A 127,146-nucleotide genomic window follows, 5' to 3' on the forward strand; every position below is an offset into this window, starting at 1 on the left:
CTATTATTAACGGAGTGAAGATTATGTGTCATGAATGTTACAAGGAAGTGTGTAACAGAATCAGATTAGGTTAAGAAGTCCTGGCCTATGCACCAAGATCAACTCAAAATGGATCAAGGACCTCAACATCAGACCTGAATCCTTGAAACTACTGAAGGACAGAGTAGGAAAGACACTAGAACTTATAGGCACAGGAAGGAACTTCCTGAATAGAGTCCCAGGGGCACAACAAATAGGGGAAAGACTCAACAAATGGGACTACTACAAATTAAAAAGTTTCTGCACAGCTAAGGTCATAGCCACCAAACTAGAAAGACAGCCAACGATATGGGAAAGGATATTTACCAGCACAGCAGCAGACAAAGGCCTGATATCTGTCATCTACAGAGAACTCAAAAAACTAAGCCCCTCCAAGCCCAATAAACCTATTAGGAAATGGGCAAAAGAGCTAAAGAGAGACTTCACAAGAGAAGATATAAAAATGGCAAACAAACACATGAGGAAATGCTCAACATCCCTGCTAGTAAAGGAAATGCAAATAAAAACAACCCTGAGATACCACCTCACCCCAGTTAGAATGGCCTATACTCTGAACTCAGGAAACAACAAATGCTGGAGGGGCTGTGGGGAAAGAGGAACCCTTCTCCATTGTTGGTGGGAGTGCAAATTAGTATAACCACTTTGGAGAACAGTATGGAGGTTTCTCAAAAAGCTCAATATAGACCTACCCTATGACCCAGCCATACCACTCCTAGGCATCTATCCTAAACAGCAAAACCCAAGATATCAAAAAGACATTTGTATTTCCATGTTTATCGCGGCACAATTCACAATAGCCAAAATATGGAAACAACCCAGATGCCCCTCCACAGACGAATGGATCCAAAAAATATGGTACTTATACACAATGGAATACTACATAGCGATTAGGAATGGTGAAATATTGTTATTCGCAGGGAAATGGTCAGAACTCGAACAAATAATGTTGAGTGAGACAAGCCTAGAACACAGAAAACAAAGGGGCATGATCTCCCTGATATATGACTGTTAACAAAGGGAGACGGAGAGAGAGTAGAGACCAAGTCTGTGAACACTGTATATGTTCTTGATACATTGTATATTGCATATGTGTCTACCTGACCTAGACAAGGGATGGAAAAACAGGTCGTAAGATATCACAAGAAATGTACACACTGCCCTACTATGTAACTGCACCCTCTTTGCACAACACCTTGTAAAAAAATTTATGTTCAATTAATAAAAAAATAAATTAATTAAAAAAAAGAAGTCCTGGCCTGAAACACAAAGAAGGTAGAAATCAACCTGGCAAAGAGGAAGAATAGAATGAATAATAGTGGTAAAGCTCAGAGGCCAGGGACATGATGGCAGAGTCCAGGAATGGAAGAAAAACTGCTTGTGTTAAAGCACAAATATCAGAAGTGAGGATGCAAGATGAGGCAGAGGAGGAGGATACATGCTTGATGTTTGGGCCCTGTAGTCTTTTTGGTCTTCATTCTCAGATTATCCAGAAGCCATTAATAGTTATGCCCAGATTAAGGCCTAAAAAGAGCACTTTAGCTGCTCTGTGGAGAAGGATTGCAGGAGATAAGAGAAGTAGAAAGACTTCTTTAGCTGGGGCATATGACTTATACTTATAATCCTGGATACTCAAGAGGCTGAGGCTTGTAATTTGAAGCCAGCCCTAAGCAAAAAAAAAAAAAGTCTGTGGACACTCTTATCTCTAAACCACCGAAAAAAAACACAGAGAGTAGAGATGTGACTGGAGTATAAAATGCAGTCCTTAAGCAAAAAAGCTCAAGGACAGTGCCCAGACCCTGAGTTCAAACTCAGTCAGCAGCACACACACAAAGACTTCTTTATTGTTATGGGGTTCAAGGGAGGGGATTCCCTGTCCCTCCAAAAGTCCACCACTCAAGAGACAGTCTCAAGCAAAAAGGTGGATTTATTGGGGGAAACAAAAAGTGAACTGACCGGCCAGGTACACAGCTCAGACTCGGGAGCTGAAAACGGGACAGTGAAAAGCGGGCAGACCATCCAGGGACACAGTGCAGACTCAGGAGCTGCCACTGTGACCACCGTGACCCCAAGCAGTCCTCAAATTGGGGTTTATAAAGGTAAAAGCATAGCACAGATGTAGGGGGTTGATGCAAGGGGTGGAGCAAGCAACAAGTTAAGCAAGCCATTTACAGAAGCAGAATTTTGGGGTCAGGTTGACCTAATAATTAAGGTGGAATCAGCTCTATTCCCCCCAACATTTCCTACCATGTTTCCCTAATCAAGATGGAGTCAGCTCTGCTCCCCACAACATTTATGAAGAGTCTGCTCACATCATGTTCTTAGAATGAATGATCATGAAAACACAGCCTGGGGTGGTGGCAGTGACGATGGAGAGAAGAGGACTGGCTTGGTAGTTGCTTGCTCGGATAGAATTGACAGAGAGGAAAGGGCAGGGGAAAAGGAAGATTGTGCCTAGATTTTTAACTAACATGGGACATGCTGGAGGAGAAGCAGGCATGGGGCGGGGGGGCAGAATAATTCAGTCACCACTTGTTCGTATCATTTTCATTTAATTAAAGAAAAAAATCATACTTAGGATTTCCAGTGTCAATGTGTAGTGTGCAGGAGGCCAAGAATTCAATTTCATTGTAAGAAAAATAGGTTCCTTACGCTTAGGAGAGGTACAGAAAGGCACAATGCCTATGTATGTCTGATCATACAAAATAATATTTATTAAAATGACATCCAGGAAATGGAAATGAGCTTTTTTACCTGTCTTTGGGAGGGACAGAAATGGAGGGACAAAGGGTGAACAAATGGGCATTCACTAGACACTGTATTGAACATGAACTATACAACTCATGGGTGGGGATGGGAGTGAAAAAACTGGGAGACAGTGAGGGGTGACATTGTCCAAAAAGAAATGTACTCTTTACCTGACTTATGTAATTATAACCTCTATGTATATCTCCTTTGTAATAACAATAAAAAATAAAGAAAAGAAAAATAGATTCCATTGTTAGGAACAAGAATGAGCACTATCACCACACTGCCATGTAACATTCCATTGGCCAATATAAAAAAACAACATAAGGGCTGGGAATGTGGATAAATGGTAGAGTGCTTGCCTAGCATGCATGAAGCCTGTGTTTGATTCCTCTGTACCATATAAACAGAAAAAGCTGGAAATGGCACTGTGGCTCATGTGGTAGAGTGCTAGCCTTGGGCAAAAGCAGCTCAGGAACAGTGCCTAGGCCGTGAGTTCAAGCCCCAGGACTGGCAAAAAAAAACAAAACCAAACAAACCATAAGTTTCATTAACCAATGGAGTATGGTGGTGCACATCTGTTATCTTAGAACTTGGGAGGCTAGGGCAGGAGGGTCATGAGTTTAAGGCTAGGCTGAACTACAAAGCAAGAAACTTTGTTTCAAAAAATACACATTACATTAGCTATGCTGGAAAGATGTAGCTCAGTGGTAATACAACACTTGTCTAGCATGGACAAGGTCCTGGGTTCAGTCCTCAGAACTGTGAAAAACAAAACAAGATAAAAAAATTGCCTTAACCAATGCAGTTGCATAAGAATATAAATAAAAAGTTGAAGAAGTATAGGTATACTAAATCTTTGTTATGTGTTTGGATTCCAAAAGAACTCAAGAGACTCAATGGAAAAACTTAACTATTAACAATAAAAAAATTCAGTAAGGGGGCTGGGAATGTGGCTTAGTGGTAGAATGCTTGCCTACCATGCATGAAGCCCTGGGTTCCATCCCTCAGTACCACATAAACAGAAAAAGCCGGAATTGGCGCTGCTGCTCAAGTGGTAGAGTGCTAGCTTTGAGCAAAAAAAAAACTCAGGGACAGTGCCCAGGCCCTGATTCAATCCCTTGGGCTGGCAAAATAATAATAATAATAGTAATAATAATAATCAGCAAGAAAATTAGGTGTAAAATTGCTATACTTAATCTCTAATAGTGTCTTTTTGTAGTCTATTTAAGATCATGTGTTTTTTTTTAAAAGATCTATGTGCTGTTATTGGCAATTTCACTATTTTAAATGTCCCTCAAGTGTAGTCTGAAGTGCAATAGCACTGCTTCTAAAATAAAAAATAAATAAATAAAGAGGCAGGCACTGGTGGCTCACACCTGTAATCTTAGCTACTCAGGAGGCTGAGAGCTGGGGATCCCCAAGGTTCAAAGCCAACCTGGGGGGCTGGGAATATGGCCTAGTGGCAAGAGTGCTTGCCTCGTATACACAAAGCCCTGGGTTTGATTCCCAAGCACCACATATATAGAAAATGGCCAGAAGTGGCGCTGTGGCTCAAGTGGCAGAGCGCTAGCCTTGAGCAAAAAGGAAGCCAGGGACAGTGCTCAGGCCCTGAGTCCAAGGCCCAGGAATGGCAAAACAAAAAAACAAAGCCAACCTGGGCAGGAAAGTATAAGATTCTTATCTCCAATTAACCACCAGAAAATCAGAAGTGGTGTTGTGGCTCCAAATGCTAGAGCACTAGCCTTGAGCAAAAGATCTCAGGGACTGTGTCCAGGACTGGAGTTCAAGCCCCATGATTGGAGGGGGAAATAAAGTTGTAATGTATAGGTGTTGGTGGCTCACACCTAAAATCATAGCTACTCAGGAGGCTGAGATCTAGAGGATCATAGTTTGAAGCCAGCCTGAGCAGAAATGTCTGTGAGAATCTTATCTCCAAAATAACCAGTAGCTCAAGTGGTAGAGCAGCAGGCAAGCAGACACAAAGCAGACAAACAGATAAGCAAGAAAGGTAGTAACACACTCTGAAGAGTGTGTGGGGGGGGGTGTTGCTCTTATAAGGGAGAGAGACACCTGGGCTCTTTGACATCAGGGGTATTTATATGGTCAAGGCAAGCAGGTAGGTGTTTATCTTTGCTCCTGATCACTCTTGGTGTTACACTTTTACCACTGGGGCTCAGGGTCTCTGAGACTGACCCTGTACTTTAAATATATGGCATGGTGTTTGAGCATCCCTTTTAAGAAAGAATGTATTCTGCCATGTATTTGAAATCTGTTGTTTAACCTTCAGGTAGAGTGCATCCCACCACAGATGTTTACCCTTTGAGATAAGCATTTTGGAGGAACCATTTTTCCAAGTATTTGCCTTTTTTATGATATCCTTTCTCACTTTTTAGAGCACATTAATTGTTTGGGGCCAGCAGGCAAGGTCAGATGGAGAAAACTGCTCTTGCTTTTTTTTTTTTTCCTTGTGTTAATACTGAAGCTTATGAAGGAATTCAAGGGTTAAAAGAAAGAAGATAGTACTATGTTTCTGAATATACTGTTTCTAAATTCCTGGCTGCCATTCACCTTATTGTTCATGCCTCACTGGTACTAGCAAGAAGAAATTGAGAAAGAGAGAAAGAAGGAAGGAAGGGAAGAAGGGAGGAAGGAAGGGAGGAAGGAAGGGAGGGAGGGAGGGAGGGAGGAAGGAAGGAAGGGAGGGAGGGAGGAAGGAGTACGTTATGCCGTATCTTACAGAGAAAACACATGTGTTCAATTAACTTCATTCAGGCATGAGTTACAGGCCATAATGTGTCAAAATACATATTCAATAATATGTCTTTAAATAGAAGCACACATGAAACAAGGCTATACATGGATTATTTGACAATCATGTGCTCATTTACAAGAACCTACTCTTTCATTTCCCCTAGGATCAATGGTGTTGTGTTTTCAGTGACTACAGAAGACAACCAAGACAAATAATGAGAATTAACTCTACATCTCTGGCTGGACTATGAAGCCCTTCAGACCCCAGATCACACCTCAGATCACACATCTTGGTGTCTGTAGTATGTAACTTGGTGTGTGGCTCACAATGGAGTCACACTAGATGTTGGTGGGGGGGGGGGGGGCGGGAAGCAGGAAGGCAGAAGAGAAAGAAGCAGCAATGGCCAGAAAGATAGGTTGCCAGGTTTGGGTTTTGACTACATTCAGAGCCTCTTCTCTCTCTTCCAGGGCAGCTAGACAGAGCTGGGTGGGGTTCTCCTCTCTAGAACAATCAAGGAAGTCCTTGTGGCCTGCAGAGCCCTTTCCAGGGAGAGGCCCATACCCTAAAGAGGCCCAGCCCTGGGTGAGCCTTGATTGCTCACCATTCAGGAAAGTGCCTCTGTCTGGTCTGGGGTGAGTGGAGTGGGTCACTGTTTCCAGGTAACTCAAGGTGGTTTGAAAAGCGTTCTGGTATGACCGTGGGCAACCTAAGATCAAAGGAGTAGGAAGGGACAAGGGTGTGTGCCACCATAGCTGTTTGCATAGAATTAGAATGAGATCTGGGGCCTCTCTGACTCCCATCTGCCACCAAGTCCCAACAGCCACTCATCCCATGGCGTTGGCCTTCAATGACACCCTTACTCCCCACTCCTACAGTTTCAATGGATGCTAAAACTAGAGAAACCACAGGAACCTAGACTCTAGGCCTAAAGAAGGCAAAGGAGTTACAGAAGACCACATAGAAACCAGAGGCAGAAGCTGAGTAGTCACAAGGTCACATTCCCCTGCTCAGTTCATTCATTCGCCCACCCTATTGTCAATTTTATGACACCTAAGGCTTCTATCTGGTGTCCTGAACCCCTTTTCATTTCTATGGGACTTAGATCCCAGAGAGAACTCCCAGAAGTTTATGGCTTCCAGCACATGGGCTGGGTCATTTCTGTAAATCCCCAAAGTCAACACCTTTTGTGGGTGGGGCCTTTTCACTCTGCTGTTCCTTAAAGGGACCCAGGTTGTCTAACCCTACCTCCACAAGATGCTTGCAAATACCCCATCTTGTGGCTGGCTGCCTTTGGCTGGTATATATCAGTGACAGAGCTGTATAGGGTCTGAGGCAGCTTGTTTGGAGAGAGGTATAAAAATGGTCTTCCTCACATTAAATGGAAATGATAATCTTGTGGCCTATTCCTACAGTTTCCCTATTGGCCTCTACTGGTAATGCCCTTCCCTCAGTCCCATTGAAGACTTGAAGAAACCTGAAGATAGAACACATTTTCAGAAATGCAAGTAAGGTTAGCCATTCTTCTAGTCATAGTTGTTTTAATATTTTGGAAAAAAACCCACAAACTACATACATTTTGCTTTAAAACTTTAAGAAACTTATTTTACTTTTTTGGGGGGCCAGTCCTGGGCCTTGAACTCTGGGTGTGAGCACTGTCCCTGGCTTCTTTTTTGCTCAAGGCTAGCACTCTGCCACTTGAGCCACAGCGCCACTTCTGGCCATTTTCTATATATGTGGTGCTGAGGAATGGAACCCAGGGCTTCATGTATATGAGGCAAGCACTCTTGCCACTAGGCCATATTCCCAGCCCCTTACGAAACTTATTTTTAAATTTTTCCTATTGTGGTATAATTTACACACGTAAAACCACACATTTTAACCATTGTCTGAATTTTTTCCTGTATAAACATATATGGACCTCCCTCTAGTTCAAGCTATAGGACATTTCCAGGTTGAGGGTGGACTGCATACCTGTAATTACAGCTACTCAGGAGGCAGAGGCAGGGGCATTGTATGTTTGAGGCCAGCAAGGAGAAAGTGAGAAAGACCTTATCTAAAAAGAAAGGGGTACGGGGCCCTAGGGGCACAGCTTAAGTGGCACAGTGCTTGTCTAGCAAGTACCATAAGGACCATGTTCAATCCCTAGTATTGCCAAAAAAAGAAATAAAGAAAAAAATTACAGAGCATTGTCATCTGAAAGGTTTCAGATGCCCTGTTTATTTTATTTGAATTTATTAATATTACTACTATTATTATTGTTTGTGTGTGTGAGAGAGAGGATGAGTGTGCATGACAGTACTGGAGCTTGAACTCAGGGCCTGGGCACGGTCCCTTACCTTTTCCCCTCAAGGCTGGTGCTCTACCATTTGAACCACAGCTCTACTTCTGGATTTTTTGGTGGTTAATTGGAGATAAGAGTCTCACAGACTTTCCTGCCCAGGCTGGCTTTGAACTATGATTCTCAGATCTCAGCTTTCTAAGTAGCTTTAGGATTATAGGTATGAGCCATGTGCCCAGCTTCCTGTTTATTTATTTTTTACCAATACTAGTATTGATGCTAAGGCCTTGTCTCATCCTTACTATAAATAGCAAGGGCTGAGGTTGCTTTTGGTAAAGCACTGACTCTTCACTTGGGCCTATAAATGTCCCACGGGTAACAAAAATCAGGATAAAAGTTTGGCTTCTCTGTCTCCATTTTGCATCTGTCCCCTTTACTCTGTCATTCTCTTCTTCAGTCACATTGGATTCTAGGAACAACAGCTGTGCTGGATAAACATCTTTTGACAAGTAACCCTCTCTATAATTAATGACTTGTGACTTTTGTGACAAGGCCCTACTTGATCAATACTGAGGTCAACTGGATCAGTTTGACAGACTGTTTAACTATGCATGCTTCTTTCCCCCTACCCTATTTCTGTGGTTTCTGTTTATAACATAGTGATCGTGTTAGTACTCTTGAAGACAGAGCTAAGGATGATGGTGTCCTTGTTGTGTGTGTGTGTGTATGTGTGTGTGTTGTTAGTCGTGGGGCTTGAACTCAAGGCCTGGGTGCTGTCCCTGAGCCTCTTTGTGCTCAAGGCTGGGGCTTGAGCCACAGCACCACCTCTGGATTCTGCTGGGTTAATTGGAGATAAGAATATCTTTTTTTTTTTTTGCCAGTCCTGGGCTTGGACTCAAGGCCTGAGCACTGTCCCTGGCTTCTTTTTGCTCAAGGCTAGCACTCTGCCACTTGAGCCACAGTGCCACTTCTGGCCATTTTCTGTATATGTGGTGCTGGGGAATTGAACCCAGGGCCTCATGTATATGAGGCAAGCACTCTTGCCACTAGGCCATATCCCCAGCCCCAAGAATATCTTTTTTTTAATGCCAGTCCTGGGCCTTGGACTGAGGGCCTGAGCACTGTCCCTGGCATCTTTTTGCTCAAGGCTAGCACTCTGCCACTTGAGCCACAGCACCACTTCTGCCCACTTTCTGTATATGTGGTGCTGGGGAATTGAACCCAGGGCTTCATGTATAGGAGGCAAGCACTCTTGCCACTAGGCCATATTCCCAGTGAGATAAGAATCTCATGGGGACTCTTCTGCTCAAGCTCACTTCAAACTGCAATTCTCAGACCTCAGTCTTCTGAGTAGCTAGGATTCCAGGTATGAGCCACTGGCACCCAGCTTTTTTTTTTTTTTTTCCTTTTCTTTTTTGGCCCTGGTGATTGAACCCAGGGTTTTGTACTTGCTAGGCAAATGCTTTGCCACTAAGCTACACCCCAGCCCACAATGGTGTCCTTTGTCTTCCCATTATTGTGATACTCATTAAATTCTTTCTTCCTTGTTTTCACTATTAGCTTTTCTGTTTAGTTTTTGCGAAAGTCTCAGACCTGATGTGTTGAGACTGTTGAGTTTGGGTCTCTGGCCTAGGACTCGCTAACATCACCATTGAGCTTCACTCCCAGTGGCTGTCCTCCATTTAATCAATACCCAATTTATTGTGGAAACGAACCATTTATTTCCAAAAGTTTCTAAAGTTTCACTTTGTCTTGAACTTCTCCTGGATGAAGAATCATATAGTAATATTTTTTTGAGTCTGACTTATTTCTCCCAATATGTCTTTGAGATTCATTGTTCCATGTATTTATAGTTATTTTCTATCTTTTTTTGGGGGGGGGGGAGAGGGTTGGTCATGGGGCTTGAACTCAGGTCCTGGGCACTGTCCCTTAGCTCTTTCGCTCAAGGCTAGCGCCCTATCACGGAACCACAGTGCCATTTCTGGTTTTCTGGTGGTTAGTTGGAGATAAGAGTCTCACAGACTTTCCTGCTGGGGCTGGCTTTGAATTGTGATCCTCAGATCTCAGCCTCCTGAGTAGCTAGGATTACAGGTGTGGGCCACCAGCTCCTAGTTTAGTTCTTTTCATTTTTATTGTCAGTAATATTTTATTGTATGAACATATTACAAGCCAGGTGCTGGTGGCTCATGCCTGTTATCCTACTCAGGAGACTACTCAGGAAGCTGAGATCTGAAGATTGAAGTTCAAAGCCAGCTTGGACAGGAAAGTCCATGAGACTTTTATCTCCATTAAACTACCAAAAAAAAAAAAAAGCTAGAAATGTAGGTATAGGGCTGGGAATGTGGCATAGTGGTAGTGTGCTTGCCTAGCACTTGCAAAGCCCTAGGTTTGATTTCTCAGCACCACGTTATACGGTAAAAGCTGGAAGTGGTGCTGTGGCTCAAGTGGTAGAGTGCTAGCCTTGAACAAAAAGAAGTCAAGGGAAAGTGCTCAGGCCCTGAGTTCAAGCACCAGGACTGGCAAAAAAAAAAAGAGGGGCTGGGAATATGGCCTAGTGGTAAAGTACTCGCCTCATATACATGAAGCCCTGGGTTCGATTCCTCAGAACCACATGTATAGAAAAAAGCCGGAAGTGGTGCTGTGGCTCAAGAGGTAGAGTGCTAGCCTTGAGCAAAAAGAAGCCAAGGGCAGTGCTCAGGCCCTGAGTTCAAGCCCCAGGACTGGCAAAAAAAAAAAAAAGAGGGGCTGGGAATATGGCCTAGTGGTAAAGTACTCGCCTCATATACATGAAGCCCTGGTTTCGATTCCTCAGAACCACATGTATAGAAAAAAGCCGGAAGTGGTGCTGTGGCTCAAGAGGTAGAGTGCTAGCCTTGAGCAAAAAGAAGCCAAGGGCAGTGCTCAGGCCCTGAGTTCAAGCCCCAGGACTGGCAAAAAAAAAAAAAAAGAGGGGCTGGGAATATGGCCTAGTGGTAAAGTACTCGCCTCATATACATGAAGCCCTGGTTTCGATTCCTCAGAACCACATGTATAGAAAAAAGCCGGAAGTGGTGCTGTGGCTCAAGAGGTAGAGTGCTAGCCTTGAGCAAAAAGAAGCCAAGGACAGTGCTCAGGCCCTGAGTGTATGTCCCAGGACTGGCAACAAAAACAAAAACAAATAAAAAAGAAAGGAAGGAAGGGAGGGAGGGAGGGAGGAAGCAAGGAAGGAAGGAAGGAAAGAAAGAAAGAAAGAAAGAAAGAAAGAAAGAAAGAAAGAAAGAGAGAGAGAGAGAAGAAAGAGAGAGAGAGAGAGAGAAAGAAAGAAAGAGAGAAAGAAAGAAAGAAAGAGGAAGAAAGAGAGGTGTAACTCAAGTAGTAGAGTGCAGATCTTGAGTGAAAAAGCCAAATGAGAGTTCAGAGCCCTGACTGAGTTCAAGGCCCAATATCAGATTAGGGGGGGAAAAAAAAAAGATCAAAGTTCATTTTTCTTCATACATATTCAATAGTTGTAATGCCTTTTTATTGAATACTGATTCTTACCCTTCTTAATCATAATGATATCTTTGATGTAAATCAAGAGAGCAGTGTGTGAAACTTTTTTTGTGGGTGTGCCGGTACCAGGGCTTGAACTCAGGGGCTTGAAATGCTCATTCAGCTTTGTTTGCTCACAGCTCACAAGTCTACTACTTGACTCACACCTTTGTGTTTTGCTGGCTAGTTGGAGATGGAATCTTGTGGACTTCTCAGTTCGGATTGGCTTTGAATTATGATCCTCCAGGTCTCAGCCTCCTAAGTAGCTAGGGTTACAAGTGTGAGCTCTGGCACCCAGACTATTCTGATGCTTTATTCTGTTCAGGTGATCTACTTGATTTTTTTTTTCCTTTTCCTTTTTTTTGGGATGGGCCTTCAGCTTGCTAGGCAGGCTTTCTATTATTTGAGCCAAATTCCTGCCTGAGATTTTTCATAATGTTATAAATAATGTCCTATAAATTTAATTTCTCAGCTGCTTGCTGCTGGCTCATAGATATACATTTGCTTGATCTCATATCCAGCAATCTGGCTAAGTTCACTTTTTTAAAAAAACTATATATTTTTTCTTTTTTGGTACTGGGGATCGAACCCAGATGTTGTACTTACTAGGCAAGTGCTTTGCTACTGAGCTACATCCCAGACCACTTTATTTATTTTTGTTTCTTTGAACTCAAGGCCTCATATTTGCCACTTGCTCCCTTTGTTTGTATGCTCTACCACTTGAGCCAGGTTTTTGCTGGAGATGGAGTCTCCTGGACTTTTCTGCCTGGGCTGGCCTCAACTTAAAATCCTCTGGAGTCATTAGGATTGAGTCAGCCACTGATGCTTAGCTTCCCCCCATTTTCTTTTTCTTTTTTCTTTTTGCCAAAGTTTTGTGGGTTTTTTTTTCCCCATTGCCAATGCTTTTTGTTGTTGTTGTTTTAAATAGTGGGTTGCCTATTTATTTATTTATTTATTCGCCAGTCCTGGAGTTTGAACTCAGGGCCTGAGCACTGTCGCTGGCTTCTTTCTGCTCAAGGCCAGCACTTTACCACTTGAGCCACAGCACCACTTCTGGCCTTTTCTATATATGTGGTGCTGGGGAATTGAACCCAGGGCTTCATGCGTATGAGGCAAGCACTCTTGCCACTAGGCCATATTCCCAGCCCCAGTGGGTTGTCTTTTAATCCAGTTCTGGGCAAGAAGAGGGGAGTAGAGAAAAAGACAGATCTCAGCCTCAGGGCTCATATAGCTGAAGTTTTATAAAGCAAATCCCAGGCATTATGTCATTTCTCTTCTATATTACTCTGTATGTATTTCTTAAAGACACAGGCCATATTCCTGCTGTGATCAGACCTAATACAATTCAAAACAGCTCTTTGGAGCCAGTCACTTGTGGCTCATGCCTGTAATCCAAGCTACTCAGGAGACTAAGATCTGAGAATTGCAATTTGAAGCAAGCCAGTACAGGAAAGTCTATGAGACTCTTCTCTCCAATTAATTACCAGAAAACTGAAAGTTGTGCTGTAGCTCAAAGTGGTAGAACACTAGCATTGAGCTGAAGAGCTCAGGGACAGTGCCCAGGCTTTGAGTTCAAGCCCTGCGACTGACAAAAAAATAAAAAATAAAATAAATAAAAAAAGTTCTTTGTTGTCACTGAATAATCATTGTTTAATTACACTTTTTTTTTTTTTTTTTGGCCAGTCCTGGGCCTTGGACTCAGGGCCTGAGCACTGTCCCTGGCTTCCTTTTGCTCAAGGCTAGCACTCTGCCACTTGAGCCACAGCGCCACTTCTGGCCGTTTTCTGTATATGTGATGCTGGGGAATCAAACCCAGGGCCTCATGTATACGAGGCAAGCTCTCTTGCCACTAGGCCATATCCCCAGCCCCTTAATTACACTTTTATTGGTGTCTCAGATATGTCTTATCCAGTTGTTTGTTCAAGTTTGGATGCAGAGGTCTACACATTGCATTTTGTTGTGCCCTTGCAACCTCTTTAACCTGTAGCAGCCCCCCCTCACCCCCAACACCCTCTCTTTGTTTGGAATACCACTTATTTATTGCAAAATCAACTCACTTGTCCTGTAAAATGTTCCACCATTCTAGATTGACTCCTTTTTTTTTAAAAATAGCAAATCTTTTGTAACTTGGCCTTTGACTGTCTTGAAATGAAATTCGGAGATAATGTAACTACTGTGTTAGTCAGGTTCTGGCAGGAAACAGATGGCACACTCAAACAGTCCAATTGAGACCAGCTTAATGAAGGGATTGTTGCCAAAGATGCAGGCAAAATTAAGGAAACCAACAAAGAACGAGGGAGGGAGAGTCTCTGCCACGCCTAGGCCTGAAGAGACAAGATAGGGAGTGGTATCTGCCTTTGGCTGAACCCAACTGGAAGGCATCAGACAAGCGAGCTGGCATCTCAGTTCATCAAGCAGCCATGTTGCTCATTTGTGTGAAAGTGGTATTTCTGGGAAATTCAGTGTATATGAAAACCATATTCAAAATACTTGATGCTTAGGGGCTGGGAATATGGGCTAGTGGTAAAGTGCTCGCCTCGTATACATGAAGCCCTGGGTTTGATTCCTCAGCATCACATATGCAGAAAATGGCCTGAAGTGGCGCTGTGGCTCAAGTGGTAGAGTGCTAGCCTTGAGCAAAAAGAAGCCAGGGACAGTGCTCAGGCCCTGAGTTCAAGTCCCAGTACTGGCAAAACAAAAAAGGCAAAACAGAATACTTGGTGTTCATATGCAAAACAGAGTTCCATCCTAGGTGGAAAGAAATTTTGAAAAACATATCCCATCAAATGAATGTCTAATAAGACACTGGAAATTCTTGTGGAATGTGGAATCGTTTTGGGTGCTCAAGATGGTCCTGTATATTGCAGGGCACCTGGCAACCTGCACCCCACTCGCTGAACCTTGTGGTGCTCCCCACTTTAATCATTACAACCTCCACCTCACCACCCACCAAAAAAATATATAGTCATTTTCCAAAAATTTCTCTAGTGGTTGGATCATGTATGTAGAGAATCATTAGGCTAGTTGATTTTCTCTGACCTGATAGGTTTAAGTACCCAGATGCCTTTCAAACTATTCATTCTCATACTTTCTCCTGAACATTTGTACTTTCTCTCTACCCCTCTCTCCCTTCTTTCTCTTTCCTCTTTCCCTTCCCTCTCTCCTCCCTTCCTCCCTCCATTTCTAACTGGCATCTCAAAATGTATATGTCAAAGCTGAAAGTTTGCTAGGTACAGTCACTCAAGCCTGTAACCATAGATATTGGGGAGGAGATCAGGAGGATCACAGTTCCAGGCTAGCCCGGGCAAAAAAGTTCACAAGGCTCCATCTCAATGAAAAAATTGGGTGCAATGGCATACAGCACTTATTCCAATTATGAGGGAAGTGTAAGTAGGAGGATCATGGTATAGGCTGGCCTTGGCATAAATGCAACACCTCACTCAAGAAAATAACTAAAGGGCTGGGCACAGGTGGCTCACACCTGTAATCCTAGCTACTCAGGAGGCTGAGCTCCAAGGATCTGTTTGAAGTCAGTCTGGGCAGGAAACTTCATGAGACACAGCAATGGACCAAACACAGAACATAAGGAGCTGAGGGTTGTCTCAGAGGTAGAATACTTGCTCAGCATTTGTGAGATCCCAGCCCTGATCCCCATTACTGAAAGAAAAAAAAAAAAAAAAGACTTCCAATTCCCTATTTAAACCTAAAGTTATGAGTGTACCTCTCTGAGGCACTTACTCCATCTCTTCTCATGGTGTGCTCATGACACAAGAATAAATCTGTTTGTTACTGTGTGTGTGTGTGTGTGTGTGTGTGTGTGTGTGTGTGTGTGTGTGTGCTGGCCAGTACTGGGGCTTGAACTCAGGGCCTTACCCTCCCTCTTGCTAGGCTTTTCCATTTAGTGTTCTACCACATAAGCCTCACCTCCACTTCCGGCTTTTTGCTGGTTATAAGAGATAAAGGTCTCATGGATTTGTCTACTCAGGCTAGCTTCAAACTGGGATCCTCAGATCTTAGCCTCCTGAGTAGTTAGAATTACAGGCATGAGCTTTCCCTTCTTGTCTCTTTATCTGATGTGTTGGCCAAATGACCAAACCTGATTATGTTGAATCTCTAGAATTGGACCTGTAGCTTTGAACTCCCATGTCATTCTTTCTCTTTGTACATCATTGCTCAGTTTCTTGTTCCAAATGGAAAGTAGAAGATGACCTACCCACTAGTCTCAAATATATCTCTTGTTTATCCTTCTCAAACTGAATTGGATATTCCCAATTCTAACTACAGAAAACACACACACAGAGACACACACACACAGAGCGAGAGAGAGAGAGAGAGAGAGAGAGAGAGAGAGAGAGAGAGAGAGAATGACTGTATCAGCCTAGTTAGAGTCAGAGGGCCATTGCTGATCTAATCAAGCATACCTACAAGGGGCAGGTGTGTTGTACTTGCAGCTGAAGTGGGCAACACTTTACTTATTCTAGAGACTTTAAGGTTCCATGTTGTTCCTTTACCTACTGAGAGATTGATTGTAAAATATGCCTCTCATTCTGGAAAAACCTCTTTCTACTTCCAACTTAGCAACCAGTCTGTCTTTCAGGGACAGCTCAGCTATAGTGAAAGAGCCTTACCCTTGAAGTTATGAGATCGACTTCCTGCCCACATCTTGCTAGCTCTATAACCTCAGGCAAATTATATAACCTCTCTGAGCCTCTGTGTACTCATTTCAGAAAATGCAAAGTATTGTAAATAGAAAAAGAAAACCACATTCTTTGTCCCCATCTTTCTCCTTTTTGCATAATAGGCCCAGTGCAGCCCGAGGAGACTAAGGGGTTTAGTTTTCAAAGCTTTGGCAGGGCTTTTGTGTCTTTGTGTCAGAAAAAAAAGAGAAGCCATTAAGGGTACCTGACTCTTCAATAGACTTGTTCATTATTTCCAGCAGGCCCAGGAGAGCACAATTTGAAAGGACAAGGATCAAAGAAATAAAACTGTGTTTCCTTGCAAAGACAAGTCCTAAGTCCATTGTAAGAGAGGCAGCTTTGTAAATGAGGGGAGTAGCAGCAGTGAGGTTGTTGGGGCAGGAACAAACATGGAAACCCAAGTGCAGGATTGTCTGAACCCCAGGGGAAGGTAAGGGAGGAGGTGTTCATGTAGGACATGAGTGGGAAGTGTAGGTTTCCCCCTCCTGTTTTCATGCAGCTAGTGACAACAGGGCCACCTCTGGCCCACCAGGCCTTTTGGTGCAAGTTATAAAAATGTACCCCCTCTCTCACAGCTGAGTATGGGCCAGGCATTTGTGTACTGCATGACTTTGAAGGGCTTTGCTTAGCAGACCTTGAATCACAGCCCTCATTCTTGCCTGGTGCAAGGAATAGCTGCCATCAGCAGTGAGCCAAGTGGTGGTAGCGCAAGGGTGATGCTCAGGACACTTCCTCTTCAGACAAACAGTATGGAATGAGAAAAGCTTTCTACTGTACTGAGACCTTAACTCAGATCCTCCTGAGCTAACCCAGCTTTTCCACTCAAGGCTGGTACTCTACCACTTGAGCCACTGCTCCACTTCAGGCTTTGGGGTGTTAATTGGAGATCATAGTCTCAGATGCCCAGGATGTCTTTGAATGGCAATCCTGAGATCTCAGCCTCCCCAGTAGCTAGGATTACAGCATGAACCACGGGTGCCAGGCCTATCCATTCAAATCCCAATGCTATGGAAGAAATCTAATCTTCTTAAGGGTCCTGGGAATTCCCCTGACATTCACCTGTCATCCTTCTGCTTTCTGGTTTTAGAATCTCTTCTTGGTTTTTTTTCGTCATTTTATGTATGTATGTGATTATTTGTTTTTGGTTTTTGCTTTGTAGTTCTGGCAACTATCTATGGTAGGCCAGCTCCATCACTGAGCCCCAGCCCCAGTCCTGTTCTTCTTCCATATGTCTGATCTCAACTCCAAGTTTTACCGTTCTACTCATTCTAAACATTCACTTGGTAGCAGGTATTCTAAAAGCTTTGAGGATGAAGGACCAGAAGATGAAGCAAATATTTATTGGTTTATTTTTGTGACATTGCCCAGCTGTGAGCAAGCTGGAGAAGCCACCACTAAGCTACATCCCCATCCTAAATACATGTCTTCATTTGAAGGAACTCTACTCTTAAACGTTTTTCAGTTACCCAACCATTCTAGGGTTTCTCATTGGCATTTAACCCTGTGTATATTTAATCAGTATTTTTCTTTTTTTTTTCTTTTTTTGCCAGTCCTGGGGCTTGCACTCAGGGACTGAGCACTGTCCCTGGCTTCTTTTTGCTCAAGGCTAGCACTCTGTCTCTTGAGCCACAGCGCCACTTCTGGCCTTTTGTATATATGTGGTGCTGAAGAATCAAACCCAGGGCTTCATGTATACAAGGCAAGCACTCATGCCACTAGGCCATATTCCCAGCCCCTAATCAGCATTTTTCTGACTTCCTTCTCTCCTTTTTCCATCTTTTCACTCTAGAACTGCTTTTTGTACTCCACATTTGTTTTCCTCTATTATACAGAGCAATTTAGCTTTCCTCAATTCTGAACTTCTAATTCTGTGTCTCTGTGTGTGCTGGTACTGGGACTTGAACTTAGGGCCTGTCCCTTAACTTTCTCCTGTCAAACCTAGCACTTGATACACTTCAGCCACAGTTCCACTTTTGGCTTTTTGGTGGTTAAGTCTCTCAGATTTATCTGCCCAGACTGGCTTTGAACTAGGATCTCAGATCTCAACCTCCTAGGTAGCACTATAAGCATGAGCCACAGGTGCCTGGCTCTGGAGATGATGAAGAGTGTGCCAAATCACTCACTATATTGGTCAGCTTTCCATCACTATAATAAGCAACTGAGGAAGTGAATTTATTAAAAAAAAAACAAAACAAAACAGACAGGTGCTGGTGGCTCATGCCTGTAATCCTAGCTATTCAGGAGGCTGAGATCTGAGAATCGAGGTTCAAAGCTAGCCCAGGCAGAAAAGTCCATGAGACTCTTATCTCCAATTAACCACCAGAAAACCAGAAGTAGAGCTATGGGCTCCAAGTGGTAGAGTACTAGCATTGAAAAGAAAAGCTCAGGGACAGCAGCCAGTCCTTGAGTTCAAGCCCCACAACTGACCCCCCCCCCCAAAAAAAAAAAGGTTTATTCAGCTCACAGTTTTAGAGGTCCCATTCCAAGATCAGGAAGATTGCTTGCAGCCTCTGGTGAGGGCACTATATTATAGTGCCCTTTTCATGAGCCAAGAAACAGATGAGAAACAATTGGCCGAGGGCCCATAAGTCCCTTCAAGAATACACTGCCAGGCTGGGAATATGGCCTAGTGGTAAAGTGCTCATCTCATATACATGAAGCCCTGGGTTCGATTCCTCAGCACCACATATATAGAAAAAACCGGAAATGGCGCTGTGGTTCAAGTGGCAGAGTGTTAGCCTTGAGCAGAAAGAAGCCAGGGACAGTGCTTAGGCCCTGAGTTCAAGCTCCAGGACTGGCAAAAAAAACAAAACCAAAGAATACACTCCCACTAAGTCCTACTTTCTCAAAAGTCCCACCATTCCTTAAGTAGTGCCATTCTGGAGACCAAACCTTTAGCACATGGACCTTTTAGGGGATACTCACCATACTTGCTGCTTTGTATAATTTTACCTTAATGTGTAGTAGAACTACGACCTAAAACAACTACAAATCCCGAAATCTTAGATTGTGCTGAGATTGAAGCCAAAGGTCTCATTTATAATGAATCCAATGAGTCAGGCACTGCTCTGTGTTTCAAGAAGTTTAAATTTGTCATGCCCAGACTTCAGTGAATCACATCTCCCACCCTAGTGGGGGGAAGGAACACCAAGCAGAATACTGATTGCACTGGTCTCCTCATTGCTGTGGAGAGAAGAGACCCATAAAGCCACCCATGCAGTTTTATAGCCAAGATATTTAGACATACCTTTTCCAATAAGGTCTCACCAATGTCCATTCAGTGGGCAATCTCTCAGGAGTCTTAGCAAAATTGAAAAGCAGTGTGCGCTGAGTGAAGGGTGCAAATGCTGAGTGCCTTTGACTGGTTGAAAAAGGTTCTTCAGAGGAATCATAACCTCTGTTTAGTAAATTGGGCCATAGGAAGACTGCACTTACTGTGTTTTCCCCTATGTTACTTATTGTTAGGTCTGCCCAGGAAAAACGGGGCCTTCTTTTCTCTCCATGCAAAATCCACACATAGCTCACTCCCACTTTGTTCTCCATGCAAGACTGCACAAGGTCCTCTCTACAATTCTCCCCTTCCCAAGCACCTGTAACCCAGGTAACTGGCAGGGTTCGCAGTGGGAGGTTCTGAGGTCACTTCCTCATCCTCTGAGGTCACTTCCACATCTGTCTGGACACACCTCCTCCTCACCTTTCCCAACATAACCTCTCTCTGCCATAGTCCTCCCCCCCTTCTCTCTCTCTCTCTCTCTTTTTTTTTTTTTTGGCCAGTCCTGGGCCTTGAACTCAGGGCCTGAGCACTGTCCCTGGCTTCTTTTTGCTCAAGGCTAGCACTCTGCCACTTGAGCCACAGAGCCACTGGGAATCAAACCCAGGGCTTCATGTATACGAGGCAAGCACTCTTGCCACTAGGCCATATTCCTAGTCCCCATAGTTCTCTCTCTGCACACCGATAGCCAGCAGTTTGGCTCTTCTAATAAACTCTTGTCTGCTGCATGGTGATCTCTTTTGGAAACCTTCACACTATGTCACCCAAATCCTGAATTTCCTATACCTGGTAGCCATCATACAACCTCAAAAGAAGAACTGTAAGCATGGTTGCAAATGGTGGAGTTCTTAAGAAAACAAAAACAAAAAAAACAAAGCCGGGTGCCAGTGGCTAATGTCTGTAATCCTAGCCACATAGGAGGCTGAGATCTGATTGCAGTTGGAAGCCAGCCTGGGCAGGAAAGTCTATGAGACTCTTATCTCCAATTAATCACTGTAAAGCTAGAAGTGGAACTGTAGCTCAAGTGGTAGAGTTCTAGCCTTGAGTCAAAAGGCAAGTATAGGACCCAGGCCCTGAGTCCAAGCCCCAAGACCAGCACAAGAAAAATAAAGAATACATAGTATGAATACAAAATTAATTTCAGGGTCTTGGAAGAGTATCCTGTAAGGAAGGGGTGATGGTGGTCTTAAATCTTAAGCTTCATTAACTTCACAATAATTGTGCCTAAGATTTAGAAAGCCTTCTGCCCACTGTATTTCTGGCCACCAGTCCTTCTGGAAGACAGCATGGAAAAGAACCAAAATTCACAATATTCATTTCTGTTGAATGGATGGCATAACATCAGAGCACAGTCCTGGGTCATAGAAACCAGCCTTTCATTAGTTCACCAAAGGTCAACTTTGAAATGAGAGAAGCAAGTTGACATGGCAAGATCCTACCAGAAAACATCCGGGTTATTATGACTATTTTCCCAGCATTCTTACGCTGATTGCTCAGAGATTGTGATACACAATGAAGTGTGGAGAAGAGCCAAGGTGATCTGGCCAAGCGCTGCTATTTATAATTTTCCATAGCAGCTACATCCCCTTCCTTTTTTCTTTTTTAGTTCTATTTGCTGGGGGCCAGGCGTGTAGCTTAGTGGTAGAGGACGACATGCTTAGCATGTGTGAGACCCTGAGTTCATCTCCAGTACCAAAACAAACAAACAAACGAACAATTTGCTAAGGATAGAGCATTACACTAATTTTAATGAGATGGCTCCAGGTTGCATGCACTGCCTAGAGACTGACAAAGAGCTATGTTTTCCAGCTGCCTTTCTTTCTTTCTTTTTTCATGTTCTGTAAGGCATTATTGAATAAAATTAGGAACAACATGAACAGAGCCACAGAGTACGAAATAAAAGTATCACAGTTAAGGAGTAGCAAGGAAATCATCCAGCTGCATTTTTTATTGGTCCATGACTAAATCTAATGTGAGCTTATTTATATCTGGCTGCTGTGTGGCCAACTCCAATGCAGAGAGTGAAAGCAGGTATGAGCCATCTACTGGAGTCATCCATGTAGGAGAGGACAGGGTTTAGTTTTGATATCAAGGACTTTGAGAAGAAATTGGATTATCTCCTCCCCCCCTCCCCCCCCCCCCCCGTGGGTCTGGAATTTAAGACCTAGGCATTGTTCCTTAAGCTCAAGACTGAAACTCTACTACTTGAGCCACAGCTCTACTAGCTTTTTGGTGGTTAACTGAAAGTAAGAGTCTCACAGACTTTCTGGGCTGGCTTTGAACCAGATCTCATCCTCCTGAGTGGTATGAGCCACCAGCACCTGGCACAATAGACTTTTAATGTCTTTTAATAGACTTTTTGTATGTCTATTAAAAACAAATTTAATTTTTTATTTATTGTTTGCTGTCTGTTGTATTATTTTGGTTTTTTTCAGACTGGATCTTCTATGGAGCCCAGACTGCCTTCCAATCTTCAATCCTCTAGCCTCAACTTTTGAGTGCAAGAATTATACCAAAAAGACTAAACTATTTCTCTGCTCATGAAATGAACCTAGTCAGACTCCATAGTCTATGAGATATCCAACTAAACAATGCAAATTTTCAAGTTATTCACTATTAACCCATTAAGACACATGCTGTATGGGCTCAGAATGTGGCTTGGTGGTAGATAGAGTGCTTGCCTAGCATGCATGAAGCCCTGGGTTCAATTACTCAGTACCACACAAACAGAAAAAGCCTAAAGTGGTGCTGTGGCTCAAGTGATAGAGTGCTAGTCTTGAGCCAAAGGAGCTCAAGGACAGTGCCCAGACCCTGAGTTCAAGCCCCAGGACTGGCCAAACAAAAACAAAAACATGCTCTAGCCCGGTATGTTTGTGCACAGTTATAATCCCTGCACTTGGGAGAGACAGGCAGGAGAATCCTGAATTTGAGACCTGCCTGGGCTATATAACAAGACATTTTTTTTAAAAAACAAGACTTGTTTTATTTATTTATTTATTTATTTTTTGGCCAGTGCTGGGGCTTGGACTCAGGGCCTGAGTACTGTCCCTGGCTTCTTTTTGCTCAAGGCTAGCACTCTGCCACTTGAGCCACAGCGCCACTTCTGGCCGTTTTCTGTATATGTGGTGCTGGGGAATTGAACCCAGGGCCTCATGCATACGAGGCAAGCACTCTTGCCACTAGGCCATATCCCCAGCACCACAAGACTTGTTTTAAAGAAACAAAAAATAAGTAAAATAAATAAAAAAGTTCTAAAAATACCAATGCAAATGGTATATTTGTGCAAGTTAAGTTTGTTTCATTTCCCCGGACATGACTTATTCATGTCCTGTCAATGTTGGAATTAAGTTAGTATAACCAAATTCTACTTCCTCAGGAGACTTCCAAAGCTTAAATACAAGTAAAACTCAAATTAGCACTATATTCATTGGCCAAAGATATATAAAGAACAAATGTGAAGGTTAAATGATTAGCTGTAGACAATTCTGAAAAGAGTCTTGTTCATTAAGCAAAGTCTTCTGTGTGCCTTCTGATTTGCTAATTAATTCATGTGATTCATGTAATTATCACATACAAGCAAAAAAAAAAATGCAATCCACTTTCTCACAAGGAGACAATCCCTGCCCAGTTCTGTCATTTATTCCTTCTCTGGTTTCATTCATTCATTCATCAAAACAAATGTTGCAGGCACAGGGTTAAATCAGAGAAACAGTTATGAACGCAGTCCTGCCCCTACTGATGGCTAAGTTTGTCATTATGCTCACAAGTTGCAAACTCCGGAGGATGATCATGATGGAACTCAGAGAAGAACGAATACCATCCCTGGACATGGGCTGTGTTCTTTTGGAGGGAGTTGAGTGTATCCTTTGTTTGCCTTTGTGATCATTATGTTTTGTTAGGCAGAGGCATTTTAAAAATTGTATATGGTATTTTAAAAGTGGGAGGATGTTGCTTGGCAACCTGTGGTTGGAATGCAGAGGACATCTGTTGTTTTTCTCTATCAGCACTCTATCTCTTTCTTTAGAGAAAACCCCTCCCCCACAGCCCACTGGCTTAGTGGGGCTGTCAATCACGGTTCAATGCCCTTCCCTTGTCAGAGGATGACATTCTATCCCAACCCCAGACTGAACTACTTTCTCTGGGAGTGGGGGAGAGAGGGGGAGGGAGGGAGAGAGAGAGAGAGAGAGAGAGAGAGAGAGAGAGAGAGAGAGAGAGCAGAAAATTCTTGAAGCTGATTAATTCTGGGGCAAAAGGTTGTCACAGTAGCGAAATATGAACACTTAAGAAAACAAAAAATGTAATTACTAGATAAAGCCATTTATCGGGTAATTTTATGTTCATCTGTTACCTACATATCCAGAACTGCCATGATTCCAGTATATCTTATTACTTGACTGTTCCTATTGACAATTTTTCATTTTGTCATGATTCTATGAATTTCCATGTTTTCTTTCAATAAATTCCCTTATGTTCCTTCTTAAGTAGTCAGAGTTGGTTTCTATTGCTTCTAGTCAAAGAACTTTAATTAGTAGGCAATCTTTTGATATTGACTTGACTGGAAGAACCCCACACCAAAGTGAAATGGTGTTTAATAATCTAGCCTTTCAACACAGGCATATGGCAGTTTTATCCCCAGGCATACCCCTGAGTGTCTGAATTGGAGCAGATTTCAGGAAAGGTGCCAATAGTTTCTGACAAATAGCACTGACAAATACTACTTCAGGTATGGCCTTACAAGTTTTGCAGGAAATGTATGCACATAGATTACAATGTGAATGGTGTCTTAATAGTACCCTGTGACCTTCCCCTCTCAATGCAGTCCTTGGTGCTGAATTTGGCTTTTATGCCTCCTCCTTCAATGTTTTCTCAAACACATGACTGAGTTTACCAGCAAGCAGTCAGGACCATATCAATCCAAACTGATTTCTATGTGTATGAATCAAAGAGTGGAGAGACATTAAGACTATTTCTTGGGGCTGGGGATATGGCCTAGTGGCAAGAGAGCTCGCCTCGTATACAGGAGGCCCTGGGTTCGATTCCCCAGCACCACATATACAGAAAATGGCCAGAAGTGGCGCTATGGCTCAAGTGGCAGAGTGCTAGCCTTGAGCAAAAAGAAGCCAGGGACAGTGCTCAGGCCCTGAGTCCAAGGCCCAGGACTGGCCAAAAAAAAAAAAAAAAAAAGACTATTTCTTAGCCAGGAGCCAGTGACTCATTCCTGTAATCCTAGCTACTAATGATGCTGAGATCCTGAGGGTCAAAGTTCAAAGCCAGTATGGGCAATAAAGTTCATGAGACTGCATCCTGAAAACAATCGGCAAACATCCAGCTTGAAAGTATGGCTCAAATGATAGAACACCTACTAAGCAAACAAGCTGGGAGTGTGTGAGGCACTGAATCTAAATCCCAGTACTCAAAAAGGCTAATTTCTTAGGAAGGTCATAGAAAATTGGTAGATACTTTTAAATTCATAGGTTGAGATCCTAACCCCAATGTGGTTGTACAGAGCTTCTAAAGAAATAATTTATGGGCTGGGAATGAGGCTTAGTGGTAGAGTGCTTGCCTAGCATGCATGAAGCCATGGGTTTGATTCTTCAGTATCACATAAACAGAAAAGGCCAGAAGTGGTGCTGTGGCTCAAGTGGTAGAGCGCTTGTTAGCACAGAGAGGCTCAGGGACAGTGCCCAGATCCTGAGTTCAAGTCCCAGGACTGCCAAACAAAGAAAAAGTCATTTATGATTATCAAGGGGTTTGGTGTATAGCTTAGTGGTAGAGTAGTTACTTAGCATGATTAGGTACTGGATTTGATGCCTAGTACTAAAAAAAAAAAAAAATCACAGACTTAGGGCCCTAATCTAATAGGATTAATGTCCTCCTAAGGCACACATGCTGGTAAAGTGCTAGCCTTGAACACAAAAAGACTCAGGGACAGCACTCAGGCCCTGAGTTCAAGCCCCAGAACCAGGAAAAAAAAAAAAAGACACACATGCCCATCTTCTCACAGGCACACATGGAGAAAGGAAGATGTGGTGTTCAGGCCAGGAAGTGAAGCCTCATCAAAAAGCTTCCAGCCCCCAGGACAGAGGGAAAATCCATTGCTGTTGTTTAAGTCACAAAGTCTGTGATGTTTTGTTATTTCAGATCAAACAGATTTAAGTAGTTATGTGGAAGTGGACAGAAAAAGATTGCACTTGCCAGGAGCACTGGCTACCAGACTGTACCCATCTTGCTATATAAAGAAGCAAAAAGTAATGGTTTTGGGGAAGACCAAGGAATAAAAGATATGGAAGGGGACAGACCAATTTTTCTGCATTTTATTCTTTGTTTTTGGTTGGTCCTGCTTGAACTCTGGGCCTGAGCACTGTCCTTAAGTTCCTTTTGCTCAAGGTTAGCACTCTACCACTTGAACTACAGTACCACTTCAGGCTTTTTCTGTGATTAATTGAAGATAAGAGTCCCGGGTTAGCTTCAAACCGTGATCTTCAGATCTCAGCCTCCTGAGTAGCTAGGGTTACAGGTGTAAGCCTCTGGTGCCCCGCTGTATTTTATTCTCTTACTTAACACATTTTTTTTCTTTTTTGCCAATCCTGGGGCTTGAACTCAGGGCCTGGGCACTGTCCTTGGCTTCTTTTTGCTCAAGGCTAGCACTCTGCCACTTGAGCCACAGCACCACTTCTGGCCATTTTCTACATATGTGATGCTGAGGAATCAAACCCAGGACTTAATGTATATAAGGCAAGCACTCTTGCCACTAGGCCATATTCCCAGCCCACTCAACACATTTTTATAGAAATATTGTGTAACTGAAATAAAGTAACTGTCACAACCACCACCATACATACATATAGACACACACAATAAAAAGCTACAAATCATAGTAGTCATGGGAGAAATGCAAATTAGAACCACAAAGAAATACTTCTTCATGTTCATGAAAATGAATATAAATAGACAAAAGGGCCATTCACTAGTGGCTCTCACCTGTATTCCTACTGTTGTGTGGCAAGAAAATGGAGAAGCCACATTTTGAAAGGTCGAATCTTCGAGTCTTTAATAAAAGGCCAGCAACTGCATGGTGGACTCCTGTCTCAAAGACCAGATGCCAGCAAATACACCTAACACTGTTAGGAAACTGGGCCATGAAGGCCCGAGAAGAAAGAAAGAACAAAAACAAGACTGACAAACCAATTCAGCTCCAGTGGAGAGCTGAGGTGGAACGCCATGGTGCCTGGAGAAGAGCCTGGAGACATGTGGCATGCTGTAATGGTGCCTGAGCTAGTTCAGCTCTAAAACATGTGAGGGGCAAGGTCATATAGGAAACTGGTGGGTCCCAGGCACTGGATTGACAAGCTTAGTAACCTATTATACAAGTCCCTACCTTTCCTCCAGAGATCCAGGAACGCCCAGCACCTGGGAGGCAGGGTGGGGTTCCCCTTCCCCCACCATGAAGACAAGATGCCAGACCCTACCAACTACCATGTGGCCAAGATGGCACTAGCCAGACCCAATCTCCCCACTTCACTACCTAGCCACTTGTACTCAGAAGGCTGAGATCTGAGAATCTCAGGTAGAAGCCAAACAAGGCAGAAAAGTCTATGAGATTTTTATTTTCAATTAAGCATAAAACTAAAAATGGATGTATGGCCCCAGTGGTAGAGGTCCAGCCTTGAGCAAAAAAACGTAAGGCAAGAATGGGAGACCCTGAGTTCAAGCCCAGTACCAACACACACACACACACACACACACACACACACACACACACACACACACACACCTGCTAGGAGTATGGGTGGCTCATAGCCTCCAATTGCCATATCTTTGGGATTTTCCATAGATACAACATTCCTGCCAAGACACACTCTCCCTGAATTAGTCCTGGCCAGTGGCTGAGCTCAGTGGGCATGTAACAGTGGGGCCATTTCCACTCAATGTGGGCTTCAGTAGCCGCCAAGTCAAGGCTTTTTTAGGTCTGCTCTGGCCTCAAAACCGGTTCCTCCCCAATTGTCCTTCTTTTCTCCTCTCCTTTCATGGGTATCAGTCCTGCATCACAGTCCAAAGACTGTTCCTGCCTGCTCTCTCTTCTGCTCAGCTTACCTTTCACAGGCATTTCCCTTTGCACTTCTAAGTCCTTCCTTAGTATTAGCTTGTAGGAGGACTTTAATGTCTAAAGTAATCTTCCTAAGAAACAGAAAAAAAAAACACCCATGTAAAAATCTCATAACACTTTTAGGAGAATTGCTATGGCAGAAGCTTCATCATCTGGGACTAGCTGGGACATTAACAATACAAAATGGACCCCTATCCTTTTACAGGCAAGAAGCAGGCTGAGAATGTTGCTTAGATGCAAGTGCAATTTTCTTATATAAAAGGAAGGATGATTCAGAGGTAGAACTAAGAGCCTAGAAACAGGAGCCAAAACCACAGTGACTGACACTCAGGCAGCTGAGTTGAGCTCTAGGATTTCAGGATTGTCTCTGCTGTGTGCCTCCCATTTTACCTTGTTTTTCAAAGATCATGACAACAGAGGTTATCCAATGCCTTTCCCATCATTGTTTTTGTTGTTGTTGTTGCTCTCTCTCTCTCTCTCTCTCTCTCTCTCTCTCTCTCTCTTTCTCTCTCTCTGTTTCTGTTGGTCATAGGGCTTGAACTCTGGGCCTGGGTACTGTCCCTGAGCTCTTCAACTCGAGGCTAGTGCTCTACCACTTGAGCCATAGCACCACATCGGGTTTTCTGGTGGTTAATTGGAGGTACGAATCTCTTAGACTTTTCTGGCCCAGGTTGTCTTTGAAGCACGATCCTCAGATCTCAGTCTCCTGAGTAGCTAGGATTATAAGCGTGAGCCACCAACCAGCTCCTGGTTTCCATCATTGTAGGTTTGTAGGTATGAGGGAAGATGACATATGCGTGTTCTGTTCATAGATAGAATTGCTATATGTAGGGCTGTCCAATTAAGAGACTCTTAAAATAATCTAGGAAGGCTGGGTATGGTGGCTCAAGCCTGTAATCTGAGCTACTTGGGAGATGGATCATGGTTTGAGGCCAGCCTGGGCATTTGGGCATAAAAAGTTTCAAAGACTCCATCTCAATTAATGGCTTCCCTGGGTAGTCTTGGAAATAACACAAAAAGGTGCTGGAGACAAGGTTCAAGTGGTAGAGCACCTGCCACAAGCACAAGGCCCTAAGCTCCAACTCCAGTACCAAAAATGAAGAAGATAGGTCTAGATGAATAGGTGAGAGATAGTGATGACTTGCTGTAGGGGAAGGATTGACTCCCCTCTTATTCCCCCAGGTCAAGCAAAGCACCAAGTAGGTATTCACCTGCTTGCCTGCAGGCAGGCCACTCTGACCTTAGCCCCCAGGAGACCACAGCCCCTCACCCTAGGTGGAGCATTCCACTCTGGGCCTGGCCAAGGACACTGCTCTGGGCCCCCAAGAGACCATAGACCATTTTTCATTTTTTGCTTCCTTGCTAAAACTTCAAAATCCAGTCCCTCGCACAACCTCCAAAGCTCTCCTCCATTTCCCTAACAGTAGGCAGCAGTGGCGAAAAGAGTTAAGTGACAAAATTCACAACATATTTAGAAATTAGAGCAGTCAGGCTCTGTTAATGTATTAGAAATGGGTCATGAGAGTAAATGAAGGGTTGACTATGACTCTACAAGTCTTAGCTTGAAGGACAGGGTAATGAAGGTTGCTTTCTTTCCAAACCCTATGTCTGTTCCCTTTCAGATCAAAACTTTCAGAAAAGGGCTGGGGATATGGCCTAGTGGCAAGAGTGCTTGCCTCATATACATGAGGGCCTGGGTTCAATTCCCCAGCACCACATATACAGAAAATGGCCAGAAGTGGCGCTGTGGCTCAAGTGGCAGAGTGCTAGCCTTGAGCAAAAAGAAGCCAGGGACAGTGCTCAGGCCCTGAGTCCAAGCCCCAGGACTGGCCAAAAAAAAAAAAAAAAAAAAAAAAAACAGGAAAAAAAAACAACTTTCAGAAAACTGATCCATATTGCTGTTTCTATTTTTCCATTTCACTCCTAGTTGTCTCAATCACCACTCTATTTTAAAAAACTGTCATATTCTCAATGGTCATGGCATTTCTAAATCCAATGGACACTGTCCATCCTCTTTTTCATTCAGTTATGTTTAGTACAGGTACTGCTGCTTTTTTTTTTTTAATGTTTTCTTCCCTTGGCAATTTTCAACAAGAGCTTTTCTAATTTCCTGCTACCTTACTTGATTGCTTCTTTTAATCCACCTTTTCTGTCTTCTAACTTACTATCAATAAGGCTCTTTTCAGTATCTCAGGATGAGCCTTTTTTTAAAAATCTCATTCTATACTTTTAAGCCCTAAATACAGTCCATACTTTCTGACCAGATTTGTCTTCTGAGCTCTAGCTCTATATATTAACCTACATATTCACGGGATCCCAAAATGGAACATGTCCAGAACAAAACATCATTTCCCCCTGGCCCCCACCAAACTTATTGTTCCTTGAGTGTACCCAGTCTCTATAAGGAAATACCATCCACCCTGCTGTTCAATCCAGAAAGCTGAGTCTACAGGACATTTTTACCTTTTTCTCACACACACCCAGAAACAATCAATCATAGCTCCTGTCATTTCCACCTCTTAAATTACTCAAACCCAAATATGTTCATTTCTTTTCATCATAGTCCAAGCCATTGTCATCTCTTCCTTCGATTTCTGCTTTAGCTCCCTTTGTTGGCCTCCTTGTGTCCACTGTGATGTTTGGTTCAAACATCATCAGGAACATGTACTTTCTTAAAGTCCCTCAATTGTCTCCTTTATAATATATTCCCAAAGCTCATAAGACAGCACCATCTGGACCTTCCCATTCCCATTACCTCCACCTCATTACCATTTCCCTTTGTTCTCCGAGCCCAGCTACACTGGTCTTTCCTCTGGTCCTTGAATCTACTGCGCCTTCTCTTACCTCTTGAGATTTCACTTTTTCTCTTTCTCCTCATATTAACTCTTCTGTATCCTACTCCTCTGGTTAACTCTTATTCATTCTTCTGGTCTCATATTGAATAACATTTCCTCAAGACACAGGCCCAAATCATCCCAGAGTTAGCCAGCCCATTCTGTTATGTTATGCTTCCTTAACCATCCAAACTTCTGTTGTTGGCAGTATTTTCCTTATGATGCTTGTAATTACTTAGGAGAGTATCTGTTTTGTGGCTGCCTTCATTACTTTTTTTTTTTTTTGGACAGTCCTGGGCCTTAGACTCAGGGCCTGAGCACTGTCCCTGGCTTCTTTTTGCTCAAGGCTAGCACTCTGCCACTTGAGCCACAGCGCCACTTCTGGCCGTTTTCTATATATGTGGTGCTGGGGAATCGAACCTGGGACTTCATGTATACGAGGCAAGCACTCTTGCCACTAGGCCATATTCCCAGCCCCTTCATTACTTTTGTGAGCTCTATGATGACAGACTGCCTATTTTATTCACCATTGTTTCCATAGTGCCTGCTAGTACCTGGCAGGTAGTTTAGATGTAGTTTAGTATTTTTGGACTAATTGAGAATCAGGGAAAGTTTAAAAACTGCTTGAAATTATACTTCTTCCTTCCCTAAGGGAAAGTAAGGGCCAACAGGTATTCTGTGACTTCATGCACTATTACAATATGAAAAAATGTTTGCCAAGTTTATTCATTAGAATAAACATTAAGTTAGGCACTGGTGGCTATATGCCTGCAATCCTAGCTACTCAGGAGGCTGAGAATTGAGGACTGAGCTTCAAAGCCAGCCTGGTACTCACTGGACACTATGCTAAAAATGAACTATACTACTTGTGAGTGAGGATGGGAGGGAAAAACTGGGAGAGAGATAGGAAAGGGGTAAGATTGCCCAAAAAGAAATCTATTCTTTACCTAAGTTATATAGCTGTAACCCCTGTGTATATCACCTTTATTATAACAATGCAAAATTTTTTAAAAGAATAAACATTAAACTAGGCACTGGTAGCGCGTGACTGCAATCTTGGCTACTCAGGAGGCTGATATCTGAGGATTGAGGTTCAGAGTGAGCCAGGGCAGACCAACCTACAAGACTCTTATTTCCAATTAACCATCAAAAAGTTAGAAGGGCCAGGCGACAGTGGCTCATACCTGTAATCCTAGTTACTCAGGAGACTGAGATTTGAGGATTGCAGTTCCAAAGCTAGCTGGTGAAGGAAGGCTTCAATTAGCCACCAAAACACTGAAACTAGAGCTGTGCTTCAAAGTGGTAAAGTGCTAGCCTGAGCAAAAAGAGCTCAGGGAAACTGCACAGGCCCTGAGTTCAAGCCCCATCACACACACACACACACACACACACACACACACACAATTGGAAGTAGAAATATGGCTCAAATGGTAGAGTGCTAGCCTTGACTTAAGACACACACACACCACCACCGCCACCACCACCACCACCAACAATAACAACAACAACGGAGCAAGAGTTTGGGGTCCTAAGTTCAAGCTCTAGCAACCAGCACAGGAGAAGAAAAAAAAAAAAAGAACAAGTAAAAGAAAAATATCCTAACTGGGCATGGTGATGCACACCTATAATCCTAGCATTCATGAATCTGAGGCACAAGGATTGAACTCTGAAGCCAGCTTGGGCTGCAAACAAAGTTCTAAGCCATCCTGCGATATATAGCCAAGCAATGGCCCAAACAATCCAAAAATTAAAAAAAACCTAGGGGCTAGAAGCATGGCTCAGATGATAGAATGCCAGCTAATGAGCAAAAGCATCATATACCCTTGTTAGAGTCCTAATCTCAGCAAACAAACAACAACAAATTTTTAAAAAACCAAAATAAACAAATAAAAAGAATAAAACAATAAATCAAGAGCCCTGAAAGTCCAAAAATGGAGGAACAGTTTAATGTATCACACTAGTGGTTTAAAAGCATTATCTAATATAATGAATCTTTGTTTCATTTTTTTTCAGACAAAGTCTTGCCCAGGCTGACCTCAAGCTCATGATTCTCCTGCTCCAGCCTCCTAAATGTTGGTATGACCAGCATATGATACCATGCTTAGAAATCTTTGTTTTTCAAAACAACAACAACAACACATACAACCCTCATATATAAATGCACTAAAATAGAGCATTCCTAGTAGAATGGGGAATGGAAAAGAGCTTAATCGTTTGGGCCTCGCTAGCTTTTCCCTTTCCTTTCCCTCCCCCATTTTCTGTCCCTCTTTCCCCAAGACTTGAAGGCTTTCCAGTTTCTGGCTTTACCCTCTCTTCTGAAGCCAGGGCATCATTTCTGCCCTAGATTTCCATGAGGCATTCACACATGCTTTGTTCTGTTGTTGCTGTCAAACTGGCTCAAGTTGGTTTTTAACTTTACAAAATAAAGCAAAACAAAAAACCCACTAAGTAACACTGTTGCAGACTGAGATTCACTTATGTAATGGAAGGAATATTGGCTTTGGGATAAGAAAACAATGGTTTCAAATGTATGTCCTAACTGAGCAAGTTAACTAAAGTTAATTTCAGTTTTTTTTCATATGCAAACAGTATAATACTCATCTTTTGCAACTTTAGAAAAAAAGCATTAATGTATTAAAAACTCAGGATTGACCAGGCCCTTAAGACATACTAAGTAAGATTAAAGTATTAAACCTTTCATTATCTCCGTGAAGAAGTAGAAAACCGGATTAAGAGCAGCCAGAATTGGCAAGGCTGCCATCTTGTGGTGTTTTACTGACATACTGTCCAGTGTGGAGTGTGAAAGATGTCAAAGATACTAAAGCTACACAAAAGAGTGGCAGGCACACCAGAGGGTCATTGGAATAAAGATAAGAACGAAAACACTGAGACAAAGGCAACTCATCATTGGAAATAGCAAGGAATAAAGGACCTAAGGTAGAACTCCTAGGAACCATCATATCCAGAAGAGAATCAGGGAAAACAAAGAAAGAAATAGCTAATGAAGGAGGGGAAAACCAGTGTTATCATTCAAAGTTGTCATATATTTGAATTGGTAGCTAAGATGATCCTGTCATTTCTTTCTCAAGGTTTCAAAAGCCATTAGCAAATACATCCAATATGATCATCTTTTTTTTTTTTTTTTTTTTTTGGCCAGTCCTGGGCCTTGGACTCAGGGCCTGAGCACTGTCCCTGGCTTCTTCCCGCTCAAGGCTAGCACTCTGCCACCTGAGCCACAGCACCCCTTCTGGCCGTTTTCCATATATGTGGTGCTAGGGAATCGAACCAAGAGCTTCATGTGTAGGAGGCAAGCGCTCTTGCCACTAGGCCATATTCCCAGCCCCTAATATGATCATCTTTATAACAGAAAAGACATATGTTTTGGTTTTTTTTTTGGCCAGTCCTGGGCCTTGGACTCAGGGCCTGAGCACTGTCCCTAGCTTCCTTTTTGCTCAAGGCTAGCACTCTGCCAGTTGAGCCACAGCGCCACTTCTGGCCGTTTTCTGTATATGCGGTGCTGGGGAATCGAACCCAGGGCCTCATGTATACGAGGCAAGCTCTCTTGCCACTAGGCCATATCCCCAGCCCAAGACATATGGTTTTACCCAAGAACATATTTAGGGATGGACACCCAGAAGTATCTTTAACAGTGTATTTATTTAAGCAAAAGCAATGTTTTATTAAAGCAAAACCAATCATAAAGCAATAGCACATGCCCAAAGGAAACTGAGGGCTGGTGGCTTGACCAAGCATTTAAGTACCCTAAGCCTCCAGTCTTAAGACCCTTTTATGAATAGAGTTTAATGATTATGCTAGGGATATGTACATAGGAGAGTATCTCCAAGAACCAGGAAATGGAGAGTGATTTAGCCTAATAAGGTATCCTCAGAGCCAAGATGGCCATTTGAGCAGTGGGGTGTGTATAAAGCATAGTATAATGAGATGCAAATGAGGTCTCTGGTTAGCTTCTAAAGTTGGAAGAGTCCTTGTTGGGGTCATTGTTGGGGAGCATTGGTTGCCATAGCAAGAAATAGCCTCAGCTACAGCTAACAATTACTTCAGAACAGGGGATGGAGCAGAATATTTGGCACAATGTACCTAGACCGAGTGTTGCCCTAGACCGAGTGTTGCCCCTGTTCCCTGGTTCTTTCGTGTTATCATCCTTTCCTTTCTACCTACCTGCCCCATATCATTTATAATACTTACTCCCCATGCCACAGTTCCACAGTGTTCCTACAGGAGGCTCTAGGGAAAAATCTGTTCATTTCCTTTTCCAGCTTCTTTATTTGTTTTGTTTTTTGTTGCCAGTCCTGGGGCTTGAACTCAGGGCCTGAGCACTGTCCCTGGCTTCTTTTTGCTCAAGACTAGCACTCTACCACTTGAGCCAGAGCGCCACTTCTGGCCATTTTCTGTATATGTGGTGCTGGGGAATCGAACCCAGGGCTTCATGACCACGAGTCAAGCCCTTTTGCCACTAGGCCACATCCAGCCCCTACCTTTTCCCGCTTCTAGAGACCTCCAACAATCTTGGTAGCATCACTAAGACCTCTGCTTCCATTATTACATCTATCTCTTTTTTATTGCTGAGGACTGAATTTAGGGCCATGAGCACACTAATCTATTGCTATTCTATATCCCTATATTTCATTGCCACATCTCTCTGACTGACTCTCCCACTTCACTCCTTCCTGGATAAGGATCCATGTGATAATAGTGTTCCTCCTTGGATAATCCATACTAAACTCCCCACCTAATATTTTAATTTAATCACACTTGCAAAACCCATTTTATTCACAACTGTGGAGATCAGGATGGGAACATTTTGGACAGCCTTTTTTCTGCCTACTACGGTAGTACAGTGGCAGCTTTTTAATTTTTTTTTTTTTTGGTGCCAGTCCTGGGGCTTGAACTGTCCATGAGCTCCCTCTTACCCCCCGCAAGGCTAGAACTCTACCACTTGAGCCATAGTTCCACTTCTGGCTTTTGGGTAGTCAACTGGACATAAGAGTTTCACACAGACTTCCCTATCATGCTGGCTTCCAATGGCCATCCTCTGATAACACACAGAATGTAAAATAGGTCATGGATTGGCATAGTCAAAGCTACCAATTAAAGCCTTGTGATCAGTCACAGGAAAGTTTCTTGCCATGACAATTAAATATTTACATGTCTAAGTTTCTTTCCTTTTTATCCCCTTCCAGCCCTCAGTAAATGTAGGGTATGTCATGTTGTAGTGGTTAACTTTAAAGCGTATCCCTTAGGCAACAGAACATTGAGGCAGGGTCACTGTGGAACTGGAAGAAAAATGAACATTTTGCAGAGATCCTGGATTTGTTGCTGGGTAAAACAGCTGAAGAGATTTCATGTTGATTCAGTGTAAGAAGTTAGTGTAGGGCACACTATTTAAGTTATAAAAGGGTTGAGTTTAGAATTGTTTTAGGTTTTGAGGTTTATAAAGAGCTGCACAAGCTGGGTGCCAGTAGCTCATGCCTGTAATTGTAGCTACTCACGAGTCTGAGATCTGAGGATCCTGTTCAAAGCCAACCCAGGGAAAGAAAGTTCATGAGACTTTTAGCTCCAATCAACCACCCAAAAGCAAGAAGTGAAGCTGTGGTTCAAGTGGTACAGTGCCATCCTTGAGTGAAAAAAAGTAAAGGACAGCACCTAGGCCTTGAGTCCAAGACCTAGTAGCATATGTGTCGATATTGGATTGTGACAAAGATCACATCTGTCATTCTCATTGGACACTCTACATCTTCTTTGTAGGTTTGGGCAAACATCTCAGATGAAAAGAATCTTTTGCTATTAGAACTGACAGTGCTCACTGTTGCTTGTCTAGGGGAGCAGATCCAGCCAATTCTAGTCTCTTTAGTTGGGTTTCCAGGGACAAGTGAACTAGTCAAGAGAATAGAACCCGTATGGATTTGTTAATGACTGGTTACTGCTATGGACAATTGGGCTCAGGCCCTCTCAGGACCCTCAGAAACAGTGTGAAATGCACCTCAGAAATATCCCTCAGAGGGTAGTTAAAAGCAAAATCTAATAATCATCCTTCTATGTTGAAATAACCAATGTTAATATTTTGATAAATATCATTTGTCCTTTTACTTTGCTAAATATGTATTTTTTTTTATAAAAATGAGCTCATATTGTGCACACTGTTTTGTAACCTGCTTTTTTCACCCAACAATATATTGTGAACATCTTTCCCAGGTCATTCTGCATTATTTTTACTGATTTTGTTTTTATTGCGTTGTATGACTGAATCATAATTTAATAATTTACTGGACACCTATTTATATCTTTTCACAGTTATAAACAGCATTCACTGATTTCTTGTGTATATGGCCTAGTGGCAAGAGTGTTTGCCTTGTATACATGGAGCCCTGGGTTCAATTCCCCAGTACCACATATATAGAGAACCGCCAGAGGTGGTGCTGTGGCTGAAGTGGCAGAGTGCTAGCCTTGAGCAAAAAGAAGCCAGGGACAGTGCTCAGGCCCTGAGTCCAAGGCCCAAGACTGGCAAAAAAAAAAAAAAAAAAAAAAAAAAAAAGAAAGAAAGAAAAAGAAATGTCCTGCAGAGACACAAGGAAGTTGAATCCTTTTTTTTTGTTTTCTTTGTCAGTTCCATTGCTTGAACTCAGGGCCTAGATGCTGTCACTGAACCTCTTTGTGCTCAAGGCTAATGCTCTACCACTCGAGCCAGAGTGCCACTTGTGGATTTTTCTGACTAGTTTATTGGAGATAGAGTATCAAGTACTTTCCTGCCTGGGCTGGCTTTAAACCATGATCCTCAGATCTCAGCCTCCTGAGTAGCTAGGATTATAGGTGTGAGCTACCTGCACCCAGCAAAGAAGCTGAATTCTTTATTCACCAGTACATCTGTCTATGAGACAGGAAGCAGGATATGTTTTGTGGGTTCTCAAGAAAATTTTAGCTTCCCAATTTCAGATACTGGATCCTTCTCTCTTTCCTAAAACATGATGTGACAGCTTGTGCTTCAACAATCATTTTGTAATTGTAAAGGAAAGAAGGCAGTCACAAACATAATACCAGAGCTGCTCTTCTCTGATATTACTGAGCAGTACAACTGCCTACCTTCACCTTTTTTGTATGTGAAACACATACTTTAAAAGATGTCATTAGGGTCAAATTTTCGCTATTTATAGGCAAAGGCATCCATGTTCCTAACTCATGTTCTTGTAGTCAAGGACATAGGTCCTAACTTGAACTAAAATATTAGCAATAAAAATATTTAGGGGGGCTGGGAATATGGCCTAGTGGTAAGAGTGCTTGCCTTGTATATATGAAGCCCTTGGTTCGATTTCCCAGCATCACATATATAGAAAACAGCCAGAAGTGGGAATATGGCCTAGTGGCAAGAGTGTTTGCCTTGTATACATGGAACCCTGGGTTGAATTCCCCAGTACCACATATATAGAAAACCGCCAGAGGTGGCGCTGTGGCTGAAGTGGCAGAGTGCTAGCCTTGAGCTAAAAGAAGCCAGGGACGGTGCTCAGACCCTGAGTCCAAGCTCCAGGACTGGCCAAAAAATAAAAATAAATTTTAGGGCCAGATGTTGGTGGCTCACGTCCATAATCCTAGCTACTTAGGAGGCTGAGATATGAGGATCACAGCTCAATGCCAGCCTAGGCAAGAAAGTCTATGAGACTCTTATCTCCAAATAATCATGGAAAAATGAAGTGAAGCTGTGGCTCAAAGTGGTAGAACACTAGCCTTGAGAAAAAAAGGTCAAGAACAGAGCCCAGGCCTTGAGTTCAAGCTCCACAATGAATAACAAAAATAAAGATTAAAAAAATTAATAAACATGGATTCTAGGGAAATTTTCTGATGATGGAGACAAGAGTGATACCATGTTGTATTTTGACACATGAGATTTATTTTACTTCGAGTGGTCTTCATCTCAGGGATGAAGATAATTGTTATAACTCATTGTTTTCTGTGAGTTGGTTTTTAAATAAATCTCTATTTTTCAACTCATGTCAACCATTCATGATGGGTATTAATTTCCTTCTTTGAGGTTAAATGAGGATAATACTACAGTTAGTACGGAGCAGAGTTGGGATTCTTTTCAGGTCAGGGTGCCCTCAGAGCCAGTTCTTAACCAACACACTATATTGTTGCTATTTCTTTTGACAACTTGTAAGTTTGGGACCAGGCTTTCTAGCTGAGGTTGGAGCCTAGATTCCTACCTAAGGAAGGGAAGAAAGGCAGGCTCTCCTAGATGTTGTCTGTCATCAGCTCCTTCTGGTAGGGGATATTGGATCTGCCCAAATGCAGACAGGCTCTGAGCCAATCTGCACAGATGCACGCAGTGCTCTCAGCCAGGCTGGGAAATGCTCCAGATGAACTGCCAGACTTTGGTGTCTGAAACCCTGAAAGATACAGGGGAAACTTGGGTAGCACCCTCTAAGACAAACTGATTCTGCAGGTTTGGAATGTGCTGAAATCCAGTCTCCTTCCACCCCCCAAAAAGAAGGTAATGATATAAATGAACAGGGGGCATATGTGAAAATCAATGGCCTCTCTGTTGCATTTCTCGCTTGTAAACTGATTAACTGCATTCCTTTCTCCTCTTTTCTTCCCAGACTGGATTTTGAGGTCTGAGACTCATAAAGTCCCTAAACTTGGATCCAGAGCTCCTGTCACCTTCCATCATCCACATTCCAAGTCTCAGAGCTACCTTGACCTCTCTCACACTTTCATTTAGTCCATTTTTTCCTGCAGATATTAATCAAGTGTTACTTTTGTGCCAGATACATAAGGATTCACAAGGAGAAAGGAACTTATAAGGGAGAAGGACATTAAAGATAATTGCATGCTGGGAGCTGGTGGTTCACACTTGTAATCCTAGCAACTCAGGAGGCTAAGATCTGAGGATCCTGGTTCAAAGCCTGCCCAGGCAGGAAAGTCTGTGAGATTCCAATTAACCACCAGAAAACCCGAGTTCAAGCCTCATGACCAAAAGGAAAAAAAAAAAGATAATTGCACAAATAACTAGGATTGTGATATATGCTAAGAATGAAAAGAAGTATTGAATAAGAACGTATGGCTGATTTCTTAGCCCTTCTTGCTACAAAATACCTGAGACTGTTTTTGTTGTTATTGTTGCTTGTTTGTACTAGTACTGGGGCTTGAACTCCGTGTCTGGGTGCTGTTTCAGCTTTTTCACTCAAAGTTGGTGTTCTACCATTTGAGTCACAGCTCCACTTCTGGCATTTTGGTGGCTAGTTGGAGATAAGAGTCGCACGAACTTTTCATGGCTTCAATGATCCTCAGATTTCATCATCCTCAATAGCTAGGATTTCAAGTATGAGCTATCAGCACCTAGGTCAGAAAACACTATTTTTATGAAAAGAATGATGATGCTAAGAAGAGGATCACTGCAAAGTTGGTGATTTGAATATGATCCTTCTAACTAGATCTGTACCCTAAGTGCTACAGTTTGAATGTTTGTGTCTCTTCCAAAATTCATGTTGAAATATGAGTAAAAGACTCAGCCTTATCTCCTATTCCTCTCCTATAGAAGCCTCTCATCTCAGCTTGGCACAGATTCCCATATCAATTACTATTTATTCATTCTCTACATTTTTTTTTGCCAGGCCTGGGGCTTGAACTCAGGGCCTGGGCACTGTCCCTGAGATTCTTTTACTCAAAGCTAGCACATCACTTCTGGCTTTTTCTGTGTATGTGGTACTGAGGAATCAAACCCAGGGCTTCATGCATGCTAGGCAAGTACTCTACCACTAAGCCACATTCCCAGCCCTCTCTACATGTTTTACCCATCCATCTCAGCCCAGGAAATGAGTCTTCTGAACTCAAGGCACTTACTGAACACATGCTAGATTAAAGTTCACTATAGCTGAGGTACTAGGTACTGGGAACAGGGCAAGACCAGTGAGGAAGAAAATAGCTGGAAGCCAGAAGTCAGAACATCTGCAACTACCTCAGATGGTTATACCTGTTCCCAAAATAGGTTGTATATTCCATGAAGGTATTAACAGGATGTTCCTTGTCAGTTGCTGTAACCCTAGTTGTGCCCAATATACAACAGCATAGTGCCTGTAACATAGGAAGCACACAATTTCTTTCAGTATGTAGATAAATGAATGAAGAAAAGTGACAGCTGCTGTCCGCACACTATCTCCAACTGGAGTTAACAAGTGTGGGTGCCTAGACTCCTTAAAAGATAAGAAGAACATTAGGGAAAAGGGCTGACTTATGTGTATACACTTTATAGTTCTTTTACAAAGTGACTTCACATAGGTTATTGTTTCTGTTTCTTATCAAAACCCCATGAATTATCCTCCCCATTTTATAGGTAAGGAAACTAGTTTCCATCTTGCTTTTCCTCCTTCTCTTTCGTTATTGTTGTTTTGTTTCCAGTCCTGGGGCTTGGACTCAGGGCCTGAGCACTGTCCCTGGCTTCTTTTTGCTCAAGGCTAGCACTCTACCACTTGAGCCACAGCATCATTTCTGGCCTTTTCTACATATATATGGTGCTGAGGAATCGAACTCAGGGCTTCATGTATACGAGGCGACCACTTTACCACTAGGTCATATTCCCAGCCCCTTTTCTTTCTCCTTCCTTCCTTCCTCCTCCTCCTCTCCCTCCCCGTTTCTCCCCCAACCTTTTCTCTAGGATGCATGTATGCTCTATGCATTTCTCCACAGTACTCCAGAAAGAGATTTAGAAGAACTAGTTGAAGGTTGGGGTAGGGTGTGTGTGGGGAGGGGAGGGTGGCACAAAGAGTGGCAAGAAGGAAGCTTTGAGTTCAAGCCTTAGAATAACCCCTCCTCAAAAAAACAAACCCTAAAAAGATTAATTATTAAGCCTAAAATTACGGCATCAAGGTGACCGATTATTGGTTTCGCGTTTCATATACACTCATTTTATTTCTTGTTGTTGTTGGTGGTGGTATTAAGGGGCTTGAACTTGGGACCTAAGTCCTAGGTCCTGTTCCTAAGCTCTTTTGCTCAAGGCTAGCACTCTACCACTTTGAGCCAAAGCATCACTTCCAGTTTTCTGGTGGTTAACTGGAGATAAGAGTCTCATGGACTTTCTTGCCTGGACTGGCTTTGAACTGTAATCCTCAGACCTTAGCCTAAGTAGCTAGGATTACAGGTGTGAGCCACCAGGTTCCAGAATCATTTAATTTTTTTTTGTGTCCAAAGTTATATGTATGCACATGTGTGTGAGAGTATTTTTAAGATGTAAATATTTAAAATATTCAGTGATTTGTGTACCATACTTATATTATTTTTTCTTTTTAAAAATTTATTTTTATCTTTAAACGCTTTTTTTTTTTTTTTTTGGTCCTGGTCCTGGGGCTTGAACTCAGGGCCTGGACACTGTCCCTGAGCTTCTCCCGCTCAACTCTCTAGAGCCACAGCACCACCACTTCTGAGTAGTTATTGGAGATAAGAGTCTCACCGACTTTCCTGCCAGGACTGTTTTCGAACTTAAATCCTCAGATCTCAGACTCTTGTGTAGCTAGGCACCAGCGCCCGGATGAGATTCATTTTTTCTATTAAAGATACCGGAAGTCATGTAACTGGCAAAAGGCCAAGTAAGTTTTCTCATTTGACTTGACCAAAGTCTGACCCAAGTCAGGAATAGAACCCAGCTTGTCTTCAGGGCCAAAGGCATTGGACCATTCTGCCTCAAATTGATTCCAGAATGGTCTATTACAGGGTTTAATTAAGTTCGTGGGGTTTGAAGTGTGTTCCTTTCAAAGTTCCAGCAGTTACTTTGTGACCCTGGCTCAGCTTCCTTACTTGAAACCCCGAGGCTGTAATGGTACCTACCGCAGGGCGGCTTTTAGTATTAAATGAAAATGCGCTTGGGCGCTCAGTACAAGCTTGGCTTGTAATGGTAGCTATTATAAGAACTGCCTTTGGATGATTGACTCTGGCATATAACGCCTGCATTCAGCTCGAACACTGAGCTGTCACAGTCAGGGGGAGGGAGGGAAGTGGACAGGGACAAGAATTTGTAGCACATGCCAGTCTTTTTCTAGAAATAAATCATTGTGGGAAGATAATGACCAGTTGGAAAGAGTCAGTCCTGACGAAACAAAGATGTGGTTGCTGCAGCCTAAGGAGCAAGGACGTAAGGTCTCCCCTGCGGGCTGCGGCCACCGATCACACCCAGGACTGATCCGCAGCCTAGTGGGCGAACCTAGCTCCGGGCGAAGGGACTTCAGCAGCCGTGTTTCAGAAGCTACGCCCGGAGCCCACCTCGGAGCGTAGGTCTCGTTCCTCCGGGACCACACCCCGCGCGCCCTGGGGGAGGGGGAGGTCGGGGGGGGGAGGGAGGGAAGACGCGGAAGCGGCCCAGCGGAGGCTTCCGCGCGGTCCCTGACCTGACCATCTATGGTCACAAAGCGCGCTGAGCAAACAGGAAGTGGGGCGAGAGTGGAGCACTTTCTCCACCTTTCCAGCCCCGGGGGGCCCAGCGAGCCGGGCACGCCCACACGCTCCGGGAGGGGCCCACGGCCACCTCGGCGGCCGGCCTCCGGCGTCCAGACCCCGCGAGTCCTCTCCCCACGCGGGCCACCCACTACCGCCCTGCACCTTGCAGGCGGAGCCACCGAAGCGTGCACGCCCGGGAGAGGCGGAGATTACCTCGACGCGGACTCTCCGCCCTCAGAGACTCCCGCCCCCCACCAAGCCAAACCCAGACCCTGCCAGTGAACATGCACTGGCCTTTGCAGGGATCAAACTGACAGGAGCATCAGCCACTTATCTGCCCGCTTTCCAGGAGGAGGCGGAGCTTAGCCGGTGGTTCCGGCTCCTCTTTGCTGCTGGCCTCAGGGGGCGATTTCGGTTGGGTACGTCCCGCAGAGGGGCGGGACCTTCCCTTGGACACGCCCCTCCGGGGAGCGCTCTAGCCTAGGCGGTACATCATTTTCTCGGGTGACCTTTGAGCCAGCCTCAAGTCTCCAAGGTGTGGGGAGTTGGGGTGGAGTCAGGATCTCAGCGGCCGGACTTTCTCCCGGAGTCTTAAGTCTAGCCAGCTTGTCCAACCCCTCGGCTCATTTCCGGTGGGGGGGTACCGCGCCCAGGGAGGGCCCGGAAGTGGGTCGCGCGGAGATTGCTGGGCGGTTCTTGCCGGAAGTGGAGAGCCGCTGGTCGCAGACCCGAGGTGAGGCACAACTCTTAAGGTGAGGGGGTGCGGCGATCCCAGTGTCGCCTCCGGGCCCCACGGGCTCTTGGCATTGATCACAGCCTTCTTGGCCTACTTGCATGTGATGTGCCCTGCTGTGGGGGGTCGAGGGGCGGGTTGGGGTCCTCAGGCCGACCCAGACTCTTGGGTGCGGTCTCTTGAGGTGGGGCCGGGGTGATCAGCCAAGCCCAGCGGTCCAGGGAGGCCCTTGGCTCGATTTAACTTCCCTGTCCATCAGCCGTACTGGAGGCCTGATTCCTACTGTGCCCTGATGGAAAGAAACCTCGGAGACCTTTGGAGTCTAAGCTATCCTTGGTCTCGCTCCCATTACACGGATGGGTACATTGTTCCAGAAGAGGATAATCTTGGGGGGGAAACGAATGGCAATCATTGTCCCAATCCCTTAAATGACAATCTCAGATACTTCCTTCGTTCATTTCCTTGCAGCGCCTCTAACTTGAGGGATAGTTTTCTGGCCAGGCAGCTGCAGGTTAAAGCAATCCGCTTGCTCTATGGAACGTTTACAGTTCCTCTGTTTGGAACACTTAGAGAGTTTCTTGTTGCTGTTTTGTTTTGTTTTTAAATAAAGCAGGCAGTCCAGATATTCAGATAGCCTCCCCTTATTTCTAGTCTACTGCTTTTACTCTGAAAAACCAAGGTAATTTTATTGGCGATGTTGTGTATATCTGGACTTGAAATCAGATGGTTCAGGTTAGGACCGGCCCTATTGCTATGTGGCAATGATTTTTTTTTTTATTTAATTCCTTTACGCTTCATTTTGGTCATCTTTTAAGTGAACTCTGCTCACCTCACAGAATTAAATTCAGTGTATAACCGAGTGTATTCCGTGCCAGCATTCTGGCAGAATCAGGGAATGCAGCCGGGAAACAAAACAATCTAGACCTTGCCCTCATGGAGTTAACAGTGTTTGCAGAGACTTTTAAGAAGTAATTATATAGGCTGAGGGCAAGTGGTAGAGTGCTTGTCTAGCATATTCAAGACCCTGGATTCAATCTGGAGTATTACAAAAAAAAATAAAAACCAAAACTGTAACTGATGAGAGTTAGGGGAAGAACAGGCTACTGTGAAAGTATGTAACAAGGGCTTTGGAAAAAATTTGAAGGATGAATAGAGTAAGTTGGATGAAAAAGGGCTGAGAAAATTACTTAGTGCTGGACATCAGAATTGTGCCATTTGTAGCTCTTTAATAAGGATTGCAAAGTGCAAATCAGAGTTGGAGGTGGACTAGCACATTTATCACTTTCCCAAGCTTTTATTGGGCCTTAAAATGTGTGACACATTTACTAAAGGAAGCACTTAAGTCTTTTAAGAATAGACTTGTTCTCCAGGAGTTTACAATATGGGAGAGAATAGAGAAGCAAACCAGAGATGGCTTACAGTGTGTACTTGTGTGAGCACAAGGCTGAGAGCACTGATGAGAAATACCTGAGCCAGGCTTCCAGGCAGAAATGGGAAGCCAAGTCTTCCAATATTTATTTACCTACTAAATCTAGGAAAGGGATTTCCAGACAAAGAGGTCTACCTGTACAGTGTTATAGAGATTTAGACATGTGAAAGACTATATAACTAGTTAATAGTGTCTGGAACTCCAGTAATACTTGGAGAAGTGGTAAAAAGTGTTTACTATGGAGAGATTTAAGGACTACTAAGGAATTTGGGTTTTTATCCTGGGATCTATGGGAGATATAGTGAGAAATAGACCTATGTTTGCAAGTTGGAAAGCTATTGCATAGTCATGGTTTGAACTAAGAGGAAGTGGAAATAGCCAGGAGGAATTGTGTTTGAGTAATGCTAAGGAGATGGTATCCAGTGAGCCAGGTGCTAGAGGCTCATGCCTGTAATCCTAGCTACTCAGGAGGCTGTCTAAAGGTCCAACTTCAAAGCCAGCCTGGACAGGAAAGTCGGTGAGACGCTTTATATTCAATTAATCACCAGAAAACCAGAAGTGGTACTTTGGCTCAAAGTGGTGGAGCCCTACCTAGCCTTGAGCAAAAGAGCTCAGGGACACTGACCAGGCTTTGAGTTCAAACCTCATGACCAACAAAAACAAAAGATAGTATCCAAGGAACTGGTTATTTATGGGAATGAAGAAGTAAGGTTGATGTTGTAGCTCAGCTGTAGAGCACTTGCTTAGTATACATACGGCTCTGGTTTCAATCCCCAGCACCCAAGAAAACAACAGCAAAAAAGTAGTCTAGATGGTCACCTCCTTTCTTGGCCTAGGGAGAAGTAATTTGGGGAGATGACATTAGAAAATGGATTTTGGACATGCTTTGTTTGAGGCGTTTGTACTACATGGCATAGATGTCTAATAAGGTTGTTCTGGCTAGAGTAAACAGAGGAGATATGAAAGCAAGAGGGCCTATATTGTTCAGTGAATTACTGGAGCCTGAAGTTTGGCAGAAACAACTGCTTTGCCCGGTTGTTTTTTTTTTTTTTTTTTTTTTTTTTTGTGTGTGTGTGTGTGTGTGTGTATGCATGTGTATGCGTGTATGCTCATGCACCAGTCTTGGGGCTTGGACTCAGGGCCTGAGCACTGTCCCTGGCTTCTCTCTGGTCTTTTCTGTTTATGAGGATTGAACCGAGGGCTTCTTCATGCATGCAAGGCAAGCACTCTACCGTTAAGCCATATTCCCGGCCTCTGTCCCTGAGATTTTCTGCTCAAGGCTAGTGCTATACCACTTGAGTCACAGCTCTGCTCCCAGTGGTTAGAGAAAAGTCTCAAAAAACAGACTTCTCTGCCTTTGAACCATGATCTTTAGATCTCAGCCTCCTGAGTAGCTAGGATGTGAGTCACTGATTCCTTGCAAAAGACTCTGCCAGGTTTTTAAGTACTTTTGATAACTTAGATTTCATTCTGTTGTTGACAGTTTGCTAGTTGAGTTGCTGTAGGCCCAGCCTAAAGAATTTTCTGTGGGTATTTCCCACTTTCTACAGGAATACTTCATCAATCAGGTGGGCATAATTGATACCTCAGAAGAGTTTAAATAAAATGGGAGCAGTGAAAGGATTTTGTAAACACAGCCTGCCATACAAACCAAAACAAAGAAATTGCTGGTATTGTAAGATTGTTTTTTGTTTTTCTTTTCTTTAGGGAAGTTGGCTATTGAATTTGCAAAATGTTTTGTTTCCATCTTTAGAGGTCACCTTTCCTTTTTACCCATTTTCTTGGTTATACATACATTTGTTTAGTTACAATTATTTTTGTAGCCAGAGAGCAAGCCTTTAAAAAGTGACTTCCTCCTTTCTGTTTTCTGTGAGGCACTGAGTCCAAAATTTGTTTTGCTTGAAAAACAAAATGCACAAAGTGTCTTTGGAAGTTGGACCTTTCATTAGAAATTTAATGCTGCCATTTGAAATCTGAGGATTCTTAGATTGTATTTTACCCAGTCTTAGTGGTTATTCTTTTCTTTTTTTGGCCAGTCCTGGGGCTTGAACTCAGGGCCTGAGCACTGTCCCTGGCTTCTTTTTCCTCAAGGCTAGCACTCTACCACAGCTCCACTTCTGGCTTTTTCTGTTTAATGTGGTGCTGAGGAATTGAACCCAGGGCTTCATGTGTATGAAGCGAGCACTGTACCAGTAGGCCATATTCCCAGCCCCTGATTATTCTTTTAAAATATCATGTTTCTTTACTTACTACTACCCTCTCTTCCATACCAATACTTAGGTTCCCATAGCAAGATGAATTTTTAGTTCTTTAAAAAGAACCTTTTTTGATTAGGTAGTCCATGTTGACTTTCTAATTTAAAATATCATTTTATTTGTCTCATTTGCACTTCTATTTTTCCTTATTAGGACATAGTTTTTCAATCTTGGTACACTTGTCATCTTGGGCCAGATAATTCTTCACTTTGGATTGCCTGTGCATTGTAGGATATATAGCAACATCCCTAGCCTGTACTCCATTCATTGCTGGTAGTATCCTTACTTTAATTGTGACTTCCTCAATTGTGACAACCAAAAATATCTTAAGACATCGCCAAATGTTTCCTGGAGGACAAAATTGCCCCCTTGGAGAACTACTATTAGAAATAGTATAGCTATGCTGGGAGCCAGTAGCTCATGCCTGGAATCCTACTCAGGAAGCTGAGATCTGAGGATTGTGGTTTGAAGCCAGCCTGGGCAGAAGAGTCCCCATGAGACTCTTGTCTCCAATTAACCACCAGAAAACTGAAAGTGGTACTGTGGCTCCAAGTGGTAGAGCACTAGCCTTGAGCAAAAAAAAAAGCTCAGGAACAGCACCCAAGCTTTGTGTTCTAGAACCATGACCTACCAAGAAGAAGTAGCTATTATTGTACTTGCCTAGCTGCATTATCTGAGCACAATGCATGCTTAAGCACTCAGTTACCCTGCAGTGAGGGAATCAGTTTTTATTGGGGCAGCAAGAAATTACTGTGCTGTCAAGAAATTCCTTTGGCATCCTTAAAGGATTTCTCTTTCACCCACCACTAAACTTTCTCAGTGGTTTGTATTTTACAAAGGAGCATTGCGCTATTTCCATAATTCATATAATGTACTTTGATCACATTTAATTATTCTTATTCCCCACTCCAACTCTTGCTTAAATTTTTTGTTAGCAAAAATTAATTGTACATAGTGTTTTCATTGTGATAATTATATTCATGCATGGTCAAATTTCAGATGTGATCTTAATGTAGAAATTCCAGTGGTTGGCATAGAAGCAAGCTTTGTGTTAGTTGACACCTCATAAGCAGATTTCTCTCTCCCCACATTGCGGGTATGTAAATTTCTGTTCTGTCCATGTCTATTGCCTGCATTTAACCTGTTTATTTTTAGTAGATGAGTATTACTTATTTTTAAGTTTTATAGAGCTTATTATAGTTCATGTAGTTTATTTTAGCTAATAAAATTGCTGTAGTTTCATTGTCTTTAATTGCAGTTACATAACTTCATTATGAAACTTCTTGATATACCATTGTGTAAACCTAAAAAAAAAATAAAAAGCTGAAATCAAAGCCCCAAAATATTTCTTAGCTATAGTGTTTGTCTTGTATTACCAGACATGTTGTGCTAAATTTTTCCATTTGGCTGGAAAAATCCTTGAAATCTTTAATGGAAGGAATGAGTGGGCTTGCTATTTTTGTTTTTGTATTTTCCTTCAGAGGCCACTAAAATTGCTATATTTAAGGTAATTATAGACTTGTAATTACAGATCATTTCATACTTCTAGTTGTCATCCTTGATTCTATCTTTACATATGAGAGTAGATAATGCTGTTCTATTGAATCAACTATCCAGGCTAAAATCAGTTGGTGTAGTTGTTGCTTATACAGTATAAAGCATGGAGAATTTTCATTGCAGTTAGCCTTCCTAATATTCTTTTCAAGTTAGGGAAGAGGGAACTCTTACAGTCATAAAAAGTTATTTGCTTGCCCTAGACTGTTCAAATAGCTTGTTCCCAAGTCTGACTTCAGCTTGTACATTATTCACTTTACTCACTCTTGGAGTTTCAAATTGAGGACTGTGTCAGCAAGGAACTGGAGACAGCACAGGTATTGTGTTGGATTCCTTTCCTCCCTAGAAGATAGGTCTTTCTTTCTCTTTTAATCTAAATCTCAGGTGGCAGTGACTTAGACACTAAATGTCATTGGTTTTATCAGTGAAACCAAATGCTTATGGAAGAACAGTGGCTTCTGATTTGGGTTAGATTTAGATGACGTCTTTACTGGGACGAAGTAATACCTATTCTGTGTGTGTGTGTGTGTGTGTGTGTGTGTGTTTGTGTTTACTGGGGCAAAGTATTATCTGTTGTGTGTGTCTGTGTGTCTTGGGGCTTGAGCTCAGGGCTTAGGTGCTTGAGCTTTTTTGCTCCAGGCTAGCACTCTACCATTTGAGCTGCAGCTCCACTTCCGGCTTTCCTGCCCAGACTGGCTACAAACCGCAATCCTTAGATTTCAGCCTCTGTAGTTGCTAGGATTACACAATTGAGCTACTGGCACCTAGCTGTGATGTATATTCTTAACGGTTTTTGGGTTAAGCCAGCCAACATGTATTTCCTGTTAGCATGTTTTAAGTTTTTGCTATGTGACATGTTAGAGCCTAGTAATGAGAATTTCTATATTGTTAGGAATGGAACTAATAGATAGCTATTGATGGCTTGGAAGAGATGTCCCAGTAGAGATGTTTTTTGCCTTAAATTTTTTTTCTTTCATTGAGTAATTTTTTATATTAAAGTTTGGAAAATGGGAAATTTTCTTTTTCATTCCCCTTTCCTCCCAAAGGGGAAAATTCTTTTTTTAAAAACCCTATCCCCAAATGACACGTATTCTACATTTTGTGTTCTAAGTCTGCTTCCATAGTGCATTTACTCTCCCATAATTAGGAGTGTAAGATATATAAAGCTGAAAATAGGTAGATGTCTAACATTGTAGTGAACTTCATGTCAATAAGTTTCCCACACAAGGTTTTATTCTCTTAGGATAAAAATCTCAGGAACAGGATTACAAAGTCAAATCCAAGAGAAGCATTTTAGAGCAGATCACAGTATATAGGCTGATATACATGGTGCTTTCTTAGCAATTTTCTTGTGATGACTTAGAAGAGTAACTATGAAACAAAGAAAACTTTTAAATTATAATAAATTTCTGCTTAGGTAGGAATGTCTTACCACTGTTGATGTGTGATGAGAGTTGAAAGGATAACCCAGTTCCATTAACTTTAGAATGAGGGGCTGGGAATGTGGCTTAGCAGTAGAGTGCTTGCCTAGTATGCACCAAGCCCTGGGTTCGACACCTCAGTACTACATAAACAGAAAAAGCCAGAAGTGGCGCTGTACCTCAAGAGGTAGAGTGCTAGCCTTGAGCAAAAAGAAGCCAGGGACAGTGCTCAGGCCCTCAGTCCAAGTCCCAGGACTGGCAAAAAAAACAACCCAAAACAAAACTTTGAAATGAACTCCTTGAATAGGGAAGAGGGATTTGGATTGAGTTGTTGAATGATGAGATGAAGGGTTAGGACTACAGCTCAGGGGTACAGTTTAAGGCTTGAGTTTGAGACCTAGCACCTCCAAAATGGTTTCTTCTTTGTGCTATTACTGGGGCTTGAACTCAGAGCTTTGAGCTCTTACTGGGCTTTCTTGCTCAAGACTGAGACTGCCACTTGAGCTATGCCTCCACTTCTGGCTTTTTTGCTATAGGCATCATCTATGGGTTCCTGGCAGAAAATATTTTTAACTAAAAAAGAGATAGAATGATGAGAATGAGACACACACACACGCACGTTTCAAACCACAAAATCTGTCCTTTTATTCTCATGATGACTTCATGACATTTCTTTGCCAATGACTTGTGAACATTATCTCTGGTCTTGATCCTTTCCCAGGCTTTGTTTCTGAATACTACTGGCTATTTTCATTTAAAAAGCTTTGTCTTCTCTTCACACTCAGTATATCCAAAAGTGACTTCATCTTTTTGCCATAACTAGAACATGCTAGAACCTATGCTTGCCTATAATGTCAGCATTCTCTAAAGGCAGCTGCAGTCATCCTTATCTCCCTTCTCTGAATGCTGTTGTGCTTTCGGTCAGTACCACACAGTTATACTTGTTCTCCTTTTAACTCACACTTACTTGTTTTATATGACCTCCAAGGGCAGAACTGAGATCAGTGGGTGGAAGTTGCAGGGAGGCAGATTTCCCTCCATATAAGGAAGAGCTTTTTAATACTTTGAGCTGTCTGAATGGAATGGGCTGTCTCAAAAATCTCAGGTTTTCCATTGCTAAAGGTGCTTGATCAGACACTCCCCAATGAATTGTCCAGAACATTTGAAAGGACCTGTCACCAGATGGTGTTTTTCTGAGATGATTTCTAGAAGCACTTCTAATGAAGAAACTGATTCAATAGAAGATAACTTTGTCTCTCTTGCTAGATTCTCTTAAAGCAGGAAAGCTGTTTCATCCTTTTTTTTTGGCCAGTCTTGGGGCTTGAACTCAGGGCTTGGGCACTGTCCCTGTGCTCCTTTTGCTCAAGGCTAGTTCTCTACCACTTGAGCCACAGCTCTACTTCTGGCTTTTTCTCTGATTAACTGGAGATAAGAGTCTCACAGACCTTCCTGGACTGGCTTCCTGGACTTTTCTGGGCTGGCTTCAAACTTTGATCCTCAGATCTCAGCCTCCTGAGTAGCTAGGATTACAGGCATGAGCCACCAGCACCTGGCTCATCCTTCTTATATTTCGCACAGTATTTAATTCAGATAATGGCCACTTATTTGCCTAAAGGGAATTATTTTTAGGTTAATTGATCATTCTTATTTAACATTAACTTCATTAGTTGGTTAGACACCGAACATTACAAATATCTTTATATTTGTGGTGGCCTTTTTATTTTATGGCTATGTGAGTAATAACTATTAGCCTAACCTTTCAGACTTTAATACTTTTTCACTTCTTTTCAAATCCTATCCAGTTTATCCCATAGTACTTGTAAACCATTTTCCTTGACAAACCCCTTGACAGGGTTCTGCAGTTTATCACAACATCAAATCTAAATACTGCCCAGCTTTCACTACTTTTCATTATCTGACTAAGTTCGCTCATCCAGCCTTATTTTCCATAATACTCCATGCTCTGTATGAACTAGCCTTTCTGTATATAACCTGCTTCTACCACTTTTTGTCCATTTTGCTTTTGCTTTGCTCTGGAATGTCTTTTTTTTTTTTTTTTAATCCTCTTTCCATTGGGACAATTCACTTATCCCTTGAAACTAAACTACTTCCAGTCTACTTTCACTTTTTCACAATTCTCAGGGAAGAGTCATTTATTTTGTATAATAGAGAACCCACAGCTACAACATTTACAAAGAAAAATCTAATATATTGGCCAGTACTTGAATATAACTGAATTAAATAATTTCTAAGAAAACTGATACAACTATAGTTTCCTGGACCATGTATCTTCCTTTTTTTTCCGCCAGTCCTGGGGCTTGAACTCAGGGCCTGAGCACTGTCCCTGGCTTCTTTTTGCTCAAGGCTAGCACTCTGCCACTTGAACCACAGCACCACTTATGGCCATTTTCTATATATGTGGTGCTGGGGAACCGAACTCTGGGTTTCATGTATATGAGGCAAGCACTCTTGCCACTAGGCCATATTCCCAGTCCAGGGGGGAAATTATTTGGAATAAATATGTGTAACTTTTCCTGAAAATAAATGATTTCTTTTTTCAATGTGATTGGAAACAATAATTTATAGAGAGAATTGAAAGTTGGGAAATATAAAGCTGCTCACAGTAATGTAACTAAAGAGATAATAAAGAAACTTTGACCCCACAGTGCTGTGTTCAGGAAACAACCAAGGTCAGATGCTCTGATGAACCACATGGTCACTTAATTGCTTTAAAAGCATGTGGAATGGTAGGAAGGGCGCAACTTCATAGTATTTGTACCAAGGCCTAGGTTCTCCACTGCATCAGTTGCCCTCTGGCAAGATTTTTAACTTGAGTTAATGGTAATTTCTTCATTCTAAAATGGGAATCAAGCTGGAGGCATGGCTCAAGTGGTAGAGCTCCAGCTGAGCCCTAAGGCCCTGAGTTGAAGCCCTGATACTGCCGAAAGTAAAATAATAAAAACAATCAACATATGAGTAACATACCTCAAAGCATTATTTTAAGGTTCAAAAGAAGCAGCAAGTTGAGATGGGCCCGGTGGTACAAGCAAAACCCTGGCTCAAAGAAAAAAAAAAAAAGCAACAAACTAACGGTGTAAAGCATAGCTTTATAAGATTGTTGTTTTTAAATTAATATTACATGTTCTAATAGAAAAGATTATTTTCCCCATGGCAGTCCATTTGACAGCCTTTATATCAATGTGATTTGTTCCTAAGAAGATGACAATATTTCTAAGGATTTCCAAAAGCAGACAGGCAAAAATTAGAAAATAAGGGCAACAGATGATTGACAAAAAGTACAGATAGCCAGACTTGTGCTGAAGTGTTACCAATTAGAAATGATAGATGAGGGCTCATTTATAAACATGCATACATTCATTCATTCTATTTACCCATTCATCCAATCCAAAGACCCTTACTAACTTACTCTATTTTAGTGTCTACTACATTTAGATTACTGTGATTACAAAGGCAGGACAAGATCTCTGTCCTAGGATGGCAAATTGCCTGTTGACTGTAAACTAATTATTTTAAACCTCTGATGTGGTAGAGACAAATGCACATTGTCATAGGAGCACATACTGGAAGTGCTTCTTAGGGAGGTGATGTCTTAGCTGAGGATTAAAGGATAGTAGAGTTTTAGAGATGGGGCAGATTGCCACTCAGTAGAGCAGATAACATTATGAAGGCTTAGAAGTGTGAGAAAACATGGCTCTTTCTGCAAGTAGGTCCTGGATTTCTTTAGGGAAAGGTACAATAAGAATTAATATGGAGGGGCTGGGGATATGGCCTAGTGGTGAGAGAGCTTGCCTCATATACATGAGGCCCTGGGTTCGATTCCCCAGCACCACATATACAGAAAACAGCCAGAAGTGGTGCTGTGGCTCAAGTGGCGGAGTGCTAGCCTTGAGCAAAAAGGAAGTCAGGGACAGTGCTCAGGCCCTGAGTCCAAGCCCCAGGACTGGCCAAAAAAAAAAAAAAAAAAAAAAGGTAAGAATTAATATGGAACAGGGGCTTAGGAAACAAAATGAGATCATGGGAACTCTTATTTGGACTTTACTCTGAATTCTCAGTACTCTGAATTAACAGTAAAAGAATATCTTAAGCTGGGCACTGGTAGCTCATGCCTGTAATCCTAGCTACTCCAGAGGCTGAAATCTGAGGATCAGGATCCAAAGCCAGCCTAGGCAGGAAAGTCCGTGAGACTGTCATCTCCAGTGAACCACCAGAAATCAGGAGTGGAACTGTGGCTCAAAGTGGCAGAGTGCTAGCCTTGAGCAAAAGGAGCTTAGGGACACCACCCAGGCCCTGATTTCAAGGTCCTGTGACCTACCAAAAAACCCAAAAACTTAATCATATTTGCATTTGAGACAGATCACTGGCTATAATATGAAGAATGGATGAAGAAAAGATGTATTATTGAAAATAAAGGACACTAGCTGGGAAGTTTTTGTAATGTAGTAACCTAGGCAAAGTCTTGGTAACTTTTTTTTTAATGTCAAAATAGTGGCAAGGGGCATCTATTTGTATGAGATGCAAAATAGAGTCATGGCACATGTTCTCTTTGATACGTAGAAATTAGATCTAAAATGCACTGGGATATGATAAAGTTAGGGATTATAGATATTCACACATTGTGAGACCAAAAGAGGATTTTAGGAGATAAACACAAAAGGCACATTGCCTAAGTGGCTCTTCATATTTATAGAAAATAATATACATACTGAAATGAACTCTCGAAAACAAGACTTCTTCCCCCCGCCTTTGTTTTTTTTTTTTTTTTTTTTTTAGTTTTTGAAGATTCTGTCTCCTTTATCTTATATGGTGTATTCTAGAGTATATTTTTGATAGGCTTGAGAGGAGAGGAGAGCACAGAACTCAAGGGAAAAATGCAGCAGTGGATCTCACTGGACGTTGATGAAAGTGAACTCGGGGGTAGAGATGGGGTGGAAAAGAATGAGGAAATAAAAGACATTGTATCAAAGGAAATATGCTCATTACCTGACTCATGTAATTGTAGTACCTCTGTATATCACCTCTATAATAACAATAAAGTAAATTAATAAAATTAAAAAATAGAGCCATGGATTTTGATGACTGGATGTGGGGAGTAAAGGAAAAGGTAACTTAATTTTTATGGAATTTTTACTATCTTCCAGAACTGCCAAGTACTTGTCCTTGGATTTCTTCATTTATTTCTCCTCTAATCCTCTGGATGTTGTGTTTCATTCTCTACATTATATAGAAAACTGAGGCTTAGAAAGTTTGATAACACAATCTCTCTGATTTTTTTTAAAGACCACTCTTATTTATGGTTACTCTATTGCCTAGTGGTTTCCAGATTATTAGTTTGGCCAATTATGAGATTGCTGGCAGTTAGACGAGGACAGTGGGGTGGGAGTGGGAGTGTGGGGTTAGTGAATAGGAAGAGTTCTGTTTTAGACATGTCAGATTAAGGTGCTTTTGGGGACAGTTAGGTAGAGATGTCTGAATGGAAGCTTGATTTAAGATTTTGAATTCTGGAAGAATAGTTTAAGCTGGATGTGCTACTCCAGAAGTCTCTAGACTATAAGTGGTTGCAGTGGTACCTGAAAGGGGGCTGGGTGTTACTGCTGTAATGTTAGCTGAAACTTGGGAGGAGTGAACATGATTACCTAAAGAGTATGTGTGTGTGTGTGTGCACGAGGAGTGAGAAGAAGTGTGTCTTTCAAATCCTTTAATTCTGCATTCTTTCCACTAATATATCAGATCTTCTACCTTCACCACAAAAGGACAGATTTTCTTATATATTTATTTGGCTTGAGGTAGAATGACATTTACTATCAATAGTAGCTGTATTGTCTCTTTTCATTTTGCTTTAATTCAGACCACAGAACTGTAGCTTGTTTAGTTGTGAGAGCCTGTAAGTACAATTGAAGTACAGGGGAATAATACAGCTCCAGGGGAGCTGTATTATTTTCTTTTAAGATTGTTGAGCCAGGCATGATGGAACATATCTATAAATAGAAGGTGGAGATGAAGATTATAGTCCAAGCCCAGGTTCAAGCAAAAAGCACAAAAATCTATCCAAAAACTAACTGAAGCAAAAAGGGGCTTGGGGGTGTATGGCTCAAGTGACAGGTACAGGCCCCTGATTTCTAGCCTTAGTACCAAAAAAAACAAAAACAAAAACAGGTGAGTGTTCACAACCCTGGCAGCTTATACAGCCTACACAGCTTGTGTTGCTATATCACACTGGTCTCAATCTGTAGTGTTGATTGTGCATGAACACGTGTTATAACAACTGAATATCTATACATATAAAAGGAAACGCATCACTTGACTTTCCCTTTAGATTTATAAAGTGTGGATTTTTTTGGAGTCTGTCCCTAGTCAGTTCCCATAATGGAACAAGGCAGCAATGTGGATACTGACTAATGATCCTGCATTACATAAGGGAAGTCTGCTCCGTTTTTGTGTGAGTAGAGCATAGACCTAGAGGCTTCTGCTACCTACTTTTCCAGGCCAGGGAATAGGAAAGCTGATTTGGTTTTCATTCCTTTTTTTTTTAGATACTAAAAAAATGTTATTGTTATTATAAATCTTAGATTTTTTTTTTTTTGGTAGGTCATGGGGATTGATCTCTGGGCCTTGGATGCTGTCTCTGAGCTCTTCAACTCAAGGCTAATGCTCTGCTGCTTTGAGCCATATTGCCACTTTCAATTTTCTGGTAGTTAATTGGAGATAAGAGTCTCATAGACTTACCTGCCCAGGCTGGCTTTGAACCATGATCCTCAGATCTCAGCCTCCTGAGTAGCTAGGATTACAGGCATGAGCCACCGGCAGGCACCCAGCTGATCTTAGAAGTATTTAATATATATATATATATATATATATATATATATATATATATATATTTTTTTTTTTTTTTTGCAGTACTGAGCATAGAACTCAGCTGTGTGTTTGAGTCATGCCTCCAGTCCCTTTTTATGGGTCCTCAGTGGAATCTAAGCCAAGGGTTTCAATTGTATTAAGTGACTTTTATAAATCACTCATTTTTCATACTTTATATAGGTGTATATTGGTAACATTTTACACTTAGGTATATAGTCTTAACAACTTTCAGAACTCTGCTCCCTGTGGAATTTTCAAATGCTATATACTTCAGGTTTGTTAATTTTATAAATACGAATTGACCCCCTAACATCTGTCAGGTAGGGGTCTGCATAATAGAGTATAGCAAGGAATAGATTAGATGTTGTTTTTTTTCCTTTCAAGCCTACTTTACTTTAGGACTTTATACATTGAATGTAAATCAGATAAGTTAGTACTTGTGAAAGATCTACAACAAGTTCTTTTGGCTATGTCCAGTCTTCTTCTAGTCTTCTGAGTGTTTATATCCTACCCATCCTCATTTGAAGTCTGGCTCAGATGGCAGCTTCTCCAAGATGTCCTTATCTGATCCTCCCAGCAGATATACTGTTCTCTTTTCTGAAACCGCATGCCACTATCTGCAGCTTTCTTAGATCACCTTAAACTTTTCATCTTCTCTGTTGTGTTATAGGTGTTGTGTGTAAGTTGTTGGAGTTTAAGTGTTGTCTCTCCTCTCTCACTAGACTATAAGTTATTGAGGGCAGGGCAGGGTAAGTAATTTATTCATTTTGCTTTGAGGCATCTTACTGGCGGCAGCAGCAGCAGCAAATTGGGCTGGATGGAACCACACTGAACTTTGAGCCAGACCTTCATGAAGTGCTGAATTCTCTATTAACTATAGGAAATTTATTTAATGCATTGAAATTCAGTATTTTTATCTTTTAAGAATGTAGTAATGGGATAAAGTACTTGCCTGGCATTCATAAAGATGCAGGTTCTGTTTTATAGCACTGGGAAAAAAAAGAATGTAGTCGTTATCCTTGATTCCTGAATAGTTGGGAGAAATTTATAACCCTAGTTTGTAAATTCTAAGTTCCTACACAAAATATTTGTTAGTGTATAATAAATATTCAATAAATATTTGTATAAGATTTTCTTTAGGGAACACCTTTTCCTGAGTAGATCTTTGGTTTCATGAGGTCTGTATGACTTTGCAAATTTGTTAGACTACTTTTCCATTTTATTTTATTATTAAATTCTGTTCCACAGAGTGGGCATCTTCTTCAGTCCCGTGTAGGTATTGTGTGTAATATTAAAATAGAAAATAACATTTGATTTGTTTCAGCAGGTGGTGCATTATGGCTGACATTCAAAATCTTGTAGAAAGACTGGAGAGGGCTGTGGGCCGCCTGGAAGCAGTATCCCATACCTCTGACATGCACCGTGGGTATGGAGACAATCCTTCAAAAGGTAAGCAAGTCCGTAGCCCAATAGTGCCTGTAGAGTGTCTTGGCCTTATTTCTTTAATCATGGTGGAGTTTCTCTTTTGGAGCTGGCTTCCTACTCCAAAACAGATGAAACAGAAACAGAACAGATAAGGAAGTGACTTGCATAGAGAGGCCTGTGGTTAAGTTATTTTAACACAAGAACTTCCTGCTTGTGTGATATTTCCTGTTCTTTCTTAAGCTGAAGTTTCCAGTTGAAGGCAAGTGACTCTCCTTATCATTGACAGTATAGCCATTTTGCTCATGTACTAATCAAAATAATGTTAGAATTAAAAGGAATCTTGGAGGATCATTGGAAATTAAGCTCAGTGAGGAAAAGGATCATATAACAATTTAGTGTTGATATTAGAACTAGAACCTGGCTTCCATTATTCTGGTTGCTGTATTCCCTTGTCTTCCATTTTCACATGGAAGTGTACTTTACAGAACATTCTCCATTGGGCTAGGAATGTAGCTTAGTGGTAGAGTGCTTGCCTAGCATGCGTGAAGTCCTGGGTGCAATTCCTCATTACCACATACACAGAAAAAGCCAGAAGTGGGCTGGGGATATGGCCTAGTGGCAAGAGTGCCTGCCTCATATACATGAGGCCCTGGGTTCGATTCCCCAGCACCACATATACAGAAAATGGCCAGAAGTGGCGCTGTGGCTCAAGTGGCAGAGTGCTAGCCTTGAGCAAAAAGAAGCCAGGGACAGTGCTCAGGCCCTGAGTCCAAGCCCCAGGACTGGCCAAAAAAAAAAAGAAAAAGCCAGAAGTAATGCTGTAGCTCAAGTGGTAGAGTGCTAGCCTTGAGCAAAAGAAGCTCAGGGACAGTGCCTAGGCCTGAGTTCAAGCCCCAGGACTGGCAAAAAGAAAAAAGAAAAAAGAAAAAAAATTCTTCAGCGCATAACTTTTTTCCTCTTCTGGTGTGTCTCTTTCCTTAGGAACAGCTCCATATGTGCAAGCCTTTGATTCCCTGCTTGCTGGTCCTGTGGCAGAATACTTGAAGATCAGTAAAGAGATTGGAGGAGACGTGCAGAAACATGTAAGATGCTGTGCTTTCCTCTTTTAAGGACTGGTAGCTTTCTTCAGTCCCATTCATTCTTGATTAAGAACCTTTGTGACTTTTTTGGCTCTACTTGCACTGCACTGAGGAGCACAGTCAGGGCATAAAAATGGGTCTTTGTTTTTCTAGGTCCCGTGCTTTCATTATACATTCTGTATGGGATTTTTTCTTTTATGCAGAAAGCTTTCTTGGTTCAAAAAAGAAGGCTGTCAAACATCTTAGTGGTGAAGAATATGCTACTAGTCTGATCCCAACATATTATATAACCAAGCCAAGGGTGGCTTATTGAAAGGAATCATTGTCATTGCTTAGCATTTATAAAATTTGGCTCGATAGTTATTAGTTATGCTAATATAGATTATTTTCACACTAAGCCCACTGCAGTATGAAGTAGGCGATGACAGGTGCCTGTCCACCCACCTCCCTTCATGCACTGCCTCTTAAATTGCTACCACCACCAAATTCTAGTTAGAGGTTACTAAATTTATTTAATAATCTACATGATCCAGCATTTGAGAAATAGCTCTAACCTAAAAAAGTAAAATACCTTGAGAATTTAAGGCCTAAATTTAGGCTTTTGCTTTTACTACTTCTAGTTTTACAGAAAACCAGTTTGTTGTTGTTGTGGATAGGAAATTAGACTTCTCTGTGCATGTCTAAAACACTTCATGTGGGGCTGTTGATATTGTTCTTTGGTAGCACTTGCCTAGCATGCATAAGGCCCTGGATTTCAACACTGCTTTAAAAAAAGCCCACTTTGTGTGAATGCTAACCTGACTTCCCCCTGAGCCCTGATTATCTTTATTTCCAACTCTTAACTATTCATCCCTGCTTAGTTCCATCGGGAACAGTAGTATATGTGATTACAGTATCAGTCCCTGGAATCTCAAATCCATCAGGAAAACGACTTAAGTGCCTGGGTGCTACCAGAGTACATGGCCATGGAGGTTTCAAGTTATTCTTATCAGGACCTCTCTAGTTGTAATGTGTCATCGATAGCTGACTCTGCTTCTTTCTCTCAGGCGGAGATGGTCCACACAGGTCTGAAGTTGGAACGAGCTCTCCTAGTTACAGCTTCTCAGTGCCAGCAGCCAGCCAATGTAAGTTCACTGATAGATGGTAGAGTTTTTGTTTGGTGACCAGGACAAGTTGAGAGATTTCCACCAGACTCTCTCAACGACATGCTAAAATGGACCAGGCTCATGATTATGTATATTCACACCACTTACAGTGTCCTCATGGGAACGAATGTGCTTTGAGGGTTGATTGGTCTCCAGTGGGTTCTTTTCTCCTCTCTTATTTTGCTTAGGTCCTTAGTTACCACTGGGACTTTGGTCCTTCTTGCAGCAAATAGCTATAGAAATCCTAAAATGCTTAAAGAATGCCATCTCCCCTTAACTTTTTTTTTGCCAGTCCTGGGGCTTGAACTCACGCCTTGAGCACTGTCCCTGGCTTCTTTTTGCCATTTCCAGCTTTTTCTATATAAGTGGTGCTGAGGAATCAAACCCAGGGCTTCATGTATACGAGGTGAGCACTTTACCACCAGGCCATATTCCCAGCCTCCCCTCAACTTTTAACTCCCCTCCCTTTAACTCCAAATTTTACAAAACATTTAGATTTTTTTTTCACTATAAAAGTTCTGTTTCAAGCCAGGGACCAGTGGCTCACACCTGTAATCTTACTCAGGAAGCTTAGATCTGAGGATTGCAGCTTAAAGCCAACCTGGGCAGGAAAGTCCATGAGACATTTATTTTTGTTGTTGCCAGTCCTGGGGCTTGGACTCAGGGCCTGAGCACTGTCCCTGGCTTCTTTTTGCTCAAGGCTAGCACTCTGCCACTTGAGCCACAGCGCCACTTCTGGCCATTTTCTATATATGTGGTGCTGGGGAATCAAACTCAGGGCTTCATGTGTACGAGGCAAGCACTCTTGCCACTAAGCCACATTCCCAGCCCCATCCATGAGACTCTTATCTCTATCCACCAGAAAACTGGAAGTGCTGCTGTGGCTCAAGTGGTAGAGTACTAGCCTTAAACTGAAGCGTACAAGGACAGTGCCCAGGCCCAGAGTTCAAACCCCACAACCATCCAAAAATTTTAAAAAGTTTTGTTTTTTGTGCTACTATTAGGCTTTCCTAATCATAGAGGTGTAATAAAGCAAATCTTCTTGCTAGTGCTGCTTTAAAACCTTTGATTCTCTGCATGCCTAAATAATGTAATATAATTAAATATATCAGTGTTTGGTCTTTTGTTTGTCCAGAATTGTTAGGTATTTGATCTAGGTCATCTTTTTCCCTCCCCCAGAACCCATGCTTTCCCCATTATTTCCTTTTCCTTGTTTTAGACCAGAGTTTGGCAAACCACAGCCTGCAAAGCCAAATCTGGTTTGCCACCCATTTATGTAAATTAAGTTTTTCTGGAACAAACATTTGCTTACAAGAAAAGATTGGCGTATTCCTGCTTTGACTTTTCATGCTGAGGCCTGAGAACTGATATGGTCAAAAAACTAACCTCTGAAGGAAGGGTAAAAAACAGAGACACAAGATTCATCCATTTTGCTGAGCTGCCTGCTTTAGTGCCAGCCTTGATAATTGCATTTGATTAATCAGATCTCTACTCAGCAGCTGCTATACGGCTAACAATGCATTGAGGGCTATAATGATGACAAAGGAGGGACAAGACAAAGCCCTTGCCTTTGAAAAATTAATGAGAAAGAAAAAACATTCATGTAGGTCCATTAATAGTTTGTACTGCTGCCTGGTTAAGTGCCAGAATTGGTTATGATGACAGTAAATGTTATAGGAAACTCGTATGGCTTGGGTTAAGAGAGCCAGCCGGTCATGATAAAACTTTCAGCTAGATGAAAAATGGAGTATACTAAGTAAAGGTACAGAAATAAATTAGTATCTCCTATTCAGACAGAAATGAGACAAGCGGCTCAAATTGTAGCATTTTGTGGTGTAACTGGGGTTATAGGTCCTAACCATGGGGAACCACAAGGAGCAGTAAAAGGAGTTAGAACTTTATACAGAGTCAAAGGAGAAGCAGTAATTTATAGGATGAATTCAAAGCTCATTTCTGTACTTACCCTCTTTCATAAATAATCTTTCAGAATAGAGTTGACTAACATAGAGCCTTTGTCTTCTCTCTTTTCCTTTTACCTGCCTGTCTTCCTTCTTTCCTTCCCTTCCTTCCCTTCTTTCTCTCTTTTTCTCCCTCCCTTTCTCCCTCTCTCCCTAGTACTGGCACTTGAACAGGGACAGGGCCTGGGCACTGTCTCTTAGAATTTTTGCTCAAGGCTGGAGCTCTACCACTTTAGCCACATCTCATTGGAGAACAGAGTCTCAGACTTTGCTGCCTGGGCTGGCTTTAAACCGTGATCCTCATTTTGTCTTTGTGTGTATGTAGGGTTTTTTGAGATACAGTGTCACTATGTAGCCCAGGTTGCTTCTTTTTTTTTTTTTTTTTTGCCAGTCCTGGGCTTGGACTCAGGGCCTGAGAGCTGTCCCTGGCTTCTTTTTGCTCAACGCTAGTACTCTGCAACTTGAGCCACAGTGCCACTCCTGGCCATTTTCTATATATGTGGTGCTGGGGAGTCGAAACCAGGGCTTCATGTAAATGAGGCAAGCACTCTTGCCACTAGGCCATATTCCCAGCCCCCCAGGTTGCTTCTATCTCCTGAGTTCTGGTATACAGGCATGTGGTACCACGCTCAACTCAAATCCAGCTTTTATAGACTCTAACCAGAGTCTCCTCTTGCTTCTTTTCCTAGAATAAGCTTACCGACTTGTTGGCACCCATCTCAGAGCAAATCCAAGAAGTGATAACCTTCCGGGAGAAGAACCGAGGCAGCAAGTTGTTCAATCACCTGTCAGCTGTCAGTGAGAGCATCCAGGCCCTGGGCTGGGTGGCTATGGTGAGCTATGTGTCTTCCAAGGAGGCAGGGATGGGGAGAGAAGGAAGGGGAGAAAGATATGTGTATGGCTAGCCGAGCGCCAGTGGCTCACATCTGTAATCCTAGCTACTCAGGAGGCTGAAATCTGAGTATCTTAGTTCAAAGCCAGCCAGGGCAGGAAAGTCCATGAGACTCTTATCTCCAATTAACCACAAGAAAACCAGAAGTGGTGCTGTGGCTCAAAGTGGGAGAGCACTAGCCTTGAGTGAAAGAGCTCAGGGCTAGTGCTCAAGCCCTGCAACTGGCTGAAAAAAAAAAAAAAAAAAAGTATGGCTGGAGAGGCTGTTGTCACTGTTTCTTTCTTCTCCAGGCTCCCAAACCTGCCCCCTATGTGAAAGAAATGAATGATGCTGCAATGTTTTATACAAACCGAGTCCTTAAAGAGTACAAAGATGTGTAAGTCTTATCTTGCCTTTCCTAAGGGGTAAAGGACAAGCCAGCTGGTTACTTCCTGGGGTATCACTTGGGGTTAATTAAGGCAGTGCTTGGCTTCTGAGTTGATTTCCTCATGTCAGACTGCTTTGTGGAAAGCTGGCTCATAGTGCCTACATTTGCAGGCACATACTTCTTTTTCATCTATGGGTTGGTAGAGTCCCCTTTAGTGTTTTCTTTTCCTTCCAGGTTGCAGAGGTTTTGTTGGAGGTAACATGGACTAATGCCCTTTTAGTTCCTTATTTACATAAAATTTTGTTCTTCTATTAAAAATATCTCACTGGTGCCATGTCAAAAACTCAGTAGGACCTCACTAGAAAATGACCCTGACACTTCCTGCAGTTAGGTCAAGCATGCCTATGCAGGTAATAAGTAAGGGGAGTCATTGCATTCTAAGTGCGTGCACACATTAGTCCTTGCTGATTTTTGTGTGCTACTTTTGAGTTAGATCTGACTATAGGCAACAATTACTTAGCTGCATAGTTATCCAAACCTTTCCTTCCAGTCATTATAAACCAAACATTTGTTGAGTAATGACTCTCGAAGAGGACCTACTCTCTTTTGTGTGAAAAGTGTCCCAGAACAACTGCTATTGAGCAGAGCCTAAGAAATGCCATCTGTAGGGAGATAGGAGCCCACGAGCAGGAGAGCTTCTAGAAGTACTACTGTAATGTAGCCTGACTGCCTCTTAACAAGTTCTTTAATCCTCTCAGGGATAAGAAGCATGTGGACTGGGTCAAATCCTACTTGAGTATATGGACGGAGCTGCAGGCTTATATCAAGGAGTTCCACACCACTGGACTGGCCTGGAACAAAACGGTTAGTGAGTCCTTGGTTCCTCTCGTGATCTCTCCAGAAACTTGTCCACAAGTTTCTTAGACTTCACAATCACCAAGGCCTGAGAAAGAATGCTAGTTATTTTTTGGTGGAGGGTAGAAGTAAAAAGAAAAAAGAGAAGAGAATAAAGAAACCCAGGATCAAAGACTTGAGTTATATTCAGTTCTTAAAAACAAAGGTCAAGAGCTAAGTGTTTGTAATTGTAGCTACTCTGGAGGCTGAGGTCTGAGGATTGTAGTTAAAAGCCAGCCCAGACAGGAAAGTCTTAAGACTCTTTATCTCCAGTTCACAAGCAAAATGCTAGAAGTAGAGGCATGGCTCAAATGATAGGGTGCCAGTCTTATGTGAAAAGTTAAGTAAGTGCTTAAGGCCCTTAGTTTGGGCTCTAGTACTGGGACAAAAGCCAAAAGGAAGGTAGGGGATGGTTATTGATGGAGACACACAGATGAATCACATAGTACTAGTTCTCAAAATATGATAGACACTTCCAGTACAAATCACCAAGCTAAATGCTATAATAAAGACATATTCCTCATTGCTGTGGGCCAGTGGTTCACATCTGTAATCCTACTCAGGAGGCCGAGTAGCGTTTACAGCCACTTTTAGAGCCAACCTGTGTAGATTAACAGACTCCCACATTGCCAGCTATTGTAGGAATCATATTCCTTCTTCCATGCACCAAAATCTCATATTCAACAATGAGTTTTGGGTTGCAAGAGAGGATTACTACTTAAACCTATCTGTAAGTTCTTGTTGCAAATTAAACAGACACAAACACACGCGGTATTCTGTAACTTTTATCTCCAATTAGCCACCTAAAAACTGGAAGTTCAGCTATGGCTCAAAGTGGTAGAGTGCTAGCCTTGAGCAGAAAATTTTGGACAGTGCCCAGGCCCTGAGTTCAAGCCCTATGACCACCACCACCAACAACAACAACAAGACACTCCTTTGAGTATGAGGAAGGAGAAGAGTGAGTGTCATGGGAAGAGGTTGTACTCTGAACTGGACTGGCCTGGATGGATGATGAGTATAGGATGCCGAGACATGGGAGAAATGAGATACTCAAGAGCAGGAAGAACTCTAACAAAGTAAATGCAGAGGAAATGTAGATAGTGACCTTCTGTGGCTTCAATAAGGATAAGTAGTCAGATTTTTAGGAGAAAAGGCTGGAAAGAAGATAGGCTGAGATTTTTAGACTCAGTCTTTGAGTTAAGGATATTGTAATGACCAGGTCTGTCTCCTTGTACAGATCAGAATAAGTTCTCATGCTCAGACCATGGCCATCATCATGATACCAGGGCCTGATAGAAAAGTACTTATACCAAGATAGTAGATTTCAGAAGGCCAAGGGAAGCTTTAAAGATTAGTCAAACATGGCTGATAAAAATTTTCACTGACATAGGGAAAGAGGATGATGATGGTACAGGTTGAGGAGCAGGCCGGAGATGATGAAATCAACTTTGAACTTGTTGAGTCTGAGGCCCTTGTAACACACTAGGGAAGATGTCAAGTAGATGTGTAGAAATGGGTTTAGATCTGCAATGAGAAGTAGAAAGAAAACGTGAAGGTTGAGAAATAGAGCTGTGCATTAGATTCTTCTTTTTTTTTTTTTTTTACTACTTTTTATTTTTGCCAGTCCTGGGGCTTGGATTCAGGGCCTGAGCACTGTCCATGGCTTCTTTTTGCTCAAGGCTAGCACTCTGCCACTTGAGCCACAGCACCACTTCTGGCCGTTTTCTGTATATGTAGTGCTGGGGAATTGAACCCAGGGCTTCATGTATACGAGGCAAGCACTCTTGCCACTAGGCCATATTCCCAGCATGCATTAGATTCTTGAAAGAGGGTGAGGAGGAATTAAAGCCATGTTGGGTTTGGTTAGGGAGCATTAATAATCATTACCTCCAGCGTTATGGAGGGACCTCATGTGTGCTGGACATACATCTAGTCCCACTGGGAATGGTAACAGAGCAGCGGAGAAGATGACTGTGTTACTTACACTTGTTGTTCCAGGGGCCTGTGGCAAAAGAACTGAGTGGGTTGCCATCTGGACCCTCTGTTGGATCAGGTCCCCCTCCTCCTCCACCTGGCCCACCTCCCCCACCGGTCCCTACCAGTTCAGGCTCTGATGACTCTGCCTCCCGCTCAGCACTGTTTGCACAGATTAATCAGGGGGAGAGCATCACACATGGTGAGTACTTTGTTATGAACAGTTGGTTCAGCAAATTGTTTATACTAGACCTCACTAGTCAGACACAACAGCTGGTGGGCACATGGGAAGATTTATTTGAGGTGTCATTTGCCTTCAAGTTGTCAGAAGGGACATTGAACCTGGATTAAAATGGATGATTTCAGTGAAGGTAAGCCTCTGTCCTGGGGGAAACTGGCTTAATTGTAAGTGGCCTATATTGAGGTACACTGATGGCAGTTTTCCCAGTTTTCAACGTACCACATAATCTCTGCAAAGTCTTTATGTCAGAAGGCCAACTTCACCAGAGGATGCACACAAGGCATACTGTAGGAACTTTGCTTAAGAAGGCTAATATTAGAGAGTAAGTCTTAATACAGCTGGTAGAGGTCATTGTATAGCTTTCTTCTGTTTTTTTTTTTTTTTTGGCCAGTCCTGGGGCTTGGACTCAGGGCCTGAGCACTGTCTCTGACTTCCTTTTGCTCAAGGCTAGCACTCTGCCACTTGAGCCAAAGCGCCACTTCTGGCTGTTTTCTGTATATGTGGTGCTGGGGAATCGAACCCAGGGCCTCATGTATATGAGGCAAGCTCTCTTGCCACTAGGCCATATCCCCAGCCCGTATAGCTTTCTTCTAAGAAGCTATTCAAAATACCCAACAGTAAGGGAAATTGCTAATAATAGTATATCCTCTTGTTGGGCCATTTGTGTATTTGGCCATTGTGTGTGTGTGTGTGTGTGTGTGTGTGTGTGTGCGCCTGTGTGTCTCTGTGTGTGTGTGTCTGTGTGCTTACAAAGGGCCATGTAATGTTTAAAGAAAAAAATATTTTTTATTGTTATTATAAAGGTGATGTACAGAAGGGTCACAATTACATAAGTCAAGTAAAGAGTACCTTTCTTTTTGGACAATGTCACCTCTTTCCTTGGTCTCTCCCAGTTTTTCCTTCCCATCCCCACTCTTAATAGAGTTCATTTTCAACACAATGTTGCATTTGTGTACCCTTTGTCCCTCCATTCATTTGCAAAGGAAAAATTTAGTAAACTATACTCACTAGTAACTGTGGGACTGAGCAGAAGCAACTCAGCTGAAGAAGCTGGATGTCATTGTCCTTACCAACATAAATCCAGTAAAATCATCTCAATAAAATCACTTCCCCTCACCCCTGAAGGAAAAAATAAATAAACCACTGTCAGCAGTGGTAGAGCTAAGAAGGTCATTCAGTATTAATAGTCAATGTAGATCTGGGCTCTGGCTACTCATGCTAGCTCCCCAGAAGGCTGAGATCTGGATCATCAATGATCAAAGCCAGCCCAGGCAGACAGATCCCCGATTTCCCCAATTAATAAGCAAAAAGCCAGAAGCAGAGGTATGGCTGAAGTGATAGAACATCAGCTTTAAACAAAAAAGCTGAATGAGAGTGCAGGGTCCTAAGCTTAAGCCCCAGTACCAGCACACATACATTAGAAAAAGAAAATAAAAAAGGTCATTGTGCCCAGAACTGGGGGCGCTTGCATATAATCCTACCTACTAAGGAGTCTGAGATCTGAGTTTCAAGCCAGCCCAACCAGCAAAGTCTGTGAGACGCTTATCTCCAATACCACCAAAAAGTAAAAAGTGGAGCTGTGGCTCAAGTGGTAGAGTGCCTTGAGCAAAAATAAAAAAAGCTTAGGGACAGTGTCCAGGCCTTGAGTTCAAGATCAGCACAAAAAAGAAAAAGAGAAAAAAAAGTTCAGCATAGACTGGACCAGGTAATGAAATCTTTTCCCTTCAAAAAAAAAGAGGAGATAGGCGCTTGCCTATCATACATGAAGCTCTGGGTTCAATTCCTCCTTACCACATAAACGGAAAAAGCAGGAAGTGGTGCTGTGACTCAAGTGGTGGAGTGCTAGCCTTGAGCAAAAGAAACTCATGGACAGTGCCCAGACCCTGAGTTCAAGCCCCAGGACTGGGAAAAAAGAGGGGGTGGGGTTGGAGGTGTAGCTCAGGTGAGTGAATGCAAGCATAAGATACGGAGTTCTGGTCTTGGACAAAGTGGGGAAAAAGGACATAGTTTTAAAAAATTGCTGGAAAATAGGCTGGGATTGTGGCTTAGTGGTACAGTGCTTGCCTAGCATGCATGAAGCCCTGGGTTTGATTCCTCAGCCACCATATAAACAGAAAAGGCCTGAAGTGGAGCTGTGGCTCACTGTGGTAGAGTGCTAGCCTTGAGTAAAAAAGAAGCCAGGGACAGTGCTCAGGCCCTGAGTTCAAGGCCCAGAACTGGCAAAAAAAAACAAAAAAAACAAAAAACAGTGTGAATAGAAATACAGGATATGGAGATGTAACAATGAAATCCCCCCTGTATAATAGAAGCCAGTACAGTACTTTTTTTTTTTTTTTTAAGTAGTTGGGCTGGTGGCTCTCACCTGTAATCCTAGCTACTCAGAAGGCTGATATATGAAGGTCATGGTTCTAAGCCAGCTTGGGCAAGAAAGTCCCTAAGACTCTAAAGACAGTTAACCATCAGTCAGCTGTTGTTCAAGTTGTTCTAGCCCTGAGATAGGGCCCAGGCCTCAGGGAATTAATCATTGATACATCCAGAGATAAAACATCAATTGTGTTTGCAGTACTCAAATAGTCCCAAAAGAAAGAATATTATATGTTTAAGGTTTACATGCTCTTTGGGCATATATTTAGTATAGTGTAAATAAATAATTTGTATAGGGGCTGGGGATATGGCCTAGTGGCAAGAGTGCTTGCCTCGTATACATGAGGCCCTGGGTTCAATTCCCCAGCACCACATATACAGAAAACTGCCAGAAGTGGCACTGTGGCTCAAGAGGTAGAGTGCTAGCCTTGAACAAAAAGAAGCCAGGGACAGTGCTCAGGCCCTGAGTCCAAGCCCCAGGACTGGCCAAAAAAAAAAAATAAATTAACTAAATTAAATAAATAATTTGTATAATGAAACAGCTAGCATATCTATCACTTTCCATGCTTAGATTTTTGTAATGAGTACCTAATACCCACTTTCATAGCAAATTTGCAGTATGCAATACATTTTTAACTATGGTTATCATACTGTACATTAGATGGCTAGACTGATTCATGCTATATAACACTACAAGTTTGCATCCTTTGACCTTTCTGCCTATATCCATTATGAGAAAAATTCTAGATATCATTTTGTCTATACACCTATTTACCTGTTGAGAAAATAACAAAAATGAAAAAAATACATTTGGGGAATTTTGATTGAGGAAAACAGTAAGTAATTTTGTGCTTTTTGCAAATTTTTATAAGTCAAATTATTTTTCAATGAACAGTTTAAAATGTCTATCAAGTTGGGCATTTTATCATTTTGCAAGGATTTCAAGTTTGAGCCATTGATACCCAGGCAAGATGCTTTCTTTCCTAATCTTGGTTATGATTTAATTTTTCATTTGATTCCCCTCTTCTACAGTGAACAAGTAAAATGCCTCTTATGTTTTTAAGCTTTGTTTCATTTTTTTCTGTTGGTTTATTTCATGACTTTTGTGTTTAAATTATGTACCACTAGTTAATAAGTTCATGTTGTCTTTGAAAAATTTCTTCAAATTTTAATTTTCAATTGTGTGTATAGGGTAACATAATCAGAAAATTTAAGAATAAAGTGTAAAGATACACAAATGAAAAAAATGTAAAACTTCATTAACCTGTTTACTAGGGGGAAACGAAATATAGATTTTCAAATACTGGTACTTGAGGTAGGGGAGGGTTAGTTGTGGTTGAAGTTGCTTCTCTCAGATTTTCATTACTTATCACATATTTTTCTTCCCTGACTACTTTAAAAACTGCATACTTATTTTTTGAGTACCTGTTTGGTACATATCTTTGTAGATCTTTTTCTGTACATTCACATATCTGTTCTTTCTCCCTCCCTATCTCCAACACACATATTTTAATGGAACTATGTAATTTGACCTAGGGGAACAAGTGAAATGATGAAGAATAAAAAGTAGCCAAAAACTGCTTGCAAGAGGCTCTTGATCTTGGTTTGAATTTTCTGCTCAGGATCAGTGCTTGTAGGAAGGTTGTTGCCTCAGCCTAAAGATTTTGTATGAAGGACAGGAGCAACATGTTGTTCTTTCAGCCCTGAAGCATGTATCCGATGATATGAAGACCCACAAGAACCCTGCCCTGAAAGCTCAGAGTGGTCCAGTACGCAGTGGTCCCAAACCATTCTCTGCACCTAAACCCCAAAGCAACCCTTCTCCCAAGCCAGCCACAAAGAAGGAGCCAGCTCTACTTGAACTGGAGGGCAAGAAATGGAGAGTGGTGAGTTGAAAATACCCGGGTCAGGGTGGGGACAAGGGATTAAAGCGAGCTCAGCCAAATGAGTGCAGGGATGTGGCTTGCAGTGCGAAAATAAAGGTTTGGTACCACTGGTTACTTGTCTTCATGTACTTCATGAGAAGGATTCTGGGGCATCTCTTTAACAGGAAAATCAGGAGAATGTTTCCAACCTGGTAATTGATGACACAGAGCTGAAGCAGGTGGTTTACATATACAAGTGTGTCAACACGACATTGCAAATCAAGGGCAAGATTAACTCCATTACAGTAGGTGAGTTTTTATCACTGTTTTAGGAAGGTTCTGCTCCAGAGCCTGAGAAGGCTAAAGTTTACACTGTTGACCTGCTTGCTTTTTTCTAGATAACTGTAAGAAACTCGGTCTGGTATTTGATGACGTGGTGGGCATTGTGGAGATAATCAATAGTAGAGATGTCAAAGTTCAGGTAACTTGATACCTTGGCCCCTTCTTTGGTCCCTGAGGAATTAATTGAAGAAGTTACAGCAGACCCACAGATGTTGCTTGGGTAACAACCGGATCTTGGGAGCTAGGCTGCTTTGAATGTGGCAGAAAAGAAGCTGGCTCTTCAAGGTGCTTTTTCCAGCACTCATCCCAGCCTGCCCCCAGCATCTAATGTCTGGAGGTTCTCATGTAGTTGCAGGATCCTGTGAAATAAAGGCTCTCCTGGCAACTTAACTCACGTATCTTCCCCCACCTTCTGGGACTCACTCAGTTCTCTTGGTTTTCTCTGCAGGTAATGGGTAAAGTGCCAACCATTTCCATTAATAAAACAGATGGCTGCCATGCTTACCTGAGCAAGAATTCTCTGGATTGTGAGATAGTCAGTGCCAAATCTTCTGAGATGAATGTTCTCATTCCTACAGATGGCGGTGACTTTGTAAGTTGTTTCTTTAGCAGCATGGTAAAAACAAGGGCTTAGCTAGAGGAATGCCTGTAATCCCAGTACTTGGAAGGCTGAAGCAGTAGGATCTGAAATTTGAAACAAGCCTGGGCTACAGAGACGCATCTTACAATGGAGAAATCTATTTGATAGGCAATTGGCAATGAGTAAGTAGGTAAACCTAATTCTACACACCAAAAAGTGGCAGCACACAGAAGCAAGGTAATCTAGTCTTGTGAAGTGCTAAAGGAGGATTTCTGAAATTGAGCTCTGGACAGCAGAGTCCTAGCACTCTGTCAAGCTGGTGCTCCAAAGCCATGTTTACTCTTGTAACAGTCCAAGACTACTGAACAGAGAACATTGTTGTACTACAGCAGGATAGGATGGGTTCAGTTTACCACTTTATTACTTCATCCCACTGTGCTCTTAGGATGAAGTAGGAGTGTGAAAGATTGAGCCAGTGCATTCTGTAGCCCAGATTTCATTCTATTCTCTCTTCCTTTACAGAATGAGTTCCCAGTCCCTGAGCAGTTCAAGACCTTATGGAATGGGCAAAAGTTGGTCACCACAGTGACAGAAATCGCTGGATAAGCGAAGTGCCAGTGGGTTCTTTGCCCTCTCCCTTCACACCATGGGATAAATCTGTATCAAGACGGTTCTTTTCTAGATTTCCTCTACCTTTCTGCTCTTAACTGCTTCTCTGCTCTGAGAAGCCCAGCTACCTGCCTTCACTGAATATACCTCAGGCTGAGATTTGGGGTGGGACAGCAGGGCAGTTGATCTTCTGCAGGAAGGTACAGCTTCTCCACATCAGCATGGCCATACCACCAGTCTGGTCTTAAGGGACTGCACACCTGGACTGGGATGTTTCAGCGCTCAGCTTTTTAGGGGAAGGGTTATTCTACCAACAAACTATCCTTTTGGAAGAATAGCAGTCCCAGGAATTAATATCAAAATGTGCACACTCGTGAATCTTTTTCTCACAGTGAATATGGAAGTAGCAGAAGCTGATGTGATTTCAGATGGCTCCTCCAACCAGACTAACAAGTTGACAAGTGAGGGGTTGGTTTCCTGGACCAAAAGCCAAGGGTTGGCCATCTAGCATTCCTTCCAAGCAAACGTGTTTCCTAGCAGCATTCCAGCACTCTGCATTCCATCTCCCGTAGTCCGTATCAACCATGACATACTGGGTTCTTAGGTCCCAGATGCAGTTATAATGCCCTGGGTCTTGTGCCCTTTCATTCCTCTGATATCCCTGCCCAGCACCTTCCTACAGAGGTGTTTTTAAGAATAAGAAAAAGGAAGCTAGGTGCTGGTAGTTCATACCTGTAATACTAGCGACTCAGGAGGCTGGGATCTGAGGATCACGGGTAGATGTTAGTCTGGGCAGAAAAGTCCATGATACTCTTATCTCCAATAAACTACCCTTTAAATAGCTGGAAGTGGAACTCTAGCTCAGTGCTAGCCTTGAGCAAAAAGAAGTTGCGGCACAGCATCCTGGCCCTGAGTTAAAGCCCCAGAACCAGCAGAAAAGAACAATGACCAAAAAAAAAAAATTGCCATTCCAAGGAATCACATTCCTCCCTTGCTGCTAGGTAGGCGCCTGGCATCTGTCCTCATGACTGCCAATCATGCTCAACAGTTTAGGGCTTTGGTCCAGGGACCTGAACAGAGTACTAAAAAACCTCCACTGCAGGCTGGTTTAGGTCTTGGTTTATGTAAGAGTCTTGCACAGCATTGCAAGTGTAAATTTCAGTTTTCCCCTCTCAAACACACTTACCAAAATATGCAATTTTTTTTTTTTGGTGGGAAGAGAGATTGTCCTGTGACTTCTACCCATTTCCTGAGGCCTGTGGAAATAAACCTTTATGTACTTAAAGTTATACAGAAAATAGAATAAAGTTAATACCAAACTTACCTATTACTTATATTTACTGTACAGATATGTAAAACTACTGAAAAGAAAATGACACTAAAAATAAGAATACTTTTTATTTTCAACCTCATAAATTACTTTCACATACCCCACTTGTTGCCCTTAAGCCTTTATCTTTTAGCTGAAGAATAAGGCTTGAAAGAGGAAAAGGAAAAAGGATAAAGGGTAAACTCTGCAACACTAACAAGGTACTTTCATGAAAACACAGCTCAGTCATCAAACTGGCATTCTATAGAAGTCATCCATTTTGTGATAGGCTTTCACAAAATGGGAGCTGAGACTTACATGCTCAAATAATGTAAGAAAATGTCAGATGTGGTGCCATAAAACTATAATCCTTGCTACTTGGAAGCAAGGGAAGATGACATGTTTGAGGCCTGCCCTGGTAGTGAGATCCCCATCTCAAAAACAAAAGGTCTGCTGGCATAGCTGAAATGGTAGTGTTTGCCTGGCAAGTGAAAGGCCCCAAGTTCAGTCCACAGTTCCAAAACCCCTAAAACCCATATATATATATAGTTAATTTTCTTTACTACTATGAAGAATGCTTAAAGTCCTTAGTCTAACATGGACTGACCTCCAAGCGGAGGAAGAGTATGCAATGTACTCAGTTTTTTGAGCAATAAATCTTTTTCTTATACAATGTATGGACAGCAGTTCAGTGTACACTGGCAATTAGGATTCTGAGGGGCTCCTGGAAGTTAAGCCCAATTTCTTCACATTGTTCCTCACATTCTCAAAGCCAGCAATGGAGTGACTGGCATCCAAGCCACTTGTTACATTAAGTGGAAAGAGCTAGCTGCCTCATTTTCACTTCTACTCTTTTTCATTATTCCTCTTCCCACCCCCACTGCCCTGTTACGCAAGATGTACATTTCCTGACCTAAGCAACCTAGTGTGGTGCTACTTCCCCCCCCCCCCATTTTGTGACAAGGAAGGGACTAATTAATTCATCACCAGAAGAGACAAAAGGAATTCTACAGAGGCAAGATGGTAGGCTGGTGCAGTCCAATATTTGCTAAAGTTCCACAAAAGTAACAGTCAAGAGAGGAAAGCAGCCTTAAGAAATGCAAAAATACACTCCAAGCAGTATTTTCTCAAACTATTTGCACCAGCAACACTTAGGATTTATGTGAGTGCCTGAGGCCTAGATTCGCTTGATGTAGGTTTGGTTGAGATGGCTAGACATGGCCCTATTTGCTGCATTAGTTTGGTCTCTCGGCCTGGGCATTGATCTGCAGCTGATTCCCTTTCCTAAGAGTTTGACCATGTCACAAGGTTGTAAAACAATCTCCTGGTTATTCGCTAATTAAATTTGAATTCAACACCATATGGTGATAGGAGGCAGCAAAGGATAAGATTCAGATCTTAGATCTTTCCAAGTAGGGCATGTTAGATGATAACAGGAGAAGGATTAATTGCATGGTGGATCAGAGCTCTGGGTCCGGCATGAGGAAAACTATCTTCCACCAGGTTTAGGAGCTAGGGGCTGGGCTCTGTCGTAAACTGCAAGGGCTTCATTCAAGAAAGGGGATGATGTGGGCATTAAACCACTTTTCAGATAACTGAAGATGGTCCCCTTCGGTAGCCAGAAACACTAGCTGTCCTGCTTTGTCCATCTGCTTTAGCCCCAGTCGGTCCTGCAGGTAGAAAGGCCATAATTACTTGAGGCTTAATGGAAGGTTTTCTAGTAAAACAGTAAAGTAAAAGAATATTAATGAGATACACGCTTAAAATGTAACTTTTCCATTTTAAAATATTAGTATTAAATAGTAGTGCAATGTTGAAAGTGCCTAGTGTATGTAAGTGTTAAAAATACATGTGCAGTTTACACTGTCCTGTATGATTATATTGCTCCCATTGTGGAGTTGGGAATTGAACCCAGGGCCTCACAAATGTCCCTCCTAGTGCTTATATTCAGCTTTCTAAAAAGCTTTGCTGAGGTAGAGGTAGAGTGGGCACACTGTAGACAAATCTGCCCTGAAACAGCAAAGTAAGACTAAGTCAAAGACATTAGCTAGATAATGTTTGAAAACACCCAATCCTTAGAAAATGAATCTGGGACATTCCATAAGCCTACATGTGCAAACATCACTCAGTAGCTTGTGTGCTGCAGAACTACCTCAAAGATGAGCAGCTATGGCAGGGTAAGAATGATGTCTCTGAGGCTGGGAAAGGTGGCTTAGAGGTAGAATGTGCTTGCCCAGCATGCATGAAGCCCTGGGTTCAATTCTTCAGTACCACATAAACAGACTAAAGCCAGAAGTGGTGTTGTGGCTCAAGTGGTAGAGTGCTAGCCTTGAGCAAAAGAGGCTCAGAGACAGTGCCCAAGCCCCAGGACTGGCAAAAAGAATGGTGCCTCTGCTCTGGCTGCCATCAGTTTGCTTTCACAATAAGAAAGTTCTTGACTGCAATTCCTAAATTCTTACCAGAGCCTAGCTTCCCTTTTTATTTTATCCAAACTGGGACACCAAATCCAAGAGGAAAAGCCCAGACAGAAGAAAATGGCCTCAGAAACTCCATGAAGCATTTACTAGAAGGTGATTGGTTCAGATGCAGGACTTGTGCAATTTTTGAGTCTACTTGCAATATAAACTTGAGATGTGGCAGGCCTACAACCAGATGTGGTGAAATACTGCAACTTCTGGTTGAGGAACTGGACCTACTGCTAAACAAAATTCACATCTCTGGTCTGCTCCAGCTCATCTAGAGGAAGCAGGAGTTCCCCTTGTTGATAACAATTTTGTTTTTGGTGCTAGAATCAAACCCATGGCCTTGTGCACGTTAAACACAGAATCTGTCACGAAGCTACCTTGATTTAAAACCAACCTCTACATCTGTGACTGATGTAAAATTACCTATGTTTTCACTCACATAGAGGCTTCTTGGATTTGTAGCAAACTACAAAGAATGCCAGTTCCACACATTTCCTTCAGTACATAAAAGGGCTGGGAATGTGGCCTGGCGGTAGAGTGCTTGGCCTAGCATGCATGAAGCCCTGGATTTGATTCCTCAGCACCACATAAACCGAAAAAGCCAGAAGTGGCGCTGTGTCTCAAGTGGTAGAGTGCTAGCCTTGAGCAAAAAGGAGACCAGGGACGGTGCTCAGGCCTTGAATTCAAGCCCCAGAACTGGCAAAAAAAAAAAAAAAGCATAAAAGTCAGAGGTGATGTTTCTCTTGTATTTTGCTTGAGAAACCTTGACCTTGAACACAGCTTTGCTGAGCTTTATCTTTTCTTTTTTTTTTTTTTTTTGCTCACAGCTGACACTCTTGAGACACATCTCCAATCCAAGATACAAGTCTAAAAAACAGCATCTCTAATAAACAGTCTAACAAGCCTCATTTGCACCAGACGAGTTCCATGGCTCCTGAGCACCTAGTGCTCTGGAGCCTATGAAGCAGGGCTCCAGCACCAGAGAGCCCAGGAGCCAAACAGTGCACCTTTAGAAACCAGCAGCTGACAAACAAAACCAACTTCTCCAGAAACGTCTCTCCCTGTCAATTAGTTACCTGTGTATATAGAGCAGTTTCCTGTAGGGGAATAATTTCTTTGGCTTGGCCACTTCTATAAAATCCAAACCACTGCAGGAAAAGAAGAAAAAATTATATCTAGCACACAATTTGAGACTGACTAATACCTTCTAAGATCACCAACGAATTGTCATAAAAGTATATATATAGCTCAGCACCAGTGCTCACCACCTGTTATCCTAGCTACTCAGGCTGGGCAGGAATGTGACACTCATCTCCAATAAAGCTGGTTCAAGTGGGAGGATGCTAGCCTTGAGCACAAAAGCTCAGGGACAGTGGTCAGGCCCTAAGAGTAGCTTGTGCATGTGTACATGTACACACACACACGTACATATATAAAGCAAGAAGGAAAAAAGGATGAGTATGTCTCAAGTCACTTCATTTTAAAAGTCATTCCTGAGGAATGAGTTGGTCTATCCAAGTTTTCCATTTCCCCTAAATTCTGCTTCCTTTATTATGTAACACTAAAAATCCTCATGTTCAATTCTAGCCATTCTAGGGTGATTAGGATCCTTGTTTCTAAGAAGCTTCCATTTACCAAGTCACAAGAACCATTCACAGTTTAGCATGGGGTCAGCAAGCTGTTTTTCTCAAAAGACAAGACCCAAAATGTGCTAGGCTTCACTGGCAATATGGCTGTAACTACTCACTGCTCCCATTGTATCACAAAAGCAGCCAGGGACAATATGTGAAAGACAAGTATTTCTGTCTCAATGAAACTTCATTTACAAACAAATTTAAATTTTATAGTTTGTGTCACAAAAGATTCTTTTGAATTTTTCCCAATTATTTAAACATGTAAAAATTCTTAGCTCTCAACCCACTCAAAAACGTGGCCAGTGGAGTGGGAGGCATGGGTCAGATGGTAGAGCACCAGCCAATGAACAAAAGCATCGGGTACCAAGTTAGAGACCTGGTCTTGGACGAAAAAAAAAAAAAGGGTGGCCAGCAAGATCTAGCTTACAGGGGCTGGGTTAGTAGCAAGAGTGCTTGCCTCGTATACATGAGGCCCTGGGTTCAATTCCCCAGCACCACATATACAGAAAATGGCCAGAAGTGGCGCTGTGACTCAAGTGGCAGAGTGCTAGCCTTGAGCAAAAGGAAGCCAGGGACAGTGCTCAGGCTCTGAGTCCAAGCCCCAGGACTGGCCAAAAAAAAAATCTAGCTTACACTGCCAACACCTGGTGGTCTGAAAATGTGAGCAGAGCTTTAGTAGATACTAGTGACTAGAAAGTAAACTGCCTGGAATAGGGATAGTGACCTATAGGAAGTAGCATTTGCATATGGCCTTGGCATATGGCATAGGAAGTAGCATTTCCATATGGCCTTGGCATATGAATTTTTCAGGTGGAGAAGGCAGGGAAGGCATCCTAAAGAAAAAGTGTGCCAGGCGCCAGTGGCCCACACCTGTAATCCTAGCTACTCAGGAGGCTGAGATCTGAGGATGGCGATTCAAAGCCAACCCAGGCAGGAAAGCCTGTGAGACTCTTATCTCCAAATAACCACCAGAAAACGAAGTGGCACTGTGGTTCAAGTGGTAGTGCTAGCCTAGAGCTGAAGAGCTCAGGGCCCAGGCCCAGAGTTCAAGCCCCATGACCAACCAAAAAAAAAAAAAAAGAAAAAGCATGAAGGCAGGCAGGCAAGAGAGAAAAACACATGCATATTTCAAATGCTACAATATACCTTGGTCAAAGAGTGAATGAAGTAGAACTCTAGGGAAATGAAACTGGAAAGACAGGTCAAAGTCTGGAATACCAAATTTAAGGATTTATGGGCTAGTGATTCTGAACTTTTTGGGTAATAGATTTCTTTGAAAATCTGATTAAAATGATAGATTCTTCCCACCACAGAAGGTAAGTTTTTCATATGATATTTAGGTGGAATTGGAGGCTATAACCAATTCTATGTCCCACTTATGAGTCTCACTTAGAACTCCTGATGTGTACTAAGGGTGGTGGATATTTCAGAACTGTTTTCTCTGACAGGCTCGTAAGTAGTGTCTTACCTCAGACTCTACAGGGTCCACAATGGTATCATTGAGGAATTTCACCATCACAAACTTTTTAAGGGCCATCAGATTTTTCTTGTAGGATCCATTGACAAACTGAAGAAAAAGACAGCAGGGGTATCACCATCAGGTTCCAGCAGGAGGATGTGAGCATTCTGATTACCCTGACCCACGAGCATATGCTCCTTTTCTAAATTTCTGCCCAGAATATACCATGCACTGCCATATCTTACCTTCCTGAGACTGTCATGTCACCAATCAGGGCTAACAGGAACTACCATGAATCAGTCTACATTCCATAGGCATTAAGTGACACAGATTCAAGGCAACTAGCCAGAGGAAAACAACAACAAATTGAAGGTTCTGAGTTGTTCTGATATACTGAGGCAAGATAGATTAAAGGGAATGAAGCATGGTAAAGCTTACAGCAAATACAAGATATTTGTTCATCTACTTTCTTTAAGATTGAGACCAAAGTCATTTCAGGGAAAAATGACAGAGGATAAACTGAGGAAAATGAGGCCTAGTGAAGGCAATTCAGAAACTAGGTATTTAAAAAACAGAAGCACCATTGCTGCTCCAAAGAAAAGCAACAGGATGCATTCCTTCCTGAGAGATGCATTTCTCACCCCAAGAATTAACATTTGTAATGGCAGGATGTATGCCTTCCTGAGAAATGCTCCCTCCAAACAGCCTCCTACTCAAATGTAGACAACAGGTAGCCTTCCTTATCTCAAGGATAAGCATCTGTTTTATGGCAGGATACATTCTTACCTGGAAGAAATGCCCCAAACAGCCAGAAACTCAGAAAGTGTGACACCTGGAGTGATTACATCTTTAACTCAGACCCCCTGCCTTTACCATGTAAATACCCCTGACAGCCAACAAGCTGTGTGCCTCTCCTTTAGAACACCCACTCTGTTAGTGTGTCTCTGCTGTTCTGCTTACCTGTCTGTCTACATGCCTATTTGCCTGCCTGCTTACTCATTTGCCTATCCAATAAAGCCTGCCAAGTTTTCTTACCATTGTGACTTGTCCAGAAATTCTTTTTCTGTGATCGAAGTCAAGGACCCTAAGTGAAGAGTCCCTACTTTTAGAAGGAAACATCACAAACCTTCACCTGCATCTGGTGACAATATTACTGCTGTTCATTTGCTGTTCTCCCCCTTTAAATTTTTTGTTTAAAAATCAGTAAGATTGGGGCTGGGGATATGGCCTAGTGGCTAGAGTGCTTGCCTTGTAGACATGAGGCCCTGGGTTCGATTCCCCAGCACCACATATACAGAAAACGGCCAGAAGTGGCGCTGTGGCTCAAGTGGCAGAGTGCTAGCCTTGAGCAAAAAGAAGCCAAGGACAGTGCTCAGGCCCTGAGTTCAAGGCCCAGGACTGGCCAAAAAAAAAAAAAATCAGTAAGATTTATGAAATGGTAACTCTCCTGTACATGACCTTTATAATAACAACACATGAATAAAAATCCTCCACATAACTTTAATAATATCTTCCCAAACCATGCTCATCTTGGAAGATAGCAGTATCTCTTCTAGGTAAATCTGTCTTATAAAATCTGCCCTGACGGCCCACCAGGAAGGCTTCCCTCAGAAGGCAGCAGCTGTTGATTTCTACTTTGCCCAGCCAGCAACCTACTGACTTTGTTCTGCTGCTTCCACACAAGTGAAGGGAAAGGACTTCAAAGAGGAAGGCCAATGACTGCCAGCTTCTCTACACAAGGATTTGAATTCCCAAACACTGCATCCCCAAACAGAACTTCTAGTTCCCAGTTCTACCCAGAATAGTTTGGGTAAATAGCCACTGATAATTCCCCCCCCCCTTTTTTTTTTAATCAGTTGTGGGGCTTGAACTCTGGGCCTGGGCACTGTCCCTGAACTCTTCAGCTCAAGGCTAGTGCTCTACCACTTGAACCACAGCGCCCCTTCTGGTTTTCTGGTGGTTACTTGGAGATATACGAGTCTCAGAGACTTTCCTGCCTGGGCTGGCTTTAAACTGTGATCCTCAGATCCTGGCACCACTGCTAATTTCTGATGCCCTAAAGAGAAAAATGAATGCCTAAGGCTGGGAGCTTACCCTCTCCTGATTTATATCTGCCAAGAAGATGCTACGGTTGCGGTACACATCCTCCTTTATGGGGTCATGCCAGTATTCTGCTTGCACCAGGCTACAGGGAGGAAAAAGAATGAAGGTGACCATGTTGCCTATCAAGTCAGCGTGCCTGGGCCATTCCCCGGTGCTCTGACCACCAAGAAACCCAAGTCCCAAGACTTTCCCTCTTAACAGGGAATGCAAGACTTCTACCTATGACAACTCATCAAGACAGCAGGAGGAAACAAGGACAGGCTATTCAGCACAGAAAAGAAAGGCCCAAATTTGGGACTCAGGAAAAGGATTCATCAGCATTTGGCCCCCTCATATGTCATTAAGCATTATCACCCTTACGTCTTCCAGTTATGTGACACATGTTGTCCCCTCCCACAACCTCTCCTCCTTGCCTGCCTTTGCTTCCCACTCATCCTGCAAGATTCATCTCAAATATAACCACCTCTGCCTTTTCCTCTGATCCAAGCATCTATCTCCTTAACTATCCTATCTTCCTCAGACTACAATGGAGGTTCAACCCAGCCCAGGACATTCTGACTACTGATAATAGTTATAATGTATCTACTTGTAAACATGTGTGTGTGCGTGTGCGCGTGGGTGCACACACGCACACATGTGCACTGGTCTTGGGGCCTCAACTCAGGGCTTGGGTACTGTCCCTCAACTTTTGTGCTCAAGGCTAGTACTCTACCACTTGAGCCACAGCTCCATTTCTTTCCTGCCCAAGATGGCTCTGAACTGTGATCTGTAGATATTAGCCTGAATAGCTAGGTTTACAGACATGAGCCACCAGTGCACAGCTTGAATTTTTTTTCTCAGTGTTTACTTTCACTGATACTTAACAATTCAAGGGCTGCTGAATACATGACAGCTCACACCTGTAATCCTAGCTGCTTAAAAGGCTGAGATCTTAGGGTTGAAGTTCAAAGCCAGCCCAGAAAGACAAAAATTAGACATTCTTATTTTCAGTTAACCAGCAAAAAGCCAGAACTAGAAGCTTGGCTCAAGTGGTACAGTGCCAGCCTTTCGTGAAAAAGCTAAAGCTGAGCCCAAGTTCAAGGCCCTGAATTTAAGACCCAGTTCTGGCAAAAGAAAGAGAGAAAAGGGGAGGGGGTGGAACATGAGATCAAAAGTTGGTAAGAGAAAACAAACTCTGTACTGGGTGGGGATAATGGATGTTTAAAATGCACATTCTAATAATCATTGTAATAGCAGCTGACACATACCAAGTATTTGCCAGGTACTCTTCTAATCACAAGAGTGGATGATTCAGTATTTCCAGAAAAGGAAGTTGCAAGTTCATTAGCTAAGTTAGGAAAATGAGATGAGTAAGGAAAAATGATTTAAGCCTGAGGACAGGGAGAGACACAGACCCTGCCCAGAACAGTCCAAGACTAAGGTTAGAGGCAACCCTGTGAGAGGGAATGTAGGGCTAGAAAGTAGAGACAGGGATGGCAGGAAGAAAAGTAATGGAAAGAGAGGACCAGGAAGGGCTGACAGCAAGGTGAGAGAGGAAACAGAAGTACAGATTTCACACTAAGGCAGAAAGAGAGCTATTATGCTCATGTACGGTGCTCATGGTCTTCATGAGGGCTGTGTAGCCAGGGGGTGGGGCTTGAAAAACACTGAGGATATCAGGATGACATATTTGTGTTATCAGTATGTCACATTGCTTTGACAATGCTAAATTCCCTAAAGAATACACCTGGGGGGAGGGGGGGTATCTCTGCCTTCTCTGGTAACTGCTTCCTGTTTCCAACTACTGACTATGGAGGTAGGTATGGCTGGTACATAACCCCACATCTCTGATTGTAGCTGAGAACAGAAGTGGGGCCCTACTTGAGCTAGAACATAACTCCTTCCCTAAAACTCTGAATTGGAACAAAGAAATTCTGGCCTCAAATCACAATAACCTCACAAGCAGAAGATTAAACACGTGGACGTTATGCAAGCCACCTTTTCGGGGCGGGGGAAACAGGAAAAGCTGGTCTGCACAGAGAGAAAAAAGATGTTGTGACACAGAGAAGCGATGAGGACAAGTGGACAATGATACCCTCACTCCTTATAGCTCCCACTTCTTAATTTCAAGCCCTTTTAAGGTCTTGGGCTACATAGGAAGACCCTACCTCAAAAAGAACAATTTCACCCATACAAAGAAAAGTACCATAGAAGTGCTATTGAGAACTCAGAGCACAGTCCCCATGGAAAATATGTCATTCACAAGTCTGATTTACTTGCAATGTCCTCTTTTCTCCATCTTCCTGTCACTGCCCAGTAGATGTCTAAGCTACCACTGTCTCTCCCAAGGACCATTAATTGCAACAGCCTCCACACTGGCCTCCCATTTCAGAGAAATGAAATCCTCTCCCCAAACCTCCACACTATATGCAATAAAATCTCAACTCAGACAGTGCTCAGGCCCTGAGTCCAAGGCCCAGGACCGAAAAAAAAAAAAAAAAAAATCTCAACTCATGGGGCTGGGGATATAGCCTAGTGGCAAGAGTGCCTGCCTCGGATACACGAGGCCCTAGGTTCAATTCCCCAGCACCACATATACAGAAAACGGCCAGAAGCGGCGCTGTGGCTCAAGTGGCGGAGTGCTAGCCTTGAGCGGGAAGAAGCCAGGGACAGTGCTCAGGCCCTGAGTCCAAGGCCCAGGACTGGCCAAAAAAAAAAAAAAAAAAAAAATCTCAACTTATGTGTCCTCCAAGTTCTAACACCATGATGCCCTGCTTTTCTGTCACTCTCGCAACTCTCATTAAAATCTGCTTACCCTAGAAAAGCTAAACGTGGGGCTGGGAATATGGCCTAGTGGCAAGAGTGCTTGCCTCATATACATAAAGCCCTGGGTTTGATTCCTTAGCACCATATATACATACAAAAAGGCCAGAAGTGATGCTGTGGCTCAAGTGGTAGAGTGCTAGCCTTGAGCAAAAAAGAAGCCAGGGACAGTGCTCAGGTCCTGAGTCCAAGCCCCCCTAGGACTGGGGGGAAAAAAAAAAACAAAAAAAAACAAAAAAAAACCCTAAACTTGTTCCAGCCTCAGGGCCTCCTGAGTAGCTAGAAAACAGGTACCCAGTCACTGCCAGGTTTGTTTGTTTGTTTGCTAGTCCTGGGGCTTGAACTCGGGGCTTGGGTGCTGTCCCTGAGCCTCTGTGCTCAAGGCTAGAGCTCTACCACTTGAGTCACAGTGCCACTTCCAGCTTTTTTGAGTAGTTTATTGGAGATAAGAGTCTCACAGGGGCTTTTCTAGCCACCACCAGGTTTTGGTAGTCAAAATTTGCTTGCTTCCTTAAGAAGTAAACACTACACTAAATGCTTTATGCTCAATTTGTTTTAATACTTACAACAGCCCACAGTAAGGTATTGTTACTAACTCACACTAGAGCTTAAAGAAAATGAGACTAAAAGAGGGTTGGGGGGAGGCCATTTTCACACCCCTTCTGTATACCTCCCTAGTTTTGTTTTGTTTTTTTTTTTGGCCAGTCCTGGGCCTTGGACTCAGGGCCTGAGCACTGTCCCTGGCTTCTTCCCGCTCAAGGCTAGCACTCTACCACTCGAGCCACAGCGCCGCTTCTGGCCGTTTTCTGTATATGTGGTGCTGGGGAATCGAACCTAGGGCCTCTTGTATCCGAGGCAGGCACTCTTGCCACTAGGCTATATCCCCAGCCCGCTAGTTTTGTTTTTTAAGGATGAATATTCATTATAATTGCATTCTTCCTACATAGAAAAATGACCTATCTTCCCTCTTTCCTCTTTTTTCCGTTTCTTCTCCCTTTTTTCTCTCACTGTCACTGATAATAGGTTTCTGCTACAGCAGGTTGAAGTGGGAAGACAGTACAGTTATAATAAATGTCACCTGTGACATCCAGACTATGATGATTCCCCTCAGAAGGCCCCGTTGGGGATGGGGAAATTCCAGAAATAGAGACTTGGAGTGAATTGGGGAATTGAATATCAGGTTACTAAAATTTGGTGAATAGGAATGAAACTCAGAAGAGTGCAAAAACCTGGAATGTGTTCTGGTCAATATTACCTTGTTTACTGGAATTGTAATCATCTGTAACCATTAACAGCCAATTCTGCTTCTGTATGTCTGTTTGCTTGTTTTGTCTAACTTGCTTGACCACTTGCCTGTGGTTTTTGCCTTTTAAAAACCCAGGTCTCGCAAAACTGTTTGGTGTAAGTGAACTGAACACCTCAGGGGGGGAAAGGGAAAAGGGGAGGAGGGAGGGGGCATGAGGGACAAGGTAACAAACAGTACAAGAAATGTATCCAATGCCTAATGTATGAAACTGTAACCTCTCTGTACATCAGTTTGATAATAAAAATTTGAAAAAATAAATAAATAAACACCCAGGTCTCTAAATGATGGGCATTAATTGACACATGGAAAAATTCCACCTGCAATATAAATTAGTTCCAAATCCTTCATGTTTTCCTCCACGGCTGACTTTTTTCTTAAGTCAGAGTTTGATGGACTATTCAATGTAGAGGAATGCTAATCTAACAACATTGCCAATGGCAAGCAAGACTTCCTATAGTGCAAACTTCAATACATAGGTGTTTTTCTTTAATCTCTGTGGTCATATTTAGAGAACTTTGTAATTTCTAGCTCAGCCACAGTCATCATAGTAAGTACAACCCATTGTAACAACGTAATGGACTCCATTTAGTCAGGAGATTAACTCCATCTAGGACTCGTGAGTTATTGATCAACCTCCAAATGCCATTCATCCAAGGGAAAGGGCCCACCCAGGCCTGCCTGCCCTAGCTTGCGTGACTGTGGGCTGGGGAGCGGGGCGCCCGGCAGCACCAGGTGCATGGGGCGGCGCCTTTGGCGCCTCAGGTCCCTTTGGTACTCAGGGTTGATAGAGCCTCACGTGTCAGGGAACAGTACATTTTCTTTCAATTTATAAAACATAAACGAGTGTTTCCCAAACACTGAGAGGCATGAAGAAACTAAATCCTCATAATAATGACAAGAATCCTGTGAATGACATCAGTGGGGTAGAGAGGGCCGCTCCATGCAATGGCAGGTGGATGGTAGAATCCCGGAGACTGGGGCGGAGACCTCGCCGGTATAGGTTGCAAGCCAGCTTCCGGAGCCAGCAGTGAGAAGGAAAAAGTCTTAGGAACAGGACAAGTAAACACAAGTCTTTTTCTTTACAAGTTGTACTTGGACAGTGTTTACCTGGGAAGGGAAGTTGCAAAATAAATTGTAAACCATGCTCTGGTATTCATGCCAATCCCTTATGAGATGTGCATCACATTCTGTGAATACAGAATGCCCAGAAGAAAGGAGAGGAGAGAGGTCACTTCTTCTGCTGGCTTGTTTGTTTGGACCTTACCCTGTCTCAATTTATGTCTTAAAAGTTCTGGCTCAGATAGTTTATAAAAATAGTGTTTATTTCACACACACACACACACACACACACACACACACACACACACACACACACACACACACACACACAAAAAATAAATAAATAAATAAATAAAAAACAAAAAACAAAAAAAACCACCCAGGTCTCTGGGGCTGGGAATATGGCCTAGTGGCAAGAGTGCTTGCCTTGTATACATGAAGCCCTGGGTTTGAGTCCTCAGCACAACATATATAGAAATCGGCCAGACGTGGCGCTGTGGCTCAAGTGGCAGAGTGCTAGTCTTGAGCAGAGAAGCCAGGGACAGTGCTCAGGCCCTGAGTCCAAGGCCCAGGACTGGCCCAAAAACAACAACAAAAAAACCAAAAAAGCAAAAAACAAAAAAACCCCAGGTCTCTGAAGCTCAGTGCTTCACTTCACTCCTGAATGGGGGAGTGCAGACACCGTGCGGATAATAAAATCCTAGCCCGATTAACTGTCTTAAGAGTCTCCTTTGAATTCAGGATAAAACACTGCCAGTCTGGCCATGGGTTAAAGTCCCACCATGGGCTAGAGTCCCACTTTGGTGGCCAGGATACAACTCGGATATCATTAGCACCTCCTAGAATCACTGCTAGTATGAATGTCACACAGTGTCAGATATGTATCTTTTGCAGCTATAAATACACACCGTGCCTGAACAACTTTGGAGTAAGCACCAGCATTCAGTGTTTTTCTGATGAAGTCACAGATGTGAGAGCTCTCTCCTGGACATCGGGGGAGTCCATAGACACCTGAAGTGGTAAGAGACAAACATCCATTCCTCTAATCATAACGAATATCTACTGTGTACAAGGCACTGTGAAAAACCGAAACAGACAAAAGCCAGATCCTGACCTCAATCATTTATTCCTCCAGGAAAGTATGAATGGCTTCCTCTGCACATATCTATTGTTTGCTGCCCAGGGTCTCAGCCTCGCCTCACCCAGCCCTGGAGGAGTGCTGCTTATGCTCAACAGCAAGTGGCTGGATTCCTCTTGTTTATTAAATCTTTGCTTATGAAAATCAATTATGGTGAACAAATCTCAAGTAGTGTCCACCCCAGTCCTTCTCTCAAATACTTTCATCCTTAGCCTCTCTCCATCTCTTTAAATCACCTCCTGATTATTTATAACACCTAAATACAATACATCCTTCCCCTGCATAGGAACTTCTGTGTAAACAAAAAAGTTTTGCTTTCCAAAGAGTTTACTACTGTTGAAATTTATAGACCAAAACACTTACACATGATTGCCCTAGTCTAAATTCAAGGACTCAGGATGTGGCTCAAGTGGTTGAACACCTAAGAAATGCAAAGATCTAGACTGGGAATGTGGCTTAATGGTAGAGTGCTTGCCTAGTATGCATGAAGCCCTGGGTTTGATCTGCAGTACCACATAAACAGAAAAAAAGCTGGAAGTGGCAATGTGACTCAAGTGGCAGAAGCTCAGGGACAGTGCTCAGGCCCTGAGTTCAAGCCCCAGGACTGGCAAAAAAAAAAAAAAACGCAAATCCCCGAGGTGAAATCCTCCCACTGCACCACCTAAAAAATGCTATATCTACTAACATAGAGTTTGAAAACAGGGCAAGTCATTATGTTTTCTTGTCAACATCTAAATGCCAGGCTGCTACAACCACTATTTTTCCACAAAATCAATTTAATTAAACGGGAGAGAAGAGGATGCTAACCTGTGTTTTAGGGCTCTGGGATCCTAAGTCACTTCCTATCTCCTCATTAAGGCTGGCTAGTTTGGGTATGAGCTGTAGAAATAGGATTTTACAAGGTGACTGGCTTATTATGTAAATAGAGCTGCTAGATTTTTTTAAAAAAGTAATTAAATCAAGGAGGCACATGAAATAAAAAAGAAACAAGGAGATGAAGAGGTCAAAGTTACCTTGATGTTGTCCCCCAACTGAGATCAGGTTGATCATGGGAGGTGAAGGGCATCTCTGAGCCACAGCCCTCCTGGAGCAATAAAAGAGGTTATCAGCTCTGACTGAAAGATGGGAAAGAATCAACAACTGGCTTCACAGATTAATAAGTGCCTTGATCCACTGTGGTTTCCTAAAGCTACAGCGTTAAGTTACAGGATTTTCCTCTGCTCTGGCCATATACAAATCTCCCTTTCATAGAAAATAAATTAAGTTTCCAGAAAGCTTCTGACATGAGGCTATTTTATTTTTTCATTAGTAATTTACTTTATTGTTATTACAGAGGTGATGTACAGAGGGATTACAATTACATGAGTCAGGTAGTGAGTACATTTCCTTTCGTACAGTGTCATCGGCTCCCTCTCTTTCTCCCAATCCCTCCCTCCTGTCTCCACCCCCAAGTTGTAGAGTTCACTTTCATCAGTGTCCAGTGAGTTCCACTGATGCACTTTTTCACTCTTTTCCCTTGAGTTCTGTACCCTCCTCCCAACCCTCCCAAAGATATACACGAAATATACCACATATCAAGAAAAGAAGATCGAATCCTCCAAAACTAAAAAAATTTTAAAAAAATAAAAAATAAAAAAAGAGAAAGAGGTCTTTTGTTTTCATATCTTGGAGTTCATTTCAGTATGTATCAGTATGAATATAAATATGAAGAGGCACTTAGGCATTATGCCTTTGTGTTTCTCTCCTAACAGTATCCTCTTTTGGTCTCACTGTGTGTGTCTCTAGAATCCTGTATAATTTATCATATCCCAGTGCATTTTAGATCTAATTTCCACATATCAGAGAGAACACGTGCCACTTGTCTCTCTGAGCTTGGCTTACCTCATTTAATTTGTTCGAGTACATGAGACCATTTTAGAATAACTAAAATCCCAAAAGAATTAAGAGTCCAGTTCATCTGAATAAAAGAAACAAACCAATTTGCAAAATGCAAAGGCCACTCACTATAGAGCAGAAAGGAACTTACAGAAATTGGCCTCCCTGAGAGAATCCCATAGCATTGTAGCCTTGCTGCAATTTAGGATCTTTAGCAAGAATCTGACACACCGTGGATACTTGGGTATTGACATTCAAGAAGAAGCTGTTCTCCACATCCTAAAAAAAGAGCCATAGAATTGAAGGATTGAAAGTAATTACTTGTATTTTCTCTAAGATGTGAACTCACTCAGGTTGGTGTTGATCCCGACACAATCTACTCAAGTGGAGATAAGTGGGCAACAGTAGTTCACATCTGTAATCCTATATACTCAGAAGACTGAGCTATAGAGAACTGCAATTTGAGGCCAGCTTAGGCAAAAAGCCTTAAGACCCCTTCCCATATCAATTGACAAGAAAAAAAAAAGAAAAGCTGAGCATAGTGATACATGCCTGTCATTCCAGCTACATAGAAAGCATAAACAAGACTATAGTCCTGCTCAGGAAAAAAGCCAGACCCTATTTAAACGAATGATGAAAGCAAAAACAACCTAGGATATGGCTCAAGTGGTGGAACTTCTGCACACCTATAATCCCAGCACTCAGGAGACTGAGGCAGGAGGATCTCAAGTTCCTGGACTTAGTAAGTTCCAAGCCAGTCTGACATCCTATTTAAAAAAAAAAAAAAAGTGAGGTAGGCACTGGTGGTTCATGCCTATAATCCTAGCCACTCAAGAGGCTGAGATCTGAGGATTGTAGTTCAAAGCCAGCCCAGGCAGAAAAGTCCATAAGACTCTAATCTCCAATTAATCATGAGAAAACAAGAAGTGGTGCTGTGACTCAAGTGGTAGAGCACTATCCTTGGGCTGAAGAACTCAGGCAGAATGCCTAGACCCAAAGTTCAAGCCCTACGACTGGCCAAAAACAAAAACAAGTGGCAGAATCATGTTATTTTTATTTGTTATGTTTTGTTTTTTGGCATTTGTAGGGCTTGAACTCAGAGTTTGGACACTGTTCCTGAGCTCCAAGGCTAGCACTCTACCACTTTAAACCACACCTCCAATACCAGTTTTCTGGTGGTTAATTGGAGATAAGAGTGTTCTCACAGCCTTTCTTGCCTGGGCTGGCTTTGAGCCACAATTCTCTGATCTCAGCCTCCTGGGTAGCTAGGATTACGGGCCTAAGCCTCCAGTTCCTGGCTATTATACGACTTTATTGCTAAAAAATGTAAGGTTAATCATTCTAATAGTACATTTTATGAAACTATATGTGGAACCTTTGAGGACAGAGCTGTTGAGGGCCTTACCTCTGCCATGGTCTTCCCAATCTCTAATGACAAGACGTAAATTCCAGGTATTTTCTTCTCAACCATTTTCTTAATGGCACCCATGCTTATGGGATTACAACAGCTGTCTCCTAGCCAACAAAAACAATGATGGAAATTCAGGAATCAAAATATTATTGATTTTTGAAAACTATTGTGCCTGAAAGGGCATTACTAAGAATGTGAAAAGGCAACATACAGAAGCAGAGAAAACATTTGCAAAAACATAGATCTAATGTAAATATAATGCCCAGAATATATAAATTCTTACAACTCAAGACAAACAATGCAATTGACAAATGGGAAAAGGACTAAGAGACATTTCACCAGCAAGACATTAAACAACCAACAACAAGCATTATAGGTTATTAAGGAAAAACAAATAAAAGCAATGCAATACCATTTCATATCCATGTAGAATACTTTAATAAGTTTGCAGGCATCATGGCTCACACCTGCAATTCTACTTTTGACTATTCAAGGCCAGCCCTCGCAAAAATGAAGTTCACAAGACTATTTCTCATGTAGTTATCCCAGCCATAAAGTAAGCACAATGGCTGGGTGTAATAGCTCATGCCTGTCATCCACAGTGATACAAGGAAGCACAAATAGGAGGATCACAGCTCAGGATAAAGTGAGACTCCCTAGAGACAGAATGAAGGCTGAAGGTTATTAGGGGTGGAATGATTACTTAAGGAGTATGGGTGTTTTTTCAGGGTGATAAAGGTTTTGAGGGCTGGGGATATGGTCTAGTAGCAAGAGTGCTTGCCTCTAATACATGAAGCCCTGGGTTCGATTCCCCAGTACCACATATACAGAAAACTGCCAGAAGTGGCGCTGTGGCTCAAGTGGCAGAGTGCTAGCCTTGAGCAAAAAGAAGCCAGGGACAGTGCTCAGGCCCTGAGTCCAAGGCCCAGGACTGGCAAAAAAAAAAAAAAAAAAAAAAAGATTTTGAAACTAGAGAGAAATGATGGTTGAACAACACTATGAAACCGGGCTGGGAATATGGCCTAGTGGCAACAGTGCTTGCCTCGTATACCTGAAGCCCTGGGTTCGATTCCCCAGCACCACATACATAGAAAACGGCCAGAAGTGGCACTGTGGCTCAAGTGGTAGAGTGCTAACCTTGAGCAAAAAGAAGCCAAGGACAGTGCTCGGGCCCTGAGTCCAAGCCCAGGACTGCCCCCCCCCAAAAAAAAACCCACTATGAAACCACTAAGTGCTACAGAATTGTCCACTTTAAATGATTAACTTTAGGTGATATGAGTTTCACCTTCAAAAAATATAAAACACTTTTATTAGCTCTACTTATGAAATAATAACATGCTTCAAAAACCTATATGATCTGGTCATAGTGGCACATGCCTATAATGCTGATCTAGGCAAAAGCACCAGAACCAATATAAAAAAAAAAATTAAAAGGAAAAGAATTAGGGTATGGCTCAAGTAGCAGAGCACTCACCTACCAAATCAGAAGCCCAACGTTGAGTCCCCAGCACTGCTCCAAAAAAAGCTCAGCTGATATAACGGGACAGAAAATTTATAAGACAAACAGAAAGAGGGGCACTTGCCCGTCTTTTGTCATATAGGACATTTGGGGTAAAAAGACTAAGGGTTCTCATCAAACCAAAATCAAGATACAACAAGTAAAGCCTTAAAGCACTTTAAAAAGAAAAAGGAGGATTTATTTTGGTTCATGGCTTCAATCTTCAGTGACTTTGTCCCACAGGATCATTTTGAGCCTGTGGTGAGGAAGAACATAATGGTGAGAGCACCAGAGGAAAGCTGCCCAACTCCTGATGCACAAGCAGCAGAGAAAGCACAAAATTTAAAGTGGGATTCACTCTCAGGCTGCTGTAAGTGCTGCGGACCCTGAATTTGCCCAAAATTGAGTGAGAGCCTTCTTAACTTTGTATTCTAGGTGTGCCCTTTCTTTATCCTGCCCCCAGACTGTTCCTTTTCTTTTCTTTTTTTATAAAACATATCAAATTTTATTTCAATAACGAGTTTCATTTTTAAGTAAAAGCTTTGGACAATTACTCTTTATGAGAGGTGCAGAAACCAATATAAGCTATTAAATACTGCGGTGAGTAAAATTACTGGACCATGCATCTAGGAAAGCCATGATTAATAGACAAAAGTTCTAGTATATTAGTTCTTAACTGAAAGACCTTTTAACTCTGTATTCTAATTATAGCACATTCTCATTTATCTAGTTCATACAATCATTACTGTGTCTGTCAAAATTTTTCACAATTTTAAGCCTTTCTGAACCACTTAGGAAGTATGACTTAACTCCTTGGGAACTCTTCAATTGAAACTTTTAATTTCCACAAACTTGTTGATCACAAACATTGAAACTTGTGACATCAGTATAAGTAAAAAAACAGTGTTAAATAAAACCAAGAGTGCCATACATAAACTGGCAGATTATCTAATGACATTTTAACTTTTCCACAGCTCTAGTTAGTACAAAAACAAAAGCAGATTCTACGGTTATAGCATTTGGTATTTTTAGTACAAGCCTTAAAACAGTGTTACTCAACAATTCATCTAAGAAAAGGGCAGTGTCCAGGGGTTGGGGATATGGCCTAGTGGCAAGAGCGCTTGCCTTGTATACATGAAGCCCTCGGTTCGATTCCCCAGTACCACATATACAGAAAATGGCCAGAAGTGGCGCTGTGGCTCAAGTGGCAGAGTGCTAGCCTTGAGCAAAAAGAAGCCAGGGACAGTGCTCAGGCCCTGAGTCCAAGGCCCAGGACTGGCAAAAAAAAAAAAAAAAAAAGGGCAGTGTCCAAAAATACAAAATTTGTTACATCCAGCAGGTATTTTACAGTTAAGATAATAAATCTTTATAAAATTAGGTTGAAAAATGCATAATGTCCTCATTACCAGTTGTCTCAAAGACTACCATCAGAAAAATAGATGTTCTCATTAATATTTTGCTCTGAAAAAAGCCAGAAATGACTCCATTCCAATTAGCAATAATGGTCAAATTATAACTAATAAACACACTGTGTCTTGAAGCCAAAACAAACTTTCTACCTCAAACAGAGCAATCCTGACTTTTATATTCCTAGTGTCCTTGGTCCAGAACAAGGCCCAGTTTTAAATCACTATTCACTGGAGTGCATGTGTGACGTCATTAGCAGCCACAGGATGGTCCACCTCAGCACACCACCTGCAAAATCACCTTGTCGGTGAGAAAGAAGCTGTACTGCCAGTTGTGTCTTCCCTTTCTGAAATGCTTGGGACCAGAAGTGTTTTAGTTCAACATCAAATTCATTTCCCTTTCATATAGGCTGAAGCTAATTGCATGCAGTATTTTTAGTGTGCCTTTTTTGAATACAACCCAATACAAGGTCAGGTTAGTGTGTCTGTTTTGAATACAACCCAATACAAGGTTAGGTGTGAAATTTTCACTTGTGAAGCATGTCTGCACACAAGAAATTTCAGATATTGGAACAGTTATGATTTGGCATTTCCAAGATTAATACAATGCACTTATAATGTCAATAGATACCAACAAACTTTCACACACAAAATTAAAAGTTACTATAATATTGAGGTCAGAACATGATTCTTCTATATAATCAGATTTAATTTACTAAATAATCCTAGGATGAAATCCAAACACTTAATGAGTCCAAAGCTGCATAATTTTCCAAATGATTCTCTGGTTGCAGAGCTTGTTCATTCTTCAATCCTTTTTTAGTCGTTTAGCTTTTGCAATATTTTACTGTCATTTTTGTTTCTTTTTTTGCTCCTTCTCTCTGGCTTTAATCATCTTGGCCAATTTCCAGGATAGTACAGCACTTGCTAGGAACAGTGGGGTGAGAGCCAAAATAACTGTTGTAAGGAAACCATAAGGGTCCTTTGCGGACCATTCCACAACATACTCAGCCCAAGCCTTTACGTCAAACATCTTAGGACACTTATGTTTGAGTAGTGGTCTCTAATTTTGTCCAGAGATTATCAGTGAGCCAGTCACAATTTCTGATGACCTTTGGTTGTCGTCTTTAGTTCTACCATACACTTCTGAGCAGTTTAAATTCTTGCAGCCCGCTCCTCCACCGTGGGTGCTGGGCATGAGGACCCCGCGACAGCAACCGTCCCCAGTTGTTCCTTTTCTTGTTGGTGTTGTTTTTTTCTTTTCTTTTTGTCAGTCATGGGACTTGAACTCTGGGCCTGGGTGCTGTCTCTGAGCTCTTCGGCTCATGGCTAGCACCCTACCACTTTGAGCCACAGCACTACTTCCAGTTTTCTGGTGGTTAATTGCAGATAAGAGTCTCTCAGACTTTCCTGCCTGGGCTGGCTTTGAACCACTATCCTCAGATCTTAGCCTCTGGAGTAGCTAGGATTATAGGCTAGGATTATACCCAGCTCAAACTGTTCATTTTCTTTGGAAGGAACCAGCAATTAGAACTGCAAACAAGCTGGGAGCTTGTGGTAGCCTTGAGCAAAAGAGTTCAAGGACAGTGCCCAGGCCCTGAGTTCAAGTCTACAACCACCACCAACAACAAAAATCCACAACTGGAAACAAGCTTGCACTGGTGGGAAGAGAGGGCTGGAATAATTTATTTTACAGTTAATCGTCCTCTTTTTAACCTCTTTGGAAGCTTAAAACATAGTTTAAAGAAGTAAAAGCTCTGGCCTAGAGAATCTACTATATCACTGCTATAACAACATCCACCATGCTAAACTGTAATTACTGCTTAAATACTGCTTCCCTGTAAACTATTGAGTGCTGGGAGTGGGTGAGGCATCTACCTTACCTACTCTTTGAATCTCACTAGTTAAAAGTGGGAGGAACAGAACAAAGCCTTGAAAGACTTGTGTACATTTGCTAACTCTAACTCCTTTGTGAACATTTTTGACCATTCTCATAAAGCTCTTACTCCAATCCCAAACTGCTTTTGTACCTGTACCTGTATTTACGTTGCTGAATCCAATAATCAGTTTCCAAGTCTAATCTTACTGAAAATAAGGACCAGACATTCCCCTTCTACTTGACTTCCAGGATACTACAGGGACACCGTGGGTGTTCTATCATGATCTCCTTTGCTAGTTCCTCATCTCCTCCACCTCCAACAGGACTCCTACAGTGAACTCACCAGTGCAAAGGCTTGAAATGCTAGCCATGATGCAAAAGCTCCATTTTAAACCTCCAAGCCTGTCTCTCCTAGACTTTCCATTCAAATGCCCCTGCAACACTGACCATTCTGCAGCAAAGATCTCAAACTTAGTACATCAAAAAGCACTCTTTTGTTGTTGTTGGTTCTGCTCTATCACTTTAAACCACAGTGCCACTTCCAGTTTTCTGGTGATTAATTGGAGATAAGAATCTCATGGACTTTCCTGCCCAGGGTGGCTTTGAACTGCAATCCTCAGATCTCAGCGTCTTGAGTAGCTAGGATTATAGGTAGGCGCCACCAGCGCCGGCCTCCAAAAGCACTCTTGATCATCACTTGCTACCCTCACTCAAGTGTGCTCACCTTACAGGCTACCCCACATTATCATTAAAATGACAACATCACCCTTCTAATTGTCTAGCCTGAAACTTGCAGTGTCATCTCTAACTCCCTTTTTTTTTTTTAAATCTCAAGCTATATCTAAATCTCTTGTGTTTCACCCTCAAAATATATCCAAACTTTGGCCACTTCTTTAATTCCTCTACTGTGTCTATTCGGTTCTAAGCCACCATCATCTCTTAAAAGTTTAAGTCACAGGAATAGCTTCTTGTCTCACTGAGACTGTCTAAGGCTCAACAATCTATTCTCAACAGAGCCAGTAAGAATGATCCTTTTAAAATGTAAGGCAGCCGGGCATCGGTGACTCGTTGCAGTCACTGCTGCATCCTCGGGGCCAAGTAGGCGCTCGCTGTGTGTTAACTGTATAAAGCCGCTGCAGGAGCCTAACAAATCTCTGTTCAGTGCGTGAACGAATGAATGAACGCGCTTGCTCAGATGGGCACTGGACTGGCCAGCCTGACCAAGTGCCACTACTGCAAGGACCAAACGAAGAGAGAACCCCGACACAGGCCACGGCTCTCCCAATGTAGAGCAGCGCCTCCACAGCGGAAATGGGGCCAGTGGAGGTGCTGTGGGAACTCTCCCTGCCCTCCGCACCCGCACCCGCACCCGCACGGTGGAGCCGCGAGGCTGGGCTGGGAGGAGGCAGTATAGCGACAGTGACACCCCACCCCCCACCAACCCTTCTCGGTCACTCACCCATCCCATGCCAGATCACCAGGGGGACCGGCCCCGGCGCGTGGAGATGCCCCAACGCGCGGGCGCCACAGGACGAGGGCAGCAGAGCCACAGCCAGCAGCCACCACCAACAGGGAGGCGCCATCTTGGCCCAGTCACATGACCGCGGGCGCGTGACATCGCGGGAGCGCGCTCACCGCGGCCCGGCCGAGCCGCCCACGCGCTCCGTGCAAGTGATGGCCAGGTGGGCGTCGGCCATGAGGGGCTCGCGGGAGGCGGGGCGTTTGCTGCGTACCGCACAGGGTGTGTCTCGTCCTTTACCCGATGTCATCACCCCCTCCTCCCTTCTCCGCCCCCCCCCCCCCACAAACCCTTCACACTGCTCAGGTAGGGGTACTGAGGCCCTGCAAAGTCGGGGATGCTGCCCGGATCACGGGGTGCTTTGGTGGGTCCCATTCGTGGCTGGTCCTCCCCGTGCTGCATTATGGCTTTTAGAAGAGAAGTGCCATGTTTTGGGGATGTTGCTCAGAGCCAGCAGCCAACGTGTGCAAGGTCCTGGTTTGCTCTCCAGCTCCTGGGGTTTAAAAAAATAGGAAAAGGATTTATCGGGGGTGGAGGGGTGGGGTGCAGGGAAGGGGAGAGCTCGTTCTGGGGCTAGCCCCCCCCCCAAAAAAAATTGGGCCTGGACGCTGACCCTGAGCACATTTTTAATTTTTTTTTGCTCAAGGGTAGCATATTCTGCCACAGCACCACTAATGGCTTTTTTCTGTGGGTTTTTTTTTTTTTTTTTTGAAAATAAGAGTTGCAAAGGGGCTAGGAATATGGCCTAGTAGCAAAGTGCTCCCCTTGCATACATGAAGCCCTGGGTTCAATTCCTCAGCACCACACATATAGAAAAAGCCTGAAGTGGCACTGTGGCTCAAGTGGTAGAGTGCTAGCCTTGAGGAAAAAGAAGCCAGGGACAGAGCTCAGGCCCTAGGACTGGCAAAAAAGAAAAAAGAAGAGTTGCAAGGAATGTAAGCTCACCCCAGGATGCGAATTTGAACAACAAATGTAGGTGGGGATGTGGGGGGGAAAGGAACTGCTGGTGGGAATGTAAACAAGTACAGCCACTCCGGACAACAGTCTGGAGGTTCCTTAAAAAACTAAACACAAATCTTCCTATGACCCAGCCATACCTCTCCTGGGCATCTACCCTGAACATCATAAGCCAGGATGATAAGGCACCTGCTCATCCATGTTTATTGCCACACTATTCCTAATAGCCAAGATATGGAAACAGCCCACAGTAGATGATTGGATCCAAAAAACGTGGTACATATACACAATGGAATTTTATATGGCCATTAGAAAGAATAAAATAATGTCATTTGCAGGGAAATGGATGGAACTAGAACAGATCATAAGGTCCTCCCCTGGTGGGAGAGCTCCGTGGATAGGTCCCTCACCCTCCACCCAAGTTACCTGGGTAACCAGCATACCTGGAGGCAGTTACTTTCCTCTTCCCTGGGGTCACATCCTAATCCACCTGGCCACACCTCCCCATCCCTACCCTACATAAAGCATGGGGGGGAGGGGGACTCGCTCTCTTGCCCACCCTGGAGCCTTGAACTTGAGAGCAGGTCAGCAGAATAAACTTTCTCTCCTGCCTGAATACGCTGTGGTGTTCTCATTTTTATCGGCTACCTACTTTAATAAACCTAGCACAAATCATGTTAAGTGAAGTAAGCCAACCTCAGAGAGACAAACAGCTCATGTTCTCTCTGATAAACAGAAGTTAGATAAAAATGCACTGGGATATGATAAATTATACAGGATACTAGAGACTCAGAGTGACACCAAAAGACATACTCTTAGGACAGAAACTCAAAGGCACAATGCCCAAATGCTTCTTTATAGAAATCTATAAGATAATGTACATACTGAAATAAACTCCAAGATATGCAATCAAGAGATCTTTTCTTTTTTCTCTTCTTTTTTTAAAAGTTTTTAGTTTTTGATGACTGTCTTTTCTCTATGTATGGTGTATTCTAGTGTACAACTTAAGAAGGGTAGGGGGAGAGTACAGAACTCTAGAGAAAAGAGTGAAAAAGTGCAGCTGAGAGTTCACTGGACACTGATGAAAGTGAACTCTACAACTCATGGGTGAAGACAGGAGGGAAGGACTGGGAGAGAATGAGGAAACAGAAGACACTGTATGAAAAGAAATGTACTCATTACCTGACTCATGTAATTATAATCCTTCTTTACATCATCTCCATAATAACAGTAAAGTAAATTAATAATAATACGAGAGTTTCAAGGACTTTCCTACCCCGGCTGGCTTTGAACTGCAATTCTCAGATCTCAGCCTCCTGAGTAGCTAGGATTACAAGTGTGAGCCTCTGGCACCCAGATGGAATAGGAAATTGTTTATTTATTTATTTATTTTTTTGGCCAGTCCTGGGGCTTGGACTCAGGGCCTGAGCACTGTCCCTGGCTTCTTTTTGCTCAAGGCTAGCACTCTGCCACTTGAGCCAGAGCGCCACTTCTGGCCGTTTTCTGTATATGTGGTGCTGGGGAATCGAACCCAGGGCCTCATGGATATGAGGCAAGCACTCTTGCCACTAGGCCATATCCCCAGCCCTGGAATAGGAAATTTTTTTAAAAGCACTGTGGAAGGAAAAAAGGAGTAAGACTCAAGACTGTGTTAGAAAAAGAAGGGAATGCCAGCTGGCGCTAATCAGGTTAAGTACTAATACTCCTGATCTTGAAGCAAACAGTTCATACATCTGAATCGTCAGTGATAATAATAAAAGAAACTGGAAAACAGCATGGTGCTGGTAGTCCACTTCTCTAATACTAGCTACTCAGAACGCTAAGATCTGTGGATCATGGTTTGAAGCTCTCCCTGGCAGAAAAGTACACTCTAGAATCTGTTTTCAATAAACCAGCAAAAGCTGAGCAGGAGGCATGGCTCAACAGGTAGAGCACTGGCTGAGCAAGCATGCCCTGAAAGAACACATAGGAGGCCCTGGGGGGTGGGGGGTGGAGGGTGGAAAATATGCGTTGGCCAGGACGTAAGAGTAGAAATTGTCAGGTTTTTAAAGTAGGTAGCTGATAAAGGAGAACTCCACACTGTATTCAAGCAGGAGAGAAAGTTTATTAGCAAACCTGCTGGCCTGTGGCCAAGGTGATGCATGGCCAAAGAGAAGGAGCAACCCTACCACCCCGGCCTCATCTAGGGCAGGGATGGGAGGGCGGGGGTTGGCCAGGTGGATTAGGGTGTGACCTCAGGGTAGGGGGAGGTAACTGCCTCTAGGTCTGCAGGTTACCCAGGTAACTGGGTGGAGACTTAACCAGTTTGGGGGCATCTGCATGGAGCCCTCCCAGGGCGGACCTTACAGAAATAAGAGTTTGCCTGTCTTCCCCAATGACACTGGAATATAGAGACCTTTGTACACTCCTGGTAGAAATATAATCATGTGCCCAATTGTGAAAAACATCCTTAAAAATAAGACAACTTCCTCAAAAACAATGATACAATTGCCCCGAGACCCAGAAATTCCATTCCTAAGTATATAGCCAAGAGAAATGAAGACATACATAGCCATAGAAACTTGTATAATGTTCATAGTAGCATTCTTGGTAATAGCCAAAAGGTGGGTAGATAGTATGGTATATATATATACCCTGGAATATTACAGCCATAAAAAGGAATGTAGTACTAATGCACACTACATCAGGTGAATCTCAAGAACATGCATGTCTCACACTTGTAATCCAACCTACTCAGGAGGCTGAGATCTGAAGATGGTGGTTTAAAGCAGCCCGATCAGAAAAGTCCATGAGACTTTCATCTGCAATAAAAAAACAAACAACAACAACAACAAAAAAACCTACTCAGGGGGCTGGGAATTTGGCTTAGCGGTACAGTGCTTGCCTAGCATGCATGAAGCCCTGGGTTTGATTCCTCAGCACCACCTAAACAGAAAAAGCTGGAAATGGCACTATGGCTCAAGAGATAGAGTGCTAACCTTGAGCAAAAAGAAGCCAGGGACAGTCATTAGGCCCTGAGTCCAAGCCCCAGGACTGGCAAAAAAAAAAAAAAAAAAAAAAAAAAGTACTTACGGTTGCCTTCCTGAATGACTAATATGGCCAAAAGCCTGTTTTTGACATCTCCTGGGTAGTTGTACTTCTGCTCACTGAAATACCTACATGTCAGTTTTACTTCACTATTTTCATACGCAATATTTTCTTGTGAAATGTAATTAAAAAAACTGAAAACATACAAGAGTAAAAAAATTATAGACTTTTTTCATGAAAACTAAGTTGAAGGCTTATTAAAGGCAAATTTCTAAAAAAAATTGTGAACTAGATAAGAGAAATATGTGAGTAGAAACACTATAGCCATCTATAGTGTTGTGTAACTACCATTTCTCTCTAGTTTCAAAACTTTACAGCACCCTGAATAAATACCTATACTCCTTAAGTAACCATTTCTTCTCTCTTCCTACCACCCCTAACAATTTCTAGTTTATATTCTGTCTCTAGGGAGTTGCCTATTCTGGATATATATTAAAGGGGTAATCTTTTAAAAATGTGTGATCTTGGGGCTGGGAATATGGCCTAGTGGCAAGAGAGTTTGCCTCCTATACATGAGGCCCTGGGTTCGATTCCTCAGCACCCACATATACAGAAAATGGCCAGAAGGGGCGCTGTGGCTCAAGTGGCAGAGTGCTAGCCTTGAGCAAAAAGAAGCCAGGGACAGTGCTCAGGCCCTGAGTTCACGGCCTAGGACTGGCCAAAAATAATAAAAATGTGTGATCTTTTGTGTTGGGCTTATTTCACTCAGTGTGTGTGTGTGTGTGTGTGTGTGTGTGTGTGTGTGTGTGTGTGTGTGTGTGTTGCTGGTCATGGGGCTTGAACTGAGGGGCCTGGGTGCTATCTCTGAGTCCCTTTGTGCTCAAGGCTAGTACTCTACCACTTTGAGCCAAAATGCCACTTCTGGTTTTTTCTGAGTAGTTTTTGTTGTTGTTTTGTTTTGTTTTGCCAGTCCTGGGGTTTGGACTCCAATTAATCATCAAAAACATTGGAAAGCCATAGTATGTCTTTCGTGGTTAAGTGCTAGCTTTGAGTAGAAAAGAGCTAAGGGTTGGGGCTGGGGATATAGCCTAGTGGCAAGAGTGCCTGCCTCGCATACACGAGGCCCTAGGTTCGATTCCCCAGCACCACATATACAGAAAGCAGCCAGAAGCGGCGCTGTGGCTCAAGTGGCGGAGTGCTAGCCTTGAGCGGTCAAGAAGAAGCCAGGGACAGTGCTCAGGCCCTGAGTCCCAGGACTGGCCAAAAAAAAAAAAAAAAAGAGCTAAGGAACACTCCCCAGACCCTGAATTCAAGCCTCAGAACTGGCAAAAAATGTGAGGAGGTCTAGCATGGCTCAAGTGGTAAATCACCTGCTTTGCTGATTAATTGGAAATGGACTGTCACAGACTTTTCCAATATGGGTGTTAGCTTCAAACCTCAGCCTTCTGGGTAGCTTGGATTACAGGCATGAGCAAATCAGCACCTGGCTTGCCATATTTATTCTCCTTAAATACAGCACATCTAATTCTGTTAGATCAATGGTCTGTCTTCAACTTATCCTCCTAGAACCCCCCAATAATTGTAACAAAATAATTTTAAATATCCATGTAAAGAAGTATGGACAGGGGCTGGGGATATGGCCTAGTGGCAAGAGCGCTTGCCTCGTACACATGAGGCCCTGGGTTCGATTCCCCAGCACCACATATACAGAAAATGGCCAGAAGTGGCACTGTGGCTCAAGTGGCAAAGTGCTAGCCTTGAGCAAGAGGAAGCCAGGGACAGTGCTCAGGCCCTGAGTCCAAGCCCCAGGACTGGCCAAAAAAAAACCAAACAAAGAAGTATGGACAAAGTTCTTCCTCTGAATTTAATTTTAAAGGAACCATTTTGTGGCACTAAAGCAACTTTCTTTCAATTGAAGTAAATTCCAGATTGTTTTAATGAGGAGCCTCTGAAGCCTCAAGAAATGGAACTTGCAAATACTGGTTTCAATATAACTTCAGGGAGTACTGAAAGTTCATAAGGCCAGTATCAGTTTCCTGAATTAACTATAATGCAAGGAGTGAGGAGAAGCTAGAGCAGTAGCTGAGTGCTTCCAGTTTAACAATTCTTTCTTCACATGTAAGAAATGACCCTCCATTTCTGTGCCTCCCCTTACCCTCTCAAAGACATGTAAATGAACAAATGAAACAAAAAGAAAAGGAAATGAAGGGGCTGGGAATATGGTCTAGTGGCAAGAGTGCTTGCTTCATATACATGAAGCCCTGGGTTCGATTCCCCAGCACCACAAATATAGAAAAGGCCAGAAGTGGCACTGTGGCTCAAGTGGCGGAGTGTCAGCCTTGAGCAAAAAGAAGCCAGGGACAGTGCTCAGGCCCTGAGTCCAAGGCCCAGGACTGGCCAAAAAAAAAAGGAAATGAAAACCTTATTTCCACTTTCTGGAGTTCATTTTGATAAATATTGTTTTGTATGATCAGAGGCATGTAAACATCATGCCTTTGAGTTCTGCTCCTCAATAGTCCTCCTTCGGTCTGACTGTGCGTGAATGCTTAGAGTCCTGTATAGTTTATCACATCCCAGTGTAGTTTAGATCTAGTTTCCACATATGAGAGAAAACATATGCCTCTTGCCTCTCTGAGCTTGGCTTACATCACTTAACATGATTTGTTCTAAGTCTATCCATTTCCCTGCAAATGACATCATATTATTCTTTCTAATGGCTCTGTATAATTCTATTGTGTTTTTTTTTTGGGGGGGGGGCCAGTCCTGGGCCTTGGACTCAGGGCCTGAGCACTGTCCCTGGCTTCTTCCCGCTCAAGGCTAGCACTCTGCCACTTGAGCCACAGCGCCGCTTCTGGCCGTTTTCTGTATATGTGGTGCTGGGGAATCAAACCTAGGGCCTCATGTATCCGAGGCAGGCACTCTTGCCACTAGGCTATATCCCCAGCCATCTATTGTGTTTAGGTACCACATTGTTTGGCATCTAGGCTGTTTCCACAACTTGGCTTTTGTGTATAGTGAAGCAATGAACATGAATATACAAGTGTCTTTATGGCATCTTGGCTTGTGATATTCTGGGTAGATGACCAGGAGTGGTATAGCTGGGTCATAGGGGAGATCTATGTTTAGCTGTTTTTGTTTTTTTTTGGCCAGTCCTAGACCATGAACTCAGGGCCTGAGAACTGTCTCTGGCTTCCTTTTTGCTCAAGGCTAGCAGTCTGCCACTTGAGCCACAGCACCACTTCTGGCCATTTTCTGTATATGTGGTGCTGAGGAATCGAACCCAGGGCCTCATGTATACGAGGCAAGCACTCTTGCCACTAGGCTATATTCCCAGCCCAAAGGCGTGTTTGTTTTTTGTTTGTTTGTTTTTTGTTTTTTGTTTTGCCAGTCCTGGGGCTTGGACTCAGGGCCTGAGCACTGTCCCTGGCTTCTTTTTGCTCAAGGCTAGCACTCTGCCACTTGAGCCACAGCGCCACTTCTGGCCGTTTTCTGTATATATGTGGTGCTGAGGAATTGAACCCAGGGCCTCATGTATACGAGACAAGCACTCTTGCCACTAGGCCATATTCCCAGCCCCCTATGTTTAGCTTTTTGAGGAACCTCTAGACTGCTGTCCAGAGTGGTTGTTTACATTCCCACCAACAGTGCAATAGGGTTCCTTTTTCCCCACATCCCCACCAACAAAGATGGAGACATTTTAGTTTCACAGAAAAGATTGCTTTCCCCTTCAGTGGAGCTGTTGCTCAAGTGATAGAGTGCTAAGGTTGAGCAAAAAAAGCTCAGGGACAGAGGTGAGGGGAGAGGGGTTGGATAGGAAGAAAGGAGAGGGAGAGAGAGAGAGAAGAGAAGGGGGGAACAACTCAAGGAAGGAGTCAAAACTAAGGACAATTGTCTTCTTAATGGTTTTTATTAGGTTACTTCTGCAGAAGTGGTTTCATTACTACATTTCCACAATGTTTACAATTTATTTCAAACAATCTCACCCTTTCTATCAGTCTCCCTTCCTTCCTTTCCTCCTTCCCAAAACAATTTCAACAGGTTTACTGCTTGAAGGCATGACCTATATTTTCCCAGCTCAGAAATTACAAAAGTTACAGACATTATGACTCTCATTTCCTACAGAGGGAGCAGGAAATGTTTTTCGTTTTCTATTTCCTCTTATTTTAACCTTTTTTTTATAGTAAAATAAACCCTTGCTAAAACTTTTTCTTTTTTAAATAGAGTCTTCCCAGGCATCAATGGCTCATGCCTGTAATCCAAAATACTCAAGAGGCTGAGATCTAAGGACCAAAATTCAAAGTCAGCCCAGGTAGTAAAGTTCGTGAGATTATTATCTCCAATAACTATGAAGGAAAGAAAGAGAGAGAGAGAGAGAGAGAGAGAGAGAGAGAGAGAGAGAGAGAGAGGGAGAGGGAGAGGGAGAGGGGAGATGGGGGAGAGAGAAGAGAAGAAAAGAAATGGAAGGAGGGCTGGGGATATGGCCTAGTGGCAAGAGTGCTTGCCTCGTATGCATGAAGCCCTGGGTTTGATTCCCCAGCACCATGTATACAGAAAATGGCCAGAAGTGGCGCTGTGGCTCAAGTGGCAGAGTGCTAGCCTTGAGCAAAAAAAAACCAGGGACAGTGCTCAGGCCCTGAGCCCAAGGCCCAGGACTGGCCAAAAAAAAAAAAAAAAGAAAGAGGGGCTGGGAATATGGCCTAGTGGCAAGAGTGCTTGCCTCCTACACATGAAGCTCTCGGTTCAATTCCCCAGCACCACATATATGGAAAACGGCCAGAAGGGGCGCTGTGGCTCAGGTGGCAGAGTGCTAGCCTTGAGCAGGAAAAAGCCAGGGACAGTGCTCAGGCCCTGAGTCCAAGGCCCAGGACTGGCCAAAAAAAAAAAAAAAAAGAAAGAAAGAAAGAAAGGGAAGGACTTGGAAAAAATTATACTAAGTGAAGTGAGCCAGACCCAAAGAAACATGGACTCTAGGGTCTCCCTCATAGGGAATAATTAGCACAGGTTTAGGCTAGTCACAGCTAGTCACAGAGGATCACAAGAGACCAGTAGCTATGACCCTATGAATGTATAAGATTAATGCTAAGTGAAATGAACTCCATGTTATGGAAACGACTGTTATATTACTGTTGTAATTACTTTCAACATGCCATGTGAAACTGTAGCTTCTATTGTTGATGATCCTCTTGTATCCCTTTCCTGTGGTTGTATCTGCACTATCACTGTATCTTATCTGAGTACATTGGAAACTGTGTATACTGGTATTAGAACTAGGAAAGTGAAAGGGAATACCAAAATCGAGAGACACAGGATAAAAAGACAAACGACTACAAAAGCAATACTTGCAAAACTGTTTGGTGTAAACCAACTGAACAACTCATGGGGGCGGGGAGAGGGAAAGGGGGGGAGAATGAGGGAGGAGGTAACAAACAGTACAACAAATGTATCCAATGCCTAACATATGAAACTGTAACCTCTCTGTATATCAGTTTGACAATAAAAAATAAAAATTTTAAAAAAATAAAAAAAGAGAAGAAGAAAAAAAGAAAAACCAGAAGTGGAGTTATAAAGTAGTAGAGTGCTTAAGCACAAAAAAGTAAGGGACAGCACCCAGGTCCTGAGTTCAAGCCACAAACTGGCACTTCACCACTATGTGCATGCCCACACATACACACACATTATACACACACACACACACACACACACACACACAATTATAACATGGCTCATAGGGTTGTTGTACAAATTGAAATAAATTTCATATAAAGTACTTGGACCTGATTAATTTAAGGGACAACTAATATTTATTATACCCAACAACTTCAAGAATGTAATGTTTAGGATTGTTTCTAAATTGTGGTGATGATTGCATAGTTCTGTAGAATACACTAAACATCATTGCTTTGCACAGTAAATAAAATAGTACTGCTGTCTATGGCTATTTTAGTTTCACAAACTGTATTTCTATTTTATTCCTATTCTTGCCTCACAATCTCATCAGAAATGAGATTATTATTTTAAGGATAGTTTGATTTATTTGAGAAGGATCAAATAGAACTTTATTTATTTATTTATTTTGGCCAGTCCTGGGCCTTGGACTCAGGGCCTGAGCACTGTCCCTGGCTTCTTCTTGCTCAAGGCTAGCACTCTGCCACTTGAGCCACAGCGCCACTTCTGGCCATTTTCTGTATATGTGGTGCTGGGGAATCGAACCAGGGCCTCATGTATACAAGGCAAGCACTCATGCCACTAGGCCATATCCCCAGCCCTCAAATAGAACTTTAAAAGGGCTTTCTCTTGCACTTTCCAAAGCCCTTATCATTAGCAAGGAAGGTTTACTTGTTACTATTTTCCTTTTTTTTTTTTTTTCTCCCAAACCCTTTGTCCATTTAACTACTGGGGCTGAAACTTATCTTGAACAGACTATCTCTTCATCTGTCTAATTGAGTCATATGGTGAGTTGGTTCTCATAAGGATAGATTCAAAAAGGCTAATTGTTTGCTCCATAAAGGTCTCCCCATTTCCCTCATTATCCAGGATCTTCTCATTAGTTAGAGCTTTTCACAACATTGCCTTTCTATTCCAATGTATCTGCAACATTTTCTTTGGTGCCTTCACTCTAAAGAGGGTAAGAAAAAGCTATTTAAACTCTGAAAAAAAGAATCATCACCTCCTTTCCTTGGGAGGATAACATTTATTGAAATACACAGAATAGTATAACTCTTTAAGTTCTTTTTTATTTTTATTTTTTGCCAGTCCTGGGGCTTGAACTCAAGGCCTGAGCACTGTCCCTGACTTCTTTTTGCTCAAGACAAGCACTCTGCCAACTTGAGCCACAGCACTACTTTTGGCCTTTCTTAAACATGTGGTGCTAAGGAATCTGAAGTAGAGTGGGGGTTTGCTACAATGAAACGGGGTCCCCCCCACCAAGGGAGGGGATTCCTGGTTCCCCCAAGAGTCCACCACACAGTCTCCAGCTACAAGATGACAAAAAGACAGATTTATTGGGGAAGTAAAAAGTGAACAAAAAGTGAACCGACCGGCCTTGGTCGCAGCCCGGACTCAGGAGCCGAAACTGCCGACCACGTGTGCAGGATCAGGGCCCAGACTCGGGAGCTGGGACCGCGTGTCCGTGTGGCCCTCCAGACTGGTTATTATAAGGCAAACATCACAGTCAAACGTGCCACACGCAGGTGACCAATGAAGATACAACACTTACAGAGCATGCTAGGCCGCACGCAGGTGGCCAATAGAGTTACAGTCTGTCTCATAGTATCTGTTTGAACCAACCTATCATTTTAGTTAGAATTGGCGCATGGATTTGGTGGGGCTCACATGATGCAGGTGGATATGCCTACTCATAGGAGGGCACGGGTTTAACCTTGAACGTTCCTTGAACTTTCCATGCTTCAGGTGGTCAAGCAGTTTACACAATCTTATCACAGCAAAGGGGAACTTCCCTGGATAGGGTGGGGGAGATCTTAGTGAAGATGGAGCTGGCTTCTGCTCTAATCTGAGCCAGAGTCAACCTGAAGTTCCTCCACAGCTAATGATGACACTGGCCAGATCTGACATCTCCATTACAGAATCAAACCTAGGGCTTCAAGTATATGAGGCAAATACTCTTGCCACTAGGCCATATTCCCAGCCCCTTGAAGTGCTATGTAGATGAACTGGGAGTGATATGCAAATTAACCATCAGGGACCTCCTAACCCTGGGCTTAAGTTGTCAGTATGCCCAAGGGGATGAGGATCAGAAAGCAGACTCACAAAACCCAAATTCCCAGGACTCTAAAATTGATAAAGGATGCCTGAAAATTCTACTTGTGTTTGCCATGTCCTGAATGACAAGGAAAGCAGTCAAGAGTTTACTCTGAGTATATGGCAGAAATTGGTACCCACCCTCCAGGACAACTGTTGATGATGAATCTCTTCTCACTTGAGAACACATGACTCCTTGGTTTTTCCCTCTGAATCCACACTGAAGATGTCAGAAACAGCAATTCCAGCCATCTTTATCCAAATGGAAAACACTATTGGGAAAAGAATGGACAATGAGGAAGAATGAAACTTTGGTACCATTGCTTACTCTTTTCTCTATTGGTACCCAACAAACAAGCACCATTCCCCCTCTTATTAATAGTTTGTGTTTGGAGGGATTCATTCAATTATCTTTTGTGGATGGATTAGGAAGAATTAGAATGTCTTCTATCTTTAATCCTCCTATCTCATTTGGAAGCCATTCAGAACAAAATATTCCAATCCATGAGTAAATATTCTCTTTGATGAGAAAGCTCTTATCTGCTGATGAGAAAAATCAAATATTAGCAGTCTAGTCCTGGAAAGCACTGGGAAGCTTGAAGTTCAACTTCATTGGATGTTGGCCAGAAACACTTGTGGGATAATTAATTTCTTTGGCCAAGTGGAAGACTTAGCCTCGGCACAGTTACTTCGATGCCTTATTAGCATACTAATAGGCCCTTGGGAACATATTCCCAGTAAGGAGTTTTGTTGTGCCAAGTCGCGAAACCACCACCAAGAAGACCACCAAGACTCAGGCATTCCAAAATGCAAAAGCAAGGCAAGGCTTTATTTAAGCGAGCTGCAACTCGGGCCTTGTCCTACCCACCCACACAGCAGAGGTTAGGAGGAAGCCTCGAGCTGCGATTACACAGAGCTTATAAAGGCAAAAGACAAAGTTACAACAATCAGGTGTTCAAGCAAGCAAGATTAGGACATGGGTACAAATCTGATTGGCTCAGGGTTCTATTCTAGGGGAGGTCAGAGTTAAGTATTCCCAGCGGTTAGAGTTCTAGACCAACTGGGCCCTAATGGGCTTGTCCTGGGTTTGCTCACAGGGCCTGCTTATCTCAGGTTCGCGTGGTAAAGTGGGGTTCGCGTGGTAAAATGGGGTTCATGTGGTAAAATGGGGCCTGACTTCAAAGTCTGGCACTTCAGTTTCTTTGTGTCTGCTGGCCAAAGGACGCCACACCTTGTCAGGAAAATCTCCCCTTTGCCCATACAAAGTCTCCCTGAGGAGACTAGTTTGACCAGCTGCCTTCACGTGGTAGACTCTCAGTATGAATAGGACAGCCTCTCCTTAGTAATTAGCAAAGTTTCCTCCCAAGTAATCTGGGCAGTCTTTTCATATAAACAGGGAAGTATCTTCTAGATGAATGGAGTACTGGTCAAAGTCCTGAGCAAATAATAGCTAGGAAATAGCTCAGCCTTAGATATGTAAGCTGTCTTTGAAGCAGCAAACTTTTGTAGTGGATAAACTCCTGTATTAGCTTCTTTCCTCCCAGTAATGGCATTCCTCAATTTTTATAATCATTATGGATCACATGCTATGTTAACCTTTTACCCTTGAAATTGTGAGTTGATTTCTAACCCTACTTAAGCCCTGGCCCTCTTGAAATATATATGCATTGGTTCACTTGCCTTGCATCCCCGTGTCCTGATTACGGCTGCAGTTACCCAGACCCAACAAACACTAAACCATCATTAGTAAAAAAAATCTATTCAAGTGGACACATTTATTAGAACAAATAAAATTCTTACTTCTAAATAAAATAGAAAATGCACACATTATTTCATCACATGAGCAGTTATCAAATGTGAAAAACTTCACAAGATAATTGAATCATATGGAGTTCGACAATCCCTCATTGTTTGCTGGTTGCCTCCAGAGCGGTTTTTATGCAAACTAACAGAATTTCATTACTCAACTGTTAGTAGTAGTTGAATGACACTTCATAATAAACAGAATAACGGAACCACAATCATCAATAGCACTTATTAAATAGTAGTGAGGTGCCAGACTTTGAAGTCAGGCCCCACCACGTGAACCCCATTTTAGAATCGAACCCTGAGCCAATCAGATTTGTACTTGTGTTCTAATCTTGCTTGCACAGCTGATTGTTGTAACCTTGTTCTTTGCCTTTATAAGCCCTGTGTAATCACAGCTCGAGGCTTCCTCCTAACCTCCGCTGTGTCGGTGGGTAGGACGAGGCCCGAGTTGGCAGCTCGTTAAATAAAGCCTTGCCTTGCTTTTGCATTTCGGAGTGTCTGAATCTCGGTGGTCTTCTTGGGGGTGGTCTTGCAACTTGGCACAACATTTGGGGGCTCGTCCGGGATAGCCCCAGAGACCCCGAGATCCCAGACTCCGAAGGTAAGAAAACAGCACTGTTCATTTGTCTTGTCCTGTAATTTGTCTGTTTTGCTTTTGCTTGTAGGGCGCGAGTCAGTTGGGTTTTTGGCCGGAACTGACCAGGAGGACCTCCTAAACGAGACTCAACCCGCCCACCTTGTACTTGGGTCTGCTCCTTCTGCTTATCTGGCAGGAGGTTGTGGGCCAACTTGGGTCCACTCCTCCCGTACCCTGGCAGGAGGTTGTGGGCCAACTTGGGAGATCTCCAACTCGTAACTCGGGTCCACTCCTTCTGCACCCTTGCAGGAGGTTGTGGGCCAACTCGGGTCCACTCCTTCTTAAAACAGCAATGTTCATTTGTCTTGTCCTGTACCAAAATGTTTACAGGAGGTTGTGGGCCAACTCGGGTCCATTCCTTCTGCACCCTTGTAGGAGGTTGTGGGCCAGCTTGGGAGATCTCCAACTCGTAACTTTTCTTAGGCCTGTGTGTTTTCCTCCTTTTGTATACTTGTAGGGCGCGAGTCAGTTTGGTTTTTGGCTGGAACTGACCAGGAGGGCCTCCTAAACGAGACTCAACCCGCCCACCTTGTACTTGGGTCTGCTCCTTCTGCTTATCTGGCAGGAGGTTGTGGGCCAACTTGGGTCCACTCCTCCTGTACCCTGGCAGGAGGTTGTGAGCCAACTTGGGAGATCTCCAACTCGTAACTCGGGTCCACTCCTTCTGCACCCTTGCAGGAGGTTGTGGGCCAACTCGGGTCCACTCCTTCTGCACCCTTGCAGGAGGTTGTGGGCCAACTCGGGTCCACTCCTTCTTGCAGGAGGTTGTGGGCCAACTCGGGTCCATTCCTTCTGCACCCTTGTAGGAGGTTGTGGGCCAGCTTGGGAGATCTCCAACTCGTAGCTTTTCTTAGGCCTGTGTGTTTTCCTCCTTTTGTATTATCTTGAGGACCTCCATCGAGCCCCCTAGACTTGATCCTAGCTCACTGGAGGGAGAAGGAGATAGCTCAGAACCAAGGTGTGGCCCTTAAGAAGGAAAAGTGGATCACCCTGTGCAAGTCAGAATGGTCCACCTTTGAGGAAATTGAGGGAGCTTTGACAAGAGGAGGACTCTGAGGAAAATATTTCAGCTGTGCCCTCCGCTCCAGAGGGTCCTGCCCAGTTAACTCAACGGCACCGACAGCCCAGGACACGGACGCATCAGCCCCGAGCCCAAGTCCTGACCCGCAGCCGCCGACAGGGTGGATGTAGGGCCAGCCCAAGCCACCCACAGGTGGCAGGGAGTGACCTCACCATGCTGCGCTGTCATCTCTGTGTTGTTTGTAAGTCTAACAGTCTCTTTTGTATCAAACCTGCATAGCTCATTGGAAAGATGTACAGGCGATGGTTCACAATCAGAGTGAGTGTCCACAGAAAGAACTCTAGAGGGACCCCCACCCAGCCTTCTCAAGCAGAATATATATTAAACTAATGGCATAGAAGTAAACTCTCATTAGAGGATAGATTAAAATCTCACCCCCCGCATTTACTCAAAGCCCTGACTGGCAGTAAGAATTTTAAGTTGATACATCTGTTTAGGAAAGAAAGCTTGTAGACCTGAGATTGTGTTGTGTCCTTATTGAGATCTGTTAAAGGCCTGTCAGCTTGCCAATGCCCCCAATCAACAGATTAACAACGGTGGAAGGGACCCTAGACGGCATCGCCACTTGGGTTCATTGCTTCCACGCCAGGCCAGCTGACCCCTTTGCCCTGGATGACAACTACCGTGATGGAACATGGGAGGTCTCCAAGCACCCAACTCAGCCGCTTTGCCTTCGCCTCAAGACTGAGACTAAGGTTATAGGTTCCTGGCTAGGTAAGGTCTACGCCCCTGAGTCAGCCTGAAGAAGTTACAGAAGATGGATGATCTTCACCCATCAGCCCCCCTTTAAAACCGAGGGACCAGAGTTATTTTCGGATACTACTTTGGGCCCTACTGGCCCATGCCTTACCTCTATATCATCCCCTAGACATGCAAGCCATTGAAATGGACAGAATGGAGCCATGATTGGCTCCCAAGGTACCAAAAAGAAAAAGGGGGAAATGAGGTGCCAGACTTTGAAGTCAGGCCCCACCACGTGAACCCCATTTTAGAATCGAACCCTGAGCCAATCAGATTTGTACTTGTGTTCTAATCTTGCTTGCACAGCTGATTGTTGTAACCTTGTTCTTTGCCTTTATAAGCCCTGTGTAATCACAGCTCGAGGCTTCCTCCTAACCTCCGCTGTGTCGGTGGGTAGGACGAGGCCCGAGTTGGCAGCTCGTTAAATAAAGCCTTGCCTTGCTTTTGCATTTCGGAGTGTCTGAATCTCGGTGGTCTTCTTGGGGGTGGTCTTGCAACTTGGCACAACAGTAGTAAGTAGTAATCAATGTAATCATTGGAAAAAATATCTACAAGCAAGAGCGAACTGAAGAAATTTCAAATATTATATAGAAATACAACAGGATACTTTTACCTCAAATATGTCTTCCACACAGATCTATTAGTTCTTTCTTTTTTTGTTTCCAGGAAGATCTATAAGTTCTAAGGTCATATCTGCCAGCAAAGGTCAACGTATAAGAGAACACAAACTTCATTTCTCTACTGCCAACCTTTATTAAAAATCCAGTGTAGGGGCTGGGAATATGGTCTGGTGGTGGAGTGCTTGCCTTGCATACAGGAAGCCCTGGGTTCAATTCCTTAGCACCACATAGATAAAAAAAGCCAGAAGTGACTCTGTGGCTCAAGTGGTAGAGTGCTAGCCTTGAGCAAAAAGAAGCTCAAGGACAGCAGCCAGGCCCAGAGTTCAAGCCCCAGGACTGGCCAAAAAAAAAAAAAAAAAAGAATCTGCTTCTCAAGTTGATATTTTTAATACCAACTGCAAGTCAGATCAGGATCACTTAAAAAGCTACATATTTGTTAGTCCTAGTCTCCAGAGAGAAGAAAAACATTATAATGAATATTTATTGAGCACTTACCAGGGACCATGAACTCAGGGGTTTTTGGAAATTCCCTAATTTAAACTAGTTATGACCCCATGAAGTGACTTTAGTCACTTGTCTAGTTTCTTCTGACATTGTCTAGATCACCCCCTGTGAAGGGAACACCAACTGCCACTTCCTGGAGAGGGGGCATCAAGGATTTAGGAAAAAGGTTTTGGAGGAGACATGACATCCTCAGGCAGAATTGGGAGAATAAGAGAATATGGTGGGAGTACAACTGGGGATATATTGTTGTGCCAAGTCGTGAAACCACCACCAAGAAGACCACCGAGACTCAGACATTCTGAAATGCAAAAGCAAGGCAAGGCTTTATTTAAACGAGCTGCAACTCGGGCCTTGTCCTACCCACCTACACAGCGGAGGTTAGGAGGAAGCCTCGAGCTGCGATTACACAGGGCTTATAAAGGCAAAAGACAAAGTTACAACAATCAGGTGTTCAAGCAAGTAAGATTAGGATACAGGTACAAATCTGATTGGCTCAGGGTTCTATTCTAGGGGTGGTCAGAGTTAAGCATTCCCAGCGGTTAAAGTTCTAGACCGACTGGGCCCTAATGGGCTTGTCCTGGGTGTGCTCACAGGGCCTGCTTACCTCAGGTTCGCGTGGTAAAGTGGGGTTCACGTGGTAAAGTGGGGCCTGACTTCAAAGTCTGGCACTTCATTTCCCCCTTTTTCTTTTTGGTACCTTGGGAGCCAATCATGGCTCCATTCTGTCCATTTCAATGGCTTGCATGTCTAGGGGATGATATAGAGGTAAGGCATGGGCCAGTAGGGCCCAAAGTAGTATCCGAAAATAACTCTGGTCCCTCAGTTTTAAAGGGGGGCTAATGGGTGAAGATCATCCATCTTCTGTAACTTCTTCAGGCTGACTCAGGGGCATTGACCTTACCTAGCCAGGAACCTATAACCTTACCAAGGGACTGCAGGATTACTGCAAACTGAAAATTAACTTTCAGCTATACAGACTTACCATTAGCTGTATAGTGTTTAGTATCCAAATGTAAGCAACAAAATACATAAACTTCTCAGCTGTGCTTTAAGGGTCGGGTGGCTATACCCGTATTCCTGAGCAAGCCCAAAACTACCTAAAATAAGGGGGCCACCTCCCTTTGGAGTGAGCTGCCAAAATAACATCAACACTAGCCAGGGTAGTAAGGAAAGAAGGCAAAAAGAAAGTTATAACAATGTTCAGTTTAACTTTCTTTTCTTGAGGCGAAGGCGAAGCAGCTGAGTTGGGTGCTTGGAGACCTCCCATGTTCCACCATGGTAGTTGTCGTCCAGGGCAAAGGTGTCAGCTGGCCTGGCGTGGAAGCAATGAACCCAAGTGGCGATGCCGTCTAGGGTTCCTTCTACCGTGGTTCTAAGGATTTCAGTCCCCTGCTCTGAATAAATGGGGGGTAGGGACAGAAGCAGAATCATATTATGCCTTAAGTTGGGGTCACATATTCTTGTGCACGATCTGCAAATAATCCAGTTTACACAAAAATTCAGTATCATCCAAATCAGCAAGCAATTCAGTCTGAAGGCTAGGGATAATGGGCGGGGGGTACCCGTACATCATTTCAAAAGGAGTAAAGTCAAGCTGATAGGGAGAATTTCTTACTCTAAGCAGAGCAAAAGGAAGGAGTGACACCCAGTCTGCGCCAGTCTCTAAGGCCAGTTTAGTTAAGTTTTCTTTTAGAGTCTGATTCATTTTCTCTACCTGTCCTGAACTCTGGGGTCTATAAGCACAATGCAACTTCCAATCCGTCCCCAGTGCAGCGGCTATTCCCTGACTTACTTTTGAGACGAAGGCCAGTCTATTGTCCGAACCAATGGTGGATGGGAAGCCATACCTGGGTAGGATTTCTTCCAGGATCTTCTTAGCCACTACATTCACAGTCTCATACTTTGTTGAATAGGCTTCAACCCATCCTGAAAAGGTGTCTACAAAAACTAGCAAATATTTGTAATTTCTGTGAAATCTACTTCCCAATACACGCCTGGCCTATTCCCACAGGGGCGAGCTCCTTTAGTAATCTGTTGATTGGGGGCATTGGCAAGCTGACAGGCCTTGCAATTAACAATATCTTCAATAAGTTGATCTCCTTGTCTATTTTTCACTTTGGAGTGTCGGAGCAAGTCCTGCATTTTTCAGGTTCCCATGTGAGAAGCACAGTGGATTCTCTTAAGGATCCCCTTACCCAGCCCTTGTGGCAGGATAAGTTTCCCTTCACAAGTTTTCCACCAGTCTGTTTCCTTCCCTGTCCAGGGGTTTTTGTGGGCCATGGGATTTTTCTTTATCCACCCCAAGCCTTCTTGGGAATACTGGGGCACAGGAGGCAAAGCTCATGGCCCTGGGTCTACTAAAGTCTGTTCCCAGGAACTCTCACTTGTCTGGCTGATTGTGGGCTGTCACCTGTACTTCTTTCCAGTGAGCTAAAGTCAAGTCCATGGGAGTGGAAGGAACGTTCCCCATCATCCGTTTGTCAGTCAGGCACAGCTCAAGAAAGAAACACACAAAAATAATCACAGGCACAAAGACCAGACAACACTTACAGACAGACTTAGGGAGCCACGGCTTACAGGTTCGACTGTGTCTCTCCTGCCCTTGTAAGGGGGCAGACCACACAGTCTCACTGTGTCTCTCCTGCCCCTGTAAGGGGGCAGACCACACAGTCTTGAGGCTCTCTCTCTCCTGTTCCTATGTAGGAGTGGACCAGACAACCCCGAATATAGAGTGGACTGGACGGGCGCCCGTTAGAAGGGCCTCCCGGTCCAGTCCTTCAGGTTCAGGGTGGTAGTGGGAAGCCTGAGCCCCCTGTGGAGGGCTTGAGGTGTCCCCAAGTTCTCCAGGACTGCCCATATGAGCATGTCCACTCCGGCTGGTCCTTCACTACCTACAGGTTCAGATTCAGGCGGCTGGCCAAAACAGAAAACAAAACTACAAATCACACAGACACAGACACACAGAATGAACAGCGCTATTTTCTTACCTTCGGAGTCTGGGGTCTCGGGGGTCTCTGGGGCCATCCCGGACGAAACCCCAAATGTTGTGCCAAGTCGTGAAACCACCACCAAGAAGATTACCGAGACTCAGACATTCCAAAATGCAAAAGCAAGGCAAGGCTTTATTTAAGCGAGCTGCAACTTGGGCCTCGTCCTACCCACCCACACAGCGGAGGTTAGGAGGAAGCCTCAAGCTGTGATTACACAGGGCTTATAAAGGCAAAGAACAAAGTTACAACAATCAGGTGTTCAAGCAAGCAAGATTAGGATACAGGTACAAATCTGATTGGCTCAGGGTTCTATTCTAGGGGTGGTCAGAGTTAAGCATTCCCAGCGGTTAAAGTTCTAGACCGACTGGGCCCTAATGGGCTTGTCCTGGGTGTGCTCACAGGGCCTGCTTACCTCAGGTTCGCGTGGTAAAGTGGGGTTCACGTGGTAAAGTGGGGCCTGACTTCAAAGTCTGGCACTTCAATATCTTCTTTTAGGACTCCAGCAAGGTTGTGTTCTCCCCCTTTGAAATCAAATGGGAGCTCAAAGGGGATTCTGAGCTGGACATGGGGGCTCACAAATATACTTTTAGCTACTCAAGAGGCTGAGATCAGGAAGATCATAGTTCTAGGACAACCCAGGCAAAACCAATTATTAAGCCAGATGTGTTAGCACACACCTGTTGTCTCAGCTACTCAAGAAGTGCAAGAGGACCACAATCCAGGACAGCCTAGGCAAAAAAATAAAAAAGAGAGAGAGAGAGAGAGAGACTGTATTAGAAAAATAATGAAAGAAAAGACTAGGTTTGTTACTCAAATGGTAGCATGCCTGCATAGCATGCACCAAGCCCTGAGTTCAAGCCTAAGTAAAAAAATAAAAATAAAATGGTGGGAATAAGATCCTGGTTATTTCCTGTAGGATCAAACATTTCTATTTGTACAGGTTTTATTCACACCTAGTCTATCTTAATTATTTTGGAACATATGGAATTCCACATTATTGTCCTTGCCTTCTGCAGAACAAATCAAGTTGGAGGATGGTACTTTAATTTAAACTTCCATTTGAGGGCCAAATTTCTCAATTTACATGGAGGCCAAGTAAAGTTACACAAATGGATTTGTGTCTTCATTTTCAGAGAATTTGTAGACAGCTACTTCTAGAGACTGAGAATATATCCTAAGGAGGCATCAATCAGGATTGGTTAGAAACCTCCCATAGTCTGCAAAGGACAAAGCCAAGGGCAAGAGGTATTAGGAGGGACTAACATAATCATCCTGGGGGAAGCTTTTTCTGGAGGGTGTAGGGAAAATCCTGGAAGCAAACACAGGGAGTCTTAACATCCCAGTGTCCCATTTCTGCTTATATCTGGGGAATGATCTCTCTGACCCTGCTAAATCCAGGAACCTAGGGTCCATATATCAACCTGGCATCAACTTCCTTGGGTGTAGCACCTTCTTGGGCTCTCCTTGAATGCCCAGGGTGATGTCCCCTAGAATAGTGTTCCTCCTGATCCATTATCTCATAAGATCGCAAGTCCCCCTTTAGAAGCACATCTCTACCAGCTGAAGACACACCAACACTACCTTTAAGAGTTCTAATTCATGTCTCTCAAAAACCTATGTTTCTTAAAGTTTATAGAAAGTCTGAATTAAGCTAAGTGGAATGGTGCCACATTTTTGTACATAATGGTGAAAGATTAGGTGATTATAAAACAAACCTAGGTGACTGAAATCATTATTGTCTGTATTAGAATGGTAGGACCAAAGAATTCAAATGTCCACTGCAGGCTCTACTCTTCAGGGAAATGTCTGATTGATACATTGCAAAACTATCAGTTTCTTCCCTTACAACTAGAGAAACAGAATAGTAAAATAGACAGTAGATAATGCAAGACAGCATGGACTGAGATATAGGAGAAGACTTAATTAAGTCAAGAAACAGTCAAAATCTGGCAGGAAAAATGTAACAATGTAACTGTAACTGTAAGGATTAGATGCAGGTGATTTCCAGTGTTCTTGCAGAGACTGATGTGGAGGGTAAGAGATCAGATACCTTGATTCTGAAGTAGAGTGGGGGTTCGCTACAATGAAACGGGCCCCTTGGGAGGATAACATTTATTTATTTATTTATTTATTTATTTAATTTATTTTTTTGCCAGTCCTAGGCTTTGGACTCAGGGCCTGAGCACTGTCCCTGGCTTCTCTTTGCTCAAGGCTAGCACTCTGCCACTTGAGCCACAGCGCCACTTCTGGCCATTTTCTATATATGTGGTACTGGGGAATCGAACCCAGGGCTTCATGTATACGAGTCAAGCACTCTTGCCACTAGGCCATATTCCCAGCCCAGAATAACATTTATTGAAATACACAGAATACTATAACTCTTGAATTTTTTTTTTTTTTTTTTTTTGCCAGTCCTGGGGCTTGAACTCAAGGCCTGAGCACTGTCCCTGACTTCTTTTTGCTCAAGACTAGCACTCTGCCAACTGAGCCACAGCACTACTTTTGGCCTTTCTTAAACATGTGGTGCTAAGGAATCTGAAGTAGAGTAGGGGTTTGCTACAATGAAACGGGGTCCCCCCCAAGGGAGGGGATTCCTGGTTCCCCCAAGAGTCCACCACACAGTCTCCAGCTACAAGATGACAAAAAGACAGATTTATTGGGGAAGTAAAAAGTGAACAAAAAGTGAACCGACTGGCCTTGGTCGCAGCCCAGACTCAGGAGCCGAAACTGCCGACCACGTGTGCGGGATCAGGGCCCAGACTCGGGAGCTGGAACCACACACACCTGTGCAGCCCAGACTCGGGAGCTGGGACCGCGTGTCCGTGTGGCCTTCCAGCCTGGTTATAAGGCAAACATCACAGACAAACGTGCCACACACAGGTGACCAATGAAGATACAACACTTACAGAGCATGCTAGGCTGCACGCAGGTGGCCAATAGAGTTACAGTCTGTCTCATAGTATGTATTTGAACCAACCTATCATTCTAGTTAGAATGGGCGCATGGATTTGGTGGGCTCACATGATGCAAGTGGATACGCCTACTCATAGGAGGGCACAGGTTTAACCTTGAACGTTCCTTGAACTTTCCATGCTTCAGGTGGTCAAGCAGTTTACACAATCTTATCACAGCAAAGGGGAACTTCCCTGGATAGGGTGGGGGAGATCTTAGTGAAGATGGAGTTGGCTTCTGCTCTAATCTGAGCTGGAGTCAACTTGAAGTTCCTCCACAGCTAATGATGGCACTGGCCAGATCTGACTCCCCTATTACAGATTTGTGACCCCCTTATCTTATGGGAATGCTAAAAACCACTATATACTAAGAAGTAGCCTCAACTGTAGTCATCCACTACTTCAGCACCATTGGTAGAGCAAGATTATTGGAAAATGTGTTCACATGTGTTACTGGACCTGCTCCGGGTCCCTTTGTGTCACTAGGAAGAACAGAACATGGTTAAAGCTAAAAAAAAAAAAGTCACTCATCCAGAGAAAGAAATGTTTAGCTATTCTGTGGTTTAGGTCATGTTTTTATTTTTGTCTAGTCAGACATAATTATGGAATGGTCTTGTACTGTTTGCCCCCATCACTATCACAGAGTGGTCTTATCAGATATCTGTGTTTTGTAAGATGTGCTTTTATGTTAACAGGATAATACCAAGGCTGAGTTGTGTAACACAGTGGGCCAGCTCCTAGCTGTGCTATAGGTCATACAATATGCACATGCTATGGCTATACCATCACATGTCAATGTTTGTCAGTCAAGTCCATCTGACATGTAGCCCAGATGTGATAGCCAGATTTCCAGGGCCACTTTTCTCTTTTCATATGGTATTAAGAATGTGTGTGGTATGAACATATCATGTATTAAAAAGAAAGCAAGATGGCTGGGGATATGGCCTAGTGGCAAGAGCGCTTGCCTTGTATACTTGAAGCCCTGGGTTCGATTCCCCAGCACCACATATACAGAAAACGGCCAGAAGTGGTGCTGTGGCTCAAGTGGTAGAGTGCTAGCCTTGAGCTAAAAGAAGCCAGGGACAGTGTTCAGGCCCTGAGTCCAAGGCCCAGGATTGGCAAAAAAAAAAAAAAAGAAAGAAAGAAATTATCTCTCAATTTTCATTCACATTCTTTCTTTCTTTCTTTTCTTTTTTTTTTTTTTTTCCCAGTCCTGGCCCTTGGACTCAGGGCCTGAGCACTGTCCCTGGCTTCTTTTTGCTCAAGGCTAGCACTCTACCTCTTGAGCCACAGCACCACTTCTGGCCGTTTTCTGTATATGTGGTGCTGGGGAATCGAACCCAGGGCTTCATGTATACAAGGCAAGCGCTCTTGCCACTAGGCCATATCCCCAGCCCCTGAGAGATAATTTCTTGAAAATGTTAAGTACTGTGGAAAAAAATTGAGCAGCATAGAAGTAATCAGGAATGTGGGGGAGGGTGAATCATAATGTTAAATTATTACAGTTGTAAAGTAGAATTGTTCTTTTAATGTATCAAAGACTGGACTCAAACTTGAGATCCTCCTGCTTTTGACTCCCCAAGTACTGGGATTTCAACTGTGCACTACTATGCCTGGCTAATTTTAATTTTCACTTAGAATTGTTTATATTATACTAAGTTAGAAGAAAAGTTGGGCTGGGAATGTGGCTTAGTGGTAGAGTGCTTGCCTAGCAGGCACAAAGCCCTGGGTTTGATCCCCCAGTACCACATAAACAGTAAAATCTAGAAGTAGCTCTGTGGCTCAAGAGGTAGAGTGCTAGCTTTGAGCAAAAGAAACTCAGGAACAGTGTCCAGGCCCTGAGTTCAAGCCCTAGGACTGGCAAAAACAAACAAACAAGGAAGTTAAGATTAAATTGTTGAATTTAAGACTATGAAAGGCCTTCATTGGCCAGTGAAATGGTTTGCCTTGATGACACCCAACAGACACTGAGAATGATACAAAGGTAGCTCTAGTTCCTCAATCTTTCCATTATCCTCTACTGAAAAGAAGGAAATCTTTCTAGAGGGCAGCCAGTGCAGTCTCCAGAGAGAGCCGCTCCTGACACAGCTTGTTACTGGAGAAGGAGACAGTTTGGGAAGATAGTTTCACTCCCAGGAACAATGATAAGCTGAATATTGAGATTAATGACTGTAATCAAATGAAATAGTGGTACTCGGATGTAATTGCAACACTCAGGAGGCTGATGCAGGGGGATTGCAAGTTTAAGGCCAGCCTGAGAAACATAGTAAGACCCTGTCACAAACAATCTAGGATAATATGAAAAAATTAAAATAAATGTTACTATGAAGTCTGTTTAAAATAGAGTTGCAACAAGAATGGAAATATAAGTCTATGCTTGTTAGAAGACTGAGGCAGGGAAATCACAAATTTGAGGCCAGCCTTTACTATATGGGGAGACACTCATCTCAAAAAAAGAAAAAAGAAGAGAAACATAGCTTCAACATGAAGTTATTGATACATTTTTATAAATTTTTGGAAATATTTATTTAACCAAATTTCATAGAGGTCACTTTATCACTGTGGTCATGATTTGAGTAAGCAATCATGAATTATTACCATATAAGGTAGTGTTGGCATGTGAAATGGGTAAAATTACTTTGATAATATATGTGTTAAATATATTAAAATATAATTAAAATGAGAGATCAATATACAAATTACACTGACCTAGGCATGAGGGATGAGATATACCTATAATTGTAACACTGGGATGCTGAGGCAGAAGGATGGAGAGTGTGAGGTCAGACTAGGTTACCCTATCTCAAAAAGAAGGAAGGAAGGAAGGGAGGGAGGGAGGGAGGGAGGGAGGGAGGGAGGGAGAGGAAATGGGAATAAAGAAAAGGAAGAAGAGAGGGAAGGAGAAGATAGGAAGGAGGTAAAGAAAGACTAAACTCTTTATGACTCCAAAAAGGTCTAGTAATGAACAAATGTGAGCTTAGTGCTCTTCTGATGTAACAGTTTTGGGGCAGATGGGCCAGAGGGTTGTTGAGTGTGCCCCAATATGCACAAGCTGGGAAAATTTCATAAAATATTGAGAAAAGCAAGAGGGATACCCAGTGAATAGTATTCTTGTTTCATTCGTTTTTCTTCCTATTATTATTATTATTTTATTTATTTATTTATTTTTGGCCAGTCCTGGGGCTTGGACTCAGGGCCTGAGCACTGTCCCTGGCTTCTTTTTGCTCAAGGCTAGCCTCTGCCACTTGAACCACAGCTCCACTTCTGGCCATTTTCTGTATGTGTGGTGCTGGGGAATCGAACCCAGGGCCTCATGTATATGAGGCAGGCACTCTTGCCACTAGGCCATATCCCTAGCCCCCTTTTCTTCCTATTATTAAAGAAGAAATGTGTCATATGGCATAAGAAAGTGAGGCTGGGCTGGGAATATCGCCTAGTGGTAAAGTGTTCACTGTGTATACATGAAGCCCTGGGGTCAATTCCTCAGCACTACATATATAGAAAAAAGCCCGAAGTGGCACGGTGGCTCAAGTAGTAGAGTGCTATGCTAGCCTTGAGTAAAAAGAAGCCAGGGACAGTGCTCAGGCCCTGAGTTCAAGCTCCAGGACTGGCAAAAAAAAAACAAAGTGAGGCTGTCTTATTTTCAATAATAATAGCAATTACGTCAAGCATGGTAGCACACATCTATAAATACAGCAACTTGGAAGGCAACGGCAGGAAGATAGTGTGTTAAAGGCCAGCCTGGATTACAAAACAAGACTATGACAAAACAATAATGGCAGTTTCCACTTAGTGTATTATTATTATTATTATTTATGATGCCAGTCCTGGGGCTTGAACTCAGGGCCTGAGCACTGTCCCTGGCTTCCTTTTGCTCAAGGCTAGCGCTCTATCACTTGAGCCACAGTGCCACTTCTGTTTTTTCTGTTTATGTGGTGCTGAGAAATGGAACCCAGGGCTTCATGCATGCTAGAAAAGCACTCTATCACTAAGCCAAATTTCCAGCCCTGTGCAATTATTTTGTAGCAAGAATCACATTAGTTCTTTATGTGAATTCATTTTCTCACTTGTTCCTTACAACTCTGAAAGGTAAGTACTTATTATGTCCATTTTACATGTGGCTCAGAAATACACCTGACTTGGGGCTGGGGATATGGCCTAGTGGCAAGAGTGCCTGCCTCATATACATGAGGCCCTGGGTTCGATTCCCCAGCACCACATATACAGAAAATGGCCAGAAGTGGCGCTGTGGCTCAAGTGGCAGAATGCTAGCCTTGAGCAAAAAGAAGCCAGGGACAGTGCTCAGGCCCTGAGTCCAAGCCCCAGGACTGGCAAAAAAAAAAAAAGAAATACATCTGACTTTACATATAAATCACACATTTAGCAGTGTTCTAAGACTTCAAACTCTGAACAACCCCTTACATATTTAAGTGGCAGTGGAGGCAAACTTTCAATCAGGTGACTTCTCCAATGCATGGAAATAACTGGGACTCCCAAGGTCACCCTACTACTTGGTGATTGTTGACTTGGTTGGTGTCTATGTTCCCCTGTCCTGGACTGTTGAACCTTTTCTTTGTGGCCCACTGCTACACCAGAAGCCCCCCTATGGGACCATCTAGAACCTTCTCTATCTCCAGTATGTTTGAGTAGCTCACAAAGATCCTCAAACATTCCTGGAGTTCAGAATCTTTCCTCTAGGGGGCAGTGTGGACAAACATCTTGACCAAACTATCAAGGTACTTGTGCTCTTGCTTATACAATGAGCCCAAGGCTCAGAGAAGAAGTTAAAACAACCATAACAACAACAAACTTGACCTAGCCAGGCATAGTGGCCTGTCTCACATCTGCAATCCCAGCACTTGGGATGCAGGAAGATTGTAAATTCAAGGCTGGCTTGAGTTACATAGCAAGACCTTGTTGCTAAAAACAAAACTTGGTCAAGATCATAAACTAGTCAATAGAAGGGCTGGGATTCGATCTCTGACTTTAAAACAAGCTCTCTTCACTCTGTGGGGCTTTCCCAGCCATTCATTTGACTGAAGGAACAGGACACAGTGAACAAGTAGTTAAATAAGTGTATGGTAGGCATCTATTCTGCCTAATCTATGAATTGGAGAAAAGAGACAGGGTACCACTTGAAAGAAACTATTGCTCCAAACAGTCTGGAGATTTTGATTCTATTTTAAGCAAGAAAAGGTGCATAATTGTAATTTCATGTGTATGTGGATAGCTTGTGTAAGTTATGCAAAGAAGGATTTCACTGTTAAATTTCCATAAGTTTACAATATATTCTAGTCAATTTCATTTCTTCCCTTACTCTCATGTTAAATAAACAATGGAGTTAAATTTAGTAAGATGGCAGGAAGTAGGGGTATGAACTAGAAGCCACTGGTACTTGCTGGGAAAACTGTGAAATAGACTGGTCTAACAAAAGTTGTTAGGTTTGTCTAAGGGTGATATACAATGAAAGAATCCATTAAGTGCATCAAATATAAAACCCCCTGAAGAGCAGGGGAATTTTAGAAGTATTCTGTGGGAGAGAGATCTATAGTGAGAAGAAAAAGGCTGAAAGAGTATGTCTGTGGAGTTGGTGTTTTCATCTCCTTTGCGGTTTCTCTGACTCCGAGCTATTGGCCTTCATTAAAACAAAGTAACATTTGCCTACCCCAGAAAGGAATCCTAATGGACTCTTAGGGAAGAGACAGACTCCTTCCAGAGTTTTAGTGAAGTGATAATAGCAATTCTTGGAGAAAGAGCCTTGGAAGTATGGGTAACATCACCAGGGAAAGGCATAATAGGGTGGTGAGGAGTTACCTCTGATAGGATATCCCCAATAGGAAAATGGTACTCCCAACTCAACTTCCCAATTACCCTCCCCGGCAAGGCTCTTCCATTCCCTGATGAAAAAACTGCAAAACCATTATTGACAAGAGTCACAAGAACCAGAAAAGGGTTATTCATAAAGCAGAATAAAGCATGGAGAACAGGAAAGCACATCCTGATGTCCAGAGAGTAGGAGCCAAATGACTCACATGAGCAGTCTTTTTTCCAGTAGTTTATGCCATCTAAGCTGGGAAATGGGTATTTTTAATTTTTCCTAGATAAGTTGTCACCTTGAAAAGTTCAATCATTTTGCTAAGTTCCTGTTTTCATGTACCACCCAAATATGAAGACCCCATTGTGGTATTACAATGAAAGAATCTTATGACTCTCTGCTGCTTGGAAACTTGGAATATTTCTTTCTCATTGGAAATAAGATAAAGAGGTACACAGGACATGGAGATAGGAGAAAAAAGATCTGATTTCAAAAACAAGCTTAGTATGATGGTTCATCTCTGTGGTCTCAGCTATTTGGGAAGTAGGAAGAGTTTAGTTCAAAACAAACCCCAAATAAAGTTAGCACAAGACTCTACTTGAAAAACCACCTACAAGCAAAAGAACTGGGAGCATGGCTCAAGTGGTAAAATGCTTTTTAGGAAAGGCTCAGTTCAGTTACCAAAATAGCAAAACGAACAAATACATAAATAAATAAAAGGT

General features: G+C 42.9%; 3 protein-coding genes and 1 non-coding gene across 7 annotated transcripts; 1 reads left to right on the forward strand and 3 right to left on the reverse strand.

The window, feature by feature from the left end:
- Positions 1 to 43,138: 43,138 nt before the first annotated feature.
- On the forward strand, positions 43,139 to 73,488 carry Cap1 (cyclase associated actin cytoskeleton regulatory protein 1). 4 transcript variants are annotated; one of them, XM_048350985.1, is made up of 13 exons: positions 43,139 to 43,423; positions 58,264 to 58,385; positions 59,343 to 59,443; positions 60,487 to 60,564; positions 63,233 to 63,376; positions 63,726 to 63,811; positions 64,561 to 64,666; positions 66,695 to 66,872; positions 70,977 to 71,161; positions 71,326 to 71,449; positions 71,539 to 71,621; positions 71,931 to 72,074; positions 72,585 to 73,488. In XM_048350985.1, the coding sequence occupies exons 2-13, from the start codon at positions 58,274 to 58,276 to the stop codon at positions 72,666 to 72,668; spliced, it is 1,425 nt and encodes a 474-aa protein (XP_048206942.1). In that variant the 5' UTR covers positions 43,139 to 43,423; positions 58,264 to 58,273; the 3' UTR covers positions 72,669 to 73,488. The 4 variants fall into 4 exon arrangements, 3 of the variants coding, with proteins under 3 accessions (XP_048206942.1, XP_048206943.1, XP_048206941.1); XM_048350986.1 differs by having other exon boundaries at positions 43,139 to 43,404; positions 58,261 to 58,385; XM_048350984.1 differs by having other exon boundaries at positions 43,140 to 43,404.
- LOC125355825 lies at positions 65,343 to 65,469 on the reverse strand. Its single transcript, XR_007211753.1, has one exon. It is a non-coding gene; the product is annotated as a small nucleolar RNA SNORA40 (small nucleolar RNA).
- Positions 73,489 to 74,056: 568 nt separating the features above from the next.
- Positions 74,057 to 97,629, reverse strand: Ppt1 (palmitoyl-protein thioesterase 1). The gene is made up of 9 exons (XM_048350987.1): positions 97,475 to 97,629; positions 91,227 to 91,336; positions 89,973 to 90,100; positions 88,960 to 89,030; positions 87,717 to 87,819; positions 81,633 to 81,723; positions 79,548 to 79,646; positions 77,522 to 77,593; positions 74,057 to 75,650 (listed from the first exon to the last, which is right to left on the reverse strand). Exons 1-9 carry the CDS (start codon positions 97,596 to 97,598, stop codon positions 75,528 to 75,530), a joined length of 921 nt encoding a protein of 306 aa, XP_048206944.1. The 5' UTR covers positions 97,599 to 97,629; the 3' UTR covers positions 74,057 to 75,527.
- Positions 94,632 to 95,355, reverse strand: LOC125354975 (small integral membrane protein 15-like). Its single transcript, XM_048350988.1, has one exon. It carries the CDS (start codon positions 95,167 to 95,169, stop codon positions 94,987 to 94,989), a length of 183 nt encoding a protein of 60 aa, XP_048206945.1. The 5' UTR covers positions 95,170 to 95,355; the 3' UTR covers positions 94,632 to 94,986.
- Positions 97,630 to 127,146: the final 29,517 nt, after the last annotated feature.

This window comes from Perognathus longimembris, chromosome 7 (genome assembly GCF_023159225.1).
Source record: "Perognathus longimembris pacificus isolate PPM17 chromosome 7, ASM2315922v1, whole genome shotgun sequence".
Taxonomy (NCBI): Eukaryota; Metazoa; Chordata; class Mammalia; order Rodentia; family Heteromyidae; genus Perognathus; species Perognathus longimembris.

What these genes read in the sequence shown, in the direction of transcription:
- Cap1 (XM_048350985.1), top strand. Translation starts at nt 58,274, where the DNA reads ATGGCTGACATTCAAAATCTTGTAGAAAGACTGGAGAGGGCTGTGGGC. An exon ending in GAGGAGACGTGCAGAAACAT is followed by an intron (nt 59,444 to 60,486) that starts GTAAGATGCTGT and finishes TCTTTCTCTCAG; the next exon opens with GCGGAGATGGTCCACACAGG. An exon ending in CTACAGATGGCGGTGACTTT is followed by an intron (nt 72,075 to 72,584) that starts GTAAGTTGTTTC and finishes CTTCCTTTACAG; the next exon opens with AATGAGTTCCCAGTCCCTGA.
- LOC125354975 (XM_048350988.1), bottom strand. Translation starts at nt 95,169, where the DNA reads ATGTTTGACGTAAAGGCTTGGGCTGAGTATGTTGTGGAATGGTCCGCA.
- Ppt1 (XM_048350987.1), bottom strand. Translation starts at nt 97,598, where the DNA reads ATGGCGCCTCCCTGTTGGTGGTGGCTGCTGGCTGTGGCTCTGCTGCCC. An exon ending in TTGGGAAGACCATGGCAGAG is followed by an intron (nt 90,101 to 91,226) that starts GTAAGGCCCTCA and finishes CTCTTTTTTTAG; the next exon opens with GATGTGGAGAACAGCTTCTT. An exon ending in AAACTGCTCTATATACACAG is followed by an intron (nt 75,651 to 77,521) that starts GTAACTAATTGA and finishes TTCTACCTGCAG; the next exon opens with GACCGACTGGGGCTAAAGCA.